Source organism: Budorcas taxicolor, unplaced genomic scaffold (genome assembly GCF_023091745.1).
Source record: "Budorcas taxicolor isolate Tak-1 unplaced genomic scaffold, Takin1.1 scaffold340, whole genome shotgun sequence".
Lineage (NCBI taxonomy): Eukaryota > Metazoa > Chordata > Mammalia > Artiodactyla > Bovidae > Budorcas > Budorcas taxicolor.
Window position 1 is genome coordinate 1 of NW_026292124.1, and position 129960 is coordinate 129960.

General features: G+C 35.6%; 6 protein-coding genes across 7 annotated transcripts; 2 read left to right on the forward strand and 4 right to left on the reverse strand.

Annotated features, from left to right (window-relative positions):
• Positions 1-2554: 2554 nt before the first annotated feature.
• On the reverse strand, positions 2555-36537 carry LOC128071311 (trafficking protein particle complex subunit 13). 2 transcript variants are annotated; one of them, XM_052664195.1, is made up of 13 exons: positions 36193-36537; positions 25873-25941; positions 25232-25331; positions 23489-23573; positions 18329-18456; positions 14920-14992; positions 13803-13847; positions 10274-10291; positions 8267-8400; positions 6833-7031; positions 5677-5777; positions 2894-3041; positions 2555-2768 (listed from the first exon to the last, which is right to left on the reverse strand). In XM_052664195.1, exons 1-13 carry the CDS (start codon positions 36236-36238, stop codon positions 2661-2663), a joined length of 1254 nt encoding a protein of 417 aa, XP_052520155.1. In that variant the 5' UTR covers positions 36239-36537; the 3' UTR covers positions 2555-2660. The 2 variants fall into 2 exon arrangements, with proteins under 2 accessions (XP_052520155.1, XP_052520154.1); XM_052664194.1 differs by having other exon boundaries at positions 2894-3044.
• On the reverse strand, positions 22025-22575 carry LOC128071313 (prefoldin subunit 6-like). Its single transcript, XM_052664197.1, has 2 exons — positions 22537-22575; positions 22025-22426 (listed from the first exon to the last, which is right to left on the reverse strand). Exon 2 carries the CDS (start codon positions 22409-22411, stop codon positions 22025-22027), a length of 387 nt encoding a protein of 128 aa, XP_052520157.1. The 5' UTR covers positions 22412-22426; positions 22537-22575.
• Positions 31731-32489, reverse strand: LOC128071312 (shieldin complex subunit 3-like). Its single transcript, XM_052664196.1, has one exon. It carries the CDS (start codon positions 32487-32489, stop codon positions 31731-31733), a length of 759 nt encoding a protein of 252 aa, XP_052520156.1.
• A 424-nt stretch (positions 36538-36961) lies between the features above and the next one.
• On the forward strand, positions 36962-69017 carry LOC128071315 (E3 ubiquitin-protein ligase TRIM23). Its single transcript, XM_052664199.1, has 11 exons — positions 36962-37065; positions 43451-43613; positions 48190-48311; positions 50402-50680; positions 51239-51421; positions 54265-54480; positions 58289-58423; positions 62839-62968; positions 63474-63584; positions 65327-65451; positions 68838-69017. Exons 1-11 carry the CDS (start codon positions 36985-36987, stop codon positions 69015-69017), a joined length of 1725 nt encoding a protein of 574 aa, XP_052520159.1. The 5' UTR covers positions 36962-36984.
• A 4502-nt stretch (positions 69018-73519) lies between these two features.
• LOC128071314 (peptidylprolyl isomerase domain and WD repeat-containing protein 1) lies at positions 73520-94574 on the reverse strand. The gene is made up of 11 exons (XM_052664198.1): positions 94385-94574; positions 90931-91033; positions 89163-89263; positions 88906-89026; positions 85754-86201; positions 81581-81771; positions 80558-80747; positions 77647-77828; positions 76407-76488; positions 75300-75482; positions 73520-73751 (listed from the first exon to the last, which is right to left on the reverse strand). Exons 1-11 carry the CDS (start codon positions 94572-94574, stop codon positions 73608-73610), a joined length of 1935 nt encoding a protein of 644 aa, XP_052520158.1. The 3' UTR covers positions 73520-73607.
• A 9886-nt stretch (positions 94575-104460) lies between these two features.
• LOC128071310 (centromere protein K-like) lies at positions 104461-127447 on the forward strand (the record flags this gene model as incomplete). The annotated part of the gene is made up of 9 exons (XM_052664192.1): positions 104461-104577; positions 106617-106673; positions 108559-108600; positions 111497-111569; positions 115695-115741; positions 120833-120915; positions 121015-121113; positions 121447-121573; positions 127394-127447. Coding segments are annotated over exons 1-9 (699 nt in total), but the record flags the coding sequence as incomplete, so codon positions are not given.
• Positions 127448-129960: the final 2513 nt, after the last annotated feature.

Consider the following 129960-nt stretch of genomic DNA (forward strand, 5'->3'; position numbering starts at 1 on the left):
GTGGTGAATTCTGCCAAACACTTAATATTGAATCTATACAATTTCTTCCAGCAGAAGAGGAAACACATCCCAACTTCATTTTATTTTGCCAACTTTGATACCAAAATCAAAGACATTATAAGCAAAAATACTTTAAAACAATGTCTTTACTAATATCTGTAGTTAAAGTAGCCATTCTTTCTATATGAAGTAATGTGAATTGGTGTATTTCTTCCATTTCATTTTTCTAGTTTCTTTTCTAATGTATCTCCCATAACACATCTAGATAATCTATCCACTTACCTGGATTTCCATTCTGTTCAAGCCACTTTTGCTTTTTAAGTACTTGCATCACTTTGAAATTACTCCATTGCACGCTATTTCAAGAAGGTTTTGTGTAGCTGTATTGTGTTAGCTACTCTTAAAATTATAAAGAATGCCCCAAATGTTCTTGTGCTTGTCTGAAACAAGAAGCTGTTAAAGTAAATCTTTATATACATTCTACTTAGGAATGACTGGTTTCCATTAACCATTTTTCATTATAATAGCTGTAATTGTTATGATGCTATGTAAAATTTTTTATTGTTGTTCAGTCGCTGTGTCTCTTTGTGAACCCATGGACTTCAACACGCCAGATTCCTCTGTCCTTCACTGTCTCCTGGAGTTTGCTCAACTTCATGTCCATTGAGTTGGTGATGCCATCTCATCCTTTGCTGCCCCTTTCGCCTTTTGCCTTCAATCTTTCCCAGCATCAGGGTCTTTTCCATTGTAAATGTAAAATTTACAATGTCCTTTGTATGCAAATGACATTTCTACTTAATGTACCAAATTGGTTATCTAATTTTTATAATATGGTTTAAACAGATCCTTTCTAAGATGACACTATGTAACCTTTCCTTAAGAAGGAACAATATGTGTCTAGGTTGTGGCTTATAAAAAAGGGAGTCTTTGTAACTAAGTCAAATTGTATAGCAGAATCCCAAGTGACCATCATGTTACTTTTAAAATTTGAATGGAGTCAAACAGAAGGTTCAGTCATGAGAAGACACCTTGAAAGCTACTGAAGTATCCAGTGCAGGGGCTATAAAGTCTTATTTCATCATTTAATCAATTGTACTCATTTTGGAGAAAAGACTGTCTTTGGACCAAGATAATTTTACACTGCTTGCACTTTATTTTGCACGGATGTTTCATTAATTACCTCTTCAATTTAAGGGCAAATCTCATTCTGAATACAGCTTTCATTTTGGACCAAACAGTTTGTCATGGCAATAAATAATTATGCATTTAAGAAGAACTGATTTTTGTATTTGACTTAATGCATTTACATTTAAGCAGTTATATACACATGCTTGAATTTCAACTTAAGTTTTTATTTAACAGCATTAGTTTTTGTTTTGTTTCAAAGTACTGAAACTTTTATTACATCCATATCAAAAAGTTGTTCATAGTCTTAATTTCCTCACTGTTTTGTATATGACATAAGTAAATTAATGTGATTACATGCAGGAACAGTTTTGTAATAATAATACATGATGTAGAGTTCAAAATCAAGTATCAGAAGCTGGAAATCCTTTAAGTATGCCTTTAAAAGAAGTATTTTTCAATGGGAATAAAACAGGCCTTTCTTGGCTTCAGTTCAGTTCAGTTCAGTCTTAGAAAATGATGAGGCTTCTTAGCTTAGAGTTATCTGAGTAATTGACAGTTTAAGAAATAAAACCAATTCTTATCTGCGTTTAGTAACTGAAAGTTAGACGTTTGTGTTTGTATGCACACAAAAATACAGATGTCCATATGATAATTTTGAAAACAACTAGAAAAATTCATACCGTGTTAGCAAATACAAGATTATGTGAGGACCACCACAGTTGTTTTAAACTTTTTTTGTTGACTGAGGAAACAGCTGGTGTTAACGAAAATACTCCTAAATAAAGGATGATGAGAATTCTAAAGTTTTAAGAAACGACTGTATCTTCGAGATCGAGGTCAGCAAGCTATGGCCTGCAGGTCAGGTCTGGCCAGCTGCTTGTTTTTGTAAATGCTGTGGGACAATTTTTGCCTAAAGTGAAAGTCGCTCGGTTGTTTCCGACCCTTTGCAACCTCATGGACTGTAGCCTGCCAGGCCCCTCTGTCCATTGAATTCTCCAGGAAAGAATATGGGAGTGGGTAGCCATTTCCTTCTCCAGGGGATCTTCTTGACCCAGGGACTGAACCTGGGTCGCCTCCACTGCAGGTGGATTCTTTACTGTCTAAGTCACTAGAGCCTACTGGCTGCTTTTGTATTACAACCGCAGAGTAATTTCAGCAGAAACCTTGTGGCCTGCAAGGTCTAACATATGCAGTATCTGGCCCTTTGCATTAAAAGTTTACTGACCGTTGTTCAAGATACCTGCTAGGGACACATGGCCTCAAATACAGCTTTTGGAGAACAAAGTCCAATCGTCATTTAAAGTGAAACAAAATCACATGTGCAGAAAATACACAAATGTTCATTTGGAATATAACTTACAAGATAAAATCAGTAGATGGTTCTTTTCAAAACAAATATTTAATATTTTAACTTTTATAGGGAAGAAATTGAAATAACATACTTATTTTTACTGTTGATCATTTTACAAAGGTGACAAAAATACAGAAAATTCTGGGCAACTCAGTGAAAAGTGTAACATTGGACATTTTCTTCAGCTTTCCACTTTAATGGCCGAAGATACCACACAGACTTGTGCGATGTCATCGTATTCATATGTTCTCTTTAAGAATGTGTCTGTTAGTCTTAAGCCGGAGACGCTCTATTGAGAGAAAAACACAGACCCAAGTTTTCATTCATTGGTAATGACCAGAGAAAGAATGGATATAATAAATGACTATGGGTTAATAGCCTCTAAATACTGAAATTACTGAAAAGATAGCATACTTGCAGTCCTTGCACTGAAGACAGTAGTGTGAGGGCAAGGCAGAGAGAGGAACTTGGATGGAGCTTTCCAAGTTGTCTTCCTGAAATGCCACACCAGTGGATAGAATTGGTATTGCACATTTCCAAAACAAGATCCATCGTTCTTTCACTGCTGGAGGAATCAGAAAAATAGGAATAAATCTTGTTCCTTTCACAAAGAGATACTGCAATATTTCTAAATCACACTTTGAAAACAAGATCCATCGTTCTTTCACTGCTGGAGGAATCAGAAAAACAGGAATAAATCTTGTTCTTTTCACAAAGGGATACTGCAATGTTTCTAAATCACTATTTCTTTTCATGGTATCCAGCTGCAAACCAGGAACAAATGAAAATCTATCATATCGTTTTATTTCACTTAAGACAGAATCAGGAAAATGAAAGGACACGGTTTTGCTCTGGAGTTTACAGTGGCACTTAGACTAATCTGCCTATCTGGATGTAGGCCTTCTGGTTCTGTTATTGAACACTGGCTCTCTGATGCTGATCTGTTAAAAAGACTTTTGCCATTTCTCTGGGAGACTTCCAGACATCTGTGTCTAATCTTGTTGCTATGTAGCCTTCCTATTTCTGTTAGATACTCTGTGGGAAAGAGAATGAAAACCTGAGGCTGGTCCAGTGCTTTTTCTATTTAATCTATGTTCCTTTACGCGGTGTGTGCTCAGTCGCTTCAGCTGCGTCCGACTCTCTGTGACCCTATAGACTGTAGCCTGCCAAGCTTCTCTGTCCATGGGATTCTCCAGGCAAAAATACTGGAGTGGGTTGCTGTGCCCTCCTCCAGGAGATCTTCCCGACATAGGGATCAAATCCATGTCTCCTGCACTGCAGGCAGATTCTTTACCCACGGAGTCACCTGGGAAGCCCTTACCACGCAGATAACATAGCAAATGACTGGCAAGATTTACAAGTAAAACTATTCAGGTATTCACTTGACATGAAAAAGACTACTTACTTCTCCTTATAATTGATAACACCAGTTCAATTAAACTTATTAACTTAATAAAACACTTTTAGTGAAAGTATGTGCATTGTTTTTAAAACAAAAACAAAACCGAAAGTTTCATAATGAAAAATGGTCTGCTACTCTACCACCACGCTTGACTTACTTTCAACTCTTTAAGCTCTTTTTCTCTCCTTAGTTGGCTCCACATTTTAAAATACTCATTTAAAATTTAAATTTAAACTTGAATTTTAGATGTATTGATTTAATGATATTTAGCTTTTATATGTCTCTGTCTCCCCTCTAAAATTTGAAACGTTCACTGTGTGCCACAGACCAGTTTAGGTGCAATGCATGAACTTCCTCATTACATTTCACAAAAATTCAGTAAGAGCAGATTCCAGGTCTGTGTCTGTGTGTGTTGTGGGTTGGTAGTAATCCCATTTTTATAGATGAAGAAACTGAAGATCTAAGAAATAAGTGCTTTTTAGAAGTGCTTTTTAGAAAACTTATTTGAATTACCAAAAGGTAAAGTGAATACTCAAACTGTTATTTCTTTATTTATTACAGCAGTTTGTTATTTGGTGAATAACTAATTTTTTATAACTCAAAAAACACAAAACAAATAATCCAAAAGCAGACCCATAAAGGGTATATGTAGCACAAAGTCTTTATCCTGTGTTTTTTACTGAGCTCTTATGATATGGCAGGCACTGCACTTATGATGCTGGTAAGACATGATCTCTTTTAAAGTATTTGCAATCCAATACAGAAGAGACTAGTGATTAATTATAGGAATATATCAGTATCACAAAAAAACTATATTACAATTTGCTATGATTATGTGTGAGAAGGTCTAGGAAGTGTCACAGGGTAAATAGGTATTTTGTAATTTTGAAGGATAAATGCTTATCTTCCTAATACCATAAAGGTGTAAGGGATATAGAATTAAAAAGGATTATACATGCAGACTATGATGATTTGGATTCATTACTGTGATATTATCAAAATGCCCCAATGGCAACCCACTCCAGTATTCTTGCCTGGAGAAGCCCATGGACAGAAGAGCCTGGCGGGCTAAGGTCCACAGGGCTGCAAGAGTCAGACACAACTGAAACGACTTAGCACCAAACAGTACTCCAAGGAGCAGCAGAGTGATAGGACTGGGATTTAATCCTAGGTTTTTCTGGCCTCAAAACTCTATGCTCTTTGCTTCTCAATAGCTAGATTATACTCTATTATGAAAGTCCTGTTTTCCAGTCTATGGCTATCCCTTATATTAAATTCATAACTACTTTTTAGTTTCTTAATACTAAAGATACAGCTTAGGTATAAATATGGCCCAGGAAAATCTATCTTATTACAGTAAATCTATAATGTATTATTCCATAAGAACCTACTAGTTCATGTTTAGTACTCTGAAGTGTGAAAGGAGTGTAAACAATGAAATGAACACGGACCTTGAAGTCAAATACACTGGTTTCAAACTCTGATCCCATCTTTTCTAGCTCTCTGAGACTGAATAAGCCACAAGCTCTGAGTTACCTTGCTCTTGCAAAGAATGTGAATAATTAATACCTATCTCACAGGTACAGAAATACAGAAATAAAATATTAATAAGTGCCTAATAGAGTAGGACCTCTAAAATATGTCATATTAGCTACTAGATGAAGTATTCAATGGCAACATCAGAGAAGACTATATGGCAAGAGGAAACTTACAAGAAGATAGCATATTTAAAAGCTTTAAGAAGTCTCTCTCAGGTAAAAAAGAAAGGATATCCATCAACAAATATTGGCATTACCTGCAGTTCGTTATTTTACAAGTAATATGAAAAGGTTCTTCAAGGTTTACAGTATCTGGGATTGCCTCCAAAGACAACCTAACATCTCCATAACCTGGAGCCTATAAGAAAAAGAAATACAGTTAATATACATTTATTATAAAAACCTTGCCATTTTAAAAGAGTACCACAGTCCTACTGTTATCCATTCTAACTTCTTTTGCTGCTCCTATTTGTAAAATAGTACTAGAGACCCTGAGTGTTTTTGTTATAATTACTCCATGTCTAGTAAAGCTGAAATGAGTCTCATAGGCAAATAGTAAAGCAATTTCAGGGGGTTTGATCTTAAGGGGAAGCTTCCAAAGACACTTACTGTAGCTTATAGAAACATAACTCTGCAAAGGTAAGGTTATTGCCTAAACAGGTAGAGGAAGACACTGAAATAACTGGAAGACACTGAGGAAGCAAATCCTGTCTATTTCACAAGATACACTGATGTGGACAGACAGTAGAATCAAAATGCCATGACAGGGTGATAGCTAACGGCTATGTTTTAAACTAGGCCCAGTGGTAATGTCTCTCTCTCTCTCCAATTTTTACCTCAAACAGTAAATTTTAGAACGTATCTCAGCAGGTAATATTCAGTATAAATAGAGGACCCTGTAGCATATTTTCACTAGGACAAAAAAAAGAAGGCTGGTCGCTATCCATACTCTCAGAGTAGAAATTAGATAAAATATCCAACCAGTGTTTACAAGATAATTTGAGTGGGACTCACATGAGTTTCAAATGACTGACATTTTAAACATCTTAAAAAAAAAGAATGAACTAAGTAGGTAAATACAGTATAAATCCAAGAGTTCCAAAAATTGCAAAAAGAAGAAGATAACTCTAATACAGTGGAAGGCAGATAACAATGAGCATGAATTACCATAGGAGGAAACAACTGATATAGTTATTTTAATTTGTTTGGTAAGTAAAAAAGGTATCAGTGAAATTATTAGGTATTAGGTATTATTAGGTATCAGTGAAATTATTTGTTTTTTATTCTCTGGTAATATTAATGCCTTTTATAGTGCTCTGATTTTTACTGACAGACCTAGGGAAATTTAACTTGTTCTAACTATCTGAATCCCCAACATACCAAAACCCCCATCAATGTTTTTTCTAGACTCACCATTCTTTGAAGTTGGCTGGTCTGTAACCTTCCCCTTTCACCTAGATTTGTTTTCCATACTATATCCAATTTTCCAATTACCGTTACTCCCTTAATGATGCCTGCTTTTTCTGCAAACTCCTTCTTGGGCTTTAGGCAGTATAAGTACTGGCGTGTATCCATCGGCTGCAAATATGCTCTTGACCCAAATGTAGTTACACTGAGGGGTGAAGACAGAGATGGAAAAAATTCTCTACACTCTTTTAAAAGAAAAACCATAGCTGTGATTGTTCCTTTGGATAGGACCTGAATGATCTACCATCCAAACATCTAGAATACAACAGGTCAGTGGTTTCAATACAAATGAAAAGAACTTGAACTGAGAAGACTTATTTTTCTTTAATTTTTTTCAGCTGATTAGGAAAATCTTCAGATTCTTTATAATAGAATGCAATCTATTATCTAAAGTATTGGATGTATATCAATTAGCTGAAAAAATGCAATAGAAATCAGAACCTTAAGTATCCTGTCCCTTTTCTCTAAAATTATAAATGAAAATAAAGAAACATACCATTCTAAACTAAGGAATCATTTTCAAAATGAATAAAAGGATCAGGCAAAGAGGGGAAAAATATCGTTTTCCTCTGTGGGGGTATGAGAGGCTACAAACTTTACTGTATTCTAACATAATAAAAGTAAAATTTCCATTCTTGGTTAATAAAATCAGATATTTCTCTAGCTATTACCTTCTTATATATATTAATGTTGATCTTACATTTATTCTTCTTTTTACAAATTACTCATAGATGTGTATTTCATTTTTGTAAAAAAAATTAAATCATCTATTCCTATGCTTGCTCCTTTTGATGTTGAGGGAATACATCATCTTGAAACTTACTGCTCACTCTAACTTCTCCATCATTCCTTCCCATGCCTCAATTTTATCCTTTGCAGGATAAGGATGAAATGGTCCATATTTATCTCACTGAGTTACTATGAAAATTCAAAGAATAAGTGCTCCAGGTACAAATGGTGAAGATCTTATTTTGATGTGAAGGGAGAGCTTGATGGACCCTTAGAGACTTTAAGGGCAGTGAAATTATTTTAGAAGGTAAAGTCATGATGGCTATGTCATTACATTTGTCAAAACTCATAGAATGCACAACACAAAAAGTGAACACGAATGTAAACTGGATTTTAGTTAATAATAAGTATCAATATTGCTTCACTGATTGTAAAAAATGCACCAAGTTAAAATGTAAACAATATGGGACCTTGTAAGTGGGGAGGGCACATGAGAATGCTGCTCTTTCTGATAAATTTTTTGTAAATTTAAAAATTCTCTAATAAAGTAGAGTCTATTAATTAAAAAAATCATAAATCACCCAAGAGAAACAATGATACAAAAGTTCATGTTTTTTAAATAAAAACAAACAGTTCACAATTCATATTTACCATTCTCCAGCTTGGTTGACTGAATTTAATTCTGCTACATTGTACATTATAGATGGCTCCAATGAAACTTTCTCCATAAACATGGGTGAGGTTGTAATATTCTGAATCTGGGCTTCAAGAAATACTTCATCAGTCTGAAAAAAAAAAATCCACCAAAGTATGATGGTGTTTAAAGTATTTACCTCAACAACAATATCTGATTTATTTGAAGAAAAAACATTAACCATAAATGTGATTAGTTCATGCCTGCAAATCAAAGTTATCATAATTAATGCAAGAAAAGAAATCTTTATCCTAACATAATTAACAGGGGCAAAGTCAAGTGTTAGTCAACTGATAAGTTATCAAACAATGGATGGGGGATAACTATAATATTTTTGTCCTGACATCCAAAAATGTTTAACTGGAATTTCATTCACATATATCTTAAATTTTCTGGTAAGTTATTAAAATGTGAAAATGCAATCTAGGATAATGAATACCCTTGTGCACTTAGCATTTCAGAAATGTGTTAAGATAATTAGGTCTTTGTTCTACTATTCAGCATAATTTTTAACTTAATTTTCATTATTATTTCAAATTAGATAGTATAGTGAACAATCTGTTTTATAATCTTATAAGATTTAACTTTATAAAGCAATTATTTTAGTGTTCATTAGTGATTTCCCAGTTTATTGTTAAGTGTATATTTAGGGGAAAAAAAAGTGAGTTATACTTGAAATCTTTGAGTTTTTAAATCAAAGAAAAGGTACTTTGTAGTCTTATTGACAGATACAGCAGTATTTCAGTCATGGGGTAATTTACATATGTATTTTTACATAATTTTTAAAATTCCCTAATTATGCTAAACATTATTCCTTTTATACTATTTTGTTATTTTGGGGGGTATATAATTGCAGGATAACAGACAACTTGCCTCTTTTTTGATACAAACTTATATATAAAATGGTATACTAAGGATATTTTAGAATTACTTTATTCAAAAGTTTCATAGTAATATATATATACAGAAATAAAACAAACTAAACTATGACCAAAAAATGTTGGCATTTAGCTTTTTTAACACTAAATCCAAAAAATGGAAATTATTTGCAAAATCATAACGATGAATTTATAATGTAATGTATTATTATCTAAAACAAAACAGATTCTTTTGTCCTAGGTACATGTGCCCTAATAAAATAGAAATACAATGATTTATCAGTTTAAAAGGTACACATTCAAAGGCCTTTTGTTATTTTTTCTCAAAAAAACAAAAAGTAAATATATCCCATCAATCCATTGCTTAAAAAAAAAAATAACCATAGACCCACATTTCAAATTTAAAAATTCAATTTCTGCATAAGTTTAGAAGAGCTTAGATAAAATGAAAGGAAAAACAAGCAGCATAATGGAAAATTAAGTTAGTTTGAACAGTTAGTATAAAGTTACTTGACATTTAAAAAATTAAGAAATCAGTGCTAAGGCAGTTGTTTTTATTGTGTATATAATATGTTATAAGCAAATGTTGCTTAAATAGAAATTTGAAAATATGATTTTAACCAACTTGGGAAAATTTAATTTTATTCAGTTTACTGTTAAAGGGCCATCTTTACCTAACCCAGAATTAAGACTAAAACCACTGTGCATTTGAAGATGAATTTCAACTACACAGTTCATTCAAAGATGTGAAGGATCACAGACTATTTTATGTTAAGATGTTGAAAATTTGAAGGCTATTTAAACAAGGCTAACAAGGCCTCTTTTAAAAAATATCTACAGAAAACACACTAAAATAAGAATTGTTTCAATATGACAATTTAATCTTTGATGTATATTTTCTCATATAATAAGACAATCAATATAATATAAAAAGTACAAATTATATACATTTTTTCAAAGTCACGTAAGTATATTCACAACTAACTTTGTTTTTCCACTATGTTTTGTATGGAGAGATTAATTAGGCAAAGTCAAAAAGTGGTAAGTAAGAAAAGCATATAAATTTATAATAAAAAATCAAATTACCACAGAACTGAGGTCACTCTAATGGAAAAATAAAAAGAAAAATTAGAAAAATCAGATTAAATGTTAAAGGAAAAGAATAACTTTAAAATAAAATGCATTTCTGCATTTTTTAAATTTACTAAACAAGACAGCATTAGTAAAACAAGGACATAAACAGAAAGTAACACAAAGAAATATGACAAATCATTTTTCTAAAAAGGTGAAACTGCTAAGGCTAAATGAATAGAGAAGACTGCAGGTGAATACTTAAACAGGAGCAAATATTCAAGGGCATATTTTCAGGAGGAGAGGCATATCCCATGCCTTTCTAATTCTTTAAATTCTTACCACTTTGTAATTCTTCATAGATTACTTAGTATGGGTATACAAATATCTGCCACATTCAGGACAGATACTGTATAGCTTCTTCTAAATTTATCTAATAATGGGATCTTACAGTTCAGGGAATGCTAAACTAGACCACTTCAAACAATTGAGAGTTAACAGATTTCATAGTTTGTCTTCTTTTCATATACATATATATATATATATATATATATATATATATATATATAGCTAAAGTTGGAGAAGGCGATGGCATCCTACTCCAGTACTCTTGCCTGGAAAACCCCATGGGCGGAGGAGCCTGGTAGGCTGCAGTCCATGGGGTTGCTAAAAGTCAGACACGACTGAGCGACTTCACTCTCACTTTTCACTTTCCTGCATTGGAGAAGGAAATGGCAACCCACTCCAGTGTTCTTGCCTGGAGAGTCCCAGGGATGGGTGAGCCTGGTGGGCTGCCGTCTATGGGGTCGCACAGAGTTGGACACGACTGAAGCGACTTAGCAGCAGCAGCAGCTAAAGCTGATTATTTCCCACAGGCGTCAGCTCTTTCATCAAACATCAAGCTGGAAATCATTTTTCACCTATGTTCCCAGAGTATAAGTACACTTCATGATCAGGGTGGGTGGGAGTGCTTACACTGTGATATCAAGTCATATCAACCGCTAAGTCACTTCAGTCATGTCTGACTCTTTGTGATCCCATGGATTGTAGCCCACCAGGCTCCTCTGTCCATGAGATTTTCCAGGCAAGAATACTGGAATGGGTTGCCATTTCCTTCTCCAGAGGATCTTCCCCACCCAGGGGATGAACCTGGGCCTCCCGCACTGCAGGCAGACTCTACCGTCTGAGCCACCAGGGAAGCACTGTTATGTCTCCTCCACTAAATCTGAGTGCTATGAGAATAGGGAAGATGTTCAGTTCACATTTATTTCTCTTCAGTACCTGGCACAGAACACTGTGCTCAGCAGGTGACCAAAGGTTTGAAGCCTAGCTTCTTATGTCATTTTTTTTCTCCTAGCAAAGCTTTATTAAACTTGTTTTCCTTTTGGTGATTCACACAGTATTTTTAGATGCAGCATAAGAAAACATGTTTGCAACAAATGTGGGGCTAACAATAGTTGTCAGGTAAGGTCTATGGAATAGTGTAATAAACTATTGAAACTAGTGTGCTTAACTAACTCCCAAATTTCCTAGTTGGGGTTAACAGAATCAGCTTTATGCCACAGGAGGACAGTATTAGTTTGCCTAACAGGTGACACCAAATATGTTAGAAAGGTCCTGAATGCTATTTGCTCACTCCTCATTTTTAAAGAAACGTCACTTTCAAAAGTTCAGAATTTTATGAAAATTTTTTAGCTGAAGTTTGTTGGCAAAGTCTACATTAAAGATTATGTCTATATTTAATGTTAATTGAAAAAGCAAAATTGTTACTATGTTTATAAGAACAGAATATTATATATAAATGAGTAAAGACTGAAAGAGAAAACTGGTTAATGAAGAACCAATTACTTTTTGCTGTGGTAAAATTGTGGGCTTCTTCCTTTCTTCTTGGGGAGTATGTTACTTTTATGTTATTTATGGAATTATTAGCAATTTAAAAAAATCTGCAATTCACCCTTAATATTGGTGTGATAAAACTACTTGACAAGTACCCTCATGTACCATCATATTTCAACAAAGAAAACTTAAATAATTTAGTATGTGCTTTCCTAGGAGTCAATTACAGGAAAAAAAGACTCACCTACATATTTGTTTTTAATTTTCCAAACTATTTTTTCTAATAGAAGAGCTACCAGTCTCCTCTCATACTATGAATGAAATCTTTCCCAGCAAAATAATAAATTAAGACTATTTAAGTACATATATTATTAATAACAAAGAAAGGTAGAACAAATATGTATTATCCCAATTCTCCTGTCCCTCCCCACAAAGAAACATCAACTCTTTAAATATCTAGTAATCTCCTTGATGAGACTGAGTCCTCCCATCAAATAGTGATATGTATACTCTTCACTACATACTCGATGTTCCCCTTGCACCTCTGCTTGGAATGCCTTCACTGCTCTGACACTACACTTCCAGCACCTATTCCTTCTAGACTCTGAGGAGTTCTCTTTCTTTACCATGAAGCTTTCTTAGACTACTCCAAAATCTCATTCCCAGAGTTCCTGTAGCACATTTTTTTGTACCAGTCTCTCTAGTCTCACTATATACTATACTAGTAACTTTTTTATTTTATGCACTTTTTTCTTTTCTCCTGATAGGTTTTTACTTCAAGGTTAGGTTCCTTATCTTAGATGTTTTAGTATGCCCAGTTGTAGCACAAACTTCATAGTGAATAAAAACTCTGAGATGCTGATGGTAAAAATAATATTGTCAAATTTGACATGTGACTACAAATTTCTTATCACCTGGTTTTGGAGTAACAGACATAATCTGCATTTCAAAATGCTGTATTTGAATATCTCTGAGTTTATCATTATGATCTGAAACATGATTTTTCGGGGGTAAGAGGCCCATTAGGAAATCTGTTTTTTCTGGAATTCTAGGTACCAGGATAAAATAGAATTTTGTAAAAGAAATTCAAGCAGTAAAACCCTTTCCTTATGACAAATTCTATTCTATATCTTTTGTTAGAACAGAAGACAATCTTCTATTCTAGAAGTTACTCCTTTCTATATTTTTGCCAAATTTGTTTCTCCTATGGAGAAGTTAAAATCATTCACTAAACTTAGCAACCTCACACTGACTTTTCAGGACGAAGAATTTAATGTATTGAGTTCTACTTAATATTTTTCTATATAAATATTAAATATTTCTTGCAGGTTTAGATCTACTTCAATTTTTACAATATTACAACCACATTTATAAATATTTAACAGATTGCTAATGTTTTTAGACAGGAACAACAACTATTCAACGGAAGCATAGGGTCATCATTTAATGAAAGGAGGTGAAAGCCTCAAAGTTAATGAGAATAAAAAGCAAGGCATATTGATTCCATGTAAATTGAAAACAGCAGATTAAAAGAGATCTGCAGTGAAATTAATCACTTGTGATTTAACTTTATGCTCATTTTTCACAAGTAATTTGTAGTCATATCAGCAATTTACTCTGATATGAAAAGAAATATAATACATGAGAATTTTAGTCAGATAAGATCTTAATGTTCAACATGAAATCCCATTAAGTGCTCAACACTTACCTCTGCATTGTAAAATTTGGTTTTCACATCCAATGGTTTGAGAACCTAGTTGAATAAAGCATACCAATCAAAGAAGATTATTATCATTTGGCCATTTATTTTGCTTATTTGTTTTAAATCTTGGGTTTAAGCTTGTCAAAGGCATTTTCCAATTTTAATTATAATAGACTTTTCAAATGGGTATGCAATATTCTTGTAAAAATAAAAACAAACAAAAACAACCCCAAAGGCATTTTAAAAAAAGCTACCATAATTTCTTGACTGGGTGACAATTATATGAGTTATATGGATTTACACTTCACAGTATTTTGCTAAACTGAACACATATATGCTTGTGTATTTTTCTCTATGTATTTCACAAAGTATATTTATCAAAGTAAGCAATCAAACCTTTTATTTTCTTTTAAAAGGCATGCAAAATCTTACAGATGAGTGATAACAAAAGCAATAACAACAAAGCAATAGCAATCTTTTTCTTCCTATTGATAGTACTTTTTCTTCCACTTTCACTCCTCTGTATGGAGTGAAAAATATATATAGTGTCATATCTAGATCTACACAAATATACACAGTGTCATATCCTGATCCACTATATGGTCATCTCATTTCCCTATCCATACACATAGATGTGTTAAAACAGTGGTTTTAAATTATTCTTTGATTATGGACTTTGAAAACTCTGTATTAATAAAAACTTCCAACTGCAATTTCAGTGACTCCTGATTTCTCTGAAGGAAGCTTGGTGCACTTAACCCAAATCAATAATCCTTCATTTAAATATTTCTTTATAAATCTGATATTATTTACACTTATTTTGTCTGGACTTTACAGTCATTTTATCCATCTTCTGGATTCTTGCATGTTTTGTCAAGGCATGAAAACCAAACAATTTTTTTTTGAATAAAAATATTATACTGCCAATGATAATTTCTCTGTTTTTATTTAACTTACTTTAGTCTGACTTTAGATTGCTAGTAACATGACAAATTAAAAAATATTAGGGTATTTGCTTTATTTGGAGTCTGTTTTTACTGCAGATAAATAGCTGTAATTTCCTGGGGGCAGGGTGGCAGGGGGAAGGCACCTAAACACAATTTACCACCATCAGATTTAATACCTGAAACTTGAAGAATTTTCTAAAATACATTTTTTCTCCACCCTGAGTCGTGTAACTCACTGCACACACCAAGCTGAAACAGAAAGATGTCTTAATGATTTCTGAATCACTTTCAGTTTTGTTTTTTAATACTTAATCTACTACATTTCAACTCTATCAACAAATTTGGAAAATATACCAATGATGTGAAAATGTAGTCAAATGAGCCTAGAGCAGGAAAAAAAGTTTCAGTAGATATAGATATAATTGCATGAACAAGAAAGCTATGATTAGTAAAATAAGATACACCATTTTTAAAGACGGAAGTCAGAAACTTTTTCTTCAAAAAGTGAAGCATGATCCAAAATAAATACCAGGATAACTAAACAGTTGAATATTAAAAATAAGTTCACATTAAACTAGAAGAAAATACAAATTTTTAAAAAAATTCCAAGATGAGGAAAGGCTTTTTAATATAAACCTTTCCAATGGAAAGGATGACCTCTACAAATTTACAAACTGGATAAATCAAAGACACTAAAACAAAATTTAAAAAAGGACAACATATTGGGATAAAAGGCTTCTAACAATATCAAGCTTTGTAGGCATAACATTAATATCTCACTCAAAATAGGAGAAAATTATATATATATAAATCACAGTACCATGATTTACTAACAAAAATGTGAAATGTGAATGTTCACCCTTACAAGTAGTCGAAGAAACAAATTACAAATTACAATAATGAGGTAAGATTTTTCCCCATCTTAGGATCTGGCAAAAATTCTTTCCAAGAAATAACAGGGTTTTTGAGGGTTTAGAGAAACTGACACTCTTTATACTGCTACTGGTTATAAAAATTGAGAAAACAATCCTTCAGGAAAGGAGTCTTAAAAATGCATATATGCTCCTATAGTAAACCCATTTCAAGTAATCTATCATAGGAAATATTAAGGTGTTCATCACTGTGTTATTTATAACAGTGAACAAGTGGAAAGTTTTAACATCAGAGTAAACAAATTACAGTACATGGTCCAAGTGTGTAGATAAAATCATTTTAAGAATCTTTTCAAAGAATACTGACTCAAGTGGGAAAACGTTCTTGGTGCATTAAAAACGATAAAGCCATGGGTGACTTTATCAAAATTTTACAAAATATTATTTATTTATACATATCTGTTATACATACACATAAGAAGACTGAAGTATACCAATATTTTAATAGTGGTTATGCTAGGTGGTGACATTATAGGTAATTTAACTTCTTTTTTATATTTGTACCTAGTACTAAATTAGGTGCTAGGGATTTAGAGTTGATCAAAACTCAATACTTGCTCTCCTAGTGCTCACGGTTGGACACAAAGTACAGATTTTGAAGCCAGATTTGAGCTCCATGCCATTATTTACCAGCTGTTTAATTCTACAAGAGTCTCATTTTCTGTAAAACGGGGATTTTACACATTTATTATTTCAGTAAACTCAATTTCAACTAATGTTGACCACTACTCTCTGCTAAATTCTGAGGATACAGCCAATTTTGTGGAATTCATTCTTTAATGGGAACAGCAGGCACTCGGTGAGTTTCAAGTACAAAAGACATAGAAAAATATTTGAAGAAGTAGAATTAAACTAAACAAAATGACACAGGCATTCCTTTATAAGAGAAGAATACATTTCAAGTTGTGGACGAATTCAGAGGTAAAAGAGTCCAATATAACCACAGTGTAAAGTGGGAGCGAAGTATGATGAAAGGTGGAACTAGAGTATTTGGTAAGGAATAGGTATGGAGAGCTCTGCAAAACCTATATAAAGTCAGAATTTCCTAAGGGTAAGCCTAGATAGCGTATTGAAAAACAGAGACATTACTTTGCCAACAAAAGTCCGTCTAGTCAAGGCTATGGTTTTTCCCGTGGTCATGTATGGATGTGAGAGTTGGACTGTGAAGAAGGCTGAGTGCCGAAGAATTGATGCTTTTGAACTGTGGTGTTGGAGAAGACTCTTGAGAGTCCCTTGGACTGCAAGGAGATCCAACCAGTCCATTCTGAAGGAGATCAGCCCTGGGATTTCTCTGGAAGGAATGATGCTAAAGCTGAAACTCCAGTACTTTGGCCACCTCATGGGCAGAGTTGACTCATTGGAAAAGACCCTGATGCTGAGAGGGTTTGGGGGCAGGAAGAAAAGGGGACAACAGAGGATGAGATGGCTGGATGGCATCACCAACTCGATCGACGTGAGTTTGAGTGAACGCCGGGAGTTGGTGATGGACGGGGAGGCCTGGCATGCTGCAATTCATGGGGTCGCAGGGAGTCAGACACGAGTGAGCGACTGAACTGAACTGAACTGAATGGGAGATCACTGAAGTATTAGGTGACTTATTCAAGATCACATAGTTAAATAAATGATTGAGCTAACATTTGAATTCCAGAAAATCTGACACCAAAGCTTATACCAACCACAGAATATATATTAGTGTTAGTTGCTCAGTCATGTCCAACTTTATGCGATCCCATGGATTGCCTCCTCTGTTCATAGGATTCTCCAGGCAAGCAAACTGGAGTGAGTTGTCACTCTCTTCTCTAGAGGATCTTTCAGACCCAGGAATTGAACCTGGGTCGCCTGCATTGCAGGCAGACTCTTTATGGTGTGAGCCACCAAGGAAGCCCAGAATATACATTAAAAAGTGCCTAAACAGAGCTTGTCACTAAAATGAATTAAATGATAGATAATATTATATGTACTTCTTCAAGACAAGAAAGAGAAACAGAAACGGTGATATAAGAAGAGATGAAGAGAGGCTACTGAGAGATAATTAACAAGAATAGGACTTTGAGAATCAACTACATGTGGGAGTGGTAAGGCAGATAGAGAAATCTAAAATTACTTTAGGTGGCTCTGAAATGTGCATTTTTGCCTCTCAAAGAAAAACAGAGCATTCACATTCAAATACCCACACAGGCCAGGGATACAGAATTTGACATTTCTTTTTCCTCTCATAGTTTGCTTTATTTTGGTTCTCTACTTTTGAACTCTCAGGATAGAGTGTATTTATATAGTTAAACCCAGAACTGAAAAGCTGTGAATTTAAAAATAAATGTGATTAACATCAGTTGTTAGCATTTCAAAAGAATAAACATACTCTAAAAGTATTTTTAGAGTACCACCTGGGTTTGAAAGGTTTGCAGCATGGATTTTTATTTTTCAGTCAGACTGCAGATGCAAAAATAAAACTAGAGATAAATGAACATTTTTTTTCCCTTACACAATAAATATTTTGTTTAAAGTCTGTTTCTGGCAAACATGTAAACATGGCACATAAAACTCCTTCTGAAGTAATTTTTCAGGCTTGATAATGAGTGGAAATAAAGCAAAAATTTCAAATAAAGGCTTTTATAAGTAAAAGCCTTTGAGATGTAGTAAAATTAATTCTTACATGTGTGTTCCAATTTCCTTTACTTCATGGTGTATGACATCATCAATACAACAATCGGGTTTAAGTTCAGCCACTGCAGCGTTAGAGGCTGAAAGATTCAAACGCTGAGAACTTGTCTGAAGATCAGCCTTGAAAGAAAGAGAGAATAAAATACAAGTGAACTTGGTTACCTACAGGCTGTGGGTGAGTATGGGTAGAAGGAACAGGGGAACAGGAACAAGGCAGTAGGGATGAAAGGAGAGTGACACTTCTCTGTACACATCACTCTGTATAGATGTCACATTTCTCTGATGCTTAGAAAAGAGTAATGGTTCATACAAGTGCACACCTGAAAATAAATAAAATCAGCCATGAAGTAGGGGGAATCCAAAACGGAATCCATACAGCATCAAATGAACCTAACTCTACTGCAAATGAACACAACCATACCAAGAGTAAAGGAAAAGTAAGAACCAATTTAAGTTTGGCAAACAATAGCTAAAAACAAAAAGAATGGCATACAAATGTTTTACTCTTGAACATCTGCTTTTTGGCAAGGGTACAGATTAGCAATTCTAAAACTTCTATGTGTATACCAGGATTAAACAAAAAATATATACATTATGGGTAGCAACAGACAGGTTTCTGACCTTTGGAGACAAAAAGTACAAATAAGAAAAGTGAGAAGGCTACAATGAAACCTTTGGTACTGGACTGGAATTTAGGGCATCCATATGAACCTATGGTTTTAAAATTTATATATATACAGATAGATATTACAGAAACATATACAGATGTGTACACATGTGTTAGAATATAGCACTAAAAGGTAAACAATCATTCGAAACATTAGAAGTCAGAAACCAACTGATTTGCAGAAGTAGAGATCAACATTAAAGTCATCAACTAAGAAAGAAGGAAATGGCAACCCAATTCAGTGTTCTTGCCTGGAGAATCCCAGGGACGGGGGAGCCTGGTGGGCTGCTGTCTATGGGGTCACACAGAGTCGGACACGACTGAAGTGACTTAGCAGCAGCAGCAGCAGCAGCAAGAAAGAACCAGTTTCTCTAACTCAGCAACCTGCCCCCACTAAGTTACTTTCTACCACATTCCCTGTTAACTTCTTTTGTAACATTTATTACCATCTATAATTACCTTATGATTTTCTGTCCACCTGTTTCTTTCCATCTCTCCTACCAAAAACGTAAGGTCTATTGAGGTAGGAACCTCTTGTTCTCTCTTCTTCGCTGCTATAACATGGTGCCTGGCATACAGTAAGTAATTAATAAATGTTTGTCAAATAATGAAATTATGAGAAAACTTCAAGGCAAATGTCAAGAAAAATACAAATAAAGCAAAGATCACATTAAGTCACAGGGAGTGGAAGCGGTTTTGTCTGCAAGAGCTAAGACTTTTAAAAAGATTTTGTTTAAAAAAATTCAGTTAAGTTTTTAGCAGTAAATTGGAACCTAACATTCTTAATGCAGGCACTACAAAGTGGGATATTTATTAGTGCCCTCCCTTTTGTTATTAGATTCAGTTACTAAACAGTAGTTGTAGCTCACATTTATTGGGCCCCTACCATGTGCAAGTCCCTGTTCTAAGCACATTATTCATTTGATGCCTGCTATAAGCTTCAACAGTACGTGAACTGAGACCTTTCAGATGTACAAGCTGGATTTAGAAATGGCAGAGGAAACAGAGATCAAATTGCCAACATCCGTTGGACATAGAAAAAGCAAGGGAATTCCAGAAAAAAATTTACTTCTGCTTCACTGACTACACTAGAGCCTTTGAACGTGTGGATCACAACAAACTGTGGAAAATTCTTAAAGAGATGGGAATACCAGATCACCTGATCTGCCTCCTGAGAAATCTGTATGCATGTCAAGAAGCAACAGTTAGAACCAGACATGGAACAACAGACTGGTTCAAAATTGGGAGAGGAGTACATCGAGGGTGTATATTGTCACTCTGTTTATTTAACTTATATGCAGAGTACATCATGTGAAATGCCAGGCTAGAGCAATCACAAGCTGGAATCAAGATTGCTGTGAGAAATATCAACAACATGAGATAGGCAGATGATACCACCCTAATGGCAGAAAGTGAAGAGAAACTAAAGAGCCTCTTGCTTAAGGTGAAAGAAGAGAGTGAAAAAGCTGGCTTAAAACTCAACATTCTAAAAACTAAGATCATGGCATCTGGTTCCATTACTTCATGGCAAATAGATGGGGAAAAAGTGGAAACAATTGCAGATTTTATTTTCTTGGGCTCCAAAATCACTGCAGATGTTGACTGTAGCCATGAAATTAAAAAGATGCTTACTTGGAAGAAAAGCTATGACAGACCTAGACAAGAGTATTAAAAAAGCAGAGACATCACTTTGTCAACAAAGGTCTGTACAGTCAAAGTTATGGTTTTTCTAGTAGTCATGTACAAATGTGAGAGTTGGACCATGAAGAAGGCTGAATGCAGAAGAATTGATGCTTTCAAGCTGTGGCACTGGAGAAGACTCTTGAGAGTCCCTTGGACAGCAAGATCAAACCAATCAATCCTTAAGGAAATGAACCCTGAATATTCATTTAGGAAGAACTGATGGTTGAAGCTGAAGCACCAACACTTTGGCCACCTGATGCAAAGAGCTGACTCAATGGGAAAGACCCTGATGCTGGGAAAGATCGCGGGCAGGAGGAGAAGGTGGCGACAGAGAATGAGATGTATGGATCCCATCACTGAATCAATGGACATGAGTTTGAGCAAATTCCAAGAGGTAGTGAAGGACACGGAAGTCTGGCATCCTGCAGTCCATGGGTCGCAAATAGTGGGACACGACTTAGTGACTGAATAAATTCTGAAGCAGGTAATTGTACCATCCCTGTTTTACATACAAGTGAAAGAACACAGAAAGAACAACTCCCCATAGGTTATACAACTAATAAGTAATGAAACTAAAATTCAAAATTCTTTAACATTTTAGACATTAGAGAAGGAGGAGGGGAAGAAAAGAAAACAGTTAAACCCATGGGCTTTCTGTCCAGTTTGTTTCCCTATGTATTATCTGTTAAACATTAATCATAACTACAGTATGTATTATATATATAGCTAAACACTTATACCTTTTTCCTTTTTCATGTTATAACTGCTGCACTTAACATTTATTTCCTAATTACCACCATGATTTTTCCAGGAATTAGACACAAAGCAGTGAACAAGAGAGACCAAAATCTCTGTTCCTATGGAATTTAAATGTTTTGGGAAGATAATACAGAGTAAAGGAGGAATGGATGGCTGGCTTGATGAAGCGGAATACAATTACAGGGTAGGTTTCATGCTCCAAATTGGTTTTTGGGTGAGCAGGATTTAAAAAGGGATGTCTTCTCTTCTTCACCACTATAACACAGAGCCTGGCACACAGTAGGCAATTAATAAATGTTTGTCAAATAATGAAATCAATGAAATTATGATAAAACTTCAAAGCAAATGTCAAGAAAAACACAGAGAAAGAAAAGATCACATTAAGTCATGGGGAGTGCCAGTGGTTTTGTCTGTAAGAACTAAAACTTTTAAAAAGATTTTATTAAAAAAAAAGAAATCAGTTAACAAGCTTTCTGCAGTAAATTCTTTTTTTTTTTTTGGCATTTTCACATTTTATTAGCTACAGTATAGACCCTAGAGCTGCCTCATCCCTCCCCTCCCCCACCCCCCAGGACCGGGTCAGGCTTCCCCAGGAGCCCCTGCCCTTGCTGCCTGCGCCCGCTGAAACTCCTGCAGCTGAGCCAGGGTCTCCCTCTGTCGTTCTGACTGCTTCTCTAGGTCTCGGAGCTGGGATTCATACCGCTTAATCTCAGCTGTGATGTAGTCCAGCCTTTTCCCCACTGTGGCCCGAGCTTCCCCCAGCTCCTGTTTGACCAACACGGGCCCCAGAAGTTTAAACACCACGTTGGACCCATCCAGCAGGGCCAGTTCCTCCTTCACGATATTGTTTTCAGTTAGTTGTGCCTCTAGTTTCTGCCTCCCTGACATGGATTTACTCAAGTCCTTCTGCAGCTGTTGATATTTCTCCACTTCCCCCTGCAGCTTCTTCTGGATTAGCTCAGCCATGGCGGGGACGAAAGCCTGCGGGCAGTGGGAGAGGGGCGCTGGGTCTCACGCTCTGGAAGGTACCCGGGCTCCCCTTTCTGGAGGTCACCCACTGCAGTCTCTCCTGGTCCGGGATATCGACTCACCCCCAGCCTCAGGGAGTGGCAGAACCCCGAACTCCTCAGCCAAACCGCTCCCCGACTCACGCTCTCACTTCAGTATTGGTGAACCCACTCTGCAGTAAATTCTAACCTAATATTTCTTAATGCAAGGACTTCAAAGTGGGGTATTTATTAGTATTGCCTCATTTGTTATTATAAATGCCATGTGAATACAGATTTGACAATGAATTTTTTTCTTTTTCAAGCTCTTTCTCTTTGTGAATATATCCAAGGTGTTTAACTGAGCTAGCATATCCTATCTCTTGATCTCTCAAAACTGTAAGAATCTTCTAACTGGCTTATTTCCTACAAGCCATCCCATAGAATGCTTTCATGTTAGCCTTCCAACACGAACCTCTGCTCAAAAGTCTCCACTGATTGCACACTGTCTTAAAATAACCTCAGCCTTAGTCTGGCTTGTAAGATGCTCACTTACTGTATGGTTACTACCTATCTGTACAACCTTACTTGCTCTTACTAAGTGAATTCTGTTCACTGCTACAAGAACACATTACATATTCCTATGTTGCTGCTTCCAATCACCATGCCCCTCTTCCATCTTTTCTTCTAAACCCTGCATTCTTTCAACACCTTCTTGTGTTCCCTCTCCCTCAACAGCCCTTCCTGAATGATGCAATCCCCAGTGATGATCTCTCCTCTGAAATTCAAACTTTATTACGTTAATCATAAATCATTAACAGAAATTTAAGTGCTATTTACTTTTGGTATATTTTCTCATCCAAGCTATCACAAACTTTGAGGATAAGGAACAATGATTCTATGCAAAGCATATCTTATAACTTAGGGTGTTCAATTAATGCTTGCTAATAATAATTAAAAAGTCAGTATTAAACATATTTTAATGAAGTCTCAAAACATTAAGAATAAAAATTAAAAAGTAAAAAAAAAAAAAATCCTCAAAAAGAATGCCACTTACTTTAACCAATATATCTTTTACAACTTGATTGCTATCATTATGGACGCTGATATAACTGGAAAAGGTCTCTCCCAAAAATATATTCCTGTGAAATAAAATAAATTTTTAGACAGAAACCCATTCAAGTTTTATCACAAATATTCTATTTTTGCACCATTGAGAATATCAAATGGAGAAGTTACTAAAGGATAGTAATCCCTTCATGGAATACAGCCTTGTCATGGCAGAGTGGCTTCCGTAACTCAGGTGAAATACTATTTCAATATTCCTTTGTTTACACTAGGCTGTTCACTCATTATCTAGTGCAATTCAAAATACGATTTAATCTATAAAGCATGCTATGTAACTTGACCCTCAACTACTGCCAAAACTAACAGCTCTCCTAAAAAAAGTCAGTGAAATCAGATCCACGTTAAAAGTCTTAAGATTTGTTAATAAGAAGGCTACAAAAGGCAATATTTGAAATAACTTATGCACTGAATCTAGAAGGGATCAAGTTATTGATCTCAGAGTATTTTTACCAATTTATTTTATTTTTCTAACTTATTCTAATTAAAATGACTAGTAGTGGCTCAGTCATGTCCGACTCTTTGCGACCCCATGGCCTATACAGTCCACGGAATTCTCCAGGCCAGAATACTGGAGTGGGTAGTTGTTCCCTTCTCCAGGGGTTCTTTCCAATCCAGGGATCAAACCCAGGTCTCCCACATTGCAGGTGGATTCTTTACCAGCTGAGCCACAAGGGAAGCCTAAGAGTACTGGAGTGGATAGCCTAGCCCTTCTCCAGCGGATCTTCCCAACCCAGGAATTGAACAGGGGTCTCCTGCATTGCAGGCAGATTCTTTACAAGCTGAGCTACCAGGGAAGCCTCAGTATATATTATATATAATACATATTAACATATAGATGTATGTAGGTTTATAGAAAAATATTTTCAGATGAACATTTTTTACATGGATATATTTCTAAGCTCTCAAGACACTAATCAATGACCACATTCTACAAACCTTTAAAAATTATCTTGGTTGCAAACAGAGTGGAACCAAGGGCTTTTACCTCAGTAATAACCTAGAATAAGAGAATAACTAAGAGCAAGAGAAGGAATAAAACATTTAGAGTTCCTAATAAGCTGATAAGTCCAATAACTTCTGTTGGTAAAGGGCTGTGAAGGTGAAGAAAAGAGCTGATTCTGAAAGACACTGAGACTGAATCCTTTAAAATGAAAGGAATACACAGGCATTTTAAAAGATCTACAGGCTTGTCTGCTGGCTCAGTTGGTAAAGAATCTGCCTGCAATGTGGGCGATGTAGACTCGATCCCTGGGTAAGGAAGATATCCTGGAGAAGGAAATGGCAACCCACTCCAATATTTTGCCTGGACAATAATTCTTTGTGACCCCATGGACTGTGGCTCCAGGCTCCTCTGTCCATAAGGAGCCTGGAGCCACAGTCCATGGGGTCACAAAGAATTAGACATGACTTAGCAACTAAACCACAACCACCAAAGAAGAAAGTTAAAATTCTACCACCCTAGGAACCACTATTAATACTTTGGTATGCATTTATTAAAAAAAAAAAACCAAAAACCACCAGAATCAAATAGTATAATTTCTGTTAAACTTTTGTTTCCAACCACTTAAATGTATCATGAGCGTTTTTCCATCCTATAGTTATCTTTTGAAAACATGATTTGTTATGGCTTCAGAGTGCTATTGTGTTTCAAACGTGAGCATATGATTCTTACCCAAAATTCTGTGGTAAGGTCAACATTTCTCCCAACATTAAAATTTCTGCACCATTTACAGTTGAAGGATCATCTCTCATAAGTTGGTTAAAGAGATCTCCTGCAGAAAGAGAAAAACATCAAATTCTAACATTGACCTTGTAAGTAACTTTTATTTATGTGAAGAAATAGTTTTGAGAGATTAAAAAAATAATAATCTCACAGCAAAAATTATATTAAAAAAATCTAATTTCTAATCTTCATTACAACAATGCACACCAAAAAATTCTAAATGAACACTTTAGGGACAAAGGAAAATGTAGGTCATGAGATATAAAATATAGAAGCTCCAATAATTTTAAATAAAGGGAATGCTAACATACATTGATAGAGCATGTGAGGATAAACAAAATTTTAATAACATTATTACAAGGAATGTGTTGTTACTAAAACTAAAAGTCTCTGTTGCCATGGGATATCAATAGTATCTTGATTTATAGATTATGAGTGAGACTTACTGCTCAGATGGCCATATTTACATGTACAAAAACAAGCAAAGAACGATACAGCAAAGAGTCAGTGTAAGATTGGCAAGGCTAGGCTTATCCCCAAGGTAATACAACTCTTTCCTAGGTACAACAAGAAGAAAGCATGTGTCATACCAGGTAAGTCTTTCTCTTCACATGTTACTGGAATATTGGTGAATAACGTAGGTTTGGTCAACCGCATAACTGTCAATTAGAAAAGCAGGGAAAATAAGAAGAAAATATTAATAGTTTATGCCAGTGTCCCCAAGTTGAATGTATGAGATTAATCAATTTTATACTACGGTAAAATATAATCTAAATACGACCTAAACTTAGTATAATATTAAGTATTTCCCAAGATTACTATACAGCAATAATTTACTAAAAATGTTAATATGTAACAAGAAGAATTTTATATATGACAAAGAGAACAATTTTGCTTTTACTTACAATCTAAGGAATTATAAAAATCATATGCAAATGTAATATGTCTCATTATACAAAAAGTAGAAAATAAAAGAATTTGAAAACTTAAGGTATAGTAGGAGAACAGACTTTAAAAAGATCCTGAGTGACTTCATTGTAAACAATACCAACAAATTATTATTAACCAATATTGGTTTGACAGGGAAAAAGTTAGGATGCTTTCATATTGTTTGAATATGAAACAATACTTTTATGCAAAAAGGATTTTTGTAAACTTTATCCATGTGTTATAATCATGGATCACTGAAGTTCAGTAAGTAGCCCTTTCAGTTCAGTTCAGTCGCTCAGTCGTGTCCGACTCTTTGTGACCCCATGAATCACAGCACGCCAGGCCTCCCTGTCCATCACCAACTCCTGGAGTTCACTCAAACTCACATCCATCGAGTCAGTGATGCCATCCAGCCATCTCATCCTCTGTCGTCCCCTTCTCCTCCTGCCCCCAATCCCTTCCAGCATCAGAGTCTTTTCCAATGACTTAAAGTAGCCCTTTAAGTAATATTAATTCTCTGTAAACATTATGAAAGTACCAGTAAATGTGTAGGTTTATAGAATTCCAACCAAAACTAGTATTTGTTCGTGGAAAATGACAAAATGTATCTAAAGTTTATCTAGAAAAACAAATAAAAATAAGCTATAGAAATTCATAGGAAACAATGAGAAAAAACTGGACATAATAGACAGCAAAACATGTAAGTCCATAACCAACTAATATGCTTATTAATATAAGACCATACAGATATGTTAGAGAATTTTTTTATGTTTTTAAATACAAATTTATTTAATTGGAGGTTAATTACTTTACAATATTGTATTGATTTTGCCATACATCAACATGAATCTGCCACAGATTAATCCTCCTCCCTCCCCGTACCATCTCTCTGGGTCGTCTCAGTGCACCAGCCCCAAACATCCAGTATCATGCATCAAACCTGCACTGGCGATTTGTTTCATATATGATACTATACATGTTTCAATGCCATTCTCCCAAATCATCCCACCCTCTCCTTCTCCCACAGAGTGCAAAAGACTGTTCTATACATCTGTGTCTACTCAGCCATTAAAAAGAATACATTTGAATCAGTTCTAATGAGGTAAATGAAACTGGAGCCTATTATACAGAGTGTTACAGAATTTTAAGCAGCCAAACCAATCAACACTATAAGGTATTAGGAAACTGGCTCACTATCTGGGAAACATGAAATTTAGTTTACCTTTCAAATATCAAATACTGTATGTATCAAATAATAGACAAAAATTAAGTAATAGAGAACCAGAAAAAGTGAAAATTTATTATACCTAATCTAGCAAGGATAGGACATTCTAATTTAAAAAATCTTTTTCAATTATTTTCAAAGATTGACTTTTCACCACATCAAAATAAAGACAAAAATATAGAAGTAAAAATCTTATAAACTCTATCACAGAAAATGAATCCTAGAACTTTTATTAAAATGTTCATTCAAATCTAAAACCCAAAACTTTACTGACCTAGGAGCTTCCCTGGTGGCTCAGTGGTAAAAAATTCACCTGCCAATGCAGGAAACATCGGTTCAATCCCTGATCTGGGAAGATCCCATATTCCACGGAACTCAGCTTGTGTGCCACAACTGAGCCTGTGCTCTAGAGAACCGAAGCCGCAACTACCGAAGCCTCTGCACACCTCTCATAGCACCTTGTATTTATCATGGACTATGTTTATTCACTTATTAGTTTATAGTACTCCTATTCAAGCTCCTTGTAGTTTAAGCTCTTATGTATCATGTTCAGTTTTGTAGTCTTGCCACTTGACACAGGTTCTGGCAGAATTAGCACCTAATCCTAATCCTCAAGTGAGTGGTATTTTTGAAGATTTAACTTTCATGAACTGAGGCCACTAAACAATGTTATAGTGAATAGATGGCTGCTGAGATAGTCAAAAAAAGCTAACCTTAAAATTTCTAAAGTCACTTGTGTAGTTGATACTTACTGAACATTTACTAGTGCCAGACTTTGTGCTAAATACAAGTACTGACACATTTAATTCTCAAAACTATAAGGGTGAAATTATCATTATCCTCCTATAACAGATAAGGATGGTGCCTTGAGAAGGTAATTTATATATAAAAGATTATAAAGCAGACAGATGTCAGAACTAGACTCTAATGACTTCATTCTGTTCAAAAATAATTTTCCCTATTATTAATTATAAGCCCTGGGTCATAAACCTGGAATGTCAAGCTTTATTAGAAACATCTCATGGGAATTCAAAGTCCATCTCTCTCTCTCAGAACATTAACTAGTTGCACATCAGTGACATGGAAAAGAAGTGAATGGGGAAGTGTTTCAAACCTCTTTTCACTCTTCCTTTTAACTAGAAAAACAGGTTTTAAGAGGATACATTTGATTTACACTTGATTATGAAATTCAGATTTCACGTAAAATTTTGTAAAAAAAAAACTTTTAAAAGTTTTCAATAAATTAAAATATATAAAAAAAGGTAGTCTTGATGTTATTAATTAATGAGTGAGGCTAGTTCAACTTGCACATACATTTATCTTGGCCAGAATATTAAAAAAAAATTATTTCGAATCCTTAGAGTTCTTACCATATTTAGTTTTCCTTGTCTAGTTCCTGAAGGCATTCCATTTTGTGAACCTTTGAATAATCTGGGATATTTTGAGCAGATTAAATAAGTGAATCATTATGCAGGAACTCATCTGAGAAATTCATGTGATGCCCTTCACATCTGTTTTCTTGGAATGGATTAACATTTATAACACTGACAGAGAAAAATAAAATTATGGTATCATTGCCTCTTTCCTAGAGAGTAAATGCTTTGGGATTCTCCAGGCCAGAATACTGGAGTGGGTACCCACTCCCTTCTCCAAGGGATTTCCCAACCCAGGAATCAAGCCAGGGTCTCCTGCGTTTAGGATTCTTTACCAGCTGAGCTACCAGGGAAGCCCTAAATGTTCTGGCATTTCACTAAATGCCCTCCGATTCACCTTCCTGTACATGTTTTTTTTCCCCTCAATTTATTCACATTGATGACTTAACAGTGGAACCTACAAATATTGCTGATCCCTACTATTAGAGCCAGAATCATCAGTCCTAAGGTTTTAAACACTCTTAAGAAGGCTTCAAAGATGTGGCAGTGGACTCTCAATTCTTTAAGTATTGTCTAGGAAGATGAGACATGAATTGCTTCTTCCTTTAAGATCATGGCACTATTTGCAGTAAAATTCACTTTCCCAGTTCCGATTCACCTTTTCATTGTTTCTCAAAGGGGAAGAAAACAATTTATACAGAGTAAATTAGAGACATTTACATCTGCCACATATGAAGACAACGAAGCACTTTTTAATGTGATTCTTGAATTAAAGAGCTGCTCGTAAGAAGCTCATAAGAAAATATTCCTAAGAATATTTTCAGTTCTGTGTATCATCATTTTAAAATAATAAGAATGTACTATAAAAGAAACACTGTGGTCTATGTAAGTGACCATGTCTTATGATTACTTAACTTTTAACCCTTGATTAACAACCTAATGCTGTGCAAGACCTGAACAACAACAGAAAATTGTTTATGATAGCCTGCTTTTGAACTGTGGTGTTGGAGAAGACTCTTGAGAGTCCCTTGGACTGCAAGGAGATCCAACCAGTCCATCCTAAAGCAGATCAGTCCTGGGTGTTCATTGGAAGGACTAATGCTGAAGCTGAAACTCCAATACTTTGGCCACCTCATGTGAAGAGTTGACTCACTGGAAAAGACACTGATGCTGGGAGGATTGGGGGCAGGAGGAGAAGGGGACGACAGAGGATGACATGGCTAGATGGCATCACTGACTTGATGGACATGAGTTTGGGTAAACTCCGGGAGTTGGTGATGGACAGGGAGGCCTGGCGTGCTGCGATTCACGGGGTCACAAAGAGTCGGACACGACTGAGCGACTGAACGGAACTGAACTGAATAACACTGTTGCTGCTGTTAAGTATGTCACGTCTGGCCCTTTTGTGACTCCATGGACTGTAGCCCACCAGGCTCCTTTGTCCATGGGATTTCCCAGGCAAGAATACTGGAGTGCGTTGTCATTTCCTTCTTCAGGGGATCTTCCCGACCCAGGGATCAAACCCTGTTCTCCTGATTGCAGGCAGTTTCTCTCCCACTGAGCCACCTGCAAACCTCACTGGTAAAAATGAATAATTTCTGACTTTTCACCAGCAGTTTTGACTGCAAAGATGACTAATGAATGAAAGAGGAAGTAATTACTGAAGAAGTTATCTTGGAAACTCCCTCTATACCTGGTGATTTTTTTCATTTAAAGATTGTTGGAAGCATTCATGTACATGATGATTATTTTCTACAGAGCAGTCTCATTTGAGACAATAAAAAAGGGGCTAATAGTTGAAAACAAAAACGTGTTTGAACAGTGTGAAACCTAATTAGAAAAGATAACCTCTTCAGTTAAAAACTGGTAGACTTCTTAGGTTTTAAGGAACCTCAAGAGGCATGGGTTATGAGAAATCCTCCAAAGGGCACATTTACCTTGCCAGGCACTGTGCCACAAGGCAAGCATGTTTTTGCCTTCTTAATGAATACAGTCTTACTGATTTTTTTATGAATATAGTTTAAATATTAATAATAGTGTCTCTATGTTAGCTCTGAGGGCAGGGTCCATATTTGTCCCTCTCCACTTTACTCTGGCACCTATTTCATGGTAGGCATTCAAATTTGTTAAATATACTTTCTAATAAAACTTTTATTATATAATGACTTTGGAGATTTTTACAAAATGATGTGGAAACCCATTAACATTCTGCTATGGGAAACCCACAGTGAATCCAAGAACCACAGAACTAGTGATTAGCATTACCAATATCAGACTGAATTATCTGTGCTAAACAAAGAATAAATTGATCTCTTATCCATATTTGATACTTCACTTCAAAAAATGTTTATTGCCTTAAAAATATATTATGGTCTTAGACAAATTACACATTTTGTACTTCTGTTTCAAAACAACACATCAGCTATTGTCTATTACATATCTTTGGCCATAATAAGGAGAATATGGGCTGGTCTTTCAATTTCAATTACATTATGCGACATGAGTATCATTCCCAACAGAATTGGTTTTAGTTTTATTAAAAAAAAAAATCATTACACTTTAGGCGAGTTTAAAAAATCCTGTAAAATTAGATTCTGGGAATTTATCAAAATCCAAACTATTCACTGTAATTCACAGAAATATCTAATTGAACTAGTGGAAAAGCAGTAACAGAACAAAGAGTAGAACATTTTACCTTTAAATTCAGTTTAAATAATAATTCATCACAATTCAATTAAAGGAAAGCTGCTCAAAGTAGAACCCAGAAAGTTCCTGACTTAAATGGAAAGCCTAGGAATGCACCTGATATTTACTTTTGGGACACAAATTGTATACATAACCACACACTTAAAAATTTATTCATCTGTTTCATTCTTAGTTCATTCACAATATTCTTTTTTTGGACAATCACTGTAATTCATTACATACTAAAAATAACACCATATTTACGCACAAATAAATTAATTTTCCCAGTAAGAGCTAATCTTCCTTTAAGAAGATTCCCCACATATTCACAGTACATAATATCACAGAACACCCATATCTGGCCTAAATGTCTCTGAATTGTAGCATTACAAGATGGAAGTTCATTGTGCCTGATAATTCGATTGAGTTTTGCCCAAATGTCTTCCAGAGTCTGGCTGTTACAAATAGTGTGTTCTATTGTCCATCTTGCTCTATAAAATGAGTGCAAATTTAGTGACTTTAGATTATCTCGCAATTCTTTACACAAAGGAGAAATATTTTCAGTACAGTTACTGCTGGGAAGTGATGATACACTCCAAGACCTTTTCTTGTGCCGTTTTTCTCTTTCTGCCTGTTTCTCCAGACTTCCAGAATTAGTCTGTTCATTCAGCGTGTGTGACTGGATTAAGTGCTTCTTTCTTTTCAAATTAGGCTGAAACTCCAACAGATCTACTGTGCAATCATAACTCTGTGATTTAATACTATGTTCTGAAATGGCTAAGTACTGTCTCATCTCTTCAGCTGTCTCTTCAGAAATCCCAGGCGGTGATCTTTTAGGTTTGAGTGGAAGTCTGGACCCATCACGTGGAAACCAAGGACTAAATCTCAATAGCGGACGTGTAGGAAAGTCTTGAATTGCTTTCTCTGCAATTTTTGGCAGTTGTGTGGGATCACTCTCATATGGTCGATAATGTAGTATTACTTCTGTAGTCATTCTGCAGTAATCCTTCTATTCTTAATGAAGAGAAAATTTCTTAGCTGAGCTCCTCAGAGCTAGAATGTAATTTATAATTACAAGACTCTCTCTCTTTCCATATCAGAGGGAAACAGGACCTAAAGTGGAAGTATTACAAAGAATAAGATATGGTAGGGAGAGCCTATATACAGATAGGCAGGGAAAAAAAGAAAAAAACAAAACCAACTCTAATATGATATTTTATCAGAGTGCTACTGGTAAATGTGAATGCAGTCCACAAAACTGGAAGTCCTTTCTCTCAAGAAAATAAGGAATCTGGATAACAAATCCTTAACATCCTTTTAACCTAAAACTTCTAATAATCAACATATTTAACTGAACAGATGTAACAGATTTAGAAGTACTGCTATTAATATATTAATATATAATCAACACTATAGCAAAAACAAAAAGTAAATTAAGATTTTTAAAATACTAGAGCCATATGAAGATAATGAACAAAAATGCAATAATACTTAAAAATCTGAGATGTGAATTGAGGACAACGAAAATCACTGTAATTTTTAATCTACCTTGAAGAAAATGGATCCTCTCATACTTTAAAATTACATGAATTCTACCAAATAGAATACTTAAATGATTTTATTTCATTCTCAGAAGTAAACACTTGAAGTGGAAATGCAAATGAAAACATGAAAATGCTTTAACCTTCCATTTTAATCAGACTAGGAACTGGTTTCATGACAAAGTCTCATCTATATAACTGGGGCAATTAAGCAGTGTCAAAACCTTAGTAGCATGGCTCCTGAATTCCAATTGGGAGGATGAACAAAAAGGCTAGCACCTTACTTTTTTCCTCTTAGAACACAGAAGTCTTCACATTACACCAAATTAAGTCATCAAAAGTAAGTGCCAGTACACAACACACAGGTTCAATAACGCAGCCTTCTCTGGATCTGCAAGTTAAGACTTCCTAATTGGGCCCAAAGCTCATAATGCAGGCTCTTTTAAATCCTAGCTTCTGGAGTTAAAAACAAGAGGTTGGGGCTTCCCTGGTGGCTCAGTGGTAAAGAATCTGGCTGCTAATGCAGGAGACATGGGTTTGATTCCTGAGCTGGAGGTCCCATGTGTGGTGGAGCAACTATGCTCGCACGGCACAACTATTGAGCCTGTGCCCTGCAGCAAGAGAAACCACCACAGTGAGAAGCCCGTGCACTATAACTAGAGAGGAGCCCCGCTCCTCACAACTACAAAGTCCGAGCAGCAGTGAAGACCCAGCAAGCCGTGTGCGTGTGCTTAGTCACTCAGTTGTGTCCGACCCCTGCGACCCCATAACCGTAGCCTGCCAGGTTCCTCTGTCCACGGGATTCTCCAAGCAAGAATGCTGGAGTGGGTTGCCATTTCTTCCTCCAGGGGATCTTCCCCACCCAGGAACTGAACCCAGGTCTCTTGCATTGCAGGCAGACTCTTTACCGACTGAGCTATGAGGGAAGCCCTAGCACAGCCATAAATAAATAAAATTTTAAAAACAAACAAAAAAGAGGTTGAATCATTTCTTCCAAAAATCATCAGAGAACTACTTGATGATGCTTCTCCCGTTGCCACGATGACTGTGAGTGGAGGCTCCCTGTCATGATGTCACAACACTCATGTGACCAATGTTCTGAAAACTCAAAAGTAACCAATCTCATGATTCTTTTCCCTACTGTTAATGTTCACTGACTAAAAGATTTGACAACTCTTAAATTCAAAATGACTGTGATTCTTAACATCCATTTTTAACATGGTTCTAAATATATATAGCATATTCTTTTATTACTTAATAATGCTTTTAGTTTTTCTTCCTTCCATTTTTACATTTCAAGATATGGCATTGAGAATTCTTTTACTGTTGTCTGAATTTATTCACTGTTGTATTCCAGGGACACTGAAGTTGTGAGAACACCTTAATATTTTACATATATATGAAAGCAAACTGATATATTTGGCATTCAACAATTAGAACTTGTGAAAATTCTTAGATAATTAGGACAATGGAGAAAATGGGTCCAAAGAGCTTTAAGAAAGCTGAAACTGACACTGACTTTCAAATAACTTGTCCTTTTAGGTTGCCAAAATACTCCTTCCCAGGAACCTTCTGTTTTGGAAAATAAATAATACCTGGGAAAGACCATTGTAGCAGCCTGAAAAGACAGTGGCAGTTAGCCTCCACATCACTGGAATTTAACTGTATATAATATCCTTGAATGTGTATAAAATGACATCTAGTAGCTAATAGAACTTCTTCAAATTTCCATCAAAATACTAAGGAAATAAGAGCATCTGAAAATGCTCTTTCCTTCATTTGGAGGCAACATGGAGTCTTGGAAAGATGAAGGCCCTATGTTGAAATACCACCTCAATCACTTACTAGCTTTGTGATCTGGAAAAAGTTTAACTGAGAGTTAAGCAATATATATTCTACATATCTGATATAAGACTGAGATGAAAAACGTGACAATTTCTCTTCTTTCTTTCTTTCAGAAATAAGTCATTTTAGTCCAGGCCATTTGCTCAGGCTAAGCTCACAGGTCTTACTGCTATTAGTTAACATTTCAAATTCTTAGTTCCATAGTCAGAGACAGTTCTGATAACCCCAACTATTAGTACATGCTTTTTGTACAAATGAAACTGGTTAGCTTCCGGAATGTCTGATGCTTACAGTGTAAGTTAGGGGGGTAAGAATCCCTCGAAATGGATACCATAAGAAAGGTAAACTGCAGTTCAGCTGAATTCACCTGTCTACCGAGCATCTTCTCAGTTCAGTCCAAGAAGATACTGGTAACCACAGAGTAGAGCGCCAAAGAAATAAGTGCATATATGGTAGTAGAAAACAGATAAAATAAAGCTAAAGGCATTTTAAATAAAAGATCGCAGAGAACAATCTGAGATCTCAGGAATTTTAAGAGAAAGTATGCCCTGCTGGTTCTCCCTAAATAATAATCCAATCAAATAATCAAACTTACTCAAAACTGTATGCTGTATACAGAAAATGAAAATACGAATTTTCCCATACACAATACTCTGAAGTAAACTGCAGTGAGTTTTAACAAACCTAAATTATATGTTGTAGTACTACGCATTTCTAAATGCTTGGCACAATACTAGACTAATTTCACTAAAGCTGAAGCCTGGTAAACTTGTCACTGCCGAATGAAGAGACAAGAGACAGGAGGAAAAACCACTTTAGATACCCGCTATTAATCATCTCGGTTCACACAGGTCTCTCCCCGGGTAGGGTGGGAACTTCAGCATCTGCGGCTAAAATCTGTTTGGTGGCTTCAGCAACATATAACAGGGTAAGTAATTTACCAGGTATCTATTTCATTCTAAGATGAGTAGGAAATGGCAACCCACTCCAGTATTCTTGCCTGGAAAATCCCATGGATAAAGAGCCTGGCGGGCTATAGTCTATGGAGTTGCAAAGAGTCGGACATGACTGGCTGACTGAGCACTCATATTCCATCCCGTCGCAGGGAGGAGAGGGGGTCTCAAACCTAAAAAGTGAAGAATAGCTTCCTCTCGCTCCACGGCAAGAAACTGAACAGAAGGGCGAGCACTGACTGTTTAAGAAGGACGAGATCTACATCCCAGGGGTCAGGTCTACGTGCCAAAAGCTGCAAGAATTAGTGAGAAAAGGGGAAAAAACAGCGTAGAGGAAGCCGGGTTCGCAAAAATTTACCTTTCAGGGCCAGCAGGTGCTCCTGTTTGGGGGGATTCACCTCCATTTTGACCGGCACTTTGAACCCACTGCCTACGGAGGCTGAAGAGGCTCACTTAGCTCGGAAGAAAACAGAAAGCGCAAGTTCCGGAAGACCGCATCACATTCCCAATCGTTTCTTCTCTGCTGGTGGTGCCTTAAATTCTCTTCTTACCACGTCCTTTAGCGACTCAACGGCTTCTTTTTACCAAAGCCATCTCTTGCCTCTTAGAGACATACATAAAATACTTCTCTCTTTTCCAGCCACAATCACAAACCGCGACTTCAAGAAATCACTCCTCGGAGACAATACGCGGCCCTGCAAATACCTACATCTCCCAGTAACTGCTGTAGATGTGGCATGCTGGGATTTGTAGTTCAAAAGCCGCAAAGCCTGCAGGGAGATGAAGTCCCCTTTCATCCAGTGCGTTTTACAACTGGGGAGAAAAGGTCTTTACTGGAGCAAGAATTTCACTCCAAAACCTTACTTCTGTCTTAGCCCTTATCTTTTGCTTTAATTTTACTCCTCTCATCAAATTGATAGAAGTCTGACGGAGACTGAAAATCTCCAGACTCTTCAATAAAAATAACAAAGCTCCCATTCGCAAGCCTCTGCGGGCGTGAAAACGTGCGAAGAAGCCGCCTCGGCGGCGCCTGGCGTCGTAGTGCGCCTGTGCGCCAGCGGCAAGCGCCGAGGCTTCTGGGTAGGTGGCTTTACCCCGCCCCTCATGTGAAGGCCTTCTCGGCTGCTTCAGTGGCGAGGCTCCTTCTGGGATGGCTGCTCTGGTTGTAAACAAGCCTGGAGCGGGACTAGACAGTGGTCGTCAGGGCAGCCGGGGGACGGCCGTGGTGAAGGTGAGGGACCTTGCGTGCTCTGTTCTCCGCCATCGGCCTCCCTTCGGTTCATCCCGGAGATCTGGCTTTTTTTTGGGCGGGTTGCGCGGACTCGGGTCCCTCTCCGCTTTACAAGCCTATGCTTCCCCTCCGGACCTTTATCCCTGCAGGCTTGAGGTTACCGGGTCTCCTGGTCATTCTAGTCCTTTGTAGTCGCCAACAGGGACTTTTGTGGAAAGGAGCCTATGGGCCTGTGAGAGTGACCTGGGCTGATCTTTCCTCAGGCCTTCTGTTTTTAGCTAAGCCCAACAGACATTAATAAGCTTATTTTTATGAAATTGATCCATTATTATTGACAGATACTATCTTAGATATTTTACCTCGTTAATATCTATTTATGAAGTAATTGTTGATTCTAGTTTTACAAGTGAGGAAACTCAGGTTTCGGTTAACACTGTAGCTGAGCCAGAATTGACTGCTCTAAAGTATTCTTTTCGTTAAAGCACTACTTTTTAATCAGACCTCTGTTATTGGTTGACCTGCCCTCTCCTCTTTTGGTAGTACGGGTGTTCAACAGCCCCGGTAATGCTCGGGAATATCAATTACCCTATGTTTGAAGTTTGAAATTCTGCCATGTTTAAATGCTCTAAAATGGGTTTACCAAAAATTCAGTTGAAATAACCGTAGAATCCACTTTTCCGTATATAGATAGATCTGGAAGGGAGAACTGATCTTAATAACCTTTAGAATCCCCTGTAATCTCAGATAGTGGTAATTCATATTCCTGGCTACATATTACTGAGGACTTAAAAAAAAACACACACACACAAACGATTTGTTATCAGTATATTTTTTTGCATTCCCAGAATACTTTTAATGTGCAACTAGGGTTCAAAACCATTGAAGGAGATATCTGAAGTTCTTTTAAGATCTTGAGTAATAGGCACCTGTGGTTTTTCATCTAACGTTGGTTTCATATGACAACGAATGATAGATTTCTGCCTTCAACTATATTATCAATCGGTATTGGTGGTTGTTGATTCGTCTTTTAAATATTAATAAAGTTATTTTGAAGATACATAGCATATCTGAGATGTGAAGGTGCCCTCATTATTTGGCTTGTATGATTGAGATTTTATTTATTGAATTGTGCTTTTTCTAAGTAGAGAATACCTGAAGATTATTTTGTGAAATAACCTGAATTAAGAAGTAATAGGAATGTATATTACTACTGTCTCTGCTTTTGTTATCTTGTTTGTCTTAAAATCTGAAAAATATACCAAAACCTGATGTAACTCCAGTTTATTAAAGCACAGAGATTGGTAAATTAGAGGCTCATTTTGTTAATTTTCATTTTTATCTGTAAAACGTGACTGAGATGTGCAGTAGGATAGTCCTTTTTGGCAAGAGCCTCATGCTGTAATTTGTAAGATAAATTACCAATCAAATTTTAAAAAATCCTCATGGCCATTGTTACAGATGGAAGTAAGAAGTGTTCATTGGAAGGTAAAAGTTGAAGTATATAATGCTAATGTTTGTATATATAAAATGACTTCCTGCTTTATGAACGAGTTGCTAGAGTTTTCTTGTTAGGAAAAACAGACAGAAATTGGATATGAAATTATTTATCTTCACAAAAGAATAGTGAACTGCCTTCAGTTCAGTTCAGTTCAGTTGCTCAGTTGTGTCTGACTCTTTGTGACCCCATGAATTGCAGCACGCCAGGGCTCCCTGTCTATCACCAACTCCCGGAGTTTACCCAAACTCACGTCCATCAAGTCAGTGACGCCATCCAACCAGCTCATCCTCTGTCATCCCCTTCTGTCCTGTCCTGCCCCCAATCCCTCCCAGCATCTGGGTCTTTTCCAATCAGTCAACTCTTTGTATGAGTGGCCAAAGTATTGGAGTTTCCGCTTTAGCATTAGTCCTTCCAATGAACACCCAGGACTGATCTCCTTTAGGATGGACTGGTTGGATCTCCTTACAGTCCAAGGGACTCGCAAGAGTCTTCTCCAACACCAAAGCATCAATTCTTCAGCGCTCAGCTTTCTTCATAGTCCCACTCTCATATCCATACATGACCACTGGAAAAACCATAGCCTGGACTAGACGGACCTTTGTTGGCAAAGTAATGTCTCTGCTTTTTAATATGCTATCTAGGTTAGTCATAACTTTCCTTCCAAGGAGTAAGTGTCTTTTAATTTCATGGCTGCAATCACCATCTGCAGTGATTTTGGAGCCCAAGAAAATAAAGTCTGACACTGTTTCCACTGTTTCCCCATCTATTTGCCATGAAGTGATGGGACCAGATGCCATGATCTTCATTTTCTGAATGTTGAGCTTTAAGCCAACATTTTCACTTTCAGTTTCATCAAGAGGCTTTTTAGTTCCTCTTCACTTTCTGCCATAAGGGTGGTGTCATCTGCATATCTGAGGTTATTGATATTTCTCCCGGCAATCTTGATTCTTGTGTTTCTTCCAGCCCAGCGTTTCTCATGATGTACTCTGCATATAAGTTAAATATCAGGGTGACAATATACAGTCTTGATGTGCTCCTTTTCCTATTTGGAACCAGTCTGTTCTTCCATGTCCAGTTCTAACTGTTGCTTCCTGACCTTAATCCTTTGAAAATATGGCCTCCTTTATTAAAATTTAATTTACATGAGATAAGTTTGAAGCCCTCTTTGGCATATTGTGAAGTTTATAACACTAAAAGCTTTTTTCCTATCTAGGACTTAATTTCTTATGCTGTTAGCCACACTTCCTATTCATAAATACTGAAGAAAAAAATTTCTTACTCTATTATTTACTGAGATGATGCAAAATAGTCTAGTAACTGTGGTTTACTAGAATTTTACTAAAATTCAGTGGAATTTTACTAGTGCTTTTTGAAAAAAACCTATGGTAGTAACATGAATAATGATGCTGGTAAAGATACAAGATCTGAATGAAAAAAGTAAAATTTTAATTTGGTTCTTTGGAGTTTTGTGATATATAATGGTAATATATTATGATGTCTCTATATGAGGACATTTATTTAAAATGTTGCACTTACTTTGTAATATCTAATTTCTATTGTGAATATCTTTTCTGTAATTTGATATTGAAGATTTTTTCTTTTGTTCTTTTTTTTAAGTGAAGATATTTAAGTGATACTTTTTTACTGACTTTTTAAAAAAATTCAGGATAATATGAAGTGTGTATATTGTATATATATGTGTGTACATATATATATGATTTATGTGTAGTTATTCTCCAGCTGTTTCCATTCTTCAAAGAGAAATAGTTACAATGTAATGTTACATTGTAACATTACAATGTACTGTATCATGCCAGAAAGATAGTAGGCTTGTAAAGCAATATATATATAAATATATATAAAGGAGAGTGAAAAAGTTGGCTTAGAGCTCAACATTCAGAAAGTGAAGATCATGGCATCTGGTCCCATCACTTCATGGCAAATAGATGGGGAAACAGTGGAAACAGTGTCAGACTTTATTATTTGGGGCTCCAAAATCACTGCAGATGGTGATTGCAGCCATGAAATTAAAAGACACTTACTCCTTGGAAGGAAAGTTATGACTAACCTAGATAGCATATTAAAAAGCAGAGACATTACTTTGTCAACAAAGGTCCGTCTAGTCCAGGCTATGGTTTTTCCAGTGGTCATGTATGGATGTGAGAGTTGGACTCTGAAGAAAGCTGAGTGCCGAAGAATTGATGCTTTTGAACTGTGGTGTTGGAGAAGACTCTTGCGAGTCCCTTGGACTGCAAGGAGATACAACCAGTCCATTCTAAAGGAGACCAGTCCTGGGTGTTCTTTGGAAGGAATGATGCTAAAGCTGAAACTCCAATATTTTGGCCACCTCATGCAAAGAGTTGACTCATTGGAAAAGACCCAGATGCTGGGAGGGATTGGGGGCAGGAGGAGAAGGGGATGACAGAGGATGAGATGGCTGGATGGCATCATCGACTCGATGGACGTGAGTTTGAGTGTACTCCGGGAGTTGGTGATGGACAGGGAGGCCTGATGTGCTGCAGTTCATGGGGTCGCAAGAAGTCGGACATGACTAAGCTACTGAACTACGAATATTCTCTTTAGCTCCCCAAAGATATATACTTGCAAAACAGTGTATATAAAAATATATGCTTCCTTTATATCTTCTCCATTATGCAAAAGTTAAATATTCTATATGTTATTTTTCACTTTGCTGTATTCATATGGAATCATTCTGTGTATACATAAAAAGTTTCCTGACTCTTCCTCCTTAGGCTGCTTGTGTGCGTCGGTGCTCAGTCATGTCCGACCCTTTGTGACCCTGTGGACTGGAGCCCGTCAGGCTCCTCCTCCATGGGATTCTCCAGGCAAGAATACTGGAGTGGGTTGCTGTTTCCTCCTCCAGGGGATCTTTCCAACCCAGGAATCAAACCTGCGTCTCCTGCATTGCAGGTGGATTCTTTACTGCTGAGCCATCTGAGAATCCCCCCACTAGACTGCATAGTTTTGCAGTATATGAATGTTGCTTAATTTATTTTCTGTGTATATTTACTTTGTTTCCAATATTTTGCTAGTGGAAAAGATGCTTGAAGGAATAATATATAGGTATTCTTATACATATGTGATACACTTGTAGGATAAATTCCTGAAAGTAGATTTACTAAGCTATTTACACTGTTGATAGGTTTTGTCAAATTGCCTTCCGTAGGGGCTATATCAGTCAATAAACAGTTCACAGCAACCGGCAGTTTATTTACTCTCCCACACTTTCATCAGTAGAAAGTGTTATCAGCTTTTTAAAATATAATCTGGAAAAAGTATATTGATATAGCTTCAACTAATTGCAAAATGCTTTGAGTGAGATTGGACATCTTTTCATATAATTAAAGATCTGTTTTCATTGCCTTTTCTGTGAACTGTGTGTTACATTTAAGCTTCTTTTGGACCATACTGGGATGCAAGCCAGTCATGAATTATCAGTTTATTTACAGTGAAAAACATTAACATTTCATGTGCTGACTCCAGCTTGACTGTAGAGTTACTATTAAAGTTTTACCGGATTAAGTCTGATTTTCACTCTGGGTTTTTGTTTTTTTTTTAACCTTGTAGTATGTATTTGTTGGTTAAAATTTTTATTTTTGTTGGACTTTATTAACCTAAGCACATAGGTGCTTGGTATTTGAAATACCTTGTTCCTGAGGGCTTTGGTCTAACAGGGTAAGACAGGCTGGAAAGCCAATTAAAGTATTAAATAGTGTTTTGGGTATTGAGATCAACACTTATCCATGGTACTTGGGAACCCTAAGGATAGTGTGTTCACTTAGGAATTTGTTAGTTTGTTAATGTAAAAATAGAATCCCTAGGAAAATGTCTCTTTAGCTATTTTTTCAGTGTTAACGTAAGGAAAGAGGCAAAAACAGTTTGGTATGTGCCGTGAACTGCAAGTTATTTGATATAGTTTGAGAATAGAATTTGAAAGAGAAGAGAAGCAATAGAGCAGGAGCCATGCTGCGGCAGGTCACAGATGGTGGTTCTGGAATTTGGGGTCCAATCAAACAGTTCAGTGTGGGTATGTTTAAAAAAATTATTGTGGAAAACTGCAAATATATAAGAAATAACCTTCATTGATATAGTTTGTTGACTAATTATAAAACAAACTCATGGGCTGAAGAATTAGAATATGCCAATTCTTGTCACCCTTCCTTTTTTTTAATTGAAATATACCTTTTTTTTTTACTTGAAGTATAGTTGATTTGTCATCTTTCCTACGACTGACTCCGTCTACTTTCACAAGTCAGGTACCTGCAATTGGAACTAGATAAACAACAAACTTTCTAACCTGGGGCATTATTATTAATTGAGAACTTGGAGTTGAAATTTAAGTCTAACTGCATTCTTACCTTTACGTTGTATGAAGCAAATATATGTTAGAAGATACTTGAAAATTACTTATAGTCTTGTCTTAACTTCTTTATCATTTACCAGGTAAGTTGTCATCCTAGCACATTTATCAAATTATTTTGTCCAAATTAATGTTGGGTTTTCTGAGGGTTAGTTGATTGCAGAGAAATTGTTTAAGAACCCAACTTCAGTAGAGTTATATACTGTTAGGTATTCACATGTAACGAATCATGTCATAATTTTCAAAACTTAAGATGTTAACTTACAACATTGTTTTGGTCCCTGACACTTATCCTTCCAAGGAGATTTCACTGTGATGTAATTTTCATGAGATCTATCAGATGAAGTAATAAAAGATGATTTAAGATTTTACACGTAGACAGTTGTTTTTCATGGAGGAAAAGTAACAAGATTGATTCATTAAATATGATCAGACTTTTTTTTTAGCCTAAAATATTTATGCTTTAAAGTCATTTGAAGAGCACATATGTTCTTTCCAATTATTAGGTGCTGGAATGTGGAGTTTGTGAAGATGTCTTTTCTTTGCAAGGAGACAAAGTTCCTCGCCTTCTGCTTTGTGGCCATACAGTCTGTCATGACTGTCTCACTCGGCTGCCTCTTCATGGAAGAGCAATCCGTTGCCCTTTTGATCGGCAAGTAACAGACCTAGGTAGGAAAAAAAAAAAAAAATATATATATATATAATTGTTCATGTAATACAAATGTCATAGTAGACAATTTCTTTCTGCTTGATCTAAAATATTATAAAAGTCTGAGCGTTCCCTGGCAGTCCAGTGGTTAGGACTCTGTGCTTCTACTGTAGGGCAAATGGGGTCTTTTCCTATCGGGAAACATGCCAAGGTGTGGCCAAAAAAATAAAAAGAAACACAAAATTCCAAGGAGGGTTCAGTTCTTTTAAAACCAGTAGTCCTGAAGCTATAAACTAGCCCCACTCTTAGGGACTAACTTTATTTCATCTTCTAGGACTTTTATATTCAGTACTTATAGATCAATAGTTTTAAGACACCTGAGAAAGATATGCTAGCCTTTTCCACTTTCCTGTAAAACAGGGTTTACCTTAGACATGAATAGGCCATTAAGGAAAATACAGATAAGTACTTGGAGTTTCAACATGTTATTTATTGATATCAGAGACAGAAGTATTTTTAGCATTTGATAACTACTAAGTACTTCTTGTTCCTCCATTAAAATGTGTTTAAAGGTCTGGTGTTTTTTTTTTTCAGTTTTTTGCATACTTTTAAAACTTTGCTTTATAGTTTTCAAAATGAGTTATTACTGTAGGATACCAGATTTGGAAATGACATTTATTAACATTTGAACAGTTATCTTACAACTATAAATTTTATGTTTATTCTTTTTAATGGTGGAATTTTCTCCAAAATTAATAGTTTAAGGTTGTCATTTATTTTTAGTTCAGTAGTACTGTTTAAGACTGTTCAGACTATATATCATGTGGAACACATTTGAAATAATTAAACCACCAGGAAAACAAGCAAGAGTACCCAGATTTTTAGAAAGCTTTAAAAATGCTAAGAAACATTGTTGTAAAATATTTTCTTATAAGGGTAGGATAGAATGGGTTTTTTAAGATTTTGGTAGACTTTGATTTAGCTAAATAGTATGCTCATTTGCCAGAAAACTAGTATAAGACAGTGTTAGCATTATTATGGATAGCATTAACTTATCAATAGTCAAGAAATAATAAGGTTCAGGGGGGAAATGTCTTTATTTTTACAGTGTTTTTATTGTGCTTTTATTCTGTAATTTATATATATCATACCATCTTCTTTATATAAAACTGTATAGAAGTAGTAATACTTTGCAAATGTAAGATAGACCCTTTCTTTCTTTTGAAGGGCACTGTATCTTCCCTACATAAATACCACAGTGTGGGTTATTACTACCCTCACTGTGATAAACTAGGAATTCGTGACAGGTAATGGTTAGTGATATCCTAGTTGAAATCAATCAAACCAATAATTTTGCCTTGAATATAGGTTGTGATTTCTATGTTCTTGTTCAGTGACTAAGTCATGTCCAGTTCTTTGTGACCCCATGGACTGTAGCACACCAGGCTTCCCTGTCCTTCACTATCTCCTGGAGTTTGCTCAAACTAATGCCCATTGAGTTTGTGATGCCATCCAACCATCTCATCCTCATCATCATCTTTTCTCATCCTTTTCCACCTCTGCTCAATCTTTCCCAGCATCAGGGTCTTTTCCGGTGAGTTGGTTATTCACTTCAGCAGGACAAACTATTGGGGCTTTGGTTTCAGCATCAATCCTTCCAATGAATAGTCAGGGTTGATTTCCTTTAGGATTGACTGGTTTAATCTCCTTGCTGTCCAAGGGACTCTCAAGAGTCTTCTCCAGCACCACGATTTGAAAGCATTAGTTATTCAGCGCTCAGCCTTCTTTATGGTCCAGCTCTCACATCTGTACATGACTGCTGGAAAAACCATAGATCTGACTATATGAACCTTTGTCAGCAAAGTGATGTCTCTGCTTTTTGATACACTGTCTAGGTTCATCATCGCTTTTCTTCCAAGGAGCCACTGTCTTTTAATTTCATGGCTGCAGTCACTGTCTGCAGTGATTTTGGAGCCTGAGAAAATAAAATATGTCACTGTTTCCACTTTTTTCTCCATCTGTATGCCATGAAGTGATGGGACCGGATGCCATGATCTTAGTTTTTTGAATGTAGAGTTTAAGCCAGCGTTTTCTCTCTCCGCTTTCACCGTCAAGAGGCTCTTTAGTTCCTTCTCGTTTTCTGCCATTAGAATGTTGTCATCCACATATCTGAGGTTGTTAATATTTCTCCCGGCAATCTTGATCCCAGCTTGTGATTCATCTAGCCTGGCATTTTGAATGATGTATAGTAATTACTATACCTTGTAGCTTAGAATTTTACTCTGATTCGAGCCTATGGAATATGTGTTAATGACCCTTGATATAGTTTGATGTCATTATTTTTAAATTTCTGTTTAAAATCTATTATAGAAATTATATATATATATAAATTGCAGAAAATGTGGAAAATCTATTAAAAAGTATAAGAAAATCATTTGTATTTCCTGCTTATAAAATCAAGTTACTGTTTTTTTCTTTCTTTCCATGTGACTTATTATGGGATATTGAATAGAGTTCTCTGTGCTATACAGTAGGACCTTGTCATTTATCCATTCTATATATCATAGTTTACATCTACTAATCCCAAACTCCCAACCCATCCCTCCCTTCTACCACCCCAGTCCCCATGAACTGCTGTTAATATGAAAGAATCAAAATTAGAATTCTTCTTCAGTATCAGTAGTTGTTTATCATAGTTATTAGTACCGGTCAGCATCATTTATGGTTCTTCTCTTCTTTCCTCATGGTAAAATTACACCTTCCTGCTCTCTTCTGATTAGGTAGGCAGAGCTGTGTGATTTTCGTTTAACTAGTGAAATTATGAGTAGAAGTGAGGTGTTAACTTCCAGGTAGAAGCTGTTAAGGATGGATTTATGATAGTTTGTAGTAAATTGTTTTCCCTGCTGTAGTGAGGTGATACAGGTGGTTGGAGCCTCAGTGGCCTGTGTCCTTGGTAATGGACAGAAGGGAACAGAATCTCTCTTGTCTTCACCAACCCCTGAGATGTTATATGAGCAAAAAGCAAATCTTTGTTGTTTTAAGTCATTGAGATATTGATTTATTTTGATAGTCACAGAAAAATTAAGTGATATCTTAGGCACTAGATAGATACTGTTTAAATACTACTGGGAGTTTATGTGTTTGTGTTTAATATATAATTAAAGTATTTGGATACTGTCAAGATAATACTTTTAAATAAAGGACTTAGTGTACTTCTTAATTTTTTATAAACAAAGTGGATAGAACTCAGTTTGATGTAGAATATGTGTGAAAAATTAAATCAGTTGAGAAAGCCTTGCTAGGATGGCAAGACAGGGGGGAAATGCTGGGTAGGGGCTGCATAAAGATACTTGGGAAAGGAGGTCACAGAAATCAGAGAGGAGGGTAAAGATATTTAGCCTAGTTAAAAATATTTTTTTGAAGAACCATAACTCGAAATGGCTTTTTTCCTTACCTTTTCTTCAGCTTTTCTTCTTCCTTCCTTTTTTTCTTCCTTCCTTTCCTCCCTTAGAAAAGAGGGGCCAAGAAGGATGGAAGCCTTGTAACCACTGACTTCATCATTCTTTTGTTTTTTCAATGAGTATGTATTAGGTGGCAGCTTTGTGTCAGATGGTATTTGTTGTATGGAAGCTCAGCATAACAGATATTCCTTCTAATTTCCAGAGGATCTATCTTTTATTTATAGTCTTAGGAAGAGTTTGTGTTTATGTGTGCTCATGTGTGTGGCCACGTATGGATGCACATATGTTTGTTCACCTGGCCTTTTATGGTCAGTTCTGGGGAAAAGAGGCATTGGTCCTCATTCAGATGTGCCCTAAAGTCTTATCTACCTAAAAGGGAGTATCGTCAGACTTTAGTGTGAAACTCTGTGTATGTGTGTGGGAAGGAGTTTATATATTTATTGATTGCCCTTAGGGTTCTAGGTTAGATGAGATATGGGGAAATGTCTTTAGCTGCTGTAGTTCCAGTTTAGAGATGGATTTATTTTAGGTTAAGTGTATCTTTCATACTGTGATTTTCAAACATGCATCATATTTTATGACCATATTTGTGGTCATAAAATCAGTTTAATTGTCTGTGAATAATATTTTTTAAAAAGAAATAGGATAAAACCAATCAGTTTGTTGCACACTGCGAGGGTGAATTTTGGTTTGTAAATCTTCTGTTTCAGTGGTGTGTGTGTGTGTGTGTGTGTGTGTTATACTGGGTTGCAATGTAAAATATATTTCTTACTGTAGGTTGCTGTTAAAAATATTTAAAGCAAAAAAAATATTTAAAGCACTTTTTTTGGATATATAGTAAAAGTCAGTGAGGAAATAGGATTTATAAATTATAAATTATATTGAAATTAAATTATAGAAAAAGAATAAGAAAAGAAAAAAATGTTTCTACTTAGAATGCTAAGGAGTTCTGTGTTTTAAAGAGAATATTAATATTGCTGTTATATCATTAACAGGAAATGGAGGAATTTTGAATTTTCAAAATTTAAACATTATTAATGATTGAACTGTGAGACATTGAAATTACTATCAGGATATGGGGTAAAATAAATAATATTCCATTTTGTTATATTTAGTTTATATGTTTATATTCTAGGAGATTCAGGTGTCTGGGGATTGAAAAAAAATTTTGCTTTATTGGAGCTTTTGGAAAGACTACAGAATGGACATACTGGTCAGTATGGAGCTGCAGAAGAAGCCATTGGGATATCTGGAGAGGTATCGATTGAACTGTTGAAATATTTGTTATGACCATGAATTTTTTAAAAATTTAAAATATTTGCCATTATATGCACAATATTACCTTCATTTGCCCTATAAAGTAGGATTCCAGAGACACAACTTTTCATTAAATTATAGTTCTGAAGGCAACAGAATCCCCAACTGAAGAAAAGCAAAACTGAAGCTTGAATTCTCTGAAAATATATGCAAGCTGTGTTTTTTGTATGAACTTGTTTCCTTATCATCATTAGTTCTACATAAGGGTAAAGTGGAAGAGTAAGATTATGGATGAATATGAAGGATATGTAGCCTACTTTTAAGCAGAGGATGCAAAAGTGAATCATTCAACAGTTAAAGCACAGAGAAAGAAAGAGGAACTCCATGAAAGGGACCTTTTAGCGTAGAGACAAAATGCCTTACAGGTAGCCATAGCTCCTGAGGGAATTACTATTAAATATCTTCATGAAAAGTTAAATTGTATGTAGATGTACTCTCTTTATCCAGACAGGTTAGTGTCCAATAATTATTAGAAGGCCATTAACACAAGTTAAAATACACATTTTTAGCATAAAATTTGTCTACATAACTCATAGACTGTTTTGAATATAGGAATAGTTGTTCAGTAAATAGTTAATAATTTTAATGAACACCTTGAAAACCACATGTTTAGTATCAAGGAAAATGTCAGATTGACTTTTTACTTCTCTTTTATTAGACCATGATTTCCTATATGAAGTGAATCAATGAAAGTAATCTCAAACTGAAGCACTGTTTTCTAAAAATTTTGCAGTTCCTTCCCATGATTTATCTTTTACCTTCATTTTGAAAGACATTGAGGATTATCTAACGTTGATCTTACAAATTTGTCAGCTCTAGAAAGCAGAAGACATGACTTTTTAATTTTATACATAGGCATTTTTCATAGTTGCAAGCAAAGTTGTTTAACTTTGGGTTCATTTTTTATTTACTGTGATACTGAATGATACCATTGATATATTTTCTAATTTTTATTTCTACAGAAATTTATACCAAATCTTTCCCTTTCCAGTTATGGCCTTTTACTATTTAGAAAAAGTTTTTGAAGCATTCTTAATTATCTGACATGTAAAATTGACAACTCAGAATGCTTTTTAACTAATTCATAAAAATAATTAACATTTATAAGGTTACATGTAACATTTTTATTTTATTTATTTTATTTTATTTTTTTCTTAAATTTAATGATTTTCAACCAGGATAGTGCAGTGGACTCAACTATGGAGTTTTAGAAAAAATACACAGCCTGGACTTCATCTACACCTATTGAGCAATGAGTATTTCTCAGGTTGGAGTCCAAGCATCTTTTTAAAAGCTTCACTTGGTTATCTAAGTGATAAAATTTGTGCTTCTCTTTTTCTATACATTATGCTGACAAGTATATTTAAAGCAGGGGGGATGTATTTACTATCAGTTCTTTCAGTCTTAAAAAACACAGACTTCTATCCTCTATTGTTCGTTTCTTGCGTATAAAGTGAGGGGATTTTGCAGTAGATACTTTTGCTCTGACAGTGAATCTAAAATAATGGTTGTATTTTTGGCCTCAAATTCATAGCATACATTGATGATCAGTTTTGGAAATAGCTTTCACTTACCTATAGAAGTGAGTAGTGAATGACTTTTGTATTTAATGATCGGTTTATTTTTATATATATTAAAGATTATGGGCTTTTATATTTCAAAATTTGGCATGTTATAATGATTGGGGTTTAGTTTAAAAATTTTTTTTAAGATCAAAGTATAGTTACTTTATAATATTGTTAGTTTCAAGCATATATCAACATGGTTTGGTTATACACAAACACACACACACATATTCTTTTTCAGATTCTTTTCCATTATAAATTGTCATAAGATACTGAGTATAGTTCCCTGTGTTGTACAGTAGGTCCTTGTTGTTTACCTATTTTATATATAGTAATGTGTAATTTATTTCTCCTCCCTCTCCCTTGGTATCTCCTTTGGTAACCGTAAGTTTGTTTTCTGGGTCTCAGTCAGTTTCTGTTTAATAAAGGGGTTTAGTTTTAATACATTACTTTTTTGTTTATCAGAGCATCATTCGTTGTGATGAAGATGAAGCTCATGTTGCATCTGTATATTGCACTGTATGTGCAACTCACTTGTGCTCAGAGTGTTCCCAAGTTACTCATTCTACGAAGACACTAGCAAAGCACAGGAGAGTGCCTCTAGCTGATAAACCGCATGAGAAGACTATGTGCTCTCAGCATCAAGTGCATGCCATTGAGTTTGTTTGCTTGGAAGATGGCTGTCAAACTAGCCCACTCATGTGTTGTGTCTGCAAAGAATATGGAAAACACCAAGGTCACAAGGTATGAATATAATTAAAGTTGATAACTTTATCTGCTTTACTAGTCTACTGTTTATTTTCACTGACTTGGTTCTTTATACTAAAGTAGAAACTGAAGAAGAGCTAAATGATAAATGAGTTGAGCTTGGTAGCATGAAAGGAAAAGAGAGGTTTATAATGACTTATCAAAAATTTCAGAGTCCTCATGCTTCATTCTTTATTGAAAGTGGCTTTCCAGAAAGGAAATAAAAAGTCCTTTTCTTTCTGTGCATGTTTTTGTAAAGCACTGGATTGTGTTGATAATATATCTGTTGATGAGCTAATGCTTGTGATCAAATTTTAGAGATTTCTTGGTTTCTTAGCAGTATATGAAATTCCAAATTTTAAATTATTTCTTTGAAGGATCAATAATTTTGGAATGAAGGCAAATTAGTATTTCTTCATGCTGTGATTTTGTAAATATGTTACAAAACCCACTTGCAGCTAATGCTTTTTTTATTAATAGGAACCAGTTAAGTAGCATTTTATATCATTAGTCAATCCTATGAGTTCTTTTCTATAATTATGTTGCATCTTATAGCATTCAGTATTGGAACCAGAAGCTAACCAGATCCGAGCATCAATTTTAGATATGGCTCATTGCATACGGACCTTCACTGAGGAAATTTCAGATTATTCCAGAAAATTAGTTGGAATTGTTCAGCACATTGAAGGAGGAGAACAAATAGTAGAAGATGGAATTGGAATGGCCCACACAGAACATGTATGGATTTTTTTCCTCCTTACCCTTTTTCCTTCTTACTTTTTCACCTTATAGGATTTATTGAGCAATTCCATTGTACCAGTACTGCACTAGTCAGTGGAAATAAGTTTTTTGAAAAGTCTCTGTCTTTACGGAAATTTATAATCCATCATGGAAGAGTTTCAAGTGTGGTAACTGTTTACTTTGTGGGGGAAATGCAGGATGCCCTGTCAGTGTGCATATAAACAGCATTAACTTAGGTAAGTCTTGGAAGGCTTTGTAGAAGATGTGATGTCTAAACTGAGATTTAAAGGAATTTAGTTAGGGAGAAGAGTGAGATGGGAGAGAGTTGTTCCAGAGAGGGAAGCGTATGTTAAAATACCTGGCAGTGAGACTTGGACATATTGTAGAAACTTAACTAAGTTCACTGTGGTTGAAGCTTTGAGTATTGGGGTGGCAGATGGTAAGAAAAGACGTTGGAGAATTAAGGGCCAAATCGTGCAACATCTTGTTAGCTATGTTAAAGAGTTTGGACTTTATCTCACAGGCAGTGATGAGCCATTGAAGAATTGTCATAGGAATAACTTAATCAGATTTGCATTAAGAAAGGTTGCTGTTTAATATAAAAAATGAAATGGAGGAACAACAAGATTGGAAGCAAGGAGACCTCTTGTGAGGTTGCTGGAATTATCTACTTGAGAATTGTTTGTGGCCCATAATGCTGCAGTATTGAGGATGGAGAGAAGCACATGGCTTTGAGATGTTAAAGAAGTAGAATAGGTAGGTCATAGTGATTGATTGATAATATTGATTGATAGGTAACTTGCAGGGTCAAGCATGGTGCCTAGGTGTCCACCTTGCCCAGCCTGGCAGATGGTTGTGCTCTAAACGGGGAGGAAGAAGAATTTGGGAGGGGAGTATGAGACCAAGGTGGTAAGTTTAATTTGGATGTTGAATTTGTTATATCTGTGAAATAAATGGAAATACCGCCCCCCCTCCACCAACCCCCAGTAAGGTAAAGAGTAAGTGGGTATTAGGAGGTGAGTGTGTCTAACTTCTAAGAGTTTGGCTATGAAGAGAAGGAAGGGACTTACGCAGTAGTGGTAGTTGCTTTTAAAAATTGAATTATAGAGGAGAAGCGTTTGGGCCTCCCAGGTGGCACTAGTGGTAAAGAACCCGCTTGCCAGTGCAGGAGTCTTTAAGAGATGTGGGCTCAATCCCTGAGTCAGGAAGATCCCCTGAAAGAGGGCATGGCAACCCACTCCATTATTCTTACCTGGAGAACTCCATGGACAGAAGAACCTGGAGAGCTACAGTCCATAGGGTCACAAAGAGTCGGACATGAGTGAAGCGACTTAGCACACATGCATAGAGAAGAAAGGGATATTTTCAGACAGGAATATAAAGCACAAGGACAGACAGAGTATAGTGGGTTTTTTTGGTAATCAAAATTAAAGCCAAGTCATTGGGAATAATGGCTAGAATAACGCTCTGTCAGACTAGCAGCCCATAGCCTCATGTGGCTGTTTAAGTTTAAATTATTTATCAATCCCAAGAAATACAAAATTTACTTCCTCAGTCTCACTAGCTACATTTGAAGTACATTTTCTGTGTGTGTAGCTAGTGGCTACCATATTGGTCAGCACAGATATAGAACATGTCACCACATAAAATTCCGTTGGACCTTGTTGTACTATGGTGGAAATATTTATGCCCTCAGTAAATATTTATTGAACATATCTCAAGTGCTAAACACTATTCTAGCTAAGGAGACACCACTCTACAAGTCAAAAATACCCCCTATGCAGAGTTTGCATTCTAATGTGGGAAGAGAGACAATATACAAGTAAAATATGGCAGAAGTATTTTATTAGGTGCTTTGGAGAAAAATCCAGAAAAGGTGGTATTTGAGGACAGGCTCCCTGAGAAGGGGCATTGAGCAAAGACCTAAAGGCGCTGAGAAAAGGGAACCATGCTAATATTTGAGGAAAGAACACTCTAGATCAAGTTCAGAGGCCCTGCAGTTGGAATGTGCCTTGTTTTCTTAGGAAACTTCAAGGAAGCTCAGTGTAGCTAAAACAGAATGATTAATGGAAAGCATAGCTGGAATTGATGTCAGAAAGGGCCTTATAGGCACTTGCTTTACTTTATTTCAGGAATGCTCTTCTTCAAAATGTTCATGTGGTTCCCTCTCCTACCTCCTTCAGGTCTCAGCTCAGATGGCTCTTTCTCAGGAATTCTGTCATTGAACATCTCATATAAAGGACTTTGGCGTTTACTCTGTGTGGGAAACCATGGGAGTGTTTTGAGAAAAGTAATAATTAACATTCTGACTAAACAGTTAAAATGATCAGTCTGGCTTCTGGATGGAGCATACGTTATAGGGAGCAGGGGTAGATCTAGTGAGCCGAGTTAGAAGGCTATTACAATAATCAAGTGAGAAATGATAATGGCTTTGATTAGGTTGGTAGAAGTAGAGATGGTGAGGCATGATCAGATTCTAGAGATATTTTGAAGTCAGCAGAATTCAGTAAGAAACTAGTTGAGAGATAAAAAAGAGAAGTGTTAAGGGTGACTCCAGTTTTTTTAGCTTGAACAACCTGGAAGTTGTAGTTGCCGTTTATTGAGATGGAGAAAACTAGGTTTGAGGTTGAGGGAGACTGTAGGTTAGGCATTCCTTGTTTTTTTGAAATGTCATTTAAACTGTTGGATATCCAAAGGCTGTGTTTAAGGGGAAAAGTCCTGTGTGGAGATACACATTGTGGGATTTTTAAGGTTATAGATGGTATTGAAATTTTCATTATTTCACATAAAAAATCTTTTTTAAGGTTACAGTTGTTGAAAACTTATTTTTATTGCCCAAGGTACCAGGTACTGCAGAGAATGCCCGATCGTGTGTCCGAGCTTATTTTTCTGATCTGCATGAAACTCTGTGTCGTCAAGAAGAAATGGCTCTAAGTGTTGTTGATGCTCATGTTCGAGAAAAATTGATTTGGCTTAGGCAGCAACAAGAAGATATGACTATTTTGTTATCTCAGGTTTCAACAGCCTGTCTCCATTGTGAAAAGACTTTGCAACAGGTACATGGTTTAAAACATGGTTAGGACATAGTTTAGGAAGGAGAATTTGTAAGCTTAATCAAATCATTACCAGAGTACATACTAGTTATTTTATTAATTTAATAAATAGTTTTATATTATTACTCTATGTTATTGTGGGCTTTAATGTGGGCTGTGCTTAGGACGTGATCTCTAACCTCGCATTGCTCCAGTCAATCATATCAGTGCCCTCTCTTTTTTGTGTCCTCCCCACCATAAAACCATAGGTTCTAGAACCTCTTTAACTTCTTGTCACTCTCTATTCATCCCAAGTCCTTTAACCCTTTTTTGCCAAACATACATACTATTCTTCCTGCTTGGTGGGCTTGTGTCTCCCTTTTTTAATATTGGAAATCCTTCTTCAAATTTTTACTGTTGTTTGAAGTTCCTTTTCCTTGCTCTTTTTTGTTCATTGGTTTTTGGTGGGGGGAGGTGGGTAGTGCATCTGTAGAATGAACTACCCATCTCTGCTCCAATTTATTGATTCTTAACTTTTATGTCACAGAAAATCCATGGTTTTTATTGATGCATGAGGTATCATAAGCAATTTGTTACCCATATTGCAGATAATATGCTTTTATTTTATTTATTTATTTTTTTAATTTTACTTTACAATACTGTATTGGTTTTGCCATAAGAATATGCTTTTAAAATGATTTAGATTTAAGGTTATTCTAACAAAAATGTCAGTCTTACTCATTACTGTTTTGGATCTGCCTTCATAAATATGCAATTTAAGACTAATTGTTGCCCTAAGAATCCTAGTATGCTGCAGATACTCATTTTTTGATATATTGCTTATGATTGTGTTGATACAAATCTTTAGAGAGCTAAACTTTCTACCATTGTAGAGGTTTTTCTCTTAAAAATCTGATAGGCTAGGCTGTAACTGCATCAGTCCCGCGTCCTTTAGTCCTTGTCACATTGAATTGTAGTAATTGATGTTTTTGCCATTTATTAAGTTGTCTTCTTGCTCCAGTCCTATTCTGACCTCTGCTTTGTGATGCTGAGATTGGAACGCTGAAAACCTGCTCTGCCAGCTGGTTCCATGTTATTTCAGGCTTTGCCAGTAGGGGGCAGTAGAGGGAGGCTGAAAGGTGGATGTGATTTCCTGTGGGTTCCTGTTTGCTTGGGGTTCATGTTAAATGTCACTGCTCAAACGAGACCGCTTTCCTTAGAGATCTGAGTTTCAGCTCCATGGGATCCCTCCTGTGTCTAAGTGTCTAAGTTTTAATAATTCTAGCATCTCTCCTTTATTCCCCCAGCCCTGAGAGTGGTAGCTATTTCTTACAGTTGTTTCCTCCATGAGACCTCCGAGCTCTTTTTATACTTTCAGTTGCCTAGTTAATAACTACACCTAGTTAACTGTTCTTCGTATTAGTTTTTCTGTTCACATGATTGTGGGGGTTTTTGTCTCCTGATTTGAGTCTAGTGATACATTATTCATGTTTGTCCTTTTGAATGTTGGCTGAATGCATCTTTGTATCTAAATTCTTTGTATCTGGTTAGAAAGAGCTTAATAAACACTTGTTCAGCTCAAGCTGCACAGCAAAATTAGAAATGGAGCATGCCCTAAATCATACTTAAGTGACTACTTCAAAGTATTTTTATATTTATTTAATTTAAAAGTATGCTCATGGCTACTGAAATATTTAGAAGTATTTTAGAGTTTCTGAAGCATTTTGTCAAAGTGACTGATAAATGTTAATGACATGGTATTATCTCACTGTGTTAATGCAAATGAAATTGGGGCCTTGGATTCATTCTTCATATGGACTTATTAGTTTTATTCTGATTTATGGCCACAGAACCCTATTCTCAGCCAGTAGTCTTAAAAGTTCCTTCCACAGAGATGCCTGAACAGAGGAATGGATGGAATAGCACATATTTATTACCAATTTTGAGGATAAAATTTAATCATACCTCCCCTCCAAAACAATTGATGCATCGTCTAAGTTCAAGGCATGATGCTGCTTGGTTAAGATTTATTTATGAGGCAGACATTTTTTTGTGTGCCTGCTATGTGCCATGTAAATTCTAGGTACACGGAATACATCAATAAGCAAAATAGGCCAAAAGCCATAATCTTGTAGAATTAGCATCTTAGCAAGAGACAGACAATAAGCCATAACCATTTCTAATAAGTAAATTATATAGTATGTTAAAAAGTGATAAGAGCTAAGGGAAAAATAAAAAGTGTGAAGGTATAGCAGATTGCATTTTGAAATAGGGTAAGCATCATTATGCCAAAGCCTTCGACTTTGTGGATCACAATAAACTGTGGAAAATTCTGAAAGAGATGGGAACATACCAGACCACCTGACCTGCCTCTTGAGAAACCTATATGCAGGGATAGGCTGCCCACTCGTGTTCTTGGGCTTCCCTTGACTCAAGGAAAGCCCTTGTAAAGAATCCACCTGCAATGCAGGAGACCTGGGTTCGATCCCTGGGTTGGGAAGATCCCCTGGAGAAGGGGGAGGCTACCCACTCCAGTATTCTGGTCTAGAGAAGTCCATGGACTGTGTAGTCCATGGGGTTGCAAAGAGTCGGACACTACTGAGCAACTTTCACTTTCTTTCTTTTCATGTGAATATACAGCAGTGAGCAAAAACTAACAATGCTGTTTCTTTCATGGAGCTTATGTATTGTTGGAAAATCTATATCTTATGAAGAATACATTGGCATATGTATAGAATATTTCTGGAATAATATTTGAGCAACTGGAAGGAAAGAGCCTGGGACTCCAGAGTGAGACAAGACATCACAGTTTGACCTTTAGTCCTTTGTTTCTGGAACCGATATGTGTATATCTTACACTATTTTGAAAAACTTTTATAGGAGTACTATATATGTGTGTGTGTATATATATATACACACACATAGAAATATGTGCATATGCATTCAACTTGCTGTATTTTAGGACTGGACATTGCTATGTAACCAGCATCCAGATCCAGTAATGGCATTACCAGGACCCCAGAAGCCCCTCAGACTCTCTTCTAGTATCTACCTGCCTTTCCTCCTAAGGATGAACCACTATCCTGATTTCTAATGTATACTTTGTTTTTGTCTATTTTGAATAATTAATAAAAGTGGGAATCATACAATAAGAACTCTTCATGTCATTTCTACTCTTATTTCATGTGAAATTCATTTTGTCAAAATGTAATTGTAGTTCATTTTTATTGTGATAGTGTTACATTTGTGAATATAAAATTATTTACCTGTTCATATGTTGATGGTCTCTTAAATTATTTATTAATGTCTGACTATTGTTATCTTAGTCAGATTTACACATAAGTTAACTTTGTTGTTGTTGAATGTCCAACTCTGGTGACTCCATGGATTATAACATGCCAAGATCCTCTGTCCTCCACTGTCTTCCGGAGTTTGCTCAGATTCGTGTCTGTTGAGTCAGTGATGCTGTCTAACCATCTCATCCTCTGCTGTCCTCTTCTCCTTCTGCATTCAGTCTTTCCCAGCATCAGGGCCTTTTCCTGTGAGTTAACTCTTCACATCAGGTGGCCAAAATATTGGAGCTTCAGCTTCAGCATGAGTCCTTTCAGTGAATATTCATAGTTGATTTCATTTAGGATTGACTGGTTTGATCTGCTTTCAGTCCAAGGGACTGTAAAGAGTCTTCTCCTCCAGCACCACAATTCAAAAGCATTGAATCTTCAGCAGCTAACTTCGAATACTATAATGTTAAATGAGCTTTTCTTGAGTTTTAGTGATATCGCTTTTCCTGGTTTCTTTAAAAGGTTTATAAGAAATATCTTCTCCTTTCTAGGATGATTGTAGAGTTGTTTTGGCAAAACAAGAAATTACAAGGTTACTGGAAGCATTGCAAAAGCAGCAGCAGCAGTTTACAGAAATTGCAGATCACATTCAGTTGGATGCCAGCATCCCTGTCACTTTTACAAAGGTAATGCATTCTGTACTTCATTTTTAGGTGTGTTTTTGAACACATAATTGTTCACAATTAAGTCATAATTGTTTTACCTTCCTTGGTAATTAGCTTGAATAGACAACTAAGAAATTAATGAACCATAGGATTAAAAAAGAAAACTTTATCAGTGGAAAATAGAAGGTGGTGTAATGAATCTTCCTGTACTCATCACCACCTACTTGAACAGTTACAAACTTTTTATTTCACCTACACTTCTCCCAGTCTCTTTCTACCTATAATCTCCCAGGTTATTTTGAAACAAATCTCAACATATTTCATCCCAACATCAAATCATTTTTAAAACATGATCAAAATACCATCACCACACCTAAGAAATTAAATACATCTTTAATATTACCCATTTTCGAATTAGTATTCAGATTTCCTAGATTGTTAAATAAATTTTTTTAGGTCTGAGACCGTATTTCGCATTTTTTGATATGTTTTAGTCTCTTTTCAAGTGGATTCCCCCTAATTTAAAAAGGTACATGTGTTTCATTTTGCTATTTTTGAGTGGCTTTAAAATTGTTTTTAATCTTGTTTTATAATTACTGTGAAGCATTCACATGGTCCAGAGTCATATCTGCAAAGCAAAGTGCATTCAGTGAAGTCTAACTTCAGTTTGACCTCTGCATCCTTTTCTTCCCTTCTTCGTACAAAACTATTGAGAAGAATAGAATTTTTCTTAGTTTTCTTAGTTTTATTCATCGTTTAAAAAAATAGAGAAATATGTTTGCATGTACTCTCCACCGATTCAAAGGTAGAGTACTGTACTCCTCCACCTTGCATTTTAACTTGAGGGTACATCCTAGAGGTCACTCCTTAGCAGTCTATGTGACCTTTTCCATTCCCTTTTACACCTACAAGGTACTTGATTGTGAGTATGTACATTTTTTTATTCTGGTAAACACAAAATTTTTTACCATCTTAATCGTTTTTTAAGTGTATAGTTCAGTATTGTTAAGTATATTCACATTGTGTGAAACATTTTCAGAAATCTTTCATCTTCAAAAATGGAAACTATACCTTATAAGTGACCACTCCTCTATTCCCTGCTTCTCCTCGTATCCTGGTATCCACTGTTCTACTTTCTGTTTCATTAAATTTGACTACTCTAAATCGAGTGTATACGTGGATAATGTTTGTCTTTTTGTGACTGGGTTTATTTCACTTAGTATTGTGTCCTCAGAGTTCACCTGTGTTGTAGTATGTGACAGAATATCCTTTTAAGTCTAAATAATATTTCATGGTGTATGCCACATTTTGTGTATACATTCATCTATCGGTGGATATTTGGGTTAATTTACCTCTTGGTTATTGTGAATAGTGCTGCTGTGAATATGATTGTATAGACATCTCTTTCAGGGTTTGTTTCCAATTCTTTTGGATAAATACCAGAAATGGGACTAATGGTTCATATAGTAGTTCTGTTTTTAGTTTTCTGAGGAAATGTCATACTCTTTGCTTAGTGTTGCATCACGTGATATAAATCCTACCAAAAGTGCATGAGGATCCAGTTTCTCCACATTGTCACTTATTCTTTTCTGTTTGTTTTGTTTTTGTTTTTGATAGTAGCCATCCTGATTGGTGTAAAGTGATATTATTGTGGTATTGATTTGCATTTCTCTGATTATCAGTGATGTTAAGCATCTTTTCATATGCTTCTTGGTCAGTTCTGTGGAGAATTTTTTAGAAGTCCTTTTGCCTATTTTTCTGTTTCTATCTGACTTTTGTTGTTGAGTTGTAGGAGTTCTTTATATATTCCATATATGAATCCATTATCAGATACATGATTTGCAAGTATCTTCTCCCATTCTGTAGTTTTCTTCTTCACTCTGTTGATTGTGTCCTCTGATTCACAAAAGCTTTTAACATTGATCTAGTCCCGTTTATCTATTTTTGCTTCTGTTGATTGTTTTTTATGTCATATCTGAGAAAATCACTGCTAAATCCAGTGTCAGGAGCTTTTCTGCTGTTCTACGATTTTTATAGCTTTGGTTCTTATGTTTAGGGCTTTACTCTATTTATTTATAATCCAGATATTTAGAATTATTATATATTCTTTATAAACCTTGCATTTTTCCATTATATAATGAACTTGTCTCTTATAACAGTTTCTGACTTAAAAATCTATTTTGTCTGATTTTATGATAGCCAGCCCTGCTTTCTTTTGGGTGTGATTTGCATCCCAAAGAGATTAGCATTTTTACCATCCTTTCACTTTCAAACGTGTGTTTCCTTAGATATAAAGTGAGTCTCTTTTGTAAACAGCATATTTTTAGATCTTGGTTTTTCACACTAGGTCACACTGTGTCTTTTGAGTGGAGAGTTAAGTCTATTTATATTTAATTATTGTTAGGTAAACCCTTACTGTTGTCATTTTGTTTATTTTCTGCCTAACTTGATACTTTTTTTTGTTTTACCTTTCCTCTTTCATTGCCTTTTGTGTTTTATTGATTTTTTTTTTTTAATGTCATGGTTTGAGTTCCTTCTCATTTCCTTTTGTTTATATTCTATGGATTTTTGTGTGTGTGTTTGAGGTTACCTTTACAATTACATAAAATATCTTAGTTGTAACATTCTGTTTTAAATTGATAACAATTTAACTTCAATTGCATAGAAAAATTCTATTTCTCCAGAGCTCCACCCCCTGTACTTTATATTATTGATGTCACAAATTATATCTTTATATACTGTACACTTATTAGCACAGGCTTATAGTTTCTTTTAATGTGTTTGTTATTTCATTTCCATGAAGAATTAAATTTATTCACCCAAATTATAATAATGCAGGTTACTATTTGTCCCTGTAGTTATTGTTACCATTTTGGATTTTCATATGACTTCGTATTGCTGACAGCCTTTCATTTCAGTTTGAAGGACTCCTTTAGCTTTTCTTATTGAACAGGTCTAGTGATCCTGACTTCATCAGCTTTGTTTTGCTAGGAAAATCTTTTTTCCCATAATTTTTGAAGGACAGTTTTGCTATATATAGAATTCCTGGTTGAAGCCTTTTTCTTTCAGCACTTTGACTATATCATCCCATTCCTTCTGGTCTGCAGTGTGTTTTTGCTGAGAAATTTGTTGATAGTCTTATGGAAGCTCCCTTTCTGTGATTAGTCATTTTTTCTTGTTGCTTTGAAGGTTATCTGTTTTTGAATTTTGACAGTTGGGTTATAATATATCTTAATGTGGGTCTCTTTGCATTTATCATAGTTTGAATGCATTGAGGTAGGATTTTTATATCCATTTCTTTCCTCAGATTAGGAAGTTTTCAGCCATTATATCTTCAAGTAAGATCTCTTTGCCCCTTTATTTCTGTATTCTTCTTCTGGGACTCCCAGTCCGATGTGTCTCTTAGGGTCTTTTCACTTTTCTTCATTGTTTTTTTCTCTCCCAACTCCATGAGTCCAAATTACCCATCTTTTAAAAAATTAATTCTTACAAAAATGCTATGTAAGTTTGGTCTATTTAAAAAAATTAGTTGAAGGCTAATTGCTTTGCAGTATTGTGTTGGTTTCTTCCATATATCAACATGAATCACTCATAGGTATGCATGTGTCCCCTCCCTCTTGAACTTCCTTTCCACATCGCTACCCCATCCCGCCCCTCTAGGACTTTAGTCTATTTTTAATGCCCATTTTATACATGGGTGAGGTGAGGCAGAGTAGTCATGCAGCTAGAAATTGAACAAGTATGTTCATTGCAGTATTACTTATAATATAAAAAAATCAGAGAGATCAAATATTTGTCAATGGGGATTGGTCAAGTGGTAAATGGAATATAATAAAGCAACTGAAAGAAAAAAAGTAGTTTTATATGTTTGAAATGAAAGCATTCCATAAGGTACTATTGAGTGTAAAAAATTAGTTGCAGTGTGTATTTTTTTTTTTTAAAGTGTGTCTGCTTTGTGTATGTCAACCAGTGTATGATGCACAGGAAGATGTCTGGAGGGATACATGTGAAATTGTTAACAGTGAATATTTATAGGAAGTAAACATCACTTTTTATTTTTAATTAATATATTTAGCACAGCATGAAAAATCTTATTTAAAGAAGATTCAGTTGAGCTAGAAAATCTGGGAAAAATAGGTGTGTGTGTGTGTGTGTGTGTGTGTGTGTGTGTGTGTGTGTGTGTGTGCATTTTTTAGCTTACATAGTATGTAGAAAGTTTTACTAAGCCAAGATTTAACAAAGCAGTGAGGAAACATTTCCTCTTTGTAAATATCAGAATCAGGGTATTTTAATATGGGAATAGAACTGATTTTAATGGATTGAGGAATGAGTAGGAGACAAAATAATTAACAAAGGTATTTTATAAATAAAAGTGTAAGTGCTAGTACTTTGAACTCCGTATCAAAATAAAAAGATTTTTTTTTTTTAAATTATAGGACAATAGAGTTCACATTGGACCCAAAATGGAAATTCGAGTTGTTACATTAGGATTAGATGGTGCTGGAAAAACTACTATTTTGTTTAAATTAAAACAGGATGAGTTCATGCAGCCTATTCCAACAATTGGTAAGTATGTGTATTGCTTTTACTTTAATGAATATTTTATAGGAAAAAACCCTAACTTACAGATGAGTTCTCAGGGCCTTACTTTATGCCCACTTGATGTGGAGATAGTCTGTAAGACATCAGCATTTCAGAGGAAAAATGCAAGGTTCAGTGACTGTGGGATTGAAATGTGGATTGAGGGGGGATAGTAAGAAAGAACAAAATATTGGTGGGACAGTTGGAAGGAATAAAATATTGATGACTCTGGCTGAAAATTAGGGATGAGGAGGTGGTAGTGTTGCAGAGCTGGTACTCAGCTGTCAAGGTCTTAAGGACTGTATTAGATTAGAGGGCTAACCCTGGTTAAAGGTATACATTTCCCCCATGTATGTTTATTACAAGTGGAGTTGGTTAGATAGTGCTGTATGAAAATGATTTGTAAGTCACAGTTACAATTGGGGTTGCCGGTTTTTGGTGTGTCACTCATAAGTCAGTATTAAAGTAAGTTGGTTTTTTTTTTAAACAGGTTTTAATGTGGAAACTGTAGAATATAAAAATCTAAAGTTCACCATTTGGGATGTAGGTGGAAAACACAAATTAAGACCATTGTGGAAACATTATTACCTTAATACTCAAGGTAAGAGTGTAAAATTACATCTTAATTTTTCAGATTTTTAGAATGTCAGTCCAGTTATCAGTGCGTTGATTTAGCTAATAAAGCTGATATTTTAGAGTTGATTAAATATATGACCGTACTATTACATATTGGTAGCACGCCCAACACTATTAAGAAAATTAAGCTAGACAGACTGAGATATGTACTCTGGTATATTTCATGAAAAACCATAACTTAACATAAGATTTATCTTATACATGTAAGCAATTAAGGGTACTTTCCTCTTGGTATTCTTAACACAGAGTATTATTAGTGTTCATGTGAGTATGCTGCTGCTGCTAAGTCTCTTCAGTCATGTCTGACTCTGTGTGACCCCATAGACGGCAGCCCACCAGGCTCCTCCATCCCTGGGATTCTCTAGGCAAGAACACTGGAGTGGGTTGCCATTTCCTTCTCCAATGCAGGAAAGTGAAAAGTGAAAGTGAAGTCGCTCAGCTGTGTCCGACTTGTAGCAACCCCATGGACTGCAGCCAACCAGGCTCCTCTGCCCATGGGGTTTTCTAGGCAAGAGTACTGGAGTGGGTTGCCATTGCCTTCACCGTCATATGAGTATAATCATTGGCAATACTGTGGTATAGGGTAGAATCTGTGGTGTATAGTTCTGTTGCTCCATTCAATTCAATTCAACTCAACATTTATCCCATTATAACCTCTCAATAGCTCCACTCCTTTATTTCCATTCACAATTAGTTATCATTAGCAGAAGAACCCATAGTGGTTTGATTTTAACCAAACTGTTATGTGACATACATTCCACTTAGCATTTATTCACATAAATGAATTGTACATTTTGCCTCCTGTACCCCAGCATAAAGCTTATATTCATACTCTCTGTTCCATATATCAAGCTGTTTTCCACCTAGAAGAAAGACTAGATAATTTTTACTTTGAAATTTTTGATATTAGGTTAGTATGAGCCAGTGATTAAGGGGAAAAAGTGGAATTTTGAACATGAGGAATGGTTGAAAGCCTAGGATGTTTAGCTGCCATTAGATAGCTGGAAAGGAGTTGACTCATTGGAAAAGACTCTGATGCTGGGAGGGATTGGGGGCATTAGGAGAAGGGGACGACTGAGGATGGGATGGCTGGATGGCATCACGGACTCGATGGACGTGAGTCTGAGTGAACTCCGGGAGATGGTGATGGACTGGGAGGCCTGGCGTGCTGTGATTCATGGGGTCGCAAAGAGTCGGACACGGCTGAGCGACTGAACTGAACTGAACTGAACTGAACTCATGAAGTTTCTGCTGTGTATTTTGAGTAAAGTTATGGAAAGTGCTGTGCCAGGCACCGAAAGAGAATACCTTGGAGAGATAAAGTTGGTAACTTATTTATTTTTAAAAGACTATCTTTTGGTAAAGGAAGTAGAGTGATCAAAGTAATCAAAGAAGTAGCATCAGTAGGTAGATCATGAGAGGTACATTTTCATTCATTAAGAGAAAAATATTAAATTGTATGCAAGGCAATATGTGTTTGGTAGTGCACATGTTGTAAATCCTGTTATAGATGGCAAAAAAATAGACCAAAAGTTAGGTGAACTGCTTGAGATCATATCATTAATTATTGCTAGATGCTCCTATAACAGGCAGCCTTCCTGTGAAAATAATGATGGTAGACTCACCATAATATAACATTAAAATATTTAGCCCACTTACTGAAATTAAACAAATGACTAAATGAATATTTTTGTCTTTTTTTGATAGCTGTTGTATTTGTTGTTGATAGCAGTCATAGAGACAGAGTTAGTGAAGCACACAGTGAACTCGCAAAGTTGTTAACAGAAAAAGAACTCCGAGATGCTTTACTCCTGATTTTTGCTAACAAACAGGTAATACATTTGTATTTCAGAATATTTGTTTTAGCATTCCACATTATAAGGTAACTGTTAAGATTTTGAGAGAAATAACTCAGTAGATATAAAGTTTCTGAACTGTATTTTGAATGCAGTCTGTATGGAAGGTGCCATACTTGGTACCTTGGAGTATACAGAAAGAAATAAGGTAGAAACTCGTATGTATTTAGGTTTGCATGTTAAGTGTTTATTTCTAATACTGCTAAGTGCAGATTAATAAGACTGCTAAGTGACTTCAGTAATATTAATATAAAGTATTATGGAAAATTATAGAGTAGTTCTAAAGGTTGTATTTTCTAAGATTTATAAAAAGTAGGATTTGAATTGAAATTATAGATAATACTTTGAGTTAGTATGTGAAGGAAAGAACACTACAGACAGAAAAAATAAAAACATGAGTATTTTTAGAGAGCATCATGGAGACCAGTATGCCAGCAAATTTGAAAAATTCAGCAGTGGCCACAGGACTGGAAAGGTCAGTTTTCATTCCAGTCCCAAAAAAGGTTATGCCAAAGAATGTTAAAACTACTGTATGGTTGTACTCATTTCACATGCTAGCAAGGTAATGCTCAAAATCCTTCAGGCCAGGCTTCAACAGTATGTAAATTGAGAACTTCCACATGTACAAGTAGGATTTAGAAAAGGCAGAGGAACCAGAGATCAGATTGCCAACATCCATTGGATCATAGAAAAAAAGGAAAAGAATTCCAGAAAAATATCTACTTCAGCTTCACTGACTATGCTAAAGCCTTTGCTGTGTGAATCATAGCAAACTGTGAAAATTCTTAAAGAGCTGGGAATACCAGACCACCTTACTTGTCTCCTGAGAAACCTGTATCAGGACAAAAAGCAACAGTTAGAACCAGACATGGAACAACAGACTGGTTCCAGATTGGGAAAGGAGTACGCCAAGCTGTATGTTGTCACATCATGCGAAATGCCGGGCTGGATGACTCACAGACTGGAATCAAGATTGATGGGAGAAATATCAACAACCTCCGATATGCAATAGCAGATATGCAGATGACACCACTGTAATGGCAGAAAGCAAAGAGGAACTAAAGAGCTTTCGATGAGGGTGAAAGAGAAGAGTGAAAAAGCTGGTTTAAAACTCAACATTCAAAAAACTAAGGTCATCATTTCATGGCAAATAGGGAAAAAGTGCAAACAGTGAAATTTTATTTTCTTGGGCTCCAGAATTACTGCGGACAATAACTCCAGCCACAAAATTAAAAGATGCTTGCTCCTTGGAAGAAAAGCTATGACAAACCTAGATGACTTATTAAAAATCAGGGATAGCACTTTCCTAACAAAGGTCCATATAGTCAAAGCTATGATTTTTTCAGTAGTCATGTACAGATGTGAGAGTTGGACCATAAAGAATGCTGGGCACTGAAGAACTGATACTTTCGAACCGTGGCAGCTGAAGATTCTTAGATTTTGAGACAGCTTCTAGGAGGATAAGAATGCTTTTTTTTTAATGCAATAAAGTGGCTTAGATGTCATAAGAAGGAAGAGTTGGATAGACGGTAAGGATTTTCCCCTTTATTTGAAAAAAAGGCAAGCTATTAAGAGCTGATACACTTCACATTATGATTAAAGATATGCAAATAAGGCAGAGTGAAATACCATTTTCCACTTATCATCTTGTTAAAGATGAAAATGTTTGATAATCCTAGGCAGGATACACTGCTGGTGTGGTTATTAATGTGAGACATTTTCTTGGAGGGCAATATGGCAGTACTTTGTCAAAGGTTTCGATGCATATACCCTTTTACCCTGTAAATCTCTAGTAATGTATTCTGAAGACAGTTATCCTAAGGTTGTCTTAGAGATAATTTTGCAAGTGTATGTATTTAAAAATATGTTTACATCCATGTGTATGTATATGTAATAGCACATAAGCACATATTTTCTATTTAAATGTTCAGTATAAGACTGGTTAAGAAAATTATGTTACACCTGTTGCTGCTGCTGCTACTAAGTCACTTCAGTCATGTCCGACTCTGTGCGACCCCATAGACGGCAGCCCACTAGGCTCCGCCGTCCCTGGGATTCTCTAGGCAAGAAACTGGAGTGGGTTGCCATTTCCTTCTCCAATGCATGAAAGTGAAAAGTGAAAGTGAATTCGCTCAGTCGTGCCCGACTCTTAGCGATCCCATGGACTGCAGCCTACCAGGCTCCTCCGTCCATGGGATTTTCCAGGCAAGGGTACTGGAGTGGGGTGCCATTGCCCTCTCTGATGTTACATCTACAGTGGAATGCAATATAGAAGTTAAAAATACTGGTGGAAAGTTTTTTCTGCTTGTTCTGATAATGGAAATGTATCTTTATTTTTCAATATATGTGTTAAAAAACCTAGGGTGTGTACTGTTCATTTACATGAGTGTGCGTGGAAGTTTTCTGGAAAAATATGAAAGCAGTTGTTACTGTTGGTTGCTTCTGGGAAGAAGGGTATTCAGTGCTGTTTGGAGAGTTTTTTGTTGTTGTTGGCCTTGCTGCACAGCTTGCAGGATCTTAGTTCCCTGACTAGGGACTGAACCTGGCTGGGTCCCTGGCAGTGAAAGCATTGGGTCCTAACCACTGGACTGTCAGAGAATCCCTTGGGCGAGTTTAATAAACTCTTTATAAACCCTATGTAAGAGCCATTTCTTATGATACATGTGTATTAATTTCCTTTTAAGTAGATGCCTTATAGTGAGATGGGCAGTATTTTTTATTCAGGGGGCAGAGCCTTCATTGATTTCATTGCAAGACTATTGCCTGGTGGTCCAGTGGTTAAGAATCTGGCTTGCAGTGCAGGGGATGCTGGTTCGATCCCTGGTTGGGGAACTAAGATCCCCCATGCTGTGGAGCAGCTAAAACTGTGTGCCAGAACTAGAGTCCATGTGCTACAACGAAGGATCCCACATGACACAATGACTATCCTATGAGCTGATGCAGCCAAATATTTTTTTTTAAAAGACTGTTCTTACAAACTTATAACCAAAACAATTCTTTTTCTATTCTCATTAATCTCTGAATGATTATTGAAAGTTGAATTTAGGCTTCTGTTAAAATGATACCAGGGACTTCCCTGGTGGCTCAGATGGTAAAGCATCTGTCTACAATGCGGGAGACCTGGGTTTGATCCCTGGGTGGGGAAGATTCCCTGGAGAAGGAAATGGCAACCCACTCCAGTACTCTTGCCTAGAAAATCCCATGGCTCCTCTGTCCATGGGGTCGCAAAGAGTCGGACATGACTGAGCGACTTCACTTTCACTTTCAAATGATACCAGCAGAATTGTATATAGCAATAATTACAAAAATGCTAATTTTCATAGACTTATGAAAAATTTTTTTAATGTGTATATATCTTTTAGGATGTTGCTGGAGCTCTGTCAGTAGAAGAAATCACTGAGCTTCTTAGTCTCCATAAATTGTGCTGTGGCCGAAGCTGGTATATTCAGGGCTGTGATGCTCGAAGTGGTATGGGACTGTATGAAGGATTGGACTGGCTCTCACGCCAACTTGTGGCTGCTGGAGTGTTGGACGTTGCCTGATTTTAAATGTAGCAGTTGTTTAAAGTTTTGTGGTTAACAGTTATTTTGCACATAATATGATGTAAGAAATTCTACATCTGAAAGTTAATTTACAATGTATATATTAATATAAAAGGAATCTTGGATTGGGAATTCAGTACAATATTACTTTTAAAAACTAGTAAAATTTAAATAGCTGATTGAGCAGATTAAATTGGATTAAACGGATTTACTGGGTATACATTTTTTTTAAACATACATTTGTTAAGTTTTTCAGATTACACGTGTACACACAGATTATTTAGCACACACACATGCACGTTCTAGTTACTGTTGGTACTACTGTTATGAAAAACTGGGATCCATTAGTATTCAATCCAGCATTGGGAAGTAAGTAGTCACAGTGAAAGAGCAGGTGAAGGTTTATTCACTCAAGGAAGAATAGCCAACCAAGTGTCTAGTGAACCAGAGGTTCTGTTGAACCTCTGTATGAAGTGAAGCATGGCTTCTTAACTTGCCTTTTCACTGGATTTTGGCAGTATTCAGTAGCAAAAAAGGCAATGACTTAATGAAATAAAATCCAAACTGCATCTTTGGGTAATAGGATTACTTTAATGTTCAGTATAACAGAACATCTTTAATGCTAAGAACTATAAGCTATAGAAGATTAATATTTTATACAGTATTTTATTAAAGCTCTCTTAAAGCCTTTTGTATAAAACCCAATGAGTTAGACTGAAATGTAATCCTACTAGGCCTGATATCAGATTAGTACTACACTGAAGAACAATTAATAAAAAACTGTGAAAGTCAGTTATATTCTAGTTGATCTTCACTTGTGAAAAGACTGATTTGCAGAGCTGAACCTGGATATATTATTTCCAAGGTCAGAGTTCTAAATTCATCCTTCTATTTTTCAATATAAAGTACCTAGTAGTGTGTTTTTTAAAAATAATATTGCATCTTTAAGGAGAATGACTATAGGTAAAATGTAGTAAGTTACACACAGAAGCCAGTGTTGGTCTTACATAAAAGGTAGAGATCTAAGTAGAAATTACCTCTACCTCAAGAGATGTTATTTAAGCAGTAGAAATGATTACCTTAAAATGTTTTCTCAAAATAAGTGCATTTATTTAAACAATAAAATGTGATCAAGGATTTTCATGACAAGGCCTTAAGAGGTTTTTTGAGAGAAACATGTCTACGAAAGGAAAAGAAGAAATGTGTAAAAAATTTATATCACATTTATTACAGGGTTGTGAGTAAAAAGATTAAAGTGTGCGCTCTTTACTGTCTTTCATTTTTTAAGGAAACTCCCTTATGGCAGTCTAATTTTATATTTAAAAATACCTAGATTCGGTTTTATAGGTTTTTTTTTTTTTAAATGCTCTGTATACTTTAGATGAAGTGCTTCCCAGGGGGCTCTTTCATAAAGAATCTACATGCCATCGTAGGAGACACGGGTTCAGTCCCTGGGTTGGGAAGATCCCCTGGAGATGGGAATGGCAGCCCACTCCAGTGTTCTTGCCTGGAGAATCCCATGGACAGAGGATCCTGGTGGGCTACTGTCCATGGGGTCACAAAGAGTCAGGCATGACTGAGCACATACTTTAGGATGAAGTTAAATCCTTACGATGGCTGATGACAAGATGTGACTTCTGGGTAGCACTGTTTTGGTTCAGTCTCTTCAAATATAATTCGTTTAAAAACAACAAAACTTTTAGAAAACAAAGCATTAAAAGTCTGTCAGTTATGGGCAGTGTGTAAATAAGTAAATGTAATATTTCATCCTTTATTTTTCAAGTAAAAGGTCATGCTGTTACAAGTGTAGTTTGTGCATATAATACTTCTGAATTAAATTAATATTTGATTGCAGTAACTGTGAAAAATAAAAGTGTTACATTTGCCTGTGATCCCTTGAACTGTTTTGTCTACTAGGTAATTCAAAAACAGTCTAACACTAATGTGTAAACTTGCTTTCTTCTGTAAATTTATTTTACCTGTTTTGCTTGACTTTTAAATCACATTCCTAGCATATTTCTACAAGACAATTTAAAAATTGTGCTTAGACCTGATTATAATGTATCTAGTAGTAGTATTTATTATTTTTTCAAGAAGTTTTTTTCAGGCTCTTATTTTTATCTCTGGTTGTACTTTCACTAATTATTAGCAAGACTGCGCTAGTTCCCTCTGGGAAATGTCAAACTTCAGAGGTTTTAAATAGTCTATTTGGATTTGCCTCCTGGCACTGAATTTCTGTATTAAGCTAAATACTATTGTATAGTTTATGTCAAGCAGGTTTTTCAAGTGTATAGTCTTGGTCTGTAATTCTGGAATGCTTTATAATCACCACAAGCCATTATTTACATTATACAAATCATCAGTATGGATAGCAATAAAATGTTAAGATCACTTTAAAGAAATCCTATCATCTTTCTAAAAATTCTTGAATCATCCTGAATCATCTATATAGTAGTATTGCTAGTAACCAATTAAAGTCATTTGTGCTGTGGTTAAGAGAAACAAAACAAAATGGGATAGGGATTGAATGTCAAATTGAGATCGTTTATTAAAAATTTAGAAATGTTATTTTTTATTTGCAACTTAAGTCACATTTAAATGTATATTAAAACGGTAGTGTTTTTTAAAGGAGAGCTAAAATTCTGCACTGACTAAAGTGAAATAATTGCTTTAAAAATTTTAAATTTAACTTGTTTCACACAGAATATCATATTTTAAATAGCTGTTTTCAGAAAAGGCCTTGGGAAACCTCATTATATCCTGAGCTAATATTGCTAAAAGAAAGACTTTTTATGTAACACTGAGATACTTCTCAATTTGCAAGGAGGTAATAAGGAAGAAAATAGCTATACTTTTCCCTATAAAGAGTAATAAATGAAAAGGACTAATGAGTAAGTATCAGTATCTTGCTAATAGTTTAAAACGTGCTTTAAAATAGACATGGCAATGTATGTTTTTTAGGTCTGATTATGGTAAATTTGTGACATGGAATGGAAAAATTCATTAATCAAACATGATTTCCCTCAAAGCAAAAATAATTGTATTTTGGGGAGGATGAGGCATCACCACCACCACTTGTTGGCAGTTATTACCCAAAATTTAGGATTAAGCTTTTACGAATGAATTGATAGATAAGTCTAAACACCTAAAATTAGGGAAAAAAGATAAATGTTATAGTGCAAAGTGTCATTTTGTGTCCCGGTTTTAGTTCTTTTTACAAGGAGGACACAATATTACAGTTAAGGCATGTTCTTCCATCAGTTTGTGGTACACAATGGGTAAAGGAAATATTCCTGCTGATCAGTAGAAGGAAAAGTACAAGCTTAGATATAACGCATGAGAATGTGAATTTCCTAAACAGGTCTGTTGAACATGTACCTCCTGTAAGTCCTTAAAGAGTTTATTTGGAAAGTAGAAGCAGTGATTCTGAATAGTTATGGAGTAATTTATGAGGGTGAATGAAGAAATCAGTTTAAGACTTAAACTCATATTGCTCTAATTTCTACTAATCTCTCCCTTGTTAGATGTTAATATTTTTACTCAGTATATAGTTTTTTTGATGATATATTTTGTAAGATGAGATACTATAACCTGAAGACAAAAATTGTTTAGCTACATTAGAAAACTGATGTGAAAATAGTAAATGAACTATTATATAAAACCATGGACTCAGGTATTCATTTATTCTGATTCTTTTATTTGAAGAATATTTCATAACTATTCAGGAATTTGACACTTTTGACCAGAGGAACTCCCTATTGAAGTTTTGCTTACTACTTACTTAGACTCTTGAGAGTCCCTTGGACTGCAAGGAGATCAAACCTGTTAGTCCTAAAGGAAATCAGTCCTGAATATTCATTAGGACTGATACTGAAGCTGAAGCTTCAGTCCCTTGGCCACCTGATACAAAGAACTGACTCACTGGAAAAGACCCTGATGCTGGCAAAGATTGAAGGCAGGAGGAGAAGGGGACGACAGAGGATGAGATGGTTGAGTGGTATCACCAACTTGATGAACATGAGTTTGAGCAATCTCCAGGAGTTCATGATGGACAGGGAAGCCTGGCGTGCTGCAGTCCATGGGATCAGAAAGAGTTGGATACAGCTAAGCGACTGAACTGACTGAGTGCTCAAAAGACAAAATTATTTGGCTTGAAAGACAAACCTTGTAAAAAAGGAAATGTTACATCACCAAAGATGCCCTTTATTAAGATCTAAGAAAACATGTTTCTTAAAAGAAACATTTGAGGGCAGACTATTTGGCATATCTTTAAAAAGCTGAGGAACAAATGCATACCATTCTCATTATTTAATATGGTTTTTAAGACTTGAGAAATTATGTATAAAGAGTGCTATTTGCCTGAGTTTTAGTCCATTTGAGTTTATTACCTCTTAGGATGAGAAATACTGCAAGAAAACTCAAAGGCAGAGCTTTTAAAAAATAGCCTTTAATGAAAAATACACAAATATAATACTGAATTCCTGAAACATGATTTGTACATTCAGCAAACCTTGAGCTTCCTTATGTAAAATAATCCTGTTTTTAATGTATGTGTATTTTTATTTACATAGACAATGAGACAAATCTATTTTACTTAACAGTAATATTTATGATGCTGACATCCTCATAGGGCTTATCTGTTTTGGGATTGACTTTGACGTTGGAGATCCTTTGTACGACTTCCATTCCTTTAGTCACTCGTCCAAACACTGTGTGCTTATTATCAAGCCAAGGCTGTGTTGGAGGACAAACAGAAAATCTTGGTAAACCCTAAATTCTTAAATCACACCCTCTGGATGAGCAAATTAAAAAGAATTAAACTTTGGCTTCATTTAAAAATATAATTAAGATTATTTTCATTTAGCAGCTTTTAAGAGTAGTTTCCATGTTATAATAAAAATAAAAAAGCATAGTTAAATATTTAATATCTGCATCTTTTAGATCAAAGGGAGCTGGGAGATGTTTGCTAAAGGTAAGTTTCTTTGCAGTAACCTTACCTGCACAAGAAGCAGTCTGGAATACTTTAAGCAGCATGTGCTCTGGCATCAGAGACAGGAGTTCAGACTCTGGCTCTGCTACTTACTTGACCTTTGGCAAGTTTATCAGGTCTCACTGTTTCCTCATCTATTTTTTTAAAACTTGCTTCCCTGGTGGCTCAGAAGGTAAAGAATCTGCCTGCAATGCAGGAGACCAAGGCTTGATCCCTGAGTGGGGAAGATCTCCTAGAGAAGGAAATGGCAACCCACTCCAGTATTCCTGTCTGGAGAATCCCATGGACAGAGGAGCCTGATGAGCTACAGTCCATGCAGTTGCAGTGATACTAGAAGTATTGTGAATATTACATGAGATCATGTACCTGGCAGACAGACAGTAGTTATAAATTGTTTTCTTTAATTCTAAAAAATAAAGAGTTTTTGTAATTTTGTAGAACCGCATAGCAACAGAGCTAGATATTCTTACATGTATTTCATCAAAGCTACAGTGTCATTGATTAAAAAGAAACTTTGGCTTCATTTTAAAATATAATTTAAAAGATATATTTTCACTTAGAAGCATTTAAGAGTAGTTCCATGTTATAATAAAAACTAATAAAAGCTTAATGTTTAATATCTGCATCTTTTAGATGAAAGGGAGCTGGAAAATGCATTTTGATTTCAGAGATAGAAAAATGTGGGAAAAACTGTATTAAAATCGGGAATTCTTACACCCTCATCCTACTATTCTAAAGATGAGGAAACAAGCCCAGAGGTAGAATAATTTGTTTTGGATTGTCCAAGAAATAGTGCAAAGCTGACTTAAACTCAGCTTTATTTATTTATTATAAATAATAAATTATTTAATAATTTATTATTATTTATTGGCCTGAATTACAAAAGTACTGATTATAAAGTCTTGATAGGTAATTTTCCATTTTCCTTTCTAAATTGTTTTCATTTTTATATCCTAGCATATATAAATAATAGAGAATAATAAAGCTCTCTTTTCCACTGAATTCACTCTTAGATCAAAGCCGATGAATCTTTGGCTTAAATTCACCTGGAAAATGCCTCCCAGGTGGCGCAAGTAGAAAAGAAACTGCCTGTCAATGCAGGAGAGATAAGAGACATGGGTTCGATCCCCGAGTTGGGACGATCCCCTGGAGGAAGCATGGCAACCCACTCCAGTACTCTCGACTGGAGAATCCCATGGACAGAGGGGCCTGGCAGGCTACAGTCCATCGAGCTGCAAAGAGTCAAACATGACTGAAGCGACTTAGCACACACACATGCATGTTCTACTTACTGTTGGTACTACTGTTATGAAAAACTGGGATCCATTAGTATTCGATCCAGCATTGGCCATGCTGAGTGTATATGGTCTGTCATGTCGTAATGTTGAATGAAATTCATCTTCAAATTCTCCTCCCCATATACTTTCTCCTCCCATACCAGTACCTGTTGGATCTCCTGTCTGAATCATGAAGCCCTTAACAGAAAGTAGACAAAGTAGTATTACACACATTACATACATGTATGTTTTGGAGTAGTATGTTTGTCAAGAGTGCTTTATATTCAATAAAATCTTAAGTCATTCTATAAACTCATTTTAAAGTAAACCCTTGCTTATACTTTAGATTATGTATTTTCATTGCGTAACTGCCACCTTATCTCAGTGATGGAAACAAAAATGTAAAGGTCTTTCCATTTATAGATAGGCACTATCTCACTCAATAATCTAATTAAAGCCAATTAATAGTGTAGATAAGTTTTAGGATCTTGTTTAATGTGTTAGGTCTTACATAATTGGCCCACTCTTTTCTCTCCCCTTTCCCTAGACACTCTGAATGTCCTAGTCAGTCACTTCACTAATTCCTTCAGAAATCTGAAATCTAATTTTTCCTTCCGACATTTCTTCTGCCATTTCTGACCTGCCAGTAATCAAGAACTACCTCACTGCTCCATACATTTCATGGAATGTTGCTCAACAAAATCCTGGCTTGAATTCATTCTGTTCATCAGGTATTAGTGGTAGTTTTCACAGATAAAGTGGCAACATGGCTCTTCTAATACTTAATCTTCTAGATCTAGACCTTATCTAGCCACTAAAAACAGGTGACCTTGGCTACTGATTTGATCTCAGCAAGACCTTTTACTCATTACCTGATCCTTTGCTTTAACTGCTGACAAAAACTGCTGCAGTGTTTCTAAAAAGGCTACCCTGCCACTGTTCCTATCCTTGATTTTATATCTGATTTTCATGATCATCCATTATTCTTGTGACTTCCATAGTCCATTTCTCCTATTCCTAATAAAGTGCTAAGTGTGAATGAGATTCCTTAGGTTCTAAACCTCTTGTTATACAATGACATACTTTTCCTTAAATCATATAAAATTTGCATAACTTACCTACCTTAATTATGCGGTGAAATGTGTGTCCATTATAATAACCATTTCTGCTGTGAACACAGAAATTTTCCACGGTCTTAGGGCACCTAGTGAGACATATTAAAAATATGAAAATTTAACGGAGCATGTTAGGAAAGTTTTCTTTGTAGTTAGGCTTCCCAATGGTATTTTCAGAATCTTCTGAATGTTTCAGGACAGTCTTTTTTTTTTATAATTTCTTCTGATCTCAGTAGAAGCAAGAGTTGACAGGGCATATAGGCAGTAGCCTGTTCTTATAGTTTATATAATATACCATCTTTACATCACAACTGCTTATTTTACTTGAATTTGAGAATATTTAGGTTCCAAAGTCATTTAGTATTTTTAAAAAATATAACCACAGCACCATAACCCACTGTATATAGTTCCTGGGAAAGGTAATTTTCTTATAAAAACAATGTTATAGTATGGTGACATTTCCTGACCAAGAACTTATTCACTGCTATGATAGCTACTAAATTTAATAAACTTTAAATGATAGTCACACACTCAGATACACTTTCTAAATAATATTAACTAATCTCATGAAATGATTTAATACTGTATATTATCATATAATAGCTCCCAATGCTGAGAATGGCAGAGAGAATCAAGAGAATCTTGTACCAACCACATCAGGGAGTAGGCTTAGTGGATGCATGGGTTCTGAATACTTAAAATGAGACAGTCCAGGTGTTTTGTCTGGTTGGACATAAAACATTCATATCAAAATAACAAAGTACTTTTAAATCAAGGCACTGTACAAGAGGTCTTCTTTTGGATCGAGAATAACTGGTCGTATCGCATTGTATTTGGTACTGTATGTTCATTCTGCAAACTCGAATGTCAGGAAGGAAAAATAATTATCCTCCCCTTAATGATTTGAGAGGAAAGCCAGTTATAACAAGTGAGCCACAAAACCTATAGTTGGCATGTGTAGTTGATGGTAGCGGTAATATATATTTGTATGTCAATCTATAATTTACATTCAGCACTGTCATATCTACTATATTTTGTCCTCATAATAAACCTGTGAAATATGTTTATGTATGTATAAAATTTTCACATTTTCTAATGCAACAATTATCAGAAAGCTTAGGAAGATGCTTTATCTAACAGCTCAATTTTTCAAAATACTTTTAAGTCAAAATAACAAGAAGTTGCAGTTTCCTCAAATATATACATTTACACTGGTATTTACTTATGACAACAGAAACAGTACATACTCAACAGGAAAGAGTTTGATGTGAATGTCTCCCATGCTTGTGTGGATAATGGCACTATCTGACACTCGTTTAGGTCCCTCAGCTTGAGTAGCTGCCATGACTTCTTCTTTAGAAGGTTTCTCATTAAAAACATCTCGGTCAGAATCTGCACTTTTTGTATCTTCTGGTTCTCGTTTAGTAAACTCAAGGAGGAAAATAAAAAGTGAGTAAATCAATTAAATTTTTCATCTGTTTAAAATTTATGAACAAGAAAATTACATTTCTAATGAAGTATTTGAGGAAACTAAGCATTTACATCAGAATAAATGCTTATTTCAGGAACTGCTTCCAATCATAGGACATGCAAGGTAGCTATATTTCTACATTTGCCTAATGAGAAAATTCATATGATGAAGATGAATGATTTCAAATGGAATTTAATTTCTTTTTTGGTGAAAATTTTTTTAAGTACCCATTTAAAAATAGGCAGTTCTGAGGTAGCTCTCTGCTTCTGCCTTCTAGTATGTCCTACCTAACCTGCCATCTATTGCTTACTTTTCACTATTTAGATTGCCTGGGTTTGAATTGTAGTTTGCCACTTAACTAGTTATATGGCTTTGGGGAAGTAAATTCATTACTTTCATTTCCTTACTCATAAAAGAAGATAAAAACTACCTCAAAATGACACCTGATATGAAGATTAAATGAAGGATATAAAATGTTTAGAGAATAGTGCCTGACACAGAAGGCAATATATACATATTAATAATTGTTATTACTATGAACAGGACCTGGTACTGGTAGGATGAGGATTCAAAGATGAATCAGCAGTGGACCTTGACCTTTTTTTTGTTTGACAGAGTCCCATCTGATCTATCTAAACCTTGAAGCTTGGAAGAAAGGATGTACAGTACATTTTGAGTGAAGCAGAAATCTCAGGATCCTCAAGGTCTATAGAAAATTAAGAAAAAACTTTCAGTTGTTAAAATTCTGGACTTCTAAAGGCCTATTTGTTTTATTTGACTCTCGGTAAGCAGAAATCTTCTCTCCCTGAGAAAGTGGATGTTAACTGAGCTCCAGGAAGGTCAGTCTAGTGCCCAGACTCTGTTTTGCCTATGTCAGCCTTGGTTTACTTGGATCGATTCCAGATAAAGGAACAACTAAGCCAGGATGTCACTGCTTTAGCATATTTTTCTCCAGTTACCAAAGAATGACATGTCTGTTTCACTATTTAATTATATGAATTTTAAAAATTATCTTGATTTAGTTCACATATAGAACTATTAAAGTTTAAATTTTATACAATCTTACTTTTATTTTATGGTTATTTTATGGTACTGGATTTGAAAAAAGGGATATAAAATTTGCATATATGAATACCATTTTAGTTTTAAGAACATGTACATCTAATAATTCATGAAAATGTTAGCAGTATAAATACTCAGTGAGTGACTTAATTTTTTATTTTTCTATTTCTTCAGAGTTTCTAAGGAACATGTGTGGTTTAATCAACAAACATAAACTCTGGGGAAAGACAATTTTTAAATAAAGTGGATGGAAAATTAAATTTAGTGTATATTAAGAACTGTCTTTTATGATTTCTTTTTACCTTCAAAAAATTATAGGTAATAACAAGAAAAAGTATTTTTCTTTAACATATGTATTAATAAATCTTTAGCAGTGAATTTGAAAGTTTATAAGCAAAATTCTTATCTTAAAAAAATATATCCCATTTTAGGCTAAAAGAAAAATATTGGAGTAGATAAACTGCTATTTCGCACATTTACCAAATGCTGGTAACCTTTAAAGCCTCTCAGCTGCTTGTAAATTGTCAGACGAATGAATGAGTATACTATAATGGGTCAGATAATTCACCAAACTCTGTGGAGTTTGGTATGTGAAGAAAACATAGTGCTCTGTATTTATGGATTTTATATTATCTTGAGGAAGAGAAGACAGTGTAAGGGACCCCTCCCCACCCCCTGAAAATAACAATTATTCCAGAAAGTGTGACATGTACACAAGCAGGCACACCTATTCCAGACTTGATGTCAGGGGAAGGCTTCCAAGCTGGGGTCTGAAATATGAAGAGGAACTGGGGAGAGGTTTGTGGCTGACAGAAGGAATAACCTGTGCAAACACCACCAAGTAAAAATAACATCGAGTCCTGCAAATGGGGTCAAGTTCAGTATAGGCAATGAACTAAAAATGAAGAAAGATAAACTAGGAGAGCGGTTAATATAGACAGATGGGGAGTCATTTAAGGATTTTAGGCAGAAAAATAATCACACCTGGGTTTCAGAAAGTCTCTAAGCATGAAAGACAGATACAGATGCAGAGGTCTCTACACTTCAGATTTTTCTGCTTGACTGAACAATATTAGAACAGTGTTATTCCTAGATGGCTTAGTAGTTTGATTTTGAGCCCAATCTCACTTAACATGCAAAGTACTTTTAATTTCCAGGAAAAAAAACCCTCTCAGGAATGTATACCACGGTAGCATCATTACAATGGAATCAAAAGGTGAAAAAAGATTTGTATCTAGAGAAGGAAATGTGCAAGTCATGTTGAAGAGTAAAAGGTGAATAATACTAAAACAGAAGAATTTTTAAAAGTCCACAGGAAAATCAATTTTGGATGCAATTATTACCACAGCCACTTACTTCCTATTTTCTTAGACAACACAAGTTGTAGAAGCTAGGTTGAAAACTAGTTCAAAACCGGATGTAAAACAGTACAGAAATACTTAAACAAACCCTAGTTAAAGATTCTACAATACTAATGTTATAAGATGGTATTCTGGTTGTTTAGAAAGTCTGCTATTATGGGCAACATTCTCTTCAGTTGAAAACACAAGTTAAAAAAAATAAAACTCCAATCAAACTGGAAGAAACATTAAAGACTATCTCCTGTTATTGATACTTCCACATACCATATAAAATCTATTCTTTTTGAAGGATGTACAGACTATTGTTGGGTCAGCTTGAATATTCTGAAGAACAGGGTTTTCAGAAGCTTTCATTTCTATAGTAGTTGCAGCACGATGTTTTTTGGCTATTCCCTGGAACAAAGCCAATTGCATCACTCTAATATTTTCTTGCTTGCCTAAGATCCGCACACAACTGGAAAATACATATAATAAAATTATTAGGATTAACTCCAATTATACCAACTTTGCAGATAAAAGCTAGAAATCAACTATCTTTTATTTTTGTACAAAATAACCAGTAAAAGATTTTTAAAAAGTATTTTTCTGCCTCTCCCACTCCCTCCAAAAAGTTATTTTAAACTGGTAGGTATTTATAATTTTCAGATTAAAAAAAATAATTTATTTAAACAGTTTTAACCTATCACTATCATTTTAATCTTTCTTCAAGCCTTCAAAGATTCTGTATTGCCAAGAACTACAATATAAATTTGTTTATATGTGAAAATGTATAGTACAAGACTGTTTTCCTTTAAATATACTTTAAGTTCTTTTCATTTACATTCAGTGATAGTATCTGATTATAGCAATTTTGTTCTAAGACCAAATGGGCTGTTTGTACAAAAGGCTTATTGTGGTTTCATGCATTTTAACTTCTGATTTTATGTCTAGCAGGATGTAATGCTGAATTCTGTGGTTAAAATATTTGGCAACATTTAACATGAAACGGGCTAATTTAAATCAATAAGCAAAAGACAGACTGAAACTTGTTAAAAAAAAAAACAACAACTTGAAACTATGCATATCTTTCTTCCATTTCTTTAACAAACATGAGTGGAAACTTTTTACATAAGATTATAAACAACCAAAAGACCACAGAAAAATCCAGTCAAAACATTTGGTTAAGTTTAGACATCTGGGACCATTCCACTTGTCTTGGAACAAACAAAACTCCCATTGTTTCCCCCAAGGAGGAAATGGTCCTTTAGAAGTAAATTTTTAAAAAGCATATGTGATATTAAAGCTTACCGGTTTGTCTCTATGTTTATAACTTTAATGCCCAGCATTGTTCCATACAGCACGAAGTGTCCAGTTTCATCAAAAACTATATTTATTAACCTTACTGCATCCACCTTCTCCAATTCACGTTCTACAGCCATCCGTCGACCAAATTCCATGTCTGGTAGCTGTTGCCTCATCTGCTGCAGTTCAGTAAACATCTAGGAAACAAACCATTTATTAACAAAAATGTTACATGATAAAGGGAAGGAGAATTTAAATAAAAGCAGAGTGTCCATTAATAGCCACTGACAGTTTATGTGCTTATATATCTTCTTAAGGAGTACTCTATAAACACTATAAGCAGGAATTGAATTACAAAATTCAATCATAAAAAATAGTATTTATACTAACTCGTTATTTTAATTAAAAAAAAAAGAGTTAATGTAACTACTGCTTTTTCTGCAGAAACAATATATCTGCTGCATTTTATAAGCCACACACAGCACTTTCCAATATAAACCATATATGTAATTTTAAATTTTTTAGTAGCTATGTTAAACAAAGTAAAAATGAACATGAAATTAATCTTTTATTCAACCCAATATATCTAAAATATTATCAAAAGACATTAAGCAAAATCAATAATACAAAAAAGTAAAATAAAGACATTAAAATATTAAGCAATATTTAAAAACTGAGATCTTTTTTCCTTCTTATACTAAGTCTTTGAAGTCCAGTGTGTATTTTACACTTTTAGTCCAGCTCAATTTGGACTAGTCACATGCCAAGTGTTCAGCAACCCTATGTGGCTAGTGGCTATTAAGCTGCACAATGCAGATACGGACTGTGAGACCTTGTTCCAGGATCATGGACCTGCCATTTAACAAGCACTCGATTTTATTTTTTATGATTTCACTAACTTATAACAATTTCATATTTCAGAAAATGTTTCAAGTTCTTTTGGAGCATCACTATATATTTAGATTATCATTAGGTAAATGTGATTTAGGATTGATGAATTTTATGAGTGCCCTTTAGTTTGGATATTTGGTTTACTTTTCTTTAGATATTTAATATACAACTTTCAAGATAAGGGTCAGTTACTATGTACAGTCACACTACCAGCCTCCCCAAAGATGTGATCTTTACATTCAGTTTCCTCAACATTTAGGGCATAAAACTGCAGAAATCAAAAGTGGCTAGATTGCGAATGAAAAGAGGTCAGTCAGGCTTATGTCCCATCTACTCCTTTTTTTCATGCTTGCATTAACAAAATCTCTGGTTTTTCTAGATGTGGAAAGAACAACAATATATGTTAACTCCAGAAATGAAAAGGAGGTATACATGTTAGGGAATAACATTAGGATTTCTTGTTACTCATTTGCCAGAAATAGCCTAGATGCATGGGAGCCTTGACTATTTTGCTAGAAAGAAGATTCATTTTCAAGAAATAAAAGTTTATAGATGGTGATCTGCCCATGTAAAAGTAATAAATGCTAATCTAACCTTTCAAGCACATTAGTATCTTTTAAAAAATTAATTTAATTGGAGGATAATTACTTTACAATATTGTGGTGATTTTTGTCACATATTGACATCAATCAGCCACAGGTGTATGTGTCCCCCGATCCTGAACCCCCCCCCCCCAACCTTCCCAAACCATCCCTCTGGGTTGTCCCAGAGCACCAGCTTTGAGTGCCTTGCTTCACGCATCAAACTTGGACTGGTCATCTATTTCACATATGGTAATAAACATGTTTCAATGCTATTCTCTCAAATCATCCCACCCTCACCTTCTCCCACAGAGTCCAAGTCTGTTCTTTACACCCGTGTCTCTTCTGCTGCCTTGCATATAGGATCGTTGTTACCGTCATTCTAAATTCCATATATATGCATTAATATACTGTATTGGTGTTTTTTTACAATATTCTAGCTTTAATAGCTGCATCTCATCATCTCTGTATGGCCATATGCAGTACTCCTGATTAATAAAATACCAAAAGATACAACTTCACACCATCCAATTAAATTTGTCTATTAAACTAGGACTCTTAACTAGTTAGAACCCTTAACATGGAACTCGGAGATACCAGTCATTAACTAACTAGTAACTAGCATTATTACTAAATTAATTGGCATTTACACCCCCTCTTTTTTTTGGGGGGGGGGGGCAAACTCCCTTATCCTGAATCTCAACTTCTGTCCTATACTTTGCTACTGATCTTATCACAATAATCCTATAATTTCAACAAATATTAAAGACAATAATGAAATAGAGTGAATTCAACAGCTCAGAGTATATGTGTTAAATGATTTGTATCCAGAGAATAGATTTGTTTTCTTAAGGAATCTAGGAAGAATAGCAAATTGTGAAGAGTTTTAAAATTATAGTTAAGTTGAAGCCACCATTAAAGAAAACATCACAAGGTTTCTCCTTTTCCCAAAAGCATAATGGAAAGTTATATTCTTCCAATAAGAAAATGAGTTATGAGGATAAGTTGACTAGCATACAAACCTTCCCTTTTGTCTGGATTCATATTCCTTCAGGCAGCTAATTCACCCAACTTATTACTACATCTCTAATAAGGTGACAGCATTTTTGAAGTACTTAATGCAAGGAATATATTATAAACTGGTGGCTACAAAGACTGTAGAACTGACACTGTTTTACAATAAACACTATTGTTACAAAGATTTGACCCACAGACTTTTGGAGAATTCAACATACCCATAGCAGTTAGAGAACCACAAGATGGAAACATGATGAGACTCAAATATCCACAAAACCAATTATCTTTGCATGGATAAAAACTCATTCTACAGCTACATGCTCTAATAAATACATTTTTTCTTCCCCGTTTTTTGGCTATGCCAAAAGGCATTCAGGATCTTCATTCTCCAACCAGGGATTGAACGCATGCCCCCCTGCAATGGAAGTGCTGTGTGTTAACCACTGAACCACTAGCAAAGTCCCAATAAATTCTTGTTAACAGTTAATTATGTGTCAGGTATCATTCTTAGTGCTGGAGATTCAATCACAAGCACAACAGATACAGGACCATAAATGACACGCAGTTTAATCTACTGGGGGAGGGGGTGATACACATTAATCAAATAATAAGACCAAATATTCTAAAAGAAAATAAATAGTGATACACTACCACATTAAAAAAATACAAGTAGTCTGAGACTGGAAGAATAGTGGAAGATCACTGGGGGAAATGATTCTTTGAGATTTGAAGGATGAGTTCAATATGTAAGGGGAGGAATGAGGATTCATGGGACTAGGGGTCACTCCAAGCAGGAGGGACAGCATATGCAAAGGCGCTGTGGTGGGAGACGTAGTCAAGAAACTGAAAGGCCTGACTAGGTACAGTAGAGGCAGGGAGGGAGGTGATTTACAGCAGGTTGAAGTGGAAGGGAGGGGTACAATACGGTAGGCCATGATTTTGGTCTCGCTCCTAAAAACAACAGGTAGTCACTGAAATAATCAAAGGATGACATGATAAGATAATGTATTTTTAAAAGATTCCTCTGGGTGGAGCATGGATAACAGGTTAGGAAGAAGCTAGAATAGATTCAGAGAGTAGGCCATGCAATAGGCCAGGCAACAGATTATGAGCTAGGGTAGTCACAGCTGTGCTAAAAGGAAATGTATGTATTTAAAGTATATGTAGAAAGTAAAACTGACAGGACTGATGATGAATTAAATAGACGGGTAAGGAAAAACAGTTAAAAATGACTCAGATTTCTGGCCTGTGCAAGCAGATACATATTGGTGCCATGAAAACAGCAAAAATAAATAAATAAAAGGATAGGGACAGGTCTGTTTATAATAGAAGGCTGGAGAAATAAATTTTTAAGTAGTCATATAGAAGGCAGGAGTGAAAAGAATAAGAGAAGGAGGCCTAGCATGGGTTTTGAGGATCTCAAAAGAATGAGCTTTCAAACAACAAAACTACAAAAACAGCCACTTAAGTGTAAGAAAAACTGGCTCAGAAAATATCACATCATAAACCTAGAGAAGAGAGTTTTAAAGAGTAACAATGCAAGACAGCAGACAAACAGTATCTTTAATGTGATAAGCATATTAATCATCAATCTAAATGTCCATGTCCAGGAAAAAATCTTTTAAGAAACAGCACAAACTAAAGACATTTTCAGAAAAGTAAAATCTGATTAAATTTATATGGCACTTACACTTAGTGATTCATCAAAGACTCTCATGAGTTTTCCAGTTAAGAATCTGAAAATTCTAACTTTTCTGTCAGAACCAATAGTGGCTAATTTCTTCCCATCAGGTGAAAAACATATGCTGGTTGGATAAGCCTTGCACTTGGCAAATTCATATAAATCTGTGTCAGTTTTATATTCCCAATTCACATTTTTGGGGAATTTATACTCATAAGGAGGACCAGTCCAGTATTCAATCATTCCAGATTTGTCAGAAGACACTACTGCTTTGTAAACTGGGTTTAGCCGTATCTGAGTAAGAGGTGATGTATGGAGTTTGTCAAAGATATGCAGTGGCTGGTTATCTCCTCGACCATCATAAATGAAAATTTTTCCTGTACTTTTCTCAGAAGCAGCAACTGAAGATATGGCATCCCCCGGGCAATAGATCCACTCACACTGTCCAGGGAAATACCTAAAATAGTAAAGAATTGAGGGGGATAAGAAGAGGCCAAAACAAGTCATAAGCATCCTTACTCATTCCCATCACTAAAAAACGTCCCTGCAGTGATTCAGCCAGTTTTAGATTCTTTGATCAAACATAGCAGCGAGAAACAGAATGGGGAAGAATAGGAAAAGTTACTAATTTTTCTCTTTCTGACCTCATAAATGAATGATAATAACTTCTGAGGACTGATCAAACCACAGGAAGAGAACTCACACAGCAAGTATTTACAAGGAAACTGAAACAGACCTGGTTCTTAAAATATTCTGAGGCATTTTTTGTTTTGTTTTGGATCTCGATGTCTCTGTCTATGTATGTGCTATTCTAAGTCACTTCAGTTGTGTCCGACTGTTTGGGACCCAATGGACTGTAGCCTGCCAGGCTCCTCTGTCCATGGGATTCTCCAGGCAAGAATACTGGAGTGGGCTGCCATGCCCAGGTCCTTCAGGGGATCTCCCCTACCCAGGGATCAGACATGCATCTCTTATGTCTCCTGCATTGGCAGGCAGGTTCTTTACCATTAGCTCCACCTGGGAAGCCCCTGTCTATGTATACCCTACTTTTAAATAGGTTACCATGTTAGTATACTTTACAAATCCATTCTTGAAATATTTAAGGTCAAAATATTTTAGTCATGGCTTTGCTCAAAACAAAAATGTTCTGATATCACTCTCTCATCATCAGTAGCTTGATCTTAATACTATGAGCTTTGAACATGTTACCTGATAAAGTGTAAAAGAATTGGACAGATGTAATCAACATACTAAATTTATATATTCACTTGTGTGTTGTCTCCTTCAAAATCATTAGTCTGAGAAGCTACAGTTTCGCCAATGACAGAGCTAATGCTCAAAACTTTTTGAGGACTCTCAGAATTTCTATAAAATCTTAAAAGACACAGGCATAGCTTGGAGATGTTGCAGATTTGGTTCCAGATCACAAAAATTGAAAATTGCAATAATGTGAGCCATATAGATTTTCTTTGGTTTTCCAGAGCACAATAAAAGTTTGTTTACACTACCTGTATTTCTACTGAAGTGTGCAATCACATTATGTCTAAAAAATTACATGTATATATACATATCTTAATTTAAAAATACTTTATTGCTTAAAAAGTGCTAATTATCATGTGAGGCTTCGGCCAGTTGTAATCTTTTTGTAACAGTAACATCAAAGATCACTGATCACTATAACAAATATAATAATAATGAAAAATGAAATATTATGACAATTACTAAATGTGAAATAATGACACAAACTGAGCAAATGCCGTTGGAAAAACTGGTGAGTACAGACTTACTCCATCCAAGGTTGCCACAAACTTGTTATTTGTTGAAAAAAAACAAAAACAAAAAAAACCCAGTGTGTGCAAAGTGCAATAAAACAAGATATGCCTGTTCTCTTTCAATACCTTCAAAGGTGGCAAATGTTCAACATATATTTGATTTAAAAAACAAACAAACAGCTAAAGTCTGGGGGAAACAAAGCTGGGAATATGACACATATCAATAGGTATTTCTATTTGTAGTCAAAAAATAAGCTCTTATCATAAATAATGAGACTAACTTCTTTTAGTGGTTCATAAACTGGTTTTGAAGGAAATTCCCAAAAAGTACTGTCACATACTGAATTGTGTAGTTCTAATCCCTACTTTCCTCCAATTCACATGGTGAAGCCCTCATCCCCAAAGTTACTGTATCTGAGAAAGGGTTTTAAAGAGGTAATTAAATGAGGTCAGAAGGTGGGGCCCTAATCCAACAGGCCTTGGCCTTCTAAGAAGTGGAAGAGCAAAATATTTCCCTCTTTCCCCTGTACTTAACAAGGACAAAGTGTGAAACCCGTAAGAGTCCTCACCAGAACACAAACACTGTTAGAACAATGATTTTGGACTTTTCACCTCCAAAAGTTTTGGACTTTCCAATCTCCTCATCAGAAAAGACTCAGATGCTGGGAAAGATTGAAGGTAGGAGGAGAACGGGACGACAGAGGATGAGATAGTTGGATGGCATAACTGACTTGATGGACATGAGTTTGAGTGGGCTCTGGGAGTTGGTGATGGACAGGGAAGCCTGGCGTGTTGCAGTCAATGGGGTCACAAACAGTCGGACACAAGAGCAACTGAGCTGAACTGAACCTCCAGAAGTGTGAGAAAATATATTTCTGTTGCTTAAGCTACGCATTCCATGGTCTTCTGTTTAATTTCGTTACTGCACAGTCTAACCACATAGTTTGGGTATCAATACACTTTAAAGTTTAAAATCACCAACAATTCCAAAAATTCACATAAGCCTTATAAAAACACAATGCTATATTACTGAAATAAGCATTACTAGGAAGTTAATTTAAATGCCAGTAAATTAGACATGATGGATGCTCATTAAATTATAAAGTAGTGTAAAATGGATATAATTAATCCTTGTTATGGGGCTACTTGGACATTTCTGTTGTAATTAATGACAAAACTCACAGCAGAAGCTCACAAACAACATCATAACAAAGATTCATAATATTTAATTTTCCCAAGCAAAATCTAAAGGCACATTTTTTAATGGAATGGTAATATATTCTGTTTAGAAATACCTATGAAATGGTGAAGTTTAGTTCAAGAATTCTTTCATTAAGTTAAAAAAAAATATATATATATATACACACACACACTTTAAAAAAGACTTACCCAAGCTTCAGCATATTGATCATGTCAAAGTTTACTACATCAAACACCTTCATTGCTTTATCATCACCCACGGAACAGAATAAAGCTCCCTCAGAGCTAACTGCAATACTCTCAATAACTCCTATTTAAAGAAACCAAATCAAAACATTCTAGTAAACATAAAAGAAATGGATATAATTAAAAGGAAAAAAAGTTTAAAAAGAAATTTTAATCAATACAGTTGAAATGAGCGCCAAAAAAAAGAGTGAAATTCTTACCTAGGTGACTACGAAAATGTTTAACAAATTCAATTCCCTCTTCTATTTTTTTCCAGAATTTAACATGTCCATCGTGACTAGCAGTAATAATAAAGTCTGTCCTGCATAAAAAATTATAGAAGTTACTTTCTAAAACAGATGCAAAAATCACTTTGTGCCCCCAAGCCAATCATTTACTGAGAATCTTGGACTCTTAAATAACAGATTACAAAAAAAATCTTCCTTTATACAAACCACTGTATCACTGTATTAGGGTAGACATAACATTGCAAAATTTGAAGCTCTTTTCTGGATATCATAACAGCTACTGCTGCACTAATCTTATTTATTTTTTACTGGTGTATAATTGCTTTACGCCAGTTGTGTTGTGTTAGTTTCTGCTGTACAGCAAAGTGAATTAGCTATATGTAAACATGTTCAATATTTCGCCTCTTTGTCACCGCAGAGCACTAAAAAGAGTTCCATACTGCACTAATTTTAAATCTAAGAGCTAGGATCAGGATTGAGGTAATCTTGACATTAAAAAAGTCTCACAAGGAATCACTAGTTCATAGAGTCCTTTAATGCTAAAATTACCCTACAGGCAGTCATTCCACAGGGAAAATGTACTATCTTTCAGAAGGTGATAAATAATTAAATCCCAACATACAACTTACATATAAAGCAAAACTCAATGTAAGTTTGTTTCAGATATTATCCAAGGTATTTTGGTTAAGTACCAAAATTCTGTACAGTATAGCCTCTCATCAGTTATATAAAAATAGAAACCATTTGTTGAAAGCTATTATATGTTGAGTACTCTACATACATTATCTTAGTTGTAACCATCTTTACAACAACCCTATAAGGTGAATATTTTTCACCATCTTTTTAAAAATTAGGAAATAGTTTAAAAATGTTAAATGTATTTTCCCCAGGTCTGTAGCTGGAGAAGAGCATTCAATATTGGGTTTGCCTAACTTCAAAACACTAGGTTTCTATAAAATCTTCAAAAATCTTTCCATTATAGTCTGCTGCCTTAGGTTAAACAAAGAAACCTGGAGTGACAGAAAGCTAGTCCTATATGCTGCCTTATTAACTGACAACTTTCTACTAGGAAAAGAGCTAATGTTTGGTCAAAATTATCCCATAAAAGGAATATAAAGATATTTAAATCTTTTAATTGTCTCTAAGAGATCAAGAATAAACTGATCCAAACAGCAAAGTAAATCATCTACTTCTTTCCATACTCATTGCCAATATCATCTCAGCTACCATCCTAATTCATCTATGATTACTGCCTCCTAATTGCTTTCTCTGTATCCATTTTTGCTGTGTTTGAATCCATTCATTTCACCACAACCACAGTGATCTTGAAGTTTACACACACACAGACACATGTATACACATATGTGATGTTACTCTCCCAATCAGGTTCAAAATCCATACAAGAAATAGAAAACTGTGGGATTTCTTGCATTTTTTCTCCAGCCTCAACTACCACTTAAACCCCTCTAAACCTGTTTCCTTATCTATAAAACGTAGATGAATACTACTTGTAAGACTGTTAAGATCAATGGGACAATTAATGAAAAAGCCTTGATACAGGACCTAGACATAATATGAACTCAACAAAGAGCAGAGTATTACTATTCCTTCTACAAAACCTCATTCAGCTATTTTAAAGATTCTCTGACATTTCCAGAAAAGTTACTTCTACAATTCACCTCAAAACTGAAGTATTTAAAAAAAACAATAAATTCTCAGAAAAGAATATAGATAGACTTACTTGGTGCACACCACATGGGTGATAACATCTCTATGCATGTAACTGCGCTCATACATGGATGCACTGGGGAGATTATCAAGATAGACTTTTTCAAACTCTAGAACTAAGGGAAAAAAGTAAAGGAAAATATTTTTAACAACTGGAACTAAATACTATTTTGTATTTTCTTTTAGATTTTAATTTCTCTCAATTCACACATAATGAAAAAATATCCAGTGTCTGTTATGTCAGTTGTAACTTGTTATTTCATTGTACTGAATAGCACCGTTGTTTATTTAGTCATGAATCATTCTCAGGTTTTATACAGATGCTTAACTGTGTCCCAGAACTTAAGAACTGAGTGGCTCTGGCTTAATATACAAGTTCCATTAAAAGAGAAAAACCTTAAGTTTCATGAAAGTATCACAACCAACTTTCCAACCATGTAGATCCAATTATTACTGCTAATTTAAATAAGTAGTAAGAGGTCAGAGGCCATCCAGAACATCTCAGTTTATCTTGAAGGCAATGATCCTCTTTGAAGTCACTGATACTAGGTTTGAGTAAACGTAATAAATGCTTAGATTTCTGGAGCTGAGACAATCCTAGAGAACGTCCAGTTGAGTGATTCTCAAACTTTTTCCAAGGGCAAAACATTTTAAGAGTGGTAATCTTATGGCAAAACCAATACAGTATTGTAAAGTAAAAAAAAAAAAAAAAAAGAGTGGTAATTTGAGGAAATATTTCATGGTATGAGCTATAAAAAATTTTACTAGTAAAAAAATGACATATTTGTTACCTAAAAACAATCCAATGATGGCCAAACATGCCCATAAAAAGTTTCTAAATTAAGCATGATCATTTCATGGTTTTTCATCACTGCTATTTAGCAAGCTCAAAGTTGTGTTCAACAAATTACGTCTCTCTTCATTTTCAGTAACAGAACTTCCATTTTTACATGGGGATATTGACATCTAGCTGTAGTCACCTCTAACTTTTCTGCAGTTAGGAGTGACTAAGTACCAATGAAATAAAAATGGAAGTGTTGTGTAACAGTCAATAAGTCTCCCTCAAGAGTTGTGCCGTTCTTTCTTTCCCCATCTGACAGTTTAAAACTCGGAGATAACCATCAAGGACAAACACGAGGTCCATATCCTAGTGATGCTGGAGCAGAAAACTAGGAAGAAACTTTGGAGCCTCCACACCAATCCCAGACTGTCTGCTTTAGGACTTTTATCTTTATTGTCATTTTGGATTTTTTTTCTTTATTTATTGTCATTTGGATTTTTCTGTAATATACAGCTAAATTTAATCCTGATGGATATTCCTTCTGCTGTTAGTTCACTTGTTGAACAGATATTTACTGAAAAAAAAACTAGGTTCCAAGGGACATGGACATGAAGAGTTAACATTGTCTTGAGAAAACCATCATTGGTAGAGCCATATAATATATAATATATATATAGAGAGAGAGCCATATAAGGTAGAGCCATATAACCATTTATAGTATCTTTCTGAAAATGTGTACAAAAGTCCAATGTCCAAAGAACATGTTAAAGGGGATGGTTCCATTTCTACTAAGTTTTAAACCCTATCCTTTTAAATGAAATCTTCAGTGATATTTTTCTGTCATACATGTTTTTGAATTTCAACTTTTTCTTCAAACTGAATACACTACTGATTAATTTGAATAAGCATCTCATTGTCTCAATTGCATTAAGTTTATAAGCTCTTTGTTCCCTAATGCTAATAATATCAGCATCTTGGTATTTTTGGACTTTTCCATTTCCACTCATTTCCACAAAAAGGGACCTGATATCTAGTCCAAGAAAATAATTGTGAACATACACATAGTAATATTCATTCGTTCAAGACTTACTTTGTACCTGCTATATGGAAAGCACTGTACCCAGCACTGGAGCAAAATAGGCATGGTCTTTGCTCTTATATGCTTACAGTCTTAACAGTGAAGAGAAACACTCATCAGAGAATTACATGAATAAACATTCAATTTAAAAATGTAGCAAGTGCAATGAGGAACAATTGCTATGGAAACATTCAACTTAAAAGGCTTAGCAGTAAAAAAGGTAACTGCACTTTAAGGGTGTTAAGGAACAATATTCAAAAAAGTAGGTTCTTCAAAATTTGGATACATAAAATTTTGCTGTATCTGGATCCAAATTGTATTCAAAATTTGGAACCATAAAAATGTCACTCTGATAAATGCATCTCATACTTATGATCAATGTACTTTAGAAACTCAGCTCAGACTGGAAAAGTCATAAATTTTCCAGAAAAAGTAATAGCTGAGCTAAAGGCTGAAGGACAGTAGGTTAAGTGAAGTGGGTGAGGAAAATTATTCCAGGTAGACCGTGTGACACCCACGTAGACATTCGCAGTTGTAAAAGTGCATGCCCCATTCTCTAGTGTTATAGTATGGCTTGGACAAAGAGTAAGGAGGAGGATCAAGGATTTGGGAGAGGAAGTAATGGAAATGTGCTGAAGGAGGAATCATATCAAGAGCCTTACATGCTATATTAGGGAGTTTGGACATTGTTCTAATCAGAAATCACTTAAAATTTTTAAGTTGGAAGAGTAATTAAAGATTTGAGCTTTCAGAAAGATCACATTTTAATGGTCTTATACGTTTAAGGAAAACATTTCAAAGAACCTGAAAAATAAGAAAATTTAATGTGACCCTTTCACCAACATCTCCCCCCTTTTTTGGTGCATCCTTTTTATTTCATAAAATTTTGTCACTATTACACGCTAGTGGCAAAATGCTTCCGGCCATGATATCTCACGAGTATGCTTTGAAAAACACAGATCTTGGTTTTGGGATGAAAAACTTGTAATCCAGGAAAGTTTTGTAATCGTCAGAAAACTCATTAGTGGTGGAGTCAGGAATTAAATTATCCTTGCTAAGATGCTAAGTCACTTCAGTCGTGTCCGACTCTGTGCGACCCCATAGACGGCAGCACACCAGGCTCCCCTGTCCCTGGGATTCTCCAGGCAAAAACACTGGAGTGGGTTGCCATTATCCTTATCTATTCCTTAAGACTCTAAACAGGCACCACCTTCCCGGGTGGCCAAATACACTACCACCAGTCTTCAACTAAAAACCTGAAATAGAAAGTTTTCTTTTCCACATCTGCTAAACGGGGTTAAAACTTCCAACCTCATACAACAGCTGTACGGATTAAATGAGCGGTGCCAAACACGTTATGTAATGGCAAGTTAGCTTTAGCCTCTACTGCAACAAACAAGAGATTGTTAGATAACTATTAAAAAGACGCTTTACTCTGTCCAAATCACTATTTCGGAGTAGAGAACGGCCAGAAGTGAGAAGACGACCCTCTGTTCCGACGACACAAATCCCCACAATCACACACCCTCCGTTTTGGGGTCTGGTTTGAACTCTCCCACTCGGAGAACACAGTATTTCATTTCGCCCTGTGCCTGTCTCTGTAGCTACCTTTCCTCTTCTTCGCCAATGTTGCTTCTACAGGTAAAGGCCCAACCCAGCGCTCTTCATTTTCTTCTTCGTTCTCTTGAGGCACTGCCACTACCAGCTCTCGAGCGCTGAGTTCCGTTTTTTCCGGTTCGTCCGGGTCCCGGCGCCTTCTTCCTCTCAGCTGTGAATCACTACCACACTCGGCCGCCATGTTGTCCGAACCGTCAGAAAATGCGCGACACTCACCGCTCGGCTACCAATCCCGAAGCAGCGGCGCGGCCTTCTCGTCAGCGGCCGAGCAAGTTCCAGGATTGGCTGGAATGGGTGGAAGCAGATCCAATCAGCAATCAGCGCGCGCGCGTTCTGGGCCGTAGAGCCACTTCTGGAGTAGGCTGAGGCGACCTGAAGTCTGTGGTGCGGAGGAGGTAAGCATTGGGCCGGGAGAGCGTCGTAACCGGTGAAACTTGCTCCCGGGGTTGACAATTCCTAGGCTATGGAGCTGCAGACCCCCACGGTGGGACCCTTACCGCCGAGAAACTGGATACCTGTCGTCCCACCAGGCCTGAGTCCCGTTCTTCTCCGGGTCTAGAATCCCACCGGTTATGAGAGAAAGACATAGGGGTGGGGAATTTGAAAGAACTAGTTAACTTTCGGGCCTCCCTTGAGATTTGCCAAACATCTTTTTTCCTGAGCTTCTTGATTCTTTCACACACAGTCTGAAGAAGATAATGAGCGCTTGTTACTGTGGGGGTTGAGTGGTGGGGCTGGGGAGTGGGGCGGGAGGGACTGGGCAGAAATTCAGTCACGCCGAAGTGGCCCAGGCAGGACCATTTACCTTCTGGTCTAGATTTCCATCTCTTAGTGGGCTTCTAGACTTAAGCTCTCTTATTTAAAAATGATTTTTTTTTACTCTGGTAAAAAAAACAAATATACAAAATTTACCATAAAAATTGAGATATAATTGACATGTTAGTTTCAGGTGTACAGTGTAATGATTTAGTGTTTGTATGTTGTATGTATTGAGAAATGATCACCACAGTAAGTCGAACATCCATCACTATACATAGTTACAGAATGTTTTTTACCCCTGTGGTGAGAACTTTTTAAGTCTACTCTTCTTAGCAACTTTCATATATGCTTTCATATAGTATAATTTTCTGTAGTGACCGTTCTGTACATTATATTCCCATGACTTACTTATTTTGTAACTAAGTTTGTACCTCTCAACCCTCTCCACCCATTTAGATACCACATGTAAGTGAGATCATGTGGTATGTCTTTCTCTGTCCAACTTATTTCACCTAGCATAATGCTCTCAAGGTCCATTGGTGTGGCCAGTGAGGAGATTTCATTCTTCTTTATGGATGAATAAAATTTACTGATATGTCTGTCTATATCGTATTGCATTTTATTTGCCAATTGATAGACACTTAGGTTGTCCTCGCTGTTGTAAGTCATGCTGCCACGAACATGAGACTGCATATATATTTTTGAATTAATGTTTTCGTTTTCTTTGGATAAACCCAGAAGTGGAATTGCTGGATCATATGGTAGTTCTGTCTTTACCTTTTTGAAGAACCTTTATAATATTTCTCACAGTGGCCACACCAATTTATGTTTTCACCAACAGTGAACAAGGAATTCCTTTTTCCCCACATCCTGGCCAACACTGGTTTCATAATTGCCACTCTAACATCTCATTGTGTTTTTTTAAATTAATTTATTTTAATTGGAGGCTAATTACTTTGCAGTATTGTAGTGGTTTTTGCCATACATTGACATGAATCTGCCACAGGTGCACATGTGTTCCCCATCCAGAACCCCCCTCCCACCTCCCTCCCCATCCTATCCCCCAGGGTCATCCCAGGGCACCAGCCCTGAGCACCCTGTCTCATGCATCGAACCTAGACCTGCGATCCACTTCACTTATGATAATATACATGTTTCAACACTACCCTGTCAAATCATCCCACCCTCGCCTTCTCCCACAGAGTCCAAAAGACTGTTCTTTATAGGGTCATAGTTACCATCTTTCTAAATTCCATATATATACGTTAGTATACTGTATTGGTGTTTTTTTTTTCTGACTTACTTCACTCTGTATAATAGGCGCCAGTTTCATCCACCTCATTAGAACTGATTCAAATGTATTATTTTTAATGGCTGAGTAATAGTCCATTGTGTATATGTACCACAGCTTTCTTATCCATTCGTCTGCTGTTGGGCATCTAGGTTGCTTCCATGTCCTGACTATTGTAAACAGTGCTGCAGTGAACTTTGGGGTACATGTGTCTCTTTCAATTTTGGTTTCCTCAGTGTGTATGCCCAGCTGAGATTGGGATTGCTGGCTCGTATGGCAATTCTGTTTCCACTTTTTTAAGGAATCTCAACATGTTCTTCATGTGGCTGTACTAGTTTGCATTCCCACCAAGACTATAAGAGGGTTCCTTTTTCTCCTCACCCTCTCCAGCATTTATTGTTTGTAAACTGTTTGATAGCAGCCATTCTGACTGGTGTGAGGTGGTACCTCATTGTGGTTTTGATTTGCATTTACTTGATAATGTTAAGTACTTTTTCATGTAACTGTTGGTCATCTATATGTCTTCTTTGGAACATTTTCATTTTTAAGTCACATTACTTTTTGGTATGGACTTGTCTGAGTTCTTCATGTATTTTGGATAGTAATCTCATATCAAATATATGATTTGCAAATATTTTCCCCCATTCAGTTAGTTGCCTTTTCATTCTGTTAATGGTTTCCTTTGCTGTGCAGAGGCTTTATAGTTTAATATAGTCCTACTTGTTTATTTTTGCTTTTTTGCCAAACTCCCCACATCATCACCAAGACCGATGACAAGGAAGTTGCCACTTATATCTTCTTCTAGGAGTCTTAGAGTTTTAAGTCTTACATTCAAGTCTTTTAACCATTTGGAGTTAATTTTTGGGTATGGTATAAAATAGTGGTCCAGTTTCATTCTTTTGTGTGTGGCTGTCCAGATTTTCCAACACCATTATTGAGAAGACTCCCTGTCATGTATTCTTGGCTCATTTGTCATAAAATTAATTGACCTTATTTGTGTGGGTTTATTTCAGGGCTCTTTATTCTGTTTTGTTGACCTATGTGTAAAATTTGCCATCTTGATCTTTTTTATCCAATAAATATAACTTGTCAAATGGTCTCCCTAAAACACTTCCTCCAGAAGCCCACTCAGAAAGCATCTGGTTGCCTGTTTCAAACCAGATAAATTGCTTCTTTGCTTTTGCTTTGTGGTAGACCCCAGATGGGTTTTCCTGGTAGCTCAGCAGTAAAGAATCCACCTGTAATGAAGGAGTCACAGTACACATGGGTTTGATTCCTGGGTGGGAGAAGATCCCCTGGAGGAGGGCATGGCAGCCCACTCCAGTGTTCTTGCCTGGAGAATCCCATGGACAGAGGAGCCTGGCGGGCTACAGGCCAAAGGGTCAGACACGACTGAGGCAACTTAGCATGCATGCACACACAGACCCGAAATACAGGGAGGTAACTGGCCATAGGAAATACTTGTTAAAGGTTCACCTCACCTCTAAATTTTAAATTCCCCCTGAGTTCCCCAGTGGCTCAGTGGTAAAGAGTTTACCTGCTAATGCAGGAGATGTGGGTTCGATCCCTGGGTGGGGAAGATACCCTGGAGAAGGAAATGGCAGCCCATTCCAGTATTCTTGCCTGGGAAATCCCACAGATAGAGGAGCCTGGTGGGCTACATTCCATGGGGTCACCAAAGAGTTGGACAGGGCATAGTGACTAAACAACAGCAACAGCAAATTTTAAAGGCTCCCATTATTTGACAGGTCCTACCTAGAAATTCTCATTTCTTCTCTGCCTTCTGCTCTAATCACACCAGTTTCTTTTGTGTCTCACAAATTTTTCATGTTCATACTTGCTCTAATCTTGTTTTTAATTCTTTGAGAGAGCATCTCTATAGCAAAGCTAACCTTCATCTTTACAGTTTCTCATAATCATTGCCATTCTAGGGAGCTAGCACTGTATACTGAGCACTGTACTAAGCCATTTGTTCTTCCCAGTAGATTTCTTTGATCTTCAATATAGTTAATTCTGAAAGCACTTGCAGTCTTTATTGTATAATTTACCACACTTGCAACTACCTGAAGAAATTTCAGATATTTAGTTGTCCATTTATTTATATTGTCTCTCTTCATTGAAAATGTATGCTGCATGAGGACAGACTTCATCTACACAGATAGAGCCACAGTGTCTGACAAATGGCACACATTAAGATAATGTGTCAGATAAATAAATATAGCTTAGAATTACATGGGTACTTCCTATTAATTTGTTTCATGTATATTCTTCCAATGATGGTATGAGGTTCTTTAATTAATATTAAGTCTTGGTTTTAGATCTTTTAAGTTTGTATGGCATAGTATCTCTAAATATAGCACTACTGTTCTTCAATAAGTGATTCCAAATTGTAATACTGAGGACTTCAAAATATCTGAGGATTTGTTCTTTTTATAGAAAGGTAGATTTAAGGATATATATTGTAGGGAAACGATAAATTTAAATCCTTGTGTTAGTCACTCAGTCGTGTCCAACTCTTTGCGACCTGTGGACTGTAGCCCACCAGACTCCTTGTTCCATGGAATTCCTCAGGCAAGACTACTAGAGTGAATTGCCATTTCCTTCTCCAAAATTTAACTCCTTAAATATTCTTATTTATTTGTTACATTGGGTTGTACATTGAGTTGTACATTCATGCTACATTGAGTTGTACATTCAGCTAATTACATTACTTTTTCTCACTGATAATGAATTTTATTGGCTAGTATTCTGCAAGATGGGGAAGGATCAATTTGCACTTAATTTCTAAATTCAGTTCAGTTCAGTTCAGTTGCTCAGTTGTGTCCGACTCTTTGCGACCCCATGAATTGCAGCACGCCAGGCCTCCCTGTCCATCACCAACTCCCGGAGTTCACTCAGACTCACGTCCATCGAGTCAGTGATGCCATCCAGCCATCTCATCCTCTGTCGTCCCCTTCTCCTCCTGTCCCCAATCCCTCCCAGCATCAGAGTCTTTTCCAATGAGTCAACTCTTTGCATGAGGTGGCCAAAGTACTGGAGTTTCAGCTTTAGCATCATTCCTTCCAAAGAACACCCAGGGCTAATCTCCTTCAGAATGGCCTGGTTGGATCTCCTTGCAGTTCAAGCGACTCTCAAGAGTCTTCTCCAACACCACAGTTCAAAAGCATCAATTCTTTGGCGCTCAGCCTTCTTCAAAGTCCAACTCTCACATCCATACATGACTACTGGAAAAACCATAGCCTTGACTAGACGGACCTTAGTCAGCAAAGTAATGTCTCTGCTTTTGAATATGCTATCTACGTTGGTCATAACTTTTCTTCCAAGGAGTAAGCGTCTTTTAATTTCATGGCTGCAATCACCATCTGCAGTGATTTGGAGCCCCCCAAAATAAAGTCTGACACTCTTTCCACTGTTTCCCCATCTATTTCCCATGAAGTGATGAGACTGGATGCCATGATCTTCGTTTTCTGAATGTTGAGCTTTAAGCCAACTTTTTCACTCTCCTCTTTCACTTTCATCAAGAGGCTTTTTAGTTCCTCTTCAGTTTCTGCCATAAGGGTGGTGTCATCTGCATATCTGAGGTTATTGGTATTTCTCCTGGCAATCTTGATTCCAGCTCGTGTTTCTTCCAGTCCAGCGTTTCTCATGATGTATTCTGCATATAAGTTAAATAAGCAGGGTTAAGGTATATTTAAAACATATATAATGTTTGATTTTTTGCTTAAAAATTTTCTAAAATTGTTGATGACTGTTTATAACTTTGTGAACTTAACTATATCTTTAGTGTATAGCAAGGAAGATTCTTGGTGTAAACATATTTGGATATGGCATAAATTGTTTAACTAACCTTCTACTAGTTAACATTCAGTTTGTTAATGTTAATAGCCAATACTGATATAATTCTTTACATGCCAGGCACATTTCTAAGAACTTTGCATATGTTAACTCAGTTAATTGTCATAACAATCCTATAAAGTAAGTGATACTGTCTTCATTTTACAGATTAGGAAACTGAGGCATCGGCAATGTAAGTGACTTGCTTAAGGTCATTAGGCTTGTAAATTTGAAGCGAGAATTTAAACCAGGATAGTCTAATTGGAGAGTTCACTCGCATGAATGTTTTTATTGATAATGTTGAGAAAGCATACCAATGTCAGTCAGTTCAGTTCAGTCACTCAGTCGTGTCCGACTCTTTGTGACCCCATGAATCGCAGCATGCCAGGCCTCCCTGTCCATCACCAACTCCAATGTAGACTTACACAAATATAACTGTAGGATTATTCCTGGCAGTAGAATTTCTGATTCAAAAGATAAATACATTTAAAGTTTTAATGGATATTGCTAATTACCCTACAAAGGGATTGATCTTCAGACAATGCATGCCTTTTGTTCTATACTCTTGTCAGTATTGATTTTTTAAATTAATTTTTCACTATTGCTAGTCTGAATGAAAAAATAATCTTAATTTGCATTTTTATGACATGGGTAAGGATAATGCATTTTCTGTATTTAAAATAATTTTTTTAAATTTCTCATTTGTTTTCTTTACTCATTTCTATTTGAGCTTTTTTATTGTTGCCTTTTACTGCAAAATAAATACAGATAGGAAAAACCTCACACAAAATAAATGTAAAATTTATAAATTATTATAAGATGAATACCTTTATCACCATGCAGATCAAGAAATGAAATGCTGGTAATCATTTCAGAAGTCTCTCCATTTGGCCCATCTCAGTCACAGCCTCCCATCTCCTTTTACCTCCTCTTTCTCACCATCCAAAAGTAATTAATATCCTGACTTTTATAGTGGTCATTTTTAAAATTTTTTCTTTTATGATTTGTTGTTGCTTTTTTCTATTAATTTGTGAGCATTCATTATTAAGAAATTAGGTCTTGGATGCCAAGTGTATTACAGATTTCTTTATTAAGTTTTTGGGTTTTAAATTTTATATAGTGATTTTACTTAGTTTTGTCTAGAAAGGCCTTTCCTCATCTAAGATCTAAAAAAATGTTTTCTCCCTGTTCTTTATTGTTTGGATTTTTTGAGGGATGGAGGAGTACTCTAAAGATTGAGGCATATACTGTGCTCATTTTTCCTCACAAAAATTACGCATTTGTTAAAAAGAATGAGGAAAGTGTGTATGGGCCAAAATATATCTGGAAAAAAAGGCAATATATATCATAGGTCCCTTAATGTGTGACTCTCGAAAGCTTTTGTGTTCCATTGTTCAGTTGCCTATCTATGTGCTAGTTGAACACTATAATAATTAATATAATTTTTTAAAAATAATTTTGACAACTGGTAAAACAAGTCTTCCCATCTTAATCTTTGTGAGGATCTTGACTGTTTTGACCATCTGCACTTCCATATAAATTTTAGAATTAGCTTGTCAGATGCCACAAAAAGAAATGAAAACTTTTGAAATTTTGAACTAATATTGAATAGATCAACTTGAGAGGAATTTTACATCCTTACATTATTGAGTCCTCCAATCTGTGATATAACTTTATGTATCTTTAAAAACTCTATTGATAAATAATAGATTAAACAATATAAAATTAAAGTTCCATATGAATAGAACTATTTTGGGAGGTGGGTTATTCTGGTTTGCATTTGGTATTGTGGGATAGATATCCTCATTGTTTTTTATTACTCTGACCACCTCCTTAAAATTACCCAACATTGAATTTATGCCATCAGACTCTACCACCAATCATTTTTCCTTGCAGCAGTTATCTATCAGGTTTATATCATGCACCTTCATTCCTTGAAGATTTTTAGCTCCTGACTCTGTCACCCTCTCTTATAATTCTGTCATAATTCTTAATGATTTTAATATCCATATAGAGGATCTTCCAAATCACCTGGCCTCTCTTTTTCTTGACCTCCTTTCCTCCAGTGATTATATTCTCCACCTTATCTTAGCTACCCTTCTGGTCATACTAATTTAGACTTTGTCATTCTTTCATTTTGTCTGTTTTTACCTATGCTGCTACACCATAGAGGAAAACACACAAACATGTTCTACTTTCACTTTAAATTCATGCCTACTAACCTCAAGTGGGCTTTAATGTTACCCAGTTATCCTACTATTTCACCCTTTTCCACTTTTTTATATATGTATTTTATAAATTTTTTTCCCTTTCTTAAATCTCCACTGCATTTTTCCCATCTTCTTTCATAGCTGATGACCTTAGTTACCACTTCACTAATGAAAGAGAAGCAACCCAGACAGAACTTACATAAGCTTACATATTTATTCATCTTCCTGTATCTGTGTCCCTAATATTCTGCCTACCTTTCCATTAAAATGGATGAACTGCATGTACATCTGTCTTAAGCCAGTCCCTCTACTTGTGCATTAGATCTTTTTTTTAATATTATTATTATATTATCTATTTAGTCTGTACATTAGATCTAATTCTTCTTTTTCCTCTCCTTTCTCTTCTGCATTAGAATGTTTGTTTCTCTTACTATGTCATATAAAGATGCTATATTTCATCCTATCTTAAAAAAAATAATAACTTTCTTAACCTTGTATCTTACTGCAGCTGGGACCTCATCTCTTCCCTTTAGAGAAAAAATTCTTAAAAGTGTTTTATATACTGGATATGTTCAATTCTTTGCCTGCTGTCTCTTGAATCTACTTCAGTCAGGCTTTCACTTCCATGATTCTCTTGAAGCTACTTTTATGAAGGTTAACAGTGACCTCCATTTTTGTTATTTACTTGAAATTGTGTGACACATTATTCCAAAACTTATGTAATAGGGGCCAGGCTGTTAGGGCGTGGCCATTAGCACGGTGATTAGAAGTTGTGCTCTAACACTGGTCAGTCTTTCAGTGGTCTTCACAACAGAAAGTGCAGTGAAGTGGATCTTGGGCTTCTCTCTGGCTTCTCTGCAGCTTTTCCAGGCTTTCCGGCTTCAGGCTGGTGGGTGAGCTGAGGGGCCAGAGTACAGGCTAAGGGCTGTGTCCTGTAGAGATCTAGGGCCCTCACCTTGAAGCAGCAGGGAATGTCTCCCCTACCCCCGCCTCTGTGATCTAATGACCGTGGCAGTATCCATGGGTCACAGTCTGTGGGACTTGGCCCTGATTTGGGTGGCCTTAGGGCAGGCTGGGTCTTGAGCACCTTGCTCCCTCAGTGATAATGGCTGGGTAGAGTCTGGGAACCTGGCCCTGAGGGCCCTACCAGCTGAGAGCTGTCTCTTCAGCCAGGCCCGGGCACTGGCTGGAAGACCCAGACTGAGTGGTGGATGGCTTCTCCCAGGCAAGGGAAATTACTCATGTAGAGACCCCCCTTCTCTTAGCCTGGACCTTGGGGGGTCTGGACCTTGGGGGGCAAAAGTTGAGCTTTGGGACCTTTCCCTCTCTTGTCAGAACAGAAAATTAACATTTGTTTTGGTGGCAGTTTATAGGAACCTCAACCTGTGACCTCACCTCAAGAACAAAGGACCTCTGACCTCATTTTGTTTTCTCTGCCTTACTTTGCTCTAATCACAGTGGCTTCTTTACTACTTTAGGACACAGCAGTCATGTTACTTCCCCAGGACCTTTGTACTTACAGTTCTCCAGTTTTCTGCCTGGAGCCTCTTCTCCTAAATATCCATGTGTCTTCCTTCTCTTCTTTGTATTTTTGCTAAGTTGTCTCATTGAGCTTGTATGATCCACCTTATGAAAAATCATGTTGCCCCTGTCTGAGCACTCCCTATGTTTCTTGCTTGTCTTGCTTTTCTTCATAGTACTTTAAACTATTTGATATATAATACATATGTATATCTTTTATTTTATTTATAGTTTATATTTATTTATATTTGTTTTAATCTTTTGAGTTTATATTGTTTTCCTCAAGTGAAATGTAAGCTCCTTGGTTGGAGGAATATTTGCCTGTTTTCTTCACTGTTACATCTTTAGCTTCTATGTGAGTATCTGGCAGGTAGTGGGTATCAATGAATATTGTTAAATGAATATTTTTTACTTTAGTTTTTCTTAAAAGGTTAACAAAAATCATAAGGCACATGTCAGTGAATCAGCAAGATCTAGATCCAGATAGTACTACAGATGTGGAAGATGTTGCCGATGCTGAAGAAGAACTTATTAAAAAATGTGAAGAAATGTGGAAAGACATGGAAGAAGTAAGTATCAAGACAAAAGTGATATACTAATTAATTACTATAAGGTTGAATTCCATTTCAATAGTAGACTTAAGAAAGAATTACACTGGTTTCTGAAAGCAGTTATGCATGTGTGCAGTTGTGTTCGACTCTTTGTGACCCTATGGACTGTAGCCATATGTGACCCTACGGACCTGCCAGGCTCCTCTGTCCATGAGATTTTCCAGGCAAGAATACTGGAGTGGGTTGCCATACCCTCCTCCAGGGGATCTTCATGACCCAGGGATCAAACCTGCATCTCCTGTGTCTTCTGGATTGGCAGGTGGATTCTTTACTGCTGAGCCTCCAGGGAAGCCTGAAAGCCATTATATTATATGATAAATACTTACATATTTTTTAGACTTATAAGCATTCATTTTAGAAATTTTATGCTAGGTGAGCTGTAGAAAGAGAGAAAATTATGGCAGTCCCTGTCCTCAAGGAGATTATCATCTAATTCAGGCAATCACAAATTATAATATGGTGGTAAAGTTTAAAGACTATACTTAAGAGGAGTACTAAGCCTAGCCCGAAGATATCAAAGATAGTTTTCTTAAAGAGGAAATAATACTGAATTCATTTCAAAAGGATAAATAGGAGTTAGCCTGTGAAAGTGGGAGAGGTATACAAAGTAGAACAAAATATATAAATGTTGGGAGAATTTAGAGAACTCTTAGTAGAATATTATGACATTTAAATTAGGAGAAGAAGGATTTGTAGAATGAGACTGGAAAGGTAATTAGGGGCAAGCACATGAAGAATTTTGTTGGATGAATATTATGGGGAACTATTAAAGGATTATAAACATGAAGTGGCATTATGAGATACCTTGTTTGAGGAAATAACTCTGGTAGTTTTGAAGAAGATGGAATGTAGAAAAGTGAGACTACAGAAAGAAAGAATATTCAGGAGGCTCTAGTAGTGGTCCTGTAAGAAGTACTAAAGCCAGAGTATTGTCATTGCGAATAGAAGAATGGATTCAAGAGATACTAAGAAGATTGGACTAAAAGGACCTGGAGGTTAATTGTTGTGAAATGGTGATATAGAATTACAGGTAGTTTTAGGTTCCTAGCTTGGGCCATTGAGTGGTTAGTGGTTTTATTTTCCAAGATAGAGAATATAAAGGGTAAGAACACTTTATACTTAATGGAGTTTGAGTGAAAATATAAATTAATTTAGAAAATTTGATTGAATTATATGTACATTTTCTGAGTTAATGAGATAGAATCACTCTGGTGCACTATAATATGCTGGTAAAAATTTGTTGTACTCAAAATAGTGTAATATATGATATAGGCCATAGACAGTTTTTTACATCTTATTCCCAGTAAAATTTTATGTTAAGGCAGTTAATGGTTTTTTCATTTGTTCCTTTTTAAAAAATTATTATTTTTTAAACATATATCCTTGGTACCCTGTGATTACTGAATTTTTAAGATACTTCGTGTTGCTTTTGAAATATTTTCAATATAGAATTTTGAATTTAAAAACTAAAAAATTTTTATGGAAAAGTATTGCAACTAGAAATAAGCACAAATAACATTTAAGTTGGCCATATTTTTACTTAGATTTAATCACTATTAACAATTGTGAATTCTTTTTTCAATAGCATAGTAGCAGTGTCTCCTGATGATTTTATTTTCATATGATTTTAACTGCCTTCTTACCTCTTTTGTTATCTTTCTGTAGTGCTTTCCCCCATGTTCTATTATTTCCCATTTTTCCATGATCTACTTTCTAATTTACCCTAGCTATTAGTTTTTGTTTTTCTTATGCTCATTTTTTTCATTCTGTGTTGAGTCAAGAGTCCACTTGTACTTTTGTTGTGTTCATGTTGGGACCTGTTTGGCTTCCTTCTTGATCCTCTTGCTTAGAAAGTAAGGATTTTAAAGATTGTTCTCATACATAAGAGATTTGTATATCATTTTAGAGGAATATTACATTGGTATAAAAAGACAGAGGAAAGAAATTGTCTATGGTATATAGTGCGTGATTTGTTTTTCTTTTCTTTTTAAATCAAGTGTCAAAGCAAATTATCACTTACTGGAACTGAGACACTCACTGATTCAAATGTTCAGGTATGATTCCTTTTGTTCTTCCTAAAAGTAGAATACATTGTGTTTTACGTACAAAATGTGTTTGTATTTATGCCAAGTATAACATTTTTGTTACTACCTGTATACTTAATGATTTGGAAAATTTTCTCCTCTTTCTGATTTAAGAGAAATATTCTAAAAACTTTTTGAGTAATCTGTTATAAGTGAATTCTTTATTATTTATGTTTTAACAACTGCACATGCATTCAGTGTGGAGTGAATTGCTCATTGGCAGCTATCGTGATAACTTGTTAAAAATTAGAACAAAGACTGTCCTACATTGTGTTAGGTGCAGTAGCCACAGTTATTTACTTTCTGTGTGGAATCTTGACTAATTTTACCCGAAGCTTCATAAAAGGATTAAACTATTCATTTGAATAATCAAAGACCTATGGAATTAGTTTAGAAATAAACCAGTGGTTCAGTGCAACAGGTTAAGAATTTAAAGTGTTTGGGAAAGGGATGAATTAGTTAATAAATAATAGTGGTACAACTAGATATTCATCTGGAGAAAATAAAATTGGACTTCTGTCTTTTAGTGTAGAAACTTAGTTCTAGATGCTATGAAAACCTAAGAAAAGCTGGAGACTGCAGTCTTGGTAGAGACAGAAGAAAATGGCTTGGCCAATACTAGAAATCTCAGTTCAGTTCAGTTGCTCAGTTGCGTCCGACTCTTTGCGACCCCATGAATCGCAGCACGCCAGGCCTCCCTGTCCATCACCAACTCTTGGAGTTCACTCAGACTCACGTCCATCGAGTCAGTGATGCCATCCAGCCATCTCATCCTCTGTCATCCCCTTCTCCTCCTGTCCCCAATCCCTCCCATCATGAGTCTTTTCCAATGAGTCAACTCTTTGCATGAGGTGGCCAAAGTATTAGGGTTTCAGCTTTAGCATCATTCCTTCCAAAGAAATCCCAGGGCTGATTTCCTTCAGAATGGACTGGTTGGATCTCCTTGCAGTCAAGGGACTCTCAAGAGTCTTCTCCAACAGCACAGTTCAAAAGCATTAATTCTTCGGCACTCAGCTTTCTTCACAGTCCAATTCTCACATCCATACATGACCACTGGAAAAACCATAGCCTTGACTAGACGGACCTTAGTCAGCAAAGTAATGTCTCTGCTTTTCAATATGCTATCTAGGTTGATGATAACTTTTCTTCCAAGGAGTAAGTGTCTTTTAATTTCATGGCTGCAGTCACCATCTGCAGTGATTTTGGAGCCCCCTAAAATAAAGTCTGACGCTGTTTCCACTGTTTCCCCATCTGTTTCCCATGAAGTGATGGGACCAGATGTCATGATCTTCGTTTTTTGAATGAATAGAAATCTAGACATGGTAAAAGAAAATTTAGATGCATTTGACCATATAAAAAGTTAAAAATGTTTTTATAATAAAAATTCTAAGAACAGAGTTAAATATGCAAATAATTCCAATGAAAGTTCTCCAGAAATACTGGGAGCATGTCAAAAGACATTGGAACCTTTTGAAGGCACTCAGCTGTCCATATTTGGTATCATGTGAGCATCAAAAAAAAAATAATGGCTTCAGCTGATTATAACAATATGAAAACATTAAAATCTGTGAGAATAATACTCCTCAGTAATTACTCAGTAATACTCCTCTCTTTCTCATGAGTGAGAAAGAGACAAGAAAAGTGCTAATTTGTCACTTTGAAAAGTGCTTATTACAGCAGATTTTTGAAAACTGGTCATAAAAAATTAAGTCATCTTTTGTAAAAGGGTTTGTATCCATCAATAAGTAAATAATGTTCTTTTGTACAGGGTAAAACTGAATATTATATTTGGGAAATCATTGTACAGTAAATAAATTATCTGGTTTCCTTGGGAAATGTGATTCTTTTCTTGTAGAAACTGAGACCTTCTGAATCAGAATCACAAGTGATGAAGCCTGTAAGTTTCCTGAATGATTTTCAGACAATAAGCCAAACATCAGTTTTGAGGGAAGTGCTTAGATAGTGGTAAATAATCAGTATCCTGAGATAGTCAGTAATAACATTATCCAAAGAATCCACAAAATGTGTTGGGGTCTCCAACATTCCTCCCAGGTTTGATGGTTCTCTACAATTACTCAGAGGACTTAATCTATAGTCGTCATATTCATGACTGAGATTTATTGCATTGAAATGGTACAGAATAAAATTAGCAAAGGGAAAAGAAGCATGGGTTGAAGTCCAGAGGAAACCAGGCATGAGCTTTCAGGACCCTTTCCCAGTGGAGTCACAGAAGACATACTTAATTACCCGATTGAGTTGTGACGAGTGTGAAACATTGTCTACCAGGGAAGCTTATTAGAGACTCAGAGTCCTAAGTTTTTTGTGGGAGGTAGTTACATAGGCACCCTTTTGCCTGTCAGTTATCAAAACACCAGATTCTTAGGAGGAAAGCAGGTGTTCAGTATAAATTGTATTTTCTTACAGTTAGGCACAGAGAGCCGCTCTTATCAGATTGGTGGGAACTTACTTAAGATCCAGGTTTCTAGATGCCAGGGACCAACCTTGCAAGCAGGCCTTTAAGGATAATTTCAAGCTTGCTTAGTTTATTCTTTTCAGCATGTCTATTTGTTTCAAAACTTCAGTATTAGCTCAGTCCATTTTCTAAAGCAAGAAATTAGATATTTAAATGGGAAAATGGTAGGATTTCTCAAATTTTTAAAAAGTCACTTTAGAAATACTACTCTTTTCTTTGTTAGAAAGGGTTTAATTTTATAGCAGTATCAGATGTAATTTGCATATTTGCCTTACCTGGGCTTTAAAAGGTAAGAGCTGAGTTTCATCTATAGTATGAGGTTAAATTATATTTTTTAATAGGTTAGAAAAATGAGTGTCAGTAATTTTATGTATTTTGGTCTAATATGTTCAGGAAAAGTGATATAGAGTCTTTATGATTTTGATAGTTTTGCCTAGTTTAAATGCTACTTTTTAAGAATTTGTTATCCTTTTATAGTAATAATAATAATTAGCATTTATAAGTGACTTTATAGTTCTCAAAACACTTTTTTACATTCTTGTTTAATCTCTAAGAAAATTATGTTAAACTCTACTTTGGTAAAAATTTGTAATACCTGTAGATGCATTTTTATATAATTAAGTAAATCTTTCAAAGAGACTAGGTTTTTCCATCTGACTATTCAACAGCCAATGTTATGATCCAGAGTAGGGTCTTTAAGCTTCCTGATTGTATTTTAAATATTGATTAAACAAGAGTACTTGAGGGACTTACCTGGTGGTGCAGTGATTGGAATCTGCCTGCCAATGCAGGGGCTGTGGATTTGATCTGTGGTCTGATCTGTGGGTCCAGAACTAAAATCCCACCTGCTGGAGCTCAGCTAGACCCTTGCACTGCAGCTGCTGAAGTTAGTGCACTCTAAAGCCCGTGCTCTGTAACAGGAGAAGTTCCTGGTCCCTGTGACTAGAGAAAGCCCAAGCTCAGCAGCAAAGAGCCCAGGCACCACGGCAAAGACAAAGCACAGCCAAAAATAAATACGTAAATTTTAATTATAAAAAAAAGAGTACTTGGTAACTTTTTAATATAGTTATTACAGGAATACTTACTGCCTTTTAAAAAATATTTATTTACTTATTTTTTATCTTTGATTGTGTTGGGACTTCTGCTGTGTGAGGGTTTTTCTCTAGTTGTGCAGAGCAGGGGCTGCTCTTTAGTTGTGATATGTGGGCTTCTTGTTATGGTGGCTTCTCTTGTTGTGGAGCATGGGGCTCTAGGCACACAGGCTTCAGTAGCAGTGGTTTGAGAGCTCTAGAGCACAGGCTTGGTAGTTGTGACACATGGGCTTAGTTGTTCTGTGGCATGTGGGATCTTCCTTCACCAGGGTTTGAACCAGCATTCCATACATTGCAAGGCGGAATCTTAACAACTGGACCACCAGGGAAGCCTCCCTATTGCATTTTTGAAATGTAAGTTTTTTTAATCTATTTGGCTACCTATAAAAATTATGTAGAAGAGATTAAAATGTTCTGAAATTTAAGCATGTGTTAGTCACTCAGTTGCGTCTGACTCTTTGCAACCCTGTGGACTTTAGTCCACCAGGCTCCTATGTCCATGGTGCTTCCCATGCAAAAATACTGGAGTAGGTTGCCATTTCCTTCTCGAGAAATTTAAGCATACATACATGTTAATTTTATAGTCTAATCTGGCAACAGATTTATCACATAGATTTGTAATTTTAAAGATTAAAATGATTGGAATCACCTAATATCAGAAACATTTATTCTAATTTATTTTTGGCTAAAGGGATATACAATTTACAAACTTTGGTATAGTAAAACTTTTTTTGTGTGTGTATGTGTGATTTGTGGAATAAGTCTCATTTTATAATTGTTTTTTATATATGTATTTAAACTTATTTTTAACTCCTCAGTTAAACTAGTTGCAATTTTTCTAAAAGTGCATAGAAAGGGAAAAAAAGAGCATCTTTCAAGCAAATTTGCCCCCCAAAATCGGCAAGAAATAGCATTTTTTTTAAAAAAGAATATTACTTCAGAGAATAAACTTAATGTACTTAGGTTCTTTTAGGTTGAGTGGTGAAATTAGAAATGATCATTTGTAGGACTGTATTGCTGCTATAATGGCAATTTATAGGCTATAATTAATGTGATTTAAAGGACAATTATGTTTGGAGTGATAATTTTTTATAGTTTAGATGGATGTTACATTAGCCACTTATTTTAGGGACTTGTACTAAAGTATTAAGACTGTTTACACATTCATCTATGAATAGATATGAATATTCCATAGGAAATAACTTTGTTTTATTCTCTTCTTTTAATAGCTCTCATTATTAATTATGCAAGTGAAATGTTTGACTGCTGAACTTAGTCAGTGGCAAAAAGAAACTCCTGAAAGTAAGATTCTTATTTTTAGATTTATATTTTTATAAACAAATTAATGTTGAATTAAGTTAATGATCACAAGAAGAATTCAAGATGTATTTAACTTTCTTGAAATTGGTCTAAATTCCATTGCTGTAAGGAAGTCACCTTATTTTTATTTTTTTACACACAGAATTTCATACTTTTTTATTATTATAGATGAACATGTCTGCCTCGCATTAGAATATAGTAATCTTGATTATGGAGACTTTATTATAGCTATCACTTTATTCTCATAGACACTATTTTATATGCTCAGTAGAAACTGTATTGTTTCCTAATGAATCAAACTTACATAGTGGAAGAGAGAAATTATTTTAGAGACTTGAATTAAAAGCTGCACACATTTTATGTTGCCTTTTGATTTGTCCAATGGTATTTTTGCCTTTAGTTGAGAAACAGAAAATTACTTAAAAATCTGTGGTTATAATACCCAGCTAGGAGATACTTTTCAGTTATTAAAGATTTCATTCCTTTAAGTGGTATGTATGTCTGTATTCGATCTTCTATATGGATTGTACTCTCTTTTTTTGTTTAGGTCTCCCTTCTGCTTTCTTCTACCCCTCTGTCTCTTTTCCAACTTTATTTCTTAGTTTCCTCTCCATTTTCTTCCAGTTATCAGGATTCTTTTTTCTCATTCTCTTCCTAAACAGTTTCATCTGCATTCTTGTTTTAAACTGTTAGGTTGATGCAAAAGTAATAGCAGTTTTGCAGTGTTGAACTTTGCCATTTAATATTGGAATATAATCTTAAATAAATGTGGTTATATTATACATTTAATGCACATTTGTAGCTTTATGTATTTTTTGCTAACGACATTACTTGCTCTTTATTTTATATTTATTTTAGACTAGGGAAATGGTGTTAGACAAAAAGGAAATTTGAGTGATTTTTCTTATATGAGTTTGGAATGTTGATGAAGCAGCAGAGATAACTTGCAGCATCAACAATGCATTTTTCTCAGGAACTGCTAATAAACGTATAGTGCAGTGGTGGTTCAAGAAGTTTAGCAAAGGAGATGAGAGCCTTGAAGATGAGGAGCACATGGCCGGCCATCAGAAGTTGACAACTAGTTGAAAGGATCATTGAAGCTGATCCTCTTACAACTACACAAGAAGTTACGGAAGAACTCAGTGTTGGCCATTCTATGGTTGTTCAGTATTTGAAGCAAATTGAAAAGGTGAAAAAGCTCGTTAAGTGAGTACCTCGTGAGCTGACTGAAAGTCAAAAAAAATCATCGTTTTAAGTGTTTTCTTAACTGTATGCAACAACAATGAACCATTTCTCAATCGGATTGTGATGTGTAATGAAAAGTTGATTTTATATGACAGCCAGTGATGACCAGCTCAGTGGTTGGATCAATAAGAATCTCCAAAGCACTTCCCAAAGCCAAATTTGCCCCAAGAAAAGGTCATGGTCACTAGTGGTTTGCTGCTGGTCTAATCCAGTACAGCTTTCTGAATCCTAGTGAAACTATTACATCTGAGAAGTATGCTCAGCAAATTGATGAGATGCACTGAAAACTGAAGCACCTGCACTGGCGTTGATCAACAGAAAGGGCCCAATTCTTCTCTGTAATAACACCTGACTGCACAGCGTACAACCAGTGCTTCCAAAGTTGAATGAACTGGGCTATGTTGTTTTGCCGCATCCACCATATTCACCTGATTTCTTGCCAATGGACTACCACTTCTTCAAGCATCTTGACAACTTTTGCAGGGAAAACGCTTCCACAACCAGCAGGAGGCAGAAAATGCTTTCTGAGAGTTTGTCAAATCCTGAAGCCTGGATTTTTATGCTACAGGAATAAACTAACTTATTTCTCATTGGCAAAAATGTATTGATTGTAATGATTCCTATTTCGATTAATAAAGATCTGTTTGAGCCTGGTTATAATGATTTAAAATTTATGATCTGAAACTGCATTTATGTTTGCACCAACCTAATATTATGTTCATGCCAATGTCCACCATTGTTTTGTCTTCTCTACCACCTAGTAGTCTTTTTAATTTCAGCACCTCTGATATGTATGTATATACAATTATGATTTTAATTTATATTCAACCGTATATCTTGTAGCCTCCTCTAGCATTATATTGGGCATCTCAAAGACCGCTCATACTCTGATATTAAAATGTTGATGTTCAGTGCTTTTTGCTTCTCACTCTATTTCAACATTATATTTTTCTGCTATTTTAATGTGTTATGTCTGTATTAATGACTTCTATATTAGTTTATTAGTGCTGCCATAACAAAGTAGCATGACTGAGTTGCTTAAACAACAGAAGCTTTTTTCCTCCCTCACAATTCTGGAGGATACAAGTCCAAGATCAAGGTGTTGGCAAGGTTGGTTTCTTCTGAGGCCTCTCTTCTTGGCTAGTAGACTGCCTACCATCTTCCTCCTGTGTCTTCACATGGTCACCCATCTGTGTTCTAATCTCTTTGTATAAGAAAGCCATTCATAATGGAGTAGGGTCCACCCTGTTGACCTCATTTTAACTTAATTATGATCCAGCCCTAATACAGTCATGTTTTGAGGTACTAGAACTTAGGATGTCAAAATATGAATTTTGGTGGAGTGGGAATGGATAGAAGAATAGGGAGAGGACACAAAATTTCCGCAGCTTTCATGTCTGTATATCCAAAGAAGACTTCTCTGTAACATCACACTTGTATATCTCTCTACCTTCCAGACATCTAATAATCTTACATAAAGACCTTGTACTGCTAGCACTGAACACATTGAATTGTTGGTCAAATATCCACCTTGCTTAAGGTTGTGAATCCCATAGGCTGCCACACTGGAAAGATTTTTAAAATCTTTATATTCTTAGAGCCTGCCATATTGGTTGAAATGATTGTTTGAATATGAAGTGCTATTTTTGGTCACATTTGTCAAAAGGGAGATTTTTAAACTTTATATTCTTAGAATCCTTTTCATTGTATAGCTATCCCAGGGCTGCCTATAATTAGTCCTGTTTAGTTCTACAGGGCCTATGAATTACATCTCTTTTCTGTTAGAAAATCCTCTAGCATGGAAGAAAGCTTAGAAAGTTTCCAGTAGCATATCATTTGAGAAATTTTAGTAGCACTTTATTAGGAAAAATAAATTTAGTATAAGAATTGAACTTTTGTAAATAAAAGGATTTGATTTTGCTGCTGCTGCTAAGTCGCTTCAGTCGTGTCTGACTCTGTGTGACCCAATAGATGGCAGCCCACCAGGCTCCTCTATATGAAATTAAAATGGAATATTAATTTATATTCATCAGACTGGCAGAATTTTTAGAAGAGTTTATAATATTTTTGCTGTTTCTTAGTCATTGTTCCCAGAAAATGAAAAAAAAAAAAGAATCTAGCATACTATTTTAAAATTCAAAATACTCATTTTCTTCTGTGAAATTTACTTTCTGGGAATCTATCCCACAGAAATGAAAGAATCAACGTATAAGGACATAAATAAAAGAATGTTTCCTGCATCATTGTTTTTTGAGGCTAAACTCTAGACACAAAGTTAATGCTCAATCAGTAGTGAAATTCCTCAACACATTTGATGAATTTACCCTGTGGAATATTATGCAGTGATTTAAAATTATGAATTTGACTTACTCCTGATGAATACACAGGCTTTCCATATGGGTTTTGTTGAGTGAAAATAGGAGTAATGTGTATGATATATCATTCTTGTAAAACTGGGAATGACAAAATTAATAACCCTTTTTTTGTATATGTACAAATATGCGTATACTGTATACATTGGAACTATGTTTGTATGCATAGAATCATTTAACCACAGAAATATTTAAGAAACACTGTAGATTATTTATTTTGTTTTTGATGGATTGGGAAAATAAAATAAGAGAAAAAGGCACTGAAAACAAAATGTGAAAATACCACATTTGTCTAATGTGATATATAATTTGCCTATATATGTAAAGGTGTTAAATAAAAATGTTTATAAAAATTTTACACATCTCATAAACATTCTATTGTATATAAATGAAAAGGGAAATTGTTATCTTAGAAACTACAAAATCAAATTCTTGATTTTTGAGAGATAACTAAGTATATGTATAATTTTTGTTTGTTTTGTTCCTATAGTGATTCCCCTGAATGAAGAAATTCTGGTAACATTAGGAAAAGAAGAGGTAAGTCACTGAATGAATTTGTAGTAACCCAAAATAGCTTATGACAAGAAGTGTTTTTAATAAGTTCATGCCATAGCGAGTGAGATAAAACCACTTTAAAATTGTATTAATTATGTTTTATTGAATAGGATTCTTCAGATTGTTTAAATTTTGAATTAAATATGTAAACTTTACTCTTGTATTTAATTTTTGTTGATTAAACTTCAAATGCTAAAAGTTTACATATAACTAAGCGATTATACATACATATCTGTCCTTAAAACTTAACATAAAGGTCAATAAAGATGTTTTTAAAAGCATCAGTTTATTAGATCGAAGTTTAGGAGATAAGGTAGAAGCAAGTAAGAATTTTAAACAAAGTTGTAGAGCATTGAAATAGATAAATATCTGTATTCTTAGAGACAGAATCTGCCCAGTAGAACTGAAGAAAGGCTTTGGATTTGAGGGAACCTGGTACTTGAAAATTCAGGGTTCAACTGTAGAGCTTAAAATAAGATTTCTTTAAAGTAAGAACAGACCACTAGACCTTCTCTCTCTCTCTTGCAATCAAGTGGCTAACTTTGACCCACACACCTGAAAACTGGAGGCACATTATATGGAGACATTAAACTATTGAGGCTTTGACCTTAGCACACCAGGTTTAATAAGGTTGGTGTGAGGTCAAAGTCAGAAAGTTCAAGTTAACATTTTTATACTGTGTGGTAGAAGTACCAGCTCCTTCTCTTGATCTATCTACAGGGGTCCTTTGTTGCTAAGTTGCAAAGTTGTGTCCCAGTCTCTGCAACCTCATGAACTGTACCATGCCAGGCTTTCCTGTTCTTCACTATCTCCCTGAGTTTGCTCAAACTCATGTCCATTGAATCAGTGATGCCATCCAACCGTCTCATCCTCTGTTGCCCCCTGCTCCTCTCGTCCTCAGTCTTTCCCAGCATCAGGGTCTTTTCCATTGAGTTGGCTCTTCACATCAGGTGGCTAAAGTATTGGAGCTTCAGCTTCAGCACCAGTCCTTGCAATGACTATTCAGAGTTGATTTCCTTTAGGGTTCCTAAAGTATGGTATAAAAGTAGCCTCAAACTGGAGTTAAAATAGTCTCTGGAAAATATAAATGGCCCTAGAAAAAAGGTCTATAAGTATTAATACAGGGGAGTTCCCAGTGGAAAGCAGGATGGATGTTCATCAAAAAGTAATTTATGAGTGGAGTTTGTTTTTGAGCTTTAAATGTGAATTAAAGCTCACATTTCTTTAATGAAACATGAAACAAATTTCATTCAACATAGTGTTGGAGGTCTGAGACTCAGCAATCACTCAAGAAAAAGATAGAAAGAATCCAAATTGGAAAAGAAGTCAAGCTATTACTGTAGGTGACATGATATTATACGTGGAAAATCCTAAAGACACTACTAGAAAACTACTAGAACACTTCAGTGTATTTGGTTAAGTTTCAGGATACGAAATTAATAGAAACATATTACATTTCTCTACACTAACAAGGAACTAATATAGGCATGTAAGACAGTCTAGAAATAACCCCACACATTTTTGGTCATTTAATCTACAACAGAGGAGGCAAGAATTTACAGTGGGGAAAAGACAGTCTCTTCAGTGAGTGGTGTTGGGAAAACTGGACATCCATACATAAAAAAATAAAACTAGAACATTTTCTATCACCATATACAAAGTAAACTCAAAACAGATTAAAGACAGAAAAGTAAGACCAGAAACCATCAGTCTCCTAGAAGAAAATACGGGTAGAACGGTTCAGTTCAGTCGCTCAGTCGTGTCCGACTCTTTGCGACCCCATGAATCGCAGCACTCCAGGCCTCCCTGTTCATCACCATCTGCCAGAGTTCACTCAGACTCACGTCCATTGAGTCCATGATGCCATCCAGCCCTCTCATCATCTGTCATCCCGTTCTCCTCCTGCCTCCAATCCCTCCCTCCCAGCATCAGAGTCTTTTCCAATGAGTCAACTCTTCGCATCAGGTGGCCAAAGTACTGGAGCTTCAGCTTCAGCATCATTCCTTCCAAAGAAATCCCAGGGCTGATCTCCTTCAGAATGGACTGGTTGGATCTCCTTGCAGTCCAAGGGACTCTCAAGAGTCTTCTCCAACACCACAGTTCAAAAGCATCAATTCTTTGGCGCTCAGCCTTCTTCACAGTCCAACTCTCACATCCATACATGACCACAGGAAAAACCATAGCCTTGACTAGACGGACCTTTGTCGGCTCTGACATAAATCATAGCAATGGGTTTTTAGCTTTGTCTCCTAAGGTAAAGGAAATAAAAGCAACAGTAAACAAATAGGACCTTATTAAATTTAAAAGCTTTTGCACAGCAAAAGAAAACATCAGCAAATGGAAAGACAACCTACTGAATGGGAAAATACATTAGCAAATGCTATGACTGATAAGAGGTTAATATCCAACTTATATAAATGACTTATACTAGTCAACATAAAAAATAGCTAGGACTTCCGTAGCAGTCCCCTGGTTAAGACTGCATTTCCACTGCAGGGGGCCTGAATTCAATCCCTGGTCGGGGAAGTAAGATCCTGAATGCCACATGGTAATGCCCCCCCCCAAAAAGCAAAACAACAAGCTGATTAAAATGATAATACCTCATGCTTGTCAGTATGACTGTTGTCAAAAAGAATACAAATAACGAATGCTGAGGACGTGGAGAAAAGGGAACCCTCAAACACTGTTGGAAACATAAATTGGTGTATCCTCTGTGGAAAACAGTATGGCAGTTTCTCAAAAAACTAAAAGTAGACTACCATATTACCGAGCAACTCCACTCCTGGGTATATATCTGAATAAAACAAAAATACTAATTCAGAAAGATACATGCACCTCATTGTTCATCAGTTCAGTCACTCAGTCATGTCCAACTCTTAGTGACCCATGGACTACAGCACTCCAGGCCTCCCTGTCCATCACCAACTCCCGGAGCTGATTCAAACTCATGTCCATCGACTCTGATGCCATCCAACCATCTCGTTCTCTGTCATCCCCTTCTCCTGCCTTCAGTCTTTCCCAGCATCAGGATCTTTTCCAGAGAGTCAGTTCTTCACATTCAGGTGGCCAAAGTATTGGAGCTTCAGCTTCAGCATCAGTCCTTTCAATGAATATTCAGGACTGATTTCCTTTAGGATGGACTGCTTGGATCTCCTTGCTGTCCAAGGGACTCAAGAGCCTTCTCCAACACCACAGTTCAAAAGCATCAATTTTTAGGTGCCCAGTCTTGTTTATGGTCCAACTCTCACATCCATACATGACTACTGGAAAAACCATTGCTTTAACTAGATGGACCTTTGTTGACAAAGTAATATCTCTGCTTTTTAGTATACTCTCTACATAGGTCATAGCTTTTCTTCCAAGGAGTAAACGTCTTTTAATTTCATGGCTGCAGTCACCGTCTGCAGTGATTTTGGAGCCCAAGAAAATAAAATCTGTCACTGTTTCCATTGTTTCCCTATCTATTTGCCATGAAGTGATGGGACCAGATGCCATGATCTTAGTTTTCTTAATGTTGAGCTTTAAGCCAACTTTTTCACTCTCCTCTTTCACTGTCATCAGGAGACTTTTTAGTTCTTTGCTTTCTGCCATAAGGATGGTGTCATCTGCATATCTGAGGTTATTGATATTTCTCCTAGCAATCTTGATTCCAGCTTGTGCTTCATCCAGCCTGGTGTTTCACATGACGTGCTCTGCATATAAGTTAAATAAGCAGGGTGACAATATACAGCCTTGACCACTCCTTTCCTGATTTGGAACCAGTCTGTTGTTCCATGTCCAGTTCTAACTATTGTTTCTTGACCTGTATACAAATTTCTCAGGAGGCAGGTAAGGTGATCTGGTATTCCCACCTCTTTAAGAATTTTCCATAGTTTGATGTCATCCACATAGCCAAAGGCCTTGGCATAATCAATAAAGCAGAAGTAGATGTTTTTCTGGAACTCTAGCATTTTTGATGATCTAGATGTTCAAGCTAGATTTAGAGAGAGAGCTTTCTTTTTTTCTAATACAGGCTTTTAGTGGTGTAAATTCTTACCTGAATACTTCTTTTGCTTTATTCCAGAAAGTTTAATCTTGCTTTTATTTTCAAATAGTTCATCATAATTTCTTATTTTTCTGAAGATTGTGTTTTTGACCCATGGATTATTTGCATCTTTATTTGTACTTTTAGCATCCAAATTTTCACATTTTTTTCAAATAAATTTTTTATTATTAATTTAAGTCCATTATTGGACCATATTTGATGTACTATCAGTGTTGTTTATATCATACCTAAAAATGCTATCCCTGCTCCTCATTTCTGTACTCTTGCTTTGACCTATTTTTACTGTATTGTATTTATCCCTCTCTGGAGTTTCAAGTTTGTTTTCTTCGTTTGGATTCCCCTCTTTGTTCTGTTCACTTTTGCATCCCTGACTCCTTCAGCAGTGCCTGGGTTAACAATTGATCAAGAAATATTTGTTGAATGAGTGATACTCATCTGTGTCTGTTTAGTATAGTCTCCTTAGAAAAGAGACCTACCTAATATGCCTGGTTACTGAAAATTTTCCACTGAATTGCCTTTCAGTATGAAATTACAATTAATTGCTCAAAACCTCTTATATCTTTTAATTTAACAGTGAAATATTATATAGAACTTAGTTCAGTTCAGTTGCTCAGTTGTGTCTGACTCTTTGCGACCCCATGAACCACAGCACGCCAGGCCTCCCTGTCCACCACCAACTCCCGGAGTCCATCCAAACCCATGTCCATTGAGTTGGTGATGCCATCCAACCATCTCATCCTCTGTCGTCCCCTTCTCTTCCTGCCCTCAATCTTTCCCAGCATCAGGGTCTTTTAAAATGAGTCAGCTCTTTGTATCAGGTGTCCAAAGTATTGGAGTTTCAGCTTCAACATCAGTTCTACCAATGAACATTCTAATACCTGGTGTATATTTCTGTTTCAAAGACTTTTTTGCTAGCCTTTTTTTGCCGTTAATTTCTGAATGTATATCCTAGTATGTAAATTTCACTATTGTTCAGATATATAACTATCTACAAGATTAAACAATTAATTTTAATTATTTTGTTCTAGTTCCAAAAATTGAGACATGATCTTGAATTGGTGCTATCTACTATTCAGGCAAATAATGAAAAATTAAAGGAAGATTTAGAAAGGTATATTTATATTATAATTACCATTAGTCTTTTCTGTGTATTGAATTAGCATTAATGTTTTATTTGACTATTGTTTGTTTTGTTTTTTCACATTCAAAGGGAGCAAAAATGGTTGGATGAACAGCAACAAATATTGGAATCTCTTAATGTAATACAAAATGAATTGAAACAGCAGGTTGTGACATTTTCTGAATCAAGGTATTGACTTTGTGTTCTAGGTTTTCAAAATAGGAGAAATTATTTACTTTTTTATGTTAAATGAAATGCATAGATGAAAAGCAGGTGAATTTTACCAGAAATTGTCTTACTCTGACTTTTACTAATTGTTAAAAGTTATATAATCTTTTATTAATAATTTGACTTTTAGTTTTCCTATGTTAAATAGACTATTTATCTCATAAAGCTAGTTGTTTGATTTGAGCAATGAAGTTTGAACAGAGTGTTTGATTAATTTTATGAGTAACCAATTCTTTATTCCTAAGTATTTTATCAACAAATTAATTCTCTTAATTAAAAAAAAAATCTTTCTAGAGTTTTTAATGAGCTGAAAACAAAAATGAGTGATGTAAAAGAATATAAGGAGAAACTCTTGGTTACCATGGGTGAGTTTCTCGAAGACCATTTTCCTCTGCCTGATAGAAACGTTAAAAAGAAAAAGGTAAGTTGTAGAGAAGACATTCAGATATGAAATTGTTTTAGTAGGTTCAAATGTAAATTTTCTGATGAATTTTCTTGTTTAATATGCACTTCAAAGATATAAATTTGCATCCCTTGTGGCTCAGACGGTAAAGCATCTGTCTGCAATGTGGGAGACCTGGGTTCGATACCTGGGTTGGGAAGATCCCCTGGAGAAGGAAATGGCAACCGACTCCAGTACTTTTGCCTGGAAAATCCCATGGATGGAGGAGTCTAATAGGCTACAGTCCACAGGGTCACAAAGAATCAGACATGACTGGGTGACTTCACTTTCTTTCTTTCTTTCTTTTTTTTCTTTTCAAAGATATAAACAAATAGGTACATGTACAGAAGTACTCCATCATCATGTTATGGTATTTATTGAAAAATTAGAAGGAATCTAGTTATTCAATAAACTAAATTTATATTTTTTACATTGTATTCATATAGTGGAGAAAATGGAGCCTTTCAAAATAATGTATTGAACACTATCAAAGGAATTGATGAAATGCTTACAAATTTTCGTTAGAGGATAAAGCATAGATGATTAAATTGTATACCAAAAAGTCTAATTGGTACCAAAAAATGTAATAGTGCTTTATGCCTGGGGCTAAGATTGTAGATGAGACTTGTTTTTGTTTTCATTTTCATTATTTTCCAAATTTTCTATAATAAACATGTAACTTAAAATCAGAAGATACCTATACCTATGAGGTAAGTTATTGACTATTTTAATAGTAGTTATGATGAAATAAACTTTTTTCACAAAAGCAAATAAATATTTCATTGGTTGACAGAAAGTTGGAAACAAGCACTTTAATTCATTTTTAAAAAGCAAAACGGTATAAATAATAAGAACTTGTGGGCGTAGGATAGGCATTGAAACTGGATCCAGAATGATCTTTCTAAAACTTTACATATTTAATAATTTATTTAATCATATATTTTAAATATGCATATTTTAATCTTTTCATTGTAAAAACTTTTTTTTTTTCCAATTTTGATGCCACCCTCTGGGATGAAGTCTATAAACTCCTTAGAGTAATGAATTTGTATTCTGGACTTTGTCCATCTCTGTAGCCTTCTTTCCATCTTTATCCATCTCTTGCATGAGTCCATTCATCCATGCTATTGGAGCAGATGTACAATTTGACCTGTCACTCTTTTGTGCCTTCTACATGCTGTTCCCTCTGGTTACAAAAGAGTTCCTATCTGATGAGGATAGTAAATTCCTTCTTAAAGCAACTCAAACAACATCTTTTGTATGAGGCATTAAGTGAAGTTGACGTGTCATCTTATTAGCATTTATTACATGATTTTGTAGTAGCAATTTATGCCTCTCTCTTCACCTACCATGCTCTGTGAGCTGCTTGCTTCATTTAATTCATATTTGTATTTGTACTGTCTTTCATACCTATTGTAGTACCTCAGTTCATATTTCTTGAGTGACTGTATGCAGTCTAGGGAAAGGAGAAAGTTTTGTTTTCTTATAATCTGTGTTTATTTATTCTCTTTCTTTTTGTAACTATCAGTAGGCTTTACATTTGTTATGGAATATTTTTCTGATTCTGTTATTATTTATACCCGTTACTCATTTCTGAAATTGTTGACAGCCTTCTGTTAACCATTTCAGTTAATTTAGGATCCCTTATGTCTTAATGATCATAATCTTAACTCAGTGATTTATTTCCTGATTCTAGTCTCCCTTTTTTTAACTGGTTTTTTTGGGGTTTTTTTAACCTCTTAAGGTTCTCCACTAATAGAACCAGAGATTTGAGATATTCTTAAAAGGAAGCATTCATTACCAGAAGCTATCATGAATTTGTTAAGTCATATTGGATAAGCTCAGTTTTTTTAAATGAAGTATATGAACTGTTGATACATATTACAAAATGATAGGTTACTTTCTCTGTCAAGCTAGAAAAATGGATGTATTAGTGGGCTTAAGCTGCTATAACAAAATACCAAAGATTAGGTGGCTTAAACAAAAGAAATTAATTTTCTCACAGTTTTGGCGGCCAAAAGTCCAAAGTGCCGTCAGTTTATTTAAAATAAGTAAATTGTATTATTTATTTTTAACTTTCCCAGTTTTATTGCATTTATATTTTGTTCTATACCATCATTCATGTATGCATTTAGTCTTTATTGTACATTGTTAGATTCCATTCTTATCATATTTTACCTTCATTTTTAAGTTTTTAAGTTTAATCCATTGTTTGCTATGATGGATTTCTTTAACAAGTAATTTGTTCAAGAAGAATTCCTGGGTGTTTTATTTTTGAAATTTTAACTGCTGACATTGTTTGCTTTGTAATTAGAGGCTTATCTTTGGCAGAGATTTTAAAGAATCACAAGACTTGGTAGTGGGTTTCTCCATTTTTCTTAGATGGAAATGTGCTGTGGAGAAGTTGAGGCCAGCCTGCAGATGTTTTCTGGCATGACTACTTGCCTGAAAGATTCTTTATGTCTGACCTTCAGTAACTTAATGAGGATATGTCACCATGTTGATCATTCAATATCTGTTTTGCTTTGATGATATATTGTTTCTTGGGGCAGATTTAGGTCACATTTCATTTCATGGAAATATGTTATATTTTATACTGCTTTTGTTGTTCAGTCGCTAGGTAATATCCAACTCTTTGTGACCTCATCTTCTCTGTCCTTTACTATCTCCCTTAGTTTGCTCAAACTCATGTCCATTGAGTCAGTGATGCCATCCAACCATCTTATCCTCTGTCACCACCTCCTCCTCTTGCTCTCAATCTTTCCCAATATCAGTGTCTTTCCCAAAGAGTCAGCTCTTCACATCAGGTGGCCAAAGTATTGGAGCTTCAGCTTCAGCATCAGTCCTTCTAATGCGTATTCAGGGTTAATTTCCCTTAGGATTGACTGGTTTTATTTCTTTGCTGTCCTAGGGACTCTCAAGGGTCTTCTCTAGCACCATAGTTCGAAAGCATAAATTCTGTGGTGCTCAGACTTCTTTATGGTCCCACTTTCACATCCATGCAGGGCTACTAGAAAAATCATAGCTTTGAGTATATGGATATTTGTCAGCAAAGTGATGTCTCTGCTTTCTAATATGCTGTCTAGGTTGTCATAGTTTTTCCTTCAAGACACAAGCATCTTTTAATTTCATGGCTGCAATCACCATCTGCAGTGATTTTGGAGCCCAAGAAAATGAAATCTGTCAATGTTTCCAGTTTTCCCCCGTTTATATGCCATGAAGTGATGGGACCAGATGCTGTGATCTTCATTTTTTGAATGTTGGGTTTTAAGCCAGCCTTTTCACTCTGCCCTCTCACATTCTTCAGGAGGTTCTTTAGTTCGTCTTCACTTTCCGCCATTAAAGTGGTATCCTCTGTATAACTGAGTTTGTTGATACTTCTCCCTGCAATCTTGATTCCAGCTTGTGAATCTTCTAGCCCAACATTTAGCATGATGTACTTACTCTGCATATAAATTAAATAAGTTAGGGTGACAGTTTACAGCCTTGGCGTATTCCTTTCCCAGTAACGTTGAACCAGTCTGCTGTTCCATATCCAGTTCTAACTGTTGCTTCCTGTCCTGCACGCAGGTTTCTTAGGAACCAGGTAAGGTGGTCTGGCATTTCCATCCTTTTAAGAGTTTTCTACAGTTTATTGTGATCCACACAGTCAGAGGCTTTCATGTAGTTAGTAAAGCAGAAATAGATTTTTTTTATAATTCCTTGCTTTTTCCATGATTCAGTAGATCTATGCAATTTGTTCTTTATTTCCTCTGTCTTTTCTAAATCCATCTTATACATCTGGAAGTTCTTGGTTCACACACTGCTGAAGCCTAGCTTGAAGGATTTTGAGCATCGTCTTACTAGTATTTGAAAAGAGAGCAGTTGTAATGTAATTTGAATATTCTTTGGCATTGCCATTCTTTGGGATTGAAATGAAAACTTATCTTTTCCAGTCCTGTGGCCACCACTGAATTTTCCAAATTTGCTGGCATATTGAGTGCAGCACTTTCATAGCATCATCTTTTAGGATCTGAAATAGCTCAGCTAGAATCCTATCATTTCCACTAGCTTTATTCATAGTAATGCTTCCCAAGGCTCATTAGACTTCACACTCCAGGATGTCTGGTTCTAGGTGAGTGACCACACCGTTGTGGTTAGCTAGGTCATTAAGACCTTTTTTGTAAAGTTCTGTGTATTCTTGGTACTTAATCTCTTCTGTTTCCTTTAGGTCCTTGCCATTTCTGTACTTTATTGTATGTTGTTATATTGCCTTTATTATATAATTTTATTGCCATTTGTGTCTTTTATTATATGCTTATGATATCTTCCCTGGGGCTCAGACGGTAAAGCGTCTGCCTGCAATGCAGGAGACCAGGGTTCAATCCCTGGGTCTGGAAGATCCCCTGGAGAAGGCAATGGCAACCCACTCCAGTATTCTTGCCTGGAAAATTCCATAGACTGAGGAGACTGGTAGGCTACAGTCCATGGGATCACAAAGAGTCAGACACGACTGAGCGATTTCACTTTCACTATATCTTGATGTTTAAACATTTTTTGTTTCCTTTTATTATAATTTTTCTCTGCATTTTCTTTGATTGTCTCAAACTTTTATATTTTTATCTGTGCCTAGCTGCTTCTTATTTCTTTATCAGTTTGGTAATTGTGTATGCTTTCATCACTAGTGAATCATATGCTACTTTTTACCTCTCTTCCATTTAGTAAGGTATTAGGGGGACAGGAGATGATGATCTCCAGCTTTACCATCTTTACTCAGTAATCACATTTGTTTTTGTCAGGATTATTTTACTGTTTCTTTTATATATTTATATTTCTATAAGACCTTATAAGGACTCTGTGGTAATCTTTGCCTGTTGTCAGGAAAGTACTGGATTTCACTGTAGTAGGAAATATAGTTAATTGAATGTCTGAACTCAGAAGCTCCTGATTTCACTTAGTATTGTCTTGGAAGATTTCCCGTAGAACCTTATCCTATTGAACATTTTTAGCAGTAATTTGGATAAAGAGATAGAGAACATAGTCATCAAAGTTTATAAATGATATGAAACTGAAGAGGATTAGAGAGTAAATTTATTGGATGACAAAATTAAAACTGAATTTTTTAATTGCCATGATAAAATAGGATAGTCCAAATAAAATAGAACAATATTTAGTTGGTGGAACTTAGAATATCTTTCTTGGGTTAAAACATTAAAAAAGAATAAAGGAGACATATCTTAGCTAGATACAGTGAAACTCTAGAATGGAACTGGAATGAGATCTATTCTCTGTCATTCCAGGAAAAAAAGAACTAGTGAGTTGAGTTAATATTAGGAACCATCATGAACTGTGAAAAGATGAGCAAATCTCCCCAGGAAGCAAGTTTTCTGTCCTGAAACTATCAGTACAGTCTGAAATGTCATTTGCTTGGATATTTCGATTGGGGAGGTTCAAAAATTAGATTTACATTTATATGGGTATATATAATATGTGTAATATACTTTACCCATTATTTATTTATAGATAGGTAGGTAAGTAGTCTGAATTGTATGTTTTAGTAATTACAAAAGACTTCCCTGTCTTAGAGATTGTTTCAGTTGTATTTTTATGAACCTTAATGTTTAGTACAACAGGTTGTTTTCTTTCAGAATTCTTTTAAAGTCATCTCATTTTAAATGTTTGGTTTTAGTATATCTTGTATCATTGCAATTGAGAGATATTAATTTAAAAGATTTTTAAAAAATTTAAATAAATAGTCTAATAGCCTGCCATTGTCAGAACTGAAATTTTAATTTCTTATTATTCACACTTTCCTCAAAGAAAAACATTCAAGAATCAACTGCACAGCTGATAACACTGCATGATATGTTAGAGGTAAGTGTTTTGTGTAGTTGTTTTGTTTGAAGATTTGTCTTGAAAATGTCTTGATTAGTGATTTATGGACAATTATACAGAAACTTGGGGCTTCCCAGGTGGCTCAGTTGTAAAGAATCCACCTGCCAATGAAAGAGATGAGTGTTTGATCCCTGAACAGGGAAGATCCCCAGGAGGAGTAAATGGCAACCCTCTCCAGTATTCTTGCCTGAAAAATTCTAATGGACCGAGGAGCCTGACCAGCCACAGTGTATGGGAATTGCAAAGATTTGGAGGCAACTGAGTGACTAAGTACAGGCACATACTCCGGTTTGAAAAAGAAAAAAATGCTGCTTTAGTTGTTAAGGTATACACCAAATTTTATTACATATATTAATTTATCTTTAGTATAAAATTAGTTTCTATTTTTTGTGTAGTAAGAAATAATATTTTTTAAGAGAAGGTGAAACTAAAATCTTACCCTTAATTGTATTCCAGATTATTACTTTAAGAAAATTTTTCTTTCTGGCTTGCTTCACTCTGTATAATAGGCTCCAGTTTCATCCACCTCATTAGAACTGATTCAAATGTATTCTTTTTAATGGCTGGCAAAACCAATACAATATTGCAAAGTAATTAACCTCCAATTAAAATAAATCTATATTTAAAAAAAGAAAATTTTTATGATGTTATTTAGTATCTACACAGTGAAACCCTTTGCTGTTATGTAATCTATACGTGTTTTCTCTGCCTGACATTTGCTTTTTTTTTTTACAAATATCTTTGACCCTTAAAAAAAAGGGTTCAAAGATATTTTGAACTTTGGCCAAGTTATCAACTAAAGTATTAAATACTTTAGATCTTGATATGATGACCTATTGCAAGTTGGGTGAACAGAAAGGTAGATGGTCTATGAAGAGCTGTTTAACAATCAATGTGGGTTTTTAAAATGAGTGATAAGTTTAGAACAAAGTGATTTCAGAAAAGTTGCTTCATAGTAATTTTATGAAAAGTCTTTAGTTAAGGTCTTCATTTATCTAGGTAAGTGTTTTTGATACTAACATCTTTAGCTAAGTGGTTTTGGTACCTCTACCTTCCTGTTCACCCAATTTGGAATAAGTTGTCATATCAAGATCTAAAGTATTTAATATAGTTGATAATTTGGCCAAAGTTCAAAAACTTTTTTTAAGGGTCAAAGATATTTGTGAAAAAAAAGTAAATGTCAGGCAGAGAAAGCATGTACCGTTGATACCTCAGGATTTCTTAATATAGATTATTATTACTTTGAACAGCAAAATACAAATATTTTTTAGATTGTAATTTGAATCTTTCAGCATATTCCAATTTACTTACAATTTATACTGAAACTAAAACTACCATTTCTCATGGATGACTTGACATTTTTTAAAATAAAGATTGTCATATATATGGCAAATATTGACAGTTAGTGCAGAAATACATGTGTAATTTTTGAATAGTGTACTATGAGATACCATATAAAGCTTAGATTTAGGAACCATTACATACCAAGCCTTGTATTATCAATGATAATTGTAAACTAAATTTATACTGCTGTTCAGTGAAAAGTAAAATAATATAAACATATTAACTTTAAAGTAGAATTTTTAACATTTAATTATTTCTGGCATTTACGAGGATTTTGATTGATATTATTTTATGTAGCAGTGAAAAGTAAGATTTTAAATTATATTAAAATGTGAGCAGTTGCTCTAAAATGGAAATAATATCTTATTCTCTTATGATCATACCTAAAAGAAATGAGACCAACAGCTTTCTTCTCTAGGATGTGGTTCTTGAAATAACTAAAGTTAGAGAATTCCCTGGTGGTCTGGTGATTAGCATTCTGGGTTTTCACTGCCACAGTCCGTGTTCAGTCCCTGGTTGAGGAACTGATACTCTACACTGTCACAGCCAGAAAAAAAAAACAAGCTAAAATTTATGACAGGTGAAATTTTTCTTTAAGAATTATAATGTTAAAAAACAAGAATAGAGGTGTTGATATTATCATGAAATGTGATTGAGATGAGAACTTAATAGTTTAATTATATTTCTATGACACATTTACTGTTGTTAGCTGTTAAGTCATGTCCGACTCTTTTACGACCCCATGGACTATAGCCCGCCAGGCTCCTTTGTACATGGGATTTTCCACCAAGAATACTGGAGTGGGTTGCCATTTTCTTCTCCAGGGGATCTTCCCGACCCAGGGATCAAACACACGTCTCCTGCATTGCAGGCAGATTCTTTATTATATGGTATAAATTTTATTTTTCCTTTTCTGTGTTTCTTAAAATAATGTCTTTACGTGAAAACTTTGGCATGGCAGTTCGAAGATATGGATTCTAATTCATTATCTTTTACTAATTATGTACCCCTTGAATCTTTTAACCGTTATGAATCCTGGTTTTGTAATTTTTGAAGGCACTTTGTGGGAGCTGAGGAGGTAGAGTAATAATTGATACATATTTAACATTTTTCACTATATCTCATAGAACATTAATGTTCAGATATTA

What these genes read in the sequence shown, in the direction of transcription:
- LOC128071315 (XM_052664199.1), top strand. Translation starts at nt 36,985, where the DNA reads ATGGCTGCTCTGGTTGTAAACAAGCCTGGAGCGGGACTAGACAGTGGT. An exon ending in CCATTGGGATATCTGGAGAG is followed by an intron (nt 48,312 to 50,401) that starts GTATCGATTGAA and finishes TTTGTTTATCAG; the next exon opens with AGCATCATTCGTTGTGATGA. An exon ending in TCCCTGTCACTTTTACAAAG is followed by an intron (nt 58,424 to 62,838) that starts GTAATGCATTCT and finishes TTTAAATTATAG; the next exon opens with GACAATAGAGTTCACATTGG.
- LOC128071312 (XM_052664196.1), bottom strand. Translation starts at nt 32,489, where the DNA reads ATGACTACAGAAGTAATACTACATTATCGACCATATGAGAGTGATCCC.
- LOC128071311 (XM_052664194.1), bottom strand. Translation starts at nt 36,238, where the DNA reads ATGGAGGTGAATCCCCCCAAACAGGAGCACCTGCTGGCCCTGAAAG. An exon ending in GCACCTGCTGGCCCTGAAAG is followed by an intron (nt 25,942 to 36,192) that starts GTAAATTTTTGC and finishes TCTAATTGACAG; the next exon opens with TTATGCGGTTGACCAAACCT. An exon ending in GTCAACCAAGCTGGAGAATG is followed by an intron (nt 7,032 to 8,266) that starts GTAAATATGAAT and finishes TTCACCCCTCAG; the next exon opens with TGTAACTACATTTGGGTCAA.
- LOC128071314 (XM_052664198.1), bottom strand. Translation starts at nt 94,574, where the DNA reads ATGGCGGCCGAGTGTGGTAGTGATTCACAGCTGAGAGGAAGAAGGCGC. An exon ending in ATCAATATGCTGAAGCTTGG is followed by an intron (nt 86,202 to 88,905) that starts GTAAGTCTTTTT and finishes TTACTATTTTAG; the next exon opens with GTATTTCCCTGGACAGTGTG. An exon ending in TCATAACAGTAGTACCAACA is followed by an intron (nt 73,752 to 75,299) that starts GTAAGTAGAACA and finishes CCTCCAACACAG; the next exon opens with CCTTGGCTTGATAATAAGCA.
- LOC128071313 (XM_052664197.1), bottom strand. Translation starts at nt 22,411, where the DNA reads ATGGCTGAGCTAATCCAGAAGAAGCTGCAGGGGGAAGTGGAGAAATAT.